General features: G+C 53.4%; 8 protein-coding genes across 37 annotated transcripts; 6 read left to right on the forward strand and 2 right to left on the reverse strand.

Moving 5' to 3' along the window:
* Positions 1 to 268: 268 nt before the first annotated feature.
* SLF2 (SMC5-SMC6 complex localization factor 2) lies at positions 269 to 31,443 on the forward strand. 4 transcript variants are annotated; one of them, XM_065067164.1, is made up of 20 exons: positions 271 to 554; positions 5,223 to 5,266; positions 5,725 to 6,428; positions 7,429 to 7,486; positions 8,464 to 9,626; positions 12,456 to 12,538; positions 13,487 to 13,603; positions 13,865 to 14,032; positions 15,838 to 15,940; positions 17,390 to 17,465; positions 19,180 to 19,321; positions 19,773 to 19,881; positions 21,057 to 21,233; positions 21,804 to 21,901; positions 22,621 to 22,708; positions 23,212 to 23,334; positions 24,143 to 24,220; positions 26,421 to 26,507; positions 27,586 to 27,654; positions 28,653 to 31,443. In XM_065067164.1, exons 1-20 carry the CDS (start codon positions 445 to 447, stop codon positions 28,683 to 28,685), a joined length of 3,630 nt encoding a protein of 1,209 aa, XP_064923236.1. In that variant the 5' UTR covers positions 271 to 444; the 3' UTR covers positions 28,686 to 31,443. The 4 variants fall into 4 exon arrangements, with proteins under 4 accessions (XP_064923238.1, XP_064923236.1, XP_064923239.1 ...); XM_065067167.1 differs by having other exon boundaries at positions 6,274 to 6,428; XM_065067165.1 differs by lacking the exon at positions 271 to 554 and adding an exon at positions 694 to 1,322.
* A 2,197-nt stretch (positions 31,444 to 33,640) lies between these two features.
* On the forward strand, positions 33,641 to 63,311 carry SEMA4G (semaphorin 4G). Of its 9 annotated transcripts, none has more exons than XM_065067175.1 (17): positions 33,641 to 34,080; positions 34,176 to 34,396; positions 54,099 to 54,339; positions 55,601 to 55,749; positions 56,314 to 56,376; positions 56,454 to 56,552; positions 57,719 to 57,812; positions 58,065 to 58,178; positions 58,368 to 58,534; positions 58,687 to 58,856; positions 59,021 to 59,165; positions 59,243 to 59,465; positions 59,552 to 59,667; positions 60,119 to 60,270; positions 60,477 to 60,538; positions 60,885 to 62,470; positions 62,552 to 63,311. In XM_065067175.1, the coding sequence occupies exons 3-16, from the start codon at positions 54,213 to 54,215 to the stop codon at positions 61,739 to 61,741; spliced, it is 2,538 nt and encodes an 845-aa protein (XP_064923247.1). In that variant the 5' UTR covers positions 33,641 to 34,080; positions 34,176 to 34,396; positions 54,099 to 54,212; the 3' UTR covers positions 61,742 to 62,470; positions 62,552 to 63,311. The 9 variants fall into 9 exon arrangements, with proteins under 9 accessions (XP_064923247.1, XP_064923246.1, XP_064923253.1 ...); XM_065067174.1 differs by having other exon boundaries at positions 34,176 to 34,288; XM_065067177.1 differs by lacking the exons at positions 33,641 to 34,080; positions 34,176 to 34,396 and adding an exon at positions 44,052 to 44,449 and having other exon boundaries at positions 60,885 to 62,151; positions 62,342 to 62,470.
* Positions 63,312 to 63,379: 68 nt separating this feature from the next.
* MRPL43 (mitochondrial ribosomal protein L43) lies at positions 63,380 to 64,414 on the reverse strand. The gene is made up of 3 exons (XM_005507010.3): positions 64,221 to 64,414; positions 63,743 to 63,849; positions 63,380 to 63,608 (listed from the first exon to the last, which is right to left on the reverse strand). Exons 1-3 carry the CDS (start codon positions 64,349 to 64,351, stop codon positions 63,394 to 63,396), a joined length of 453 nt encoding a protein of 150 aa, XP_005507067.1. The 5' UTR covers positions 64,352 to 64,414; the 3' UTR covers positions 63,380 to 63,393.
* A 37-nt stretch (positions 64,415 to 64,451) lies between these two features.
* TWNK (twinkle mtDNA helicase) lies at positions 64,452 to 69,640 on the forward strand. Of its 2 annotated transcripts, none has more exons than XM_021293838.2 (5): positions 64,452 to 65,851; positions 66,368 to 66,608; positions 67,247 to 67,354; positions 67,721 to 67,862; positions 68,486 to 69,640. In XM_021293838.2, exons 1-5 carry the CDS (start codon positions 64,600 to 64,602, stop codon positions 68,558 to 68,560), a joined length of 1,818 nt encoding a protein of 605 aa, XP_021149513.2. In that variant the 5' UTR covers positions 64,452 to 64,599; the 3' UTR covers positions 68,561 to 69,640. The 2 variants fall into 2 exon arrangements, with proteins under 2 accessions (XP_021149513.2, XP_064923256.1); XM_065067184.1 differs by having other exon boundaries at positions 68,517 to 69,640.
* Positions 69,641 to 69,833: 193 nt separating this feature from the next.
* LZTS2 (leucine zipper tumor suppressor 2) lies at positions 69,834 to 78,596 on the forward strand. Of its 2 annotated transcripts, none has more exons than XM_065067182.1 (6): positions 69,834 to 69,971; positions 72,456 to 72,524; positions 73,779 to 74,246; positions 74,608 to 75,123; positions 75,658 to 75,927; positions 76,973 to 78,596. In XM_065067182.1, exons 1-6 carry the CDS (start codon positions 69,942 to 69,944, stop codon positions 77,651 to 77,653), a joined length of 2,034 nt encoding a protein of 677 aa, XP_064923254.1. In that variant the 5' UTR covers positions 69,834 to 69,941; the 3' UTR covers positions 77,654 to 78,596. The 2 variants fall into 2 exon arrangements, with proteins under 2 accessions (XP_064923254.1, XP_064923255.1); XM_065067183.1 differs by lacking the exon at positions 69,834 to 69,971 and adding an exon at positions 70,787 to 70,846.
* PDZD7 (PDZ domain containing 7) lies at positions 78,458 to 87,818 on the reverse strand. Of its 5 annotated transcripts, XM_065067168.1 has the most exons (18): positions 87,698 to 87,818; positions 86,350 to 86,494; positions 85,345 to 85,750; positions 85,031 to 85,171; positions 84,473 to 84,647; positions 83,979 to 84,155; positions 83,608 to 83,755; positions 83,328 to 83,388; positions 82,441 to 82,866; positions 81,732 to 81,935; positions 81,490 to 81,531; positions 81,148 to 81,305; positions 80,869 to 80,960; positions 80,644 to 80,735; positions 80,473 to 80,544; positions 79,568 to 80,059; positions 79,143 to 79,243; positions 78,458 to 78,976 (listed from the first exon to the last, which is right to left on the reverse strand). In XM_065067168.1, exons 3-18 carry the CDS (start codon positions 85,535 to 85,537, stop codon positions 78,827 to 78,829), a joined length of 2,724 nt encoding a protein of 907 aa, XP_064923240.1. In that variant the 5' UTR covers positions 85,538 to 85,750; positions 86,350 to 86,494; positions 87,698 to 87,818; the 3' UTR covers positions 78,458 to 78,826. The 5 variants fall into 5 exon arrangements, with proteins under 5 accessions (XP_064923240.1, XP_064923243.1, XP_064923241.1 ...); XM_065067171.1 differs by lacking the exon at positions 86,350 to 86,494 and having other exon boundaries at positions 84,473 to 84,642; positions 87,698 to 87,786; XM_065067169.1 differs by lacking the exon at positions 86,350 to 86,494 and having other exon boundaries at positions 87,698 to 87,786.
* On the forward strand, positions 86,350 to 93,037 carry SFXN3 (sideroflexin 3). Of its 13 annotated transcripts, none has more exons than XM_065067196.1 (12): positions 86,559 to 86,690; positions 87,288 to 87,369; positions 88,421 to 88,587; positions 88,818 to 88,988; positions 89,175 to 89,273; positions 89,549 to 89,624; positions 90,040 to 90,125; positions 90,561 to 90,688; positions 90,815 to 90,864; positions 91,006 to 91,055; positions 91,490 to 91,537; positions 91,821 to 93,037. In XM_065067196.1, exons 3-12 carry the CDS (start codon positions 88,424 to 88,426, stop codon positions 91,915 to 91,917), a joined length of 969 nt encoding a protein of 322 aa, XP_064923268.1. In that variant the 5' UTR covers positions 86,559 to 86,690; positions 87,288 to 87,369; positions 88,421 to 88,423; the 3' UTR covers positions 91,918 to 93,037. The 13 variants fall into 13 exon arrangements, with proteins under 13 accessions (XP_064923259.1, XP_064923268.1, XP_064923257.1 ...); XM_065067185.1 differs by having other exon boundaries at positions 86,648 to 86,860; positions 88,328 to 88,587; XM_065067186.1 differs by having other exon boundaries at positions 86,648 to 86,860.
* Positions 93,038 to 99,022: 5,985 nt separating this feature from the next.
* On the forward strand, positions 99,023 to 105,177 carry KAZALD1 (Kazal type serine peptidase inhibitor domain 1). Its single transcript, XM_065067201.1, has 5 exons — positions 99,023 to 99,161; positions 100,662 to 101,262; positions 102,493 to 102,653; positions 103,967 to 104,114; positions 104,329 to 105,177. The coding sequence occupies exons 2-5, from the start codon at positions 100,761 to 100,763 to the stop codon at positions 104,412 to 104,414; spliced, it is 897 nt and encodes a 298-aa protein (XP_064923273.1). The 5' UTR covers positions 99,023 to 99,161; positions 100,662 to 100,760; the 3' UTR covers positions 104,415 to 105,177.
* Positions 105,178 to 135,694: the final 30,517 nt, after the last annotated feature.

The following is a 135,694-nucleotide window of genomic DNA, read 5'->3' on the forward strand; positions in this document are numbered from 1 at the left end:
CTGTGAGCGCCCCCTGAAGGCTGAGCGGCCGCCCCAGGCCCGGCGGGCAGGAGGGTGGGGCCCGCCCCACGCGCTCCAATCAGAGAGCGGGAATGGGAGGGGGTGAGTGGCACGAGACCAAGGCGCCAAAAAGCCCTTCCTCCCTCGGCCGCGGAAGGACGCTTCCACCTCCCGCTCTCCTCGCAGCCAATCATAAACGCGCTCCATCTACTCGTCCTGCCCCCGGCGGTAAAGAGCCAATGGGAGGCGCCACTACTTCGGCCGATCAGCCAGTCAGCGGTCGAGCTTTAAAAAAAAACCCACTATCCAGTCACCGCCCGCCCGCAGCCCCCGGAGGCGAGGGTCGTTCGGGCCGCTGGTCTTTGCTATGGTGCCGGGAGCGGCGGGTCTCCCCGGTCCTCTCCACCCCGTCCGCCTCGTGGGGTCAGGTGGGCAACCCGCACCATGACCCGGCCGCTCGGCGTGGGTGTGCCGTCCCTAGGTCCGCCCGTCACGGGGTTCCAGCGCCATTTTACGCCGGCGGCCGCGACCAAAGAGACGGGCCAAGACTTCAGGTACGGGCGGAGGGCGGCTGAGGGGCGGGCGAGCGCGTGGGAGGTGGCTGCAGTCGCCGCGATGCACCGAGCCCGCCCCGCGGGGCGCCTCTCGGTTCCCGGCGTGCACCGCGCCTCCGGCAGGGGGCGCCCCCGGCGTGCGGCTCCCGGCGTGCAGCGCGCCGGGCCCGCGCGCCGGTGGAGGGGTGGTCGCGGGTTCGGGGCCGTTCCGCGGGTGTTCGGCGGCGGGAGCCTGGCGGCGCCGCTCCCCGCTCCGGCCTTGCGGCCCCGGCCGGGCTTGGCAGGTGGGGGTGTGAGGCTGTCAGGGAGCACGGCGACGTGCCAGCCGCGAGGAGCGACCGCTGTCTTCATCCTGCTGCCGTTGCTGGAGGTCCCGTTCTGAGGCGCTGGGCCGTGTCTGTGTGGTGCTGACAGTTGGCGTGAGGTGAAAGGCACCTGACGCACGGAAACTGGAGATGTTTGGCCAAGTACTGACCAGCATCTAAAACACATTATTCAAAATAGATAAGTCTACCCAAATGTGCTCCCATCTCGTGTGTTTGTGGACACAGCCACGTGCAGAGCTTGGGAGGCTTCAGGAGTTCGGCTCTAAAGAGAGAAATCCAGTTGTCATCGATTGAGCTCTTGAGCCTGTCCCAGCTGTGACCGGTGCTGGAGGACACGGTCTCCAAGGAAGGCAGTGGTGGTCAGGGACAGCAGCACCTTGCTTTGTTCATTGCTGTTCATCCTCTCTTTTGATAGCTTTGACATTTGAAGGAAAGAGGGAAGGTAAAAGTTCAGTTTTGATTCCGTGTTGCTTATTGCCCAAGAAAGTGAAACTATTTTATGTTTCGGTCTTGCTGCGGTCATCTAAAAGAACATTCTGAGGTTTTATGTGTGACTTTTTTGTTTTGTTATTTCTGCAGTGCTTTTCAAGATGCTCCATTGCATCAAAGATGCAGTTATATTTGGTAGTTTATTCCTGTGTTGTGTGGCTTTGCCTCCTCTGATCTATTGTTAGTGCTCGCAGCACAGATTTTTTGAAAGTACAGTTTTTATCCAATCAGAGATAAGCACTGATATGACTGTAAGCACTAATTACTTTTAAAGACTATTCTAGGGCTTATATTTTTAAATAAGTGAAAGAATTTCCTCCCTCATTCGTGCAGGTTGTGCCCTTAATTTTGAAAGACCTGAAAGGTCTGTTAAGTGCATCTCCTGGCTGTGTAGCTTTGTCAAATGAGATCATGTGTTCATGGATTTTGCCTTTTCTTATCTGGGTTTTTTAGTGGTCTCCCTGGTGTCTCATGATGAGATTTTGCCAAAAAATGATGGAATAATTTTTAGCAGGGATAAATATGTTTCACTGAATTTATGTATTTTGATGAAAAGTGTTAACCAGAGCTGTGTAGTTGTTGACAAAGGTACGTTAAACAACACTGACTTTTGTGTCAGGTAAAAGAGTGAAAACCAGTAACTATCATTCTTTCATCAGTTCTTCATTCTTCTAGGGCTGATTATTTGACCTCTTCTTAAGACAATAGTGGAAATCGTCCTGTGAATAGTCTTTGAATAGTTATGGTGCTCTTCACTTAAAAAGCCACGTGCTCTTTTTGTACTTCCATATATATGAAAAGCAGGTTAGAAAGCCAAGTACTTGCTCATGTTCCTCCTCATACTGTATCACATGCTTTGAAGCCTCTAGTACACTTCCGTGTCTGAAATACAATACAGCACTTGAGAAATTACTATTCTGCTTTAGTGGGACAGTTCCTATCCCTTGCACTTCCAGAAACCAGTAGAATGCAAAGTAGAAAATGTTCTCAAATGTCACCACTTGCCAGTAGCCTGATTAAAGAAGTATCAATGCATTATAAACAGCTTTTTGTGCTTCTGTAGGTGCTAAAAATGCAGAAGCCATGTTAGAAAATTTGAAAGTAATAAGCTTACGGAAAAATTCCAAATTAAATTCAAGTGTAGTTTGAACAAGTGAGTGGTGGATTCTTCTGGCCTGAACTACAAAAACAGTTATTGAGTCTGTGAAAGCACAGTCATGTGTGTATGCTTGAATATGTTAGCTCAGAATCTGGAATAAGTAAGTTTTGCCTTTGTAAACACTGTTACACAGATAGTAATGATACAGCTTTGTTTTGGAAGACACAGAAAGATTACAAAAATGGAAGAAGGTTTAAACAATTCTGTATTATGCTTGTTTTCTCACACCAATATCTGGTTGGAACTTGAAGACAAACTTCCAAAACAGCCTTAAGTATAGCCTTGAAGTTGTGAGTAAACTTCCTTGCTACATGGGAGAAGTTGAAGGCAGTAGGTTTCTAGTTCTTGATGTATTTTAATGACCAGATGTACATCATTCAGACAATCTGCCCATTTTTAGAAGTGACATTATTGATACTGAAAAGTCGCAAAAAAAACTGTTTAACACTGTTTTTAAAGTGTTAAAAAGCAGACACTTTTATTACAGCATGCTGGGTGCTTGGAGGATTGCTCCTCTAATCAAACATGTGCGTGATTCGCACTTCTTGGTTATTTATTACATATGCCTATTGCATCATTTGTTTCTACCGCTTAGTTAATCGCATTAAACAGAAATTATTTCCATAACTCCGCCCTTTGCCAGCAGTCCATCTTTGGTATTCAAGAGTCTTCATCAGGGGTCTCTAGTGGTCCCTGGTGTCTTCACAGCCTGGTGCCCTCCCCGGTGTCAGCTTCTTGGCCTAATTTCTTGAGCATGCATATTGTCATTTTGTGCTGCTACTCTGCGAAAGTCATGTAGCTCTTTCTTGGTTTAGTGGAACATTCTACTTTCCCAGTTTGCAAGGCAAGGACATCCCGCTTTGCCTCACGTCCAGTCTCTATAGAGCTACTGTTTCTCCATTAGGTTCCTGTTACATCATGCCTAGTCTTGCTGTATTAGGCTGTCTTGCTACATTATGCCTAGGGGTTTCTGAAAGATTTTTGTTTCTCTTATCAAATCCCCCATTTTCTTGAGACTTGTTCTTATAAAACATCTCGTAATTATTAGTTTCTGTAATTTCTGTATTGGAGTTGGAAATGGATATTACTGCACCACCTAACATGGGGAATTGTAAGGCAGGCTAGAATGCAAGCTACAATAATGTGTGTCATGATTGCAGATAGACCTTTTAGCCAATTTAAATTTGGTAGCCATGAAGTTATTGTCTTCTAAATTTCCTCAAATCCCCAGGTGGTGTCATCTAGGTGCAAAATTTGTGTGCATCTGTGTGCAAAATTTGTGTTTGCTGCCATATTTGGTGCATGGCAGTAGAAACTCTTCCACTCTGGTCTACGTATGCACAACAGCTAGTATTAATGACTGTGCATACTCCTTGTAAAGCTAAAAGTAGATCTAGAGCCATCCTGTTTTGCATAACTACTTGTGGTAAGCTGGTAGCTTCTTGTGTGGCTAAGAGAGCATCTATAGTTCGATTCCCTATGCTTTCTGTGGTGGCTGAGATATTGACTAATGTTTTTTCTGATTCACTTACTCTAAGTCAAGGTAAAAACCCTCTTGCATAACTGGAATCTGGTGGGTCGCTCAGCTGTGGCATTTATGACTCATTTGGCACCTGTCACATAGCTTCTTAACCATGAGCCCGATGGGTTTTGATTTTTGCCAGTTAGTGTGATGTTTGCTACTAAAGCTCCTACGGTACAAGAACCTTTCCATCCGTAAGGCAGCACATTCCAGGCAGTTCAGCCGCAGAGCCGATACCACCCTCTTATCATTCTCTCATGGAGAAATGGCTTGGGATGCAAGACCACTTATTCTTTCAAGAGAAAATACCTTTGATTTAAAGCTATTAATAATCTTGATGTGTATGTGTAAAAATAAGATGGTTGTAGACTGCAGTTTCTGTTGAAAGCCAAAGGTGCTCGTAATATGTGCTGGGAGAGATGCTGCTGACACGTGTATCTTGTTAATGGGCAGTGCTGGTACAGGTTCCTGCTGAGAAGTCTGATAATAGGAGTTTGCATTCCAGCCTGGCACCAAATGGGGGGCGGAGGGAAGAGAGAAATAAAACAAACAAACAAACCCAAACAAAACAACCTACTCACACACAGTGATTTGGGCAGCAAGAAAGTTATGGGGTTAGTTGAACTTTACAACTTACAGATAGAACTGTTTGGCTGGACTTGATTGCAACTAATGATGCATTGGAGAGGGTTTGGTTGTTGATGGTATTGATAAGGTCAGCAGCTTCCCACTATAACCCTTAAAAAAAAATATGATGGTAGGGCTTACCAGCTCAAAGTGCTGGCAGTGGAGATGGGAAGGTTGTTAACACCATCACATAAGGTACTGGTGAGGTCACACGTGGAGCACTGGGTACAGGTGAGGTCAGTCCCAGTTAAAAAAAGCTTAGTTTAAGCTGGAAGGGTGGTTAAGACTTACTAGGATGATAAAGGAAACAGTTTGAGTGAAGAAACTGACAGGTTGGCTTCATTAGCCAAGCAGAAGGAAGGCTAGAAAGTGATGAGGATGATGGTACTTTCTTTAGTCTATGAGAAAGAACTATCAGACATAAGCGCTGCTTGCATTAAAAAAAATGTAGAAATAAATTACAGCATTTTAATTTTATCAATATTCACTGTATGGCCACTTAGGTATTATTCTTTTAAAATGACAAAGTTATGTTTTCTCTTCAGAAACAAGACCATTACAGAGTTCTTCAAACCAGTTTTAAACCAAGGTAAATATATGTTTTTTAAATGGAAGTTATTTATATGTGTTTTAATTATAGAAATGTGCAGTTACAGTCCAATCTCATTCCAAATTTGAGCAGCTATATAATGCTTACTGAACATGTAAAAATGTGTACATTTAAACATTTCCTAATACTGTAACTGAAAACATTGATTTCTTATTAAAATTAATTTCTTTAAATAGTGATGTAATTATTATTTCAAGTTATTGTCTCATGCTTAGGCTAGATTATTTATAAGAACTGAAGCTGTGCAACAGATTGTGCAATTCTTTGATAGAAATAAATCGCATGGCACTAGGAAAATGAAATGATTAAGTAAATTAATTTTGGATTGCATGTGAGAGATAAAATATCAAGTAATACAGTCCAATAAGACTTGGGGTTTTTTTCCAACATTGTGATTGTAAACAATTTGTCTTTTCTCTCTGACACTGGCCATAAAGACAGAACTGTGTTGTGCTCACCAGACAGAGGAAATGTAAAAGATGCAGGAATTGGACTGTCGGCTTTATGCACTGAACCTTTTGAAAAGAACATATCTTCTCCAAAGAAGGACAGAAGAAAAAAGATGCCAGACCAAACACCAAACACAAGTCCTGTGATAGATGCTTTTCAGAGAGGACTTAAGGGGAAAAAGGACAGTGTAAACATTTTAGAGAATGGCAGAGCATACAAGGCACCACGTTCATTGTACCCTGCCCCTGAAGTTGTGATCGAAAAAATCCTTATTGATGCAGGGTCTCACAGCTGTATCTTGACCAAAAAGGATAAAACTGCCAAGTTGGAGCAGGGAAGAAATGAGAAGTGTCTGGGTGTAACAAGAGCACCGTTGTCTTGTGGAAATAGTTGGGAACAGAAAACTGACTACATGGATCTAGAAGACAGTAGTTCAGACTCTGACAATTGGGTTTTGTCATCAGAAGAAGGTGATTCTCGAAAAGCTTTGGCTAGAACTAATTTCGCTGTGAACATGTCTCTGTGCCACAAACCAGGGCTTCCCATGAAACGGCCCTGCGCTCCAGCTGTCTCTGAACTGAGGTTGCCATTGGAAGCTCTCCGCAGAGAAAGGAAGCGGAAGAAACATGGAATTCAACAATCGCAGCCACATTCTGTAAGGGCGTTCTCAGGAACAAGTGTATCACATCAGGTGTGTGTAAAAGAGTTGTTGAAGGTGGAAATAAGTGACCCATTGTGCACGTGTTTGTGTGGGTTGTTTTGTTTTGTTTTTTTCAGTGTAGGATGAGAGGCTTAGTGCTGCCTTTTTCAGATGTAACAGAAGTTTGTTCTTTTGCTACTCCTTTGTAAACCTTAGGTCATGCTTGGGTAAGCTGTCTTAACTGTTTTACTACAAATGATAAATTCTGGTTTAAAAGCAGAAAAAATATTCTGAGTTAGATGCAAGCATGAAAATGCAGCGAAAATTATAACTTTAAATTTTATTTTGTAGATAAAATGTTTTTATTTTCTTAAGTGTCTTAAAACTTTGTGGTTTTTTAACAGTGTAGTGTAGGGAACAGCCTGGCAAGTTTCTGCTAAATAGAAGTTGCAGTTAATAGCAACTCAAATTTATGAACTTAAACTATAGTAGGAGTGGGAGTGGTCCTATTATATAGTATTTTATTACAGGTTGAATTGTATTAATTTTTTTATCAACCAAGAAAATCCTTTAAAAGGTTGGTGGTTACTTGCAAGGAGGATCATTATATGTGCCTCCATAATGTGCTATAAAAGGAAAAAAAAGATTGTTTAGCTCATGTTTCCTTTTCTCCTTAGCACCCCTCCCTCTGTATTTGCTTGTCTATGCTTTCTGTTATTTTGTTATTTAAGTTTCTCATTACTTGTTTGAGGAAAACCAGCTGGGCTATGTTGCCATATAGCCCAAGGACACAAGTAGCTAATGGCCTGAAAAGTGGAGAGATTTAGAACTGGAGGCCAAACTGAGGACAAGATCTAAAATTCAGGTTATGGAGAGTCCTTTTGTTGAGATCTTTACAGCTGTGTTTTATGTTTTGAAATGAAATACATTACCATATTTCTGGGGTGTGTGGAAATAAGTCTATGCTGGATTCAACACTTGACTTAAGACATCAACATCCTGGTTTTAGAAAGTATGCAATTCACTTTATCCCTTCTGTCTTTATTTTTAGGGAAATGGATATCCTTTAAGAAAAACGTCACATTCCGGCTCAAGGGAGACTGCCTCAGGTAGAAGCAGTGCTGATAATATGATATTATTTAAATGATCAGGTTCATCACTTAGTGTCTCTTTCTGATTTTTCTTGAAGTGGTCATTAATGAATTTTGCCTTTCAGCTTAGTCCAGAAAAACCATTATAGTTGAACTGAACACTGAAGTTTAGCTGGTATTCTTGTTTTTGTCCCTTTTAACCACATGATTTTGTTCTACAGTAAGTAGAACTAAAATAAAAAGCTCACATGAATAGAAGCTTGAGCTAGGTCAGTAGGATGAGTTGTCTAACAGATCTGAACTGTGTTCCCGTGTTGTGGGTCCATGGCTGTGTAAACCAATTAGATTCTGCTGCTGTGCTTCAGTTTTCACTTCTTCTAGCACCGGGACTTGGCCAGTGCTTGACTGATCTGGCTGAAAATTGAGTTGGGAAGTTCTCAGCCACATCAGCTCCATGAAGTACGTTGCCGTGAAGTGTCCAGTTTCTGTTGGCAGCTTCAGGCAGGAAGCAGAAAATGATGGTGGGCTCTGATGCTATAAAACCATAGCCTTGAAACATCTTTCTTTGTATTCTGAATGCATTTTATTGAGCACCATTAAAATTATTGCATTATGTCCAAAATACTTTTCATAATATTCATTATTGATCACCATATATTTAATTACAGAAACTTTCTTCCAGTCCCATACCTCCGCTGGCCTATTGTCTGCTTCCAAAGGCCAATTGATTCTAGCGTACAGAAAGACTGTTCCACAGTGGTGATTGAGGTGTTTTAAAATAAAAGGATTTAATTTAATTTCTGGGTTACAATACTAACATAACAGTACAGCATTGGCTAAGTCTTAACTGCCACCCACTGTGTTCAGAAAGAAGGGAAGTACTGTAGTTTCTCATAAAAATTTCAGTCATAGTTGACTTAAAACCAGAAGTTAGTTTTTTAAAGGGTAAGTTGTTATAGTAACAGTGGTTTACTTTTTTCTTAAACACTTCACAGATGACCCATCTCAACCAAAGCCAAAGCAGGTTTCAACACACGAGGCATCTTCTCCAAATGCACTGAGAATGTCATCCGGGATGACTGCTGGTATGCAGAGGAGCCAGTCTGTTTCTTCTTGCTGCCTTTCATCTGAGGTGTCTTCTGGGCGACCGAAACAAGTAGACTTTCCTGGGAAAAGAGAACACACTGCCGTGAGTTTGGATGCAGACAGTTCAAATCAATCTGAAGTATCAAGTTTGAGTGACCCTGCTTTTAGTAGGTTATCTGCAAATTGCAAAAACAGGAGGTCTGAATTTATAAAAAATGTCTTTTTAAAGTCTACTTGTGATGGTGTTCTGCAGCTAATGGAAGGTGCTGCCCTACCTGGACACGATTCCACTCTTCCAGAGGAATACCTCAACTCAAGCAACGAAAATGAGAAAAATAATTGTTCCTCTCTAGTTTTGTTTTCTTCATATTCTGCACACAGTCCTGATAAAAATAACCGCATTTCTGTTGTGGATACCAAAGAGAATCAATTGCAGGTGGCTAACTCATGCTTTTTCTTGGAAAAGTCCATTACTTTTTCTCAGGAAAAAACTACTGTGTTGCCTTCTCTCCATCACTTAACACAAACAAAAGGTGTGGAATCTCATCTCCAGAATGGTGGCTTGTCTCAGGTGTTGGATGCTAAGAAGGAGCAAGATGGGAAAACACCAGAAAGATGTGCACACGATAAAGCTTACAATGTTCAATCCAGCAACAGGTTTTCAAAAACAAAAGACAGGACTTCAGAGAATGCTTCTGATTCTTGTTCAGTGGAAGGTTCTGGGAAACTTGCTCTCTCAGAAGAGGCTGGTAAAAGTGTTCAGTGTTCATTGTCTTTTAAAGAAGGACTTTTGGACAGGGGCCATATATCTTCACAACTCTCAGGAGAGTTAAAAGTTGAAAACACCTGCACAGACAAGTCCAAATTGAATGGAGCATCAAAAACTAGTTTTGACAGTGAAGATGAGAGTTTGGAATGTGCTCTAGATGATGACGACGATGATGACCAAGAAGTATTTATGCCACTGCAAGATATTCTCTCCTCAAGTCCCAAGCCACAGGCAGGAGCCCTGGAAGAGTCTTTTCTTGACAGTTTTTCTCAGGACACTGTGACTCCATTACTGAAGCTTCATGTAAGTGGCTAAAAAACAAAACGGGCATTGCATCAGCTTTGTTATGTTGTATTTTCTTATATTTTTTTTTTTTTGTTCATAATGCATGAAAACTCAAGTTATTTGCCTGCAAAACTGCTTACTCAGCTTAAGGGTCCTATGCTGTACAGTGCAATGTAGTTGGAGAAAGGGTGCGCTCGTTACTGTGCTTGCCCTTGGAATGGCTGAAAAATGATTTGTGCAGCCGGATTGCATTAGCTGTATGCTTTTCGGTGTTTTTTAGGAGTTCTGTTTTTGCTTTTTCCCCTCTAAAGAAAAAGGCAGGAGGTTACATTTAGAAGATGTGTGGGATCTAATGTTTTCATTTGCCTGATCAGGTAAGATTTTTATGAGTTGAAGTTAAGTAGAGGAAATTGATCTAGACATTGAGAGATCTGTGTGCTAGACTTGTCATATGTCCTTGTCACAGTCTGTGGTTGTCAGAAATCTGTGTACAAATTCTTGATCTTTGAGTGTGATGTATTAATTCCATATAAATTAGAAGTATTTTAGAAAAAGGTGAGTTACTTCCTCTGCTCACAAGGAATGGATGAAGAAGTGTTTGAATCCTAGTTTACAGGATATTATGACGAGGAATAGGTCTGTGTTTTTAAAAGCTAGCCTATTTGTTCAATAACAGCTTGTTAAATAAGTTTTATTTGAAAATAAAGGTTTAATTAGGAAAGTCCTGCAATAGGACTTAGTGTGGCGTTCCTGACAAAGTTGATACAGATTGGAAATGGCTGCATTTAAATAGAAAGATTTTGTACTGGATCTGTCTGGGATGGAGTTAGTTTTCACAACGACTGTATGGTGCTGCATATTTTGAACAAAAATGTTGTTGACAAGGGACCAGTCTCCTGGCAATTCGGGAACGCTACTTGCACAACGTCAGCTTTCTGTTCTCCCCACTCTGTTCCCAGAGCGAGTAGGCTGGAGTGGAGAAGAAGCTGAGAGGGAAAACAGCATGGGCAGCTGACCCCAGGTGACCAAAGGGATATACATACATACATACATACATATATATATATTCCTTGTCACATAGTGTCATGCTCAGCTATCAAAATCAAGCAGGGGCAGTCAGTTTGCGATGTAGCCATTACTCAGAAGTCTAGCTGGGCATCCTGCTTATGGGAGGTGCTAAGTGATTGCCTTTGCATCACTTTGTCTTTTCCCTCTCACCCCCACTTCCTTCACTTATTAAACTGTCTTGAGTTTTCTTGCTTTTGATCTTTTTACTCACTACACTGAACTACTGGGTGGGGAGATGAACAGGCTGTGTTGTGCTAAGCTGCTGACTGGGGTCAACCCACTGCTATTTTCTACAGCAGAAACCAGCAGAATACCTGTATAAATACTCTTATCCTCCTCTCCTCAAGTTTTTAAGTCTCTCAAATAGTTTATTTGTTGACTGAGGTTTCTCTCTCCACAAGCAGATGTGGGACAGCCATAATTATTTTATCTGTCCTTACAATGCATTATGCAAGCACATTGCAGATCAGATGTGCGTGGTTACATACGTCTTATGTAATTAGCAGTTAATACTGATAAACAGATGCAGCCTCAATCAAATGTTGGTGGAACATGTATGTGACCATGATGTTTGGCCTGTCCAGTTTCTGCATAATTAGTGGCCAAGTAAGACAAAACAGTTAAGAACTGTCCCAAAATTTCTGTGGCTTTTTTTCATACATTAGCAAACTTCTTTTGTCTCATGAGAAGGGATAAAAGTGCACATTGGAGTGAAGTCTTGATTCCTCAGTTCAAAAGTAATTTTAGGCATATTAACCAGATATAAAATAAGGTAAGAGGCGTTCAGCTTTCCCACAAGATTTCCCCCACAAAGACATGCTGCTTGTTACTTGAAAGATATGTCTGAATAATAAAAATATATGCTGAATTAACTTACTCTTTAATTGGGTGGACATTGCATTCTTAAACTAACTCTGTTACCTTTGGGTAATAGGCAGTCCCTAATGAGAGGGTACACTCTTATTGAATTGTGTTCTCCTAAAATAAAGGAGCTCATAGAAAGAAGCTTTGTCACTAGTAAGAGGCTTGTAATTTAAGGTGATGTCAGAAAGGCACTGCCTGTGCAGAGAAATGAATCATGGCCATAAAAGATTTCAAATCTGTGTTGTCTGCTACTAGCTGAATAAACACTGGCTACTGAAAAACAAGCTGATTTCACTAGCAGTTTAGACTTTCTTTTAGTGTGCTTTTGGTTTTTTAATTCTATTTATTACCTTCTTAACTTGGATTTGTATTAGGATCTTCATTGGAAGTTTTGTTTAGTCTGATGGTTTTAGAAGTGATTTAGCAAATCATGGTGCTTTGCCCTCTAGGGACTCCAGAAATTCTATTCTGTGACTCTATTAAGTTAACACAGAGATACTGAATCATTTTGGGGGTTTCTTGTCTCACACAAAAATGGGGATGCCCAGCGTCTCAGTGGATGATAATAATAAAGCTGTGAGGTAAAAGGCTTCTGATGCCAATGCTCCGTGTGAAGGTTAGCTGGAGGTCAGCCCCAGGGAGAGAAGCAGTGACTTGCTTTGCTGTTCAGATCCATTGTGAAGCACAGTTATTTCTAAATTAATCACTGAGGGAGATGTGACTGTTATATAAAATTGTCAAGGGACCTGAACTGTTAATTGTCCTGTTTTTCAGGGTCTCCTTTGAGGTTTTATATTCAGGTAAAATATCATTGAAATTGGAAGAGGTTTCTATTATGGTTATTTGTTGTCTAACTGAATTAATTGATAGCTAGTGGTATTTTTTTTTTTTAATTTCTTATTGTTTCATTTACAGCTTTCTAAGACTCCTGTTGTTAACCAGGTGTCATATGTGAACAGCTTAGAAAATCTTTTGAAGGAGAAAGAAGAATCAAAAAGGTTTGTTTCTTAGAGCTACTTTGAAAAATTTGGCATGGAGTTGTAGAAGCTTAGGTTTACCTCATCTCTCTGCAACTGATGGAGTTTGGGTAGCAGCAAGCTAAGCTTTGCCTGCTGATGCCACCAACATACACCTGACAGGACCTACAAGTGTGGCTTAACTGTAAAAGCTGAATGACAGGCTCCTTCCAAGCAATAATGAGTGATTTATGATACATCTGTCTACCTCTCAAGAGCTGGGCTAAATTTACTGTAGGTCACTGAGCCAGCTAGCAGCTGCTGGTCAGGCATGAAATAGAAGTATTTATGTAAACGGACTGTTCTAGTTTCTTCGAAGGCGTTTGTAGCTCAGTTTTGGTTTCCAGAGTTGTATCTGAGTAGTTACACAGTTCAGTGAACAGAACTAATGAGTGTTCTTACAAGAGGTCTTTGGGGTCGAAAGTGTAATGTGGGATATGTACTAATAGCAAGTGGTGATGATGAGTATATATGTATACTCAGTATATAACTGTTTTTATTAAAGGATCTGATCCTAGTAACTATGGGCTGACTGACTATGGACTAGTGAATGCTCCTGTAACTATTTAACAAATAAAATACTGTAAAATACTAGTCTGACATTTAAAAAAAAAATTAAAAATGCATCCAGAAGATTGAAAGTTTTGTTCAATTACAACAAATTCTGTCAGAAGTTGATTGAGAGTATTTGTCTCTGACATACTAGTGATCAAATGTACTGTTGGGAATTCTTTAGGCCTTGAGAAACATCTACTTTGTATCTTGGAATAGCAAGATGCTTGGATTTTGCTTGGATGTGATGTCTTGCATACTTTTGCCATGCGTAATTGGCTACTGCCTCCTGTGTTCACATTTGGAGTTTATATTCTGTTGTCTTCTGTTGTAAGTACTAAGTGGTGATCATAGATTCTGCTGCTGCTGTTATTTCAGGGTAGATGAGCTAGAAAAGCTGTTGCAGGAAGACATAGAAGGAAGGGAAACTGATTCTGCAGCTGGAGATGATGAGGAGAATGCCAGTGGAGATGAAGACCTCTCAGAAGAACACAGGTCATTCCAACTCCAAAACCAATTAAATCTAGTTCTTCACTTTTCTAGCCTTTTTTCTAATCTCTCTCCATCAGTATTTGTTTATGTTTATTGTGAACCATTTTTATTGTCTTTTGGGGTTGGGTGGATTTTTCTGGACATTACTGTATTTTAATGATTGATCTTTCGCATGAGGCTGATGTGTTCATCATCTGAAAATAACTGTCTCAACCAGCAAATAGACTCTGTTTAAATTCATAAAAGCAATTTTCAATTTTACAGGGCATTTATAAAGAGATTTTCAGTAGTAACTCGTGCCATACCTGACTACCACCCTGGAGAAGATATATTTGATTTATCAACCTCTGGGAAAGTCTTCAATCAACATAACCTTGACTTGAGGAATTTTCATTTCATCCCTCAAAATCCTATAGAAAAGCTCCTTCTTGGGTGAGACTATCCTCTTCACTCTCTTGTGTTTATTTGTACTTCAGTGTTAGCGGTTTATCAGATAAAATATGCATGCAAATGAGTTTAGTCTTACTAAGTAGGCAAGACTGACTCTTTTCCTGGAATTTTCCTTTCTAGGTTAGCTTTGTGGAACAGTTAATTGTTACTTGAAGCATCCTTCTTTCCTCTTCTGGAATTCTTGGGGGAAAAATATATACAAACCATCTTAAATGAGACATAAGGGAAAAAAAAGGTTTTCTGTCCTTTTCCATATTTCAACTATGTTGGGCTGTTGTTGATAACCTGGCCAGATTGGGGAAGATAAATGCAGAAGAGAAATGTTATCATGAAAAAAAACTATCCTAAGACAGAAAGACCTTTGTGGTGAACTGATTTGTGACCTACTAATATTGCATTGTGTCTGCTGAAAGGCTTTTACGTGTTTTTGTCCTGGATGGACCTGGGACTTAGGGTTCCATTTAATGGGGATTGCAGAAAGTCATGATTCCTGGCATCTGTTAGATTCAGTTACTGAGCTTGCAGTGTGTCTGTGTGTATATATTCAACTGTTCTGTAACTCACAGGGATTTGTATTCTTTATTTATGAGTCTGTTAGACTACAAATAGCTGGACAAATTCTTGCCTAATACCACAAGTGCAAAACCTGAAAAATTCTGGTTATTTCAGTTGGCATTTTATTCCAAACTTGCATTAGCGAAACGGAGAGAATTCATTTTATCTTAAAGGATTTTTGCGTCCATGTCTATGTGCTATTGCGGCTGTGAAGAAGAGGAGGGTGGCTTCTCCCTTTCTCTTGAGGGAGTGATGTTTGTGACATAGTCCTTTGGCTTCAAGCTTTTTTATTAATGTTTTGAAGACGACAAGGATATAAGCTTCAAAAGTATCTTGTAAATCAGTGACTTGAGAAGTGAGGATTAAACAAATCATCTCTTGCAGAAGGCAGTTAGGATTTAATTGCTTATGCATTCAGTGCAATTGACACAGCCAGCACATACTGGCTGTCCAGTTGGCACGTGGATATCTTCCTAGCCACTTGTTCAGTCAAACAGGCAGAGCGTACATGGAGAACTTAGGACACAGATCTCTCAACAGAGCTCCCTGGTTCAGTTGATACTGAGCAGAGAGGAGACTCAAGAAGGGTATGTGGGAAACTGGATATCACTAATTCAGCTGCTTCTGACATACCTGACTTTCTAAAGAAGGCTGAAGCTATAATAATTCCATAATGAAAAAGATATCTTTTCTGTTCTTCCAACAGCTACTTTTTGCACCTCACAAGTTTGCACAGCAAGAGTAGACTCTTTAATTATAACTGCTTTAGTTTGCCTCCAGACTCTTTATTTAAAAGATTATTTTAAAAATTTCCAACAAAGTCTATTTTTTACTTCTAGAAGTGTTGGTACAGGTCATTGAACAGTAAACAATCTTACTCACTGGTCTCATTGAGCATGGCAGCCTGTCTGCATAGACACACATAATGATTTGTAGTACAGTAGTGTAAATCAATGCTTGTTTGAAGCTATTCTCTAAGCATACAAATGTTTCAGAGTTATACGATATGACATTATGATGAAAAATACAGTAGTTCTAGATAACAAATAAGGTTTAATTACTGTAGTATTTCATATAGATAAAAGCATAAGAAAGAAATCTGTTTTAGATGTTCTGATCTTTGCTGTTGATGATCTGAGGAGCAGGGAAGTTCTTGTGCTTTTGTGAAAATGCTGATTCAACCACTAACTGATTTTTCTCCTCTTTTCCCCAACCCCATCTTTGTCTTGCAGTTCTGGTGCAGCACAGCAGCTTTCTTTAGCTATTAATGGCTTTCTAAGTTCTGCTTACAGCTGTATCTTGTGTCCCATACCAATTCTAAAGTGGCTTTTCCAGGTAAGACTGTATTATTCATGCAGTTATACTTTGTTCAGGTATAATGTTCTTCATGGAAGCCAGTTGTATCAGGAATAATCAGAACAAGTTTGTGAACCTGTTGCATTAGGTTAACAACTTCTAAATCTAAAAATCTTTCTTTCTGGGTTCTGATCTGTTCTCCAGTCTGAAATACTTTGATTGTCACTAAGGGTAAAACAGTAAACATAGCTTTTTCTTCACACTCTGAGTGACTGCAGAGCTGCACATCCCTGTCCATCTTCATACGTGTTACTGCATTTGAAAAGGGCACAGTACATGCTAAGTAAGAAGAGATTTTAGGATGTAATAGTGTGGGTCAAATCACACTGTTATGTTAATCTTATTTCCTTCCACCCTTAAACAAATTAAAAACCCAAACTTGCTGCAGTACAGAAGAGTACCATTTCTGCGTATATCACCTTCTAAATTATCAGAGATACCTGCATTATCAGATAATTTTTCATTGGAAAAAGTCAGGCATTATGCCTCAGGAGAAAGTCTGGAGCCATTCTCGAAGGAAGTGTGATGGCTGGCTGCTTTCTGGATGTCTGTGTCCCTGTCTAAATCCTCAGAAATTGACATTGTTCTGTTACTCACAAAAATGCCTTTTGTCAGTTTCCATTCTGTTATCATTTACCATACTATAACTGTGCCTGAAACAAAAAAGAAAGCTGGACTGTCTGTGAAATTGCAGCCTTCATCTGTTAAATGGCTTTCTGCTTTTGCCAGAAGGGAGACATTTTGCTCCTCCATGTCCTTCCCTCCAGCCAGTAGAAAATTGCCTTTTAGCCTTTCTGTCAGCCCTGGTGTTCCTCTGATAAGGAAGAATCGTGAGCCAATTCACCTCACTTAGAGAGCAGGAAACTGAGGGTTTTTTGCTGGGCTAATGAAGTGCTCCAGGAAACCTGAACTGTACTTCATAATCCTATTTTTGTAGTTAAGAGTTCTTTGAAGAACAAAGAATTTATTGTTTCGGTTTAGCATTGCCTATGCTTAACATGCCCATGCGTGGAAGAGGTTGTAGTTAACTGTGTGTGACCCTCGCTCCTGATCAAGGAGTTCAATTCAATCATGGGTGCAAATGTGTTCCAAAGGGATACATTATAGTTTCCATTCACTTAACCCTCAGTACCTTCTTAAGAACCAACAGATTCAAGGTGGGATTACAGCATTCTGATTATGCAAATAGTTAATTTTAAAGTATTAATATAATCTATGCACTACTTGAAATAATTCATGTTCACAGTATTCTATTCTTGGTGTATCTTTTTTTAGAGGCTTTGGGATTTCCACCCCCCCTCCTCCCGTTTCTTATTTTATTTTACATAAGAATTGGATTTGGTTTGTGTCTTTTATTTTTCAATTAAAAGAAAAGTGATGCCATCATGTAACTTAGTGTTTGACAAGTAACTTCTTTTCTCTCCACAGATGATGTCTGTTCATCCTGATTATTGTGTTTCCACCCAGATTTTAGACAGATTGATGGAGATAACACTAAAAAATGGTGAGTATTTGAAAGATGGAAAAGTGACCACTTGAATGAAGGCATTTCCCTTCGGTGAAGTATAGAAAGGTATTGAGGAGGAAGTAAAAGGCACTGGCTCCATTCTGAGATTCTGGCATGATTTTAGGTTCTTCTGTTACTGACATAATGCACAACTGCTAGGAGCTGGTCTTCACTGGGTGTGTGCAAGCTGTACCATGGCATGTCCTGGCATGTATCTGCAAAGCAGTGCATCTGGTACAGAGCCTTTTGTACTCATTTGTGTTATTTCACAAGTAGAATTGACCTGAAGAGGAGCCCAGTCTGCTCAAACGTTTACTCTCATTTTCATCTTTTACTTTGGAAAATGCAGACATTCATTTCATAGCTTAAGGGCTATAAGAGGTTTTTCACATAGTCATGCCCAGTATGTAGCACTGCATAGTTTACTTTGCAGATAAATGGTAAAAGTGAAAAGATCATACACCTGCGCAAAACCACTTTCAAGGATCTGGTTCAGCCCACTTGTGACTTACGTGTTTTGCCTTCCTTCATCTGTTCTCTCAAATGCTTCTCTAGTACAAGTTCCTTTGTATGCTCTCCGTGTCTTCCTTTTATTCAGATTCATCAAAAATCACTAATTCATTGAAGCCTGCCCTATCAACATCATTAAAGTAATGTTGTTCTCTTGAAGTACTTGCTTGGGTCTGTCCAAATTGTCCCCCATTTTTTGAATCTTGTTTGACATCTGACTGAGCTGATATGAGAGGGAATGTAGCTGCCTTTATTTTGTGCTTTGCTGGCCTTAAGGTTGGTTCTGAATGAATATTTCAAGCTGATCAATGAGCATTCAAAGAATTAAGGCTGGGAGAGAGATCCCAGCAGATCTCTGAGCTTGGAGCAGGATCAAACAATTGCTCCTGGAAAGTTGCCTAACCACTTTAAAATTGACAAATGTGGGGTCTTTAAACCATTCTTACATTCTGTTCCAGTGCTTAACTAAGGATTCATCTTTTTTTGTTGTTGATTTTTAGTGAATTGAACATTGAGATCTGAACCTGCAGTGTCCTGAGAGTTACCTTCCACTATATTTGTTTTCTTCTTACAAACTTAGCTCTAAAACGTGAAATTGACCCAATTCAGAATTCTAGTGGAAAACACTGCATCTGGTTTCGTGTTACCTTGCTAGTTTACTGTCCTATAGAGAATCCTCTATAGTTTTCAGACTTTCAGATGCAAACCAGCCCTTCTTGTAACGAGCATTGTTCATTTCTATCAAATAGGTGAATTCCATCTGTTTAGCACTTCTATCCTAGAAACCTTACCTATTTTCAAATCTCATTTAGCTATACTTCCAGTCCCACTGTTTTAACACCCTCTCACTTGTATCTACACAGAACAGTGATTTTATATATTCTCTGAAAAGTAAATATTGCCTGCTTGCGTATTCTGCTGGTTGTGATGAAAGAGAGCTGTGAGGGAAAATGGGTGGAACTTTAAAGTAATTCTTCTGTTACATAGGCAAGATGTTTCTCTAGCATAAAATACTCTGTTAGGCTAGTTTTGTTGTTTTGTTTTTTTCCCCTCATGCTTCTGAAAATATCGTTCAATGCACCAAATCTTCTGGTAGCTGGTAGAATTAGTGCAAACCACTGAGCTTATTTATTTCCTTTAGAAGGAGCTAATGCTAATAACTGAATTTAAAACTAATCCATTCCATGTCTTTTACTTGTAGCTTCCATCAGCGATGAACAGTCTAAGCCATGGATTCCTTCACTAGCTGATGTGTCAGCTGTTTTTGTCAATATGGGTGTTCCGTTTAGATCTCTCTTTCCATTGCAGCATCTTCAGCCCAGCTTTAACGAGTGTGATATTTTGTAAGTGTCTTCCTTTTGATATTTATTGCATAGATCCTGTGAAAGCAAGTCTTGTGCTTAAAATGTAGAATCAGAAGTTCCTCCTTTATTTCCCCTCCCTTCCATCAAGCCATACTCTTCTTTAAATTCTCAGCTCAGGTCTTATTAAGAGTGAGTAAACCAGAACTTTAAACAATGCCCGCCAGGTAAGGATTTGTCAAACCAGAGGATTGTCCGTTGTCCTGCACCTTCCTAATGGAGGTTTACAAACATTGTTGTGTAAATAGATGGGTAGAATTGTAGGTACTTGGTTGTAAGTTAAGACAGATGTTTGTGCACTGTATCTGAGGATTATTTGGATTTGAAGGCATTTTGAAGCGCAAAGGTTGTTTTTTCTTCAGTTTTATGCAAATAAGCCTTTGTCAGCTTTGAAATTGTGATTTATTGCTCAGATTATTGTTTCTTCTATTAGAAGTCAGATGCAAGAAACAGTGAGTGAACAACAGCCGAACGGAGACCAAACCTCTGCCAGTCCAGCCTTCTCCAGTCTACCAGAAAACAATTTAATTAATGTGATTAAGGTGAGAGAACTCCAGTTAGTGTGGGAGTTGTGCGTTTTTATTATTATTATTTATTTGTTCTTGTTTGTTTGTTTTTTGGGGGAAGCTGGTGGGGTTTTTTGTTTCTTTGGTTTATTTTTTTTAGCAAAAACCTTCATGTCTTAATCCAGTCCCAGGCATGCTTTGTGAGTAGATGATGTCTTAGGGTTTCAGTTCCACATTCAGCAGGGATTATTGCAGGCTTGTTGCCAACTTCAGAGTTTCCTTTCTTCCTGGCTTCTCTTGGCTTCACTCACAACTGCACAGTTCTGCTGCCTCTCTTTTCCAGCTGTAGCACTTTATCAAAAGTCTTTGCTCCCTCATGTAGTACAAACCATCCATTTCTATGTTCCATTTTGGGAAGGGGAGCTGACACTGGGGGGTATGTTTTGTGCTGCATCGGTGTTGGTGCAGCTCCCAGCGCTAAGTGGTCAGTCCCTGGGCAGGATGGCGTGAATGAGGTGGGAGCTCACAGGGGGCAGGTGGAGCTGGGACCAACTTCTGTGGAGCTGAGCGCTTAGATCAGGCACTGTGCCCTGTGAGACCGCAGGCTAAATGAGTGCAGGTCACATCACAGGCTAGTTCTCTGTGATTAAAGGTTGTATGGTGAAGATACTGACTCTCTAGCTGATTTCAGAGTTCAGAAGTATTTGAATCCTCCTAACATAATTTCTTTAGAGATTTTTGACTGTAAAAACACTTTGTTCAAGAGGACGCACTTGGAGCACCTCCGCTAGAGACAGAATGAACACTGTATTAATTTGTGTTCTGATTTACACACACACATCCCATATTGTAAGTAACCCATTTGATATGACTTTGGTGGGGAAAAATCTCTTCATTTATGTTTTGAGTATTGCTTGTGTATTTAAAAAGTCTGTCAGTCTTTTGGTTAGATGAGGATTATCTGTGCAGTGGAGAAAGATTGTTCCTGTAATGTCCAGGGACTATTGCCATTGCTCAAAAGATGAGCCTCCAAGAGAAGTAAAACAGAAAAATAAAGTGCAGTTACTGGGAGCTGTTGGTACACAGGTTTTGCAAGAACAATATATCATGTGAGGTACATGTTAATGTGAGAGTGGAAAACTTAAGCTCTCGTCATACTTTAAAATAAGCTAAACCAAATTCAGATTTTAATGTTTTTATTTCTTTTAAAGTTTCTAGGTTTCTGTACAACAGTAATTCAAGGTGGATATACTGATCAAGAAATATTACTGCTGCTTCTATTGCTATTTAAAATAAGCTTGGAGAAACAGTTAAAGCAAATTCCTTTGATAGATTTTCAGTGCCTTTTCATAAAGCTTCTGATAAGTATAAAAGACTGGGCTACAAAGGTAACTTAAATAACTGTCTAATACTAGATTTATGAAACCACAACTTAATTTTCAAGAAACATCTGTTTTGAAGTTTCCATTTTTTTTCTTGACATATCATAAAAACACTGCTTGAAAATGTAATAACAAATTTGGAGCTTTGGATTTGTGTGAGATTTGGGAGATGGGTGGGTATATTGAGGGGACTTTTACATGATGTGCTTTCTTGTCCTCTTCTGCAAGGAGACTGCTGTGTTGGACTTTATCATGTGTTTACTAAAATAGCTGTATGTTTAAAACTGGCTTTCTGAAAGAATGAAGATTTGATTGCACTAAGCTGATAAAATGTCATAAAAAGCAATCTGATATCAACAACCTGACTGTAAAATAGTATTTATCAGACCTAATTATAGGTGCAATGCAGAAATGTCTTTGTGCACACCATCTCTTATTAGGCCTGTTCCTTTTAACATTTATATTGTGTATGTTTCTGGGGAGTAATGTGTACTCCTTTACAAATGAGGAAAATGCCCACTAGATCCGTTCTTCAGTAATTTTCAGGATTTTTTTGTTGTTATTGTTCTTTTAAAGATGCCTGAGCTCTGCCTGGCGATGAGCGAACTCTCCAGTCATCACCATAATCTCCTGTGGCTGGTTCAGCTGGTCCCGAGCTGGATAATACGTGGACGGTAATGACAGTGTAACATCAGAAATATGCAGCATCATTAACAGCTAATTTATTTGTAACATTAACAGCTGATATATTTGTATAACCTCAAAGTCTGATAAATGCAATAGGTATTATATAATGCTTAAAAAAAAGTATTTGGGTTTTCTCTTACGTTACAGATGTATGTGCAATTCTTATTGTGTATATGTAGCTTTTCGATCACCTCTGCTGAGAGAAAAAGGGGTTGTTTTACATTTTATGTGTAGTTTTCAGGGTGCACACTTCCTGGCACCCAATAATAAAAAAGACTTAACAACTACAGATTCTGACATCCATCCCCTATTCTAATTCTTGTCCGAATGACCAAAAAATTACATTTTCTTTGGGTGATTCATGGCTGCTTTTAAGTGTCAATCTGTTATGAGTTCTGTATTCTTGAAATGAATTAATTATAACAAATCTGAGTGGGGAGAATGAATTGGGTCCTCAATTTCAGGCTTGGAGGCAAGCATCCATCAGTGTTTACTTGTGCAGAGGAAAAGCTGCAGTGAGTTAAGGGTACTTATATTTTACTAGCCTCTTTATACTAGTTTAATAGCACCTAATTCAGATAATCCAATATAATAGTTGTAGGCAACTTTATCTCTAGGGAAGCCATGCCTACCATCATATACTTTGTAGAAACAGTGTGGATTTAAGAAATTGTCTAGGAAATAATTTTTTAAAATTGTTTTTCAGGGAAGTAAGAAGACGTCTCAGCCTAGTGACAATTTCAAAGCTGCTTAATAAACAGCATATAGGAATACCTGATGAGAGTGACCAGCAGGTACAGCATATATGCGTTGTATGTGTATAATTTGAAAATTTAGGAAGTGTGTATACTGTTTGTGCTTGAACCTGTTTTGTGTTTTAGTACTGTAAGCCTATTTTCGAGAACCTTGCAAAATGACCAATTAGTAATTTTTAGTTTAGATTATTATAATAAGTATGTTTGCAGATATGTATAACCTGCATGTTCTGCAGCTTGTAAGTGCGGTGTTCTCTATGTGCCTTAGCATTTGGTTTAGACGTTGGAAAGAGGCCTGCGCTGCTTTCGGTCTTCCTTTGGTGTTCATGTAGGGTTGCTTCTTTTTGTAGGGCTGATCTTCTAATGAGGCACTGTACAAACACGTTAGTTTGTGGAGAGTCAAAAATCACCCAAAGCATTTTCCATTTTAATGAAAAATCCCTTTTATATTCTTGTCTTAGTGGGCAAATAGTATTGTAGTGGCACTTGGTTTCCAGTTTTCCATGGCCAGTAAAACAGTCTGTTACTGTTTGTATCTGTAGATGTCTCTTCTCCATCAGTATCTGGTGTACATGAAACCTTCTAATCTGCTGAAGAAGATGAGAGAGGGGCTGGAGCAGCAGAGTGCCACTGGAGATCACCTTCGCACAGAACTGGAACAGGAGGTGCAAAGCTGATAGTGCATTTGTCTTTTTATGCATCTACAATTTTGAGGATGTTTCTTTTAATTTCTGTTAACTGAGGACAGTTCTGTACGTGGAACTGTACATACGCAATTTTGTTGCTGTTCAGCTGTAGACTTAAAATTGTTCATGTTCAATTTTTATTATAGTCACAGAGGAAGGAAATAAGTAGCATGTGACAGAGGAACCTGTATTAGACTGCGTTACAAACAGGGAAATCACCAGATTTTCTGCATAGCAAAGTCACATGGATGTCTTGAGTCCTGTTGTCTGTAATCAGAGAACCAGCCTCCGTCCCTTCTGATGTAATCAGTGGAAACTGTGCTGCTGAGCCAGACCTTCACCTGCAGGCTTCATAAGGAGATTTATGAATCATTTATGAATTTTTTTCTTGTAAACAAGTATTAAAAAGATTTGGTATTTCCATGTATCCATCCAGAAACTGAATATTGCGTTGGTTATTTGAGTCTATCATGACATCTCAGCAAGTATTTTAATCTAGGTGCAGATGAGAGGAAAATAAAGCCAACTGCTGGATTTAATTTTCAGTGATTAAAACTACAGAGAGTTTTGTTACTTAGGTAACTTAAAACAATGTTAAAACTGGTTTTAAATGTTTCTAACATATGAATGTACTGTTTCAAATTAGTTATTTAGGCAAATGTGTAGACATACTTGTCCATTGATCTGACAGTTGGTGGAATCATTCCAGAAAGCAAAGGTAGTGCTGTATCTACATGGTAGGAGTTATGATTGTGCTTTGACTGCTGAAGTTCTGATTTCTCTCCAGGCATACTACCTACTCTACATCCTTCTTCATCTAGTCAGCGAAGCTAGTTTCTTTGATGTTGTAAATTCTAATCAAAGGGTAAGTAATTTCAGTGGTTAGATCTTTAGATTTTAGAAGACTTAATCATGCATGTTTGGTCTATTTTGGTAAGTGCCATCATGTGATAGAAGATCACCAGTGGGAAAATCTGTTCTGGGGCAAAGTAAATGCAGGAGAGCTTTCTCTGTACTTACTGTGGAGAAGGAAACCTCTTCTGCATTTCTGCAAAGGAATTACCTCAAAACATAAGGCTGCAGATCGGCAAACGTTTATTGTGTTAATCTTTATCAGAAAGTAACTGGAGATTAACCCAACACAGAAGTCCAATGGTCCTGTGAACTTTTGAAGTAGGGTTGAAATTTTTCAGCCTAGAAGAAAAACACTTTGAAAATATCTGGTAAAATATAGTCAAACACGTCATGGTTTTCTGTGCTGGAGTGCAGCCTTGAGCAAGTGAGAGCTGGGACTGAGTATCTTCTGTTCTGTTGCAGTAGTTCCTTTACACCATGTGATGTGAACATCCACTAAGTGATACCTTCTGCTTTGCCTCTCAGTAATCATGTTCAGATTTCTGTGATCATTTGGTGTGAGTTGCTTGCTGCCAGGTATCTGTGTGCACCTTCTGCCCTGTGGAATCACTCTTGGCTGTTAAGAAATTTGTCGTATGAACTGCTTGAGAGAGGCAAAGCAGTAACATTTGCTTACATTCCAGGGCTTACGTGTCTCAGTGCCCTACTCAATGCAAAAAGATGATCACAGCGTGTAATCTGAAACAAAATCATCTTTGGTAAAGAAAGTAATTATATCATTATGATCTTCTGAGTTTTGTTTTTTACAACTGCCATTCTGAAGATATATCAACATTTTTTTGTGTATTTGTGTGTGTTTTGTCTTTTGGTGCTTTGTTTTTCTGTGTGTTGTTTTTTTTAAAGTGTCTCTGCATTTCTGAATGAAGATGGACTCTCTTGTTCACTGGCCTGGTAGCCGTCAAGTGGCAAGAGGGATGTGGCTGAACGGGGCAGTAGATTAATATTGTGCAGGCTAGACTTTGTATAAAATCAATATCGCTGTTTCATTTCTGGTCCTCTTCCAGTTTAGATGGGCTGAATTGTCATGATCTTGAGACACCAGCAAATGTTTATAAGTAAAATTTCAGCATGTCTCACCTGTTGTGCAGAGTGGAGCCTCTTTGCAGCTGTTCAGTGAGGGATTCAAAATGGAATTTTTTTTTTTTATGAAGGAAGACAGAATGTGAAGCATCTCGGGAGCCATTATCAAGAGATGATGAAGCTGCAAAACTTTTATTAATGAGAAATTTTGAGAGAAATAAAAGATCAGTACATAAACCTTGGATATGTTTTACCTGGACCCTGCTGGAGAGGGTCCAGCATAGGGCAACGAAGATGATTAAGGGAGTGGAGCACCTCCCTTATGAAGAAAGGCTGAGGGAGCTGGGGCTCTTTAGTTTGGAGGAGATTGAGGGGTGACCTTATTAATGTTTATAAATATATAAAGGGTGAGTGCCATGAGGATGGAGCCAGGCTCTTCTCAGTGGCAAACAATGATAGGACAAGGGGTAATGGGATCAAGCTGGAACACAAGAGGTTCCACTTAAATTTGAGAAGAATCTTCTTCTCAGTGAGGGTGACAGACACTGGAACAGGCTGCCCAGGGAGGTTATGGAGTCTCCTTCTCTGGAGACATTCAAAACCCTCCTGGACATGTTCCTGTGCGACCTCACCTAGGCGTTCCTGCTCCAGCAGGGGGATTGGACTAGATGATCTCTTGAGGTCCCTTCCAATCCCAAACATACTGTGATACCTGCTCAGCCAATTCCTGCAAAAGAAAATGGCAGGAGTCATCATTACTGAAAAGGTTATTTTTAGCTGTTCTAACTTCAGAACTTTTTTTCACTGGTGAAAGATGTGAATGGCACTGTGCTTGCTACTTTGGGGACAGAAAGGATTTACAAATTAGGCAGCAGGCACTTGAAAATTTGTGATGTATAAGTCTGCTATACTTGTAACTACTTTTTAAAGCTCTTATAACTGGCTTGCTGTAACTGATAGAAGGTCTTGTGATTGTCTTTTTTTCTTTGTTTTCCCCATTCCTTACTGTGTATTTCTGAGAAAATTTCAAATTGAAGCCTATAATTTTTAAACTGAAGTAATATTTGCAGAAATCTTTTAGTTTTGACATGGAGAATTTAAATAGCTGTACTTTTTTTGTCTTTATTTAGCAACACTTACTGAAGCTTTGTGGTGCCTTAGATAAGCACATAAAATGTGATATTAGGGAAGATGCAAGGCTGTTCTATCGAACTAAGGTAAGACACCGAAGTTGGGGACTTTTGGTTTAGGGTTTTTGGTGTTTTTTTAGCTTTTTTGATGTACGCCGTTCTTTCATCCCAGCCCTGAAAATTTTAAGAGTGCCTCATGGGTTTGTTTGGGTTTTTTTGGTTTTTATTTTTTGTCCTCCTGTCTCTTTGTGCATCACTTCTTTGCCTGTTTTTTGCTTTGTGGTGTTGGGCTTGCTAATGACAGTCCTAATTTCCTGACTTTCACGCTTTGCATGCCGTTGTAGCAAGCCACATCAGATCAGTGATGGTGACTGACCTCAACTCTGAAAAACCTTGGCTTCTTCAGCTTTAAATCAAACGTTTACAGTTGGGTGCACCCTTACCTCTCAAGGGCATTTTTATTTTTCATTCCATCAGATTAGCAGAGTATGGTTCCTTTTAAAAAGTTAATTAATCTTGCCTTGTATTTTTGTATCTTGCATTGCTTTCACTTTTGTTTCTACAGCCCTTGCACTGAGAGGGGAAAATCTTACTGTTTTTCCCCATCATATAATTTGTGGAATAGTACAGTAGCTTCCAGAGGACACCACTGTGCTGGGTTTTAACACAGCATATGAGGCAAATCTCAGTTCTGAATGGCTTGGATTAAACACCTACTTTTGCCTGGTTATGAAAAAACACAGTTTAATGTGTAAGGAGTTTATTTCAGAAGCAGACAGTGCTGCATAGTTGGCTTTTGTGATGGCAGTTACAGGCTCCTTTTTTAGGTAGCATCAGACTTGTGTAACAAACCTCACTCATCCCAAGGATGAGGTGGCTGTTTGGAGGCCAGAGACTTGTGTGCTGATTCCAAACACTTAACAAGGGGAATCACGTGCCTGTAATGTGCTTGTGTGGAGTACGACTTTGAATTCAGCGTCCCAAATTACAGGTATTTGGTTGGAGTTGAGGTGATGATGCTTTGTGCCAGCTGTAAAATTGTTTGTTCCCAGTAAACTTCAGGTGTTGGGTTATCTGGGGTTTTATGGGTTTGGAACAAGGGGGAGACAGGGGACATGATTTTTTTTTAGCTTAAGTGGCTAAACTAATCAATCTGAATTTCTAGGTAAAAGATTTGGTTGCTAGGATATATGGCAAATGGCAAGATATGATACAAACCACTCGGCTTACTCAGGTACTGTAATGAAACCTTTTTCCTCTATTTCATATTGCAGGGTGCGTTTAGCTCCTTTTTTACCATTTGAAAATAGCACATCCCATTTATGAAGAAAAAAATACCTTTAAAAGAATAGCTGTGTAATACACTTAGATGTATTAGAATAGATTTTAATTTAAATTCTTACTTTGCTGGCTTCAATAAAATCAAGGGCTCGTCTTTACCCTTAAAAGTGCCGCTTTTGTAAATGGTTTGTGTAATGTACTAAAATGCTGGTACTGAGTTGAGTCACAGGGCCTGTCTCTGATTCTAGTCATTAGCAGATGCTTTGGAAAGGATGTTGGGGCAGGAATGCAGTGATGCTCCCGCTGTGGCCTTGCAGCCTGGGACTTGGGCACTACTTGAGTCCAAGGATCTTCTCATATGTGTTTAACGGCTCTTGATAACTCCTCCTCCTTTGAATGTGTCAAATTTCATGCAGTGATTAGGACTGTTTCTTCCAGTCTATGGTTGTGAGGTTTATTTTGTAATGTGATCAGAACAATTGTGCAAGTCTTGTCTTGGAATACAAAGCTACCTGTCTTAGAAAGGCTTATCATTCCAGTAATGTAGTGTATCACTTACATAGAAATACTACGCATATGTGCTTAGTATTAATTGCAGTTTAAAATTATGTAATTGACCATTTGTCTGTAAAGTCTATTAATGTACAGTGTGCAAAAAAAGACACTTTGTAGTGTATGTGATGTTTCCTGTTCTAGAAGGGGGAATTAGACCCATAACACATGACTGCAGAAGCTACTTAGCAATTGATGAAAGTTGATAATGATGCAGGTCTTTCAGAGTTGTTTTTTCAGGGATATTTGGGGTTGATTCACATATGGGGAAACTGGCAACTGTTTTAGAAAAGAATTTTAGGGACTTGCAACACAGTGTGGTGATCTCACGCTAAGCACTTGCCTTCTCTTATGTCACTGGTTTTCTGATTTGTTTACTATTTTGTTTTTACTCTTTAGGGAAAACTGCATGACTTCTGGGAGCCGGATTAATTAAATCTTGCCAAGTTCAGGGAAAATAACATAAAACCTCTGAAATCAAGGAAGATGTAGAATGAATGGGGTTTCACTTTGGTCGGAACAGAAGAAATCATTCACCTGAGTTAGAACTTGAGCATGATTCAGGCAAATATGCAAAACACAAGGATCAAATTTGATTAACATTGCTTTTACTACAAATACAGTAGTCCTGAAAAATTGAAGTGGATTAACTGAAAAAAAACCACAAACCCAGCTATTTCTTATAGCCCTGTTTGAATTGGCGAGACATACTTTATCATACTGAAAGCTGAGGGAAGTTTTCTCGTTTCCAGTGTTAATCACAAGAGGTATTTGAAAACCATATGTATTGGTTTTCTTGCCAGCACCCACCTGCAAGCATTGTGTTAGATGGCTGGAAAGAGCTGCCCTGTGACGTGGGATTTGAGCTCGGAAACAGTGTCAGACCTCCCCTGTTGTGAGCAGGTGAGCAAGTCGTTCAGAACTGGGCTGAATAAAAGAGCTGCCTGCCTGTGTTAATCTGCAAAGCAGAGCTGGTGTGGCCCTCCAGTGTCTCTAAAAATAAAATAAAAAAAAAAACAACAAACAAAAAACCAACAACAACAACAAAACCCCACCACCAAAATACAGAAGTTGCGTGTGAACAAGTGGCTGCTCTTCTTTTGACTTGAGGGCAGAAACAGAGCTTAAGAGTGGCTGTGCCCAAACAGGTTAAGTGGATGCTGCTTTGCTCTGTGGTTGTGTTTTATCAAATGACAAAACAGAAATTGTTATTACAGCGATGCATTCGTTTTAACTTCCTCATCTTCAGACACTTACTTATGCAGTGAATGTGACTGCACAGGAAGTGATTCTGTAAGACCAAGTTATAAATGAGATCTTATTACGCCAGTAGTATTGTTGTACTGCTCTTTAAGAAACAAGCAAATCTATATCTGGCTTTAGCACTTTCTCTAAAGAGAGAAAATGTGGTTCTTAAAATATACACGTAGCGGAGATTTGAAGAGATGAGCATTTGGCTACATGTGTAAAAACTGTGAAAGCCATATGAGATCTGAATTCCTTTGTGTGAAGTCTCACCACACGTGCGGTATGTGCACAAAGATCCCAGAGCTATTTGTGAAATAACCAAAGGAAGATGCGATCTCCTTTTGTGCTCTCGGTGCAAATGCCATCATTTAAATCTCACGCTGTGGTTTGTCTGTAGGATGTGTGTATATATGAAGAAGAAAGTTAGGGTATTTGGTAGAAGAACCAACTGGAGCTCCCTTAACAATTGAGATTTTTAATAATGTCAACATGTGTGTTTTAGAATACTGTTTCTTTTTAATTTTTGTAGATGACCTGTCTTGTCTTGTATGATAAATTCCCTGTAACTTTCCAAAATGAGAACTGCTATAAGGTGGACATGTCTTATAGGAAAGGTATTTTACTTGCAAATTCATCTTGATTATTTTGTCTTTCATTTCAAGTGCTAGAGAGTGAGCTGAAGGCTGGGGCATCTCTGTGTCCTTCACAGGATAATCAGCTTACCGTTGTTCAAACAAAAGTTGTGCTTGTGGCATCGTTCAGGGGTGGAAAAAAAAACCCTTTTTTAAATCTCAACATGTTATTTAAGAATTGGCAAAATCTACCTCAAAGGGTATCTTTCTTTGGCAATAGAACTGCTTTAGGCTAAAAAAACTATGTCATGTTATGTAGGTATGGCCACGCCATCCTTTGCTATGCCTGTGTTTGATAGTGCATCAACCTTTCCTCTGATAGCAGTTACTTACTATGTTGAATATATCATATGTAATTTTATTAATGTTTATATTTTTTCTCACTAATGTCATATAAAGTTTAAAAATATGTAGAAAATGTTTATTGTATGTAATGTGTATATATTTTCTTACCATGTAAAGTTGAAGTTGCTGTTGTGTATATTTTGAAGAAGGATGGGGGGGTTGATTAACAGCTTTTGTACTGCAGTTCAAAGCACACTGAAACTGCTGGCTTTTTTTTTTTTTCAGATAAAATAACCACTTTGATATTTACTTTTATTTAATAGAACAATGAAAAAATAAAACCAGACATGCTTTTCTAATTAAGTGTCCCTACATGCAGTGGGCGTGCCTCAGCTCTGTTTCACAAAAAAACGGCTGCAGGTCCTATTTTAGTCTTGCAGCACATGCTGTAGTTCTTGGGTTCACAGCTGATTAGCTTACTATAAATGGAGAAGATCTCGAAGTAAATCTTAGCTCAGCCATTCCTGCGTTTTCATGCTTAATGCCTGTGTATACATCCTGGCATTTTCCATCTCTCTCCCCCTCCCTCTTTGTCTGGACTTTTCCATCTGTTTTGTAGCTGAGTAGTAATTCCCCAGTTGCTTAAGTCTAGACAGGGGTTGACTTGGAGCTCGTCAGTGTCCTTATGGAGGTGACCCCGATGTTTCGCCGCAGAGTCTTCACGAGGGACAGCCGAGCTGAGTGCTGCTTCGGGACTCCTGGATATGAAAGAGCAAACCTGCTGCCGTTGTGTTTTTCTGACTCGTTTACTGGCCCCCAGAAATTACATGCATTGGAGAAGGCTGTTTGCACAGTACATGTCTTAACTGCTTTGGTTGTCTTCAGATAAGCATTTTGCACTGAGATTTATCTGTTGGTTTTATGTTGGCTGTATTAAGAGCCATGTTGACTCATTTCATGTGAAATTAGGTGCACTTTATTGCAGTAATCATGGACAAAAAATTAAAAGCTGACTATAAAATATACATTGGTGGCTCTTTACCTTTTTCTTCCTTTTTTTTTTTTTTCTTTTATTTCCTGACAAGTGTCTGTGTGGCTTGAAAAAAACTGGCTTTAAGGTGAAGAATCCTGCCAGCAAAACTATTTGCACATCTCATTCTCACTGCGCCCGTTGTGGAACTTAGTAATGGATGGGGATTTCAGAAGTGATTAATGGCTTGCAGGTTGGTCTGGCTGAAGGTCAGTAGGACACATACGCTTCACTGATGCTGTGGCTGCAGGAACTCTCTAAAGTCCCCAAAGCTAATAGTTGAGCTGAGACTATCTTTGGGAAAGGCTGGTGACTGGAACAAACACGAAGTGCACTGGTGAGATTGCTTCATGATAGGATTTTAGTGGTAGCATTTCAATGAGGAAAAAAGACCCTTTTTAATCACAAGGGCTGGATACTGCAGCAGTGATTTTTCAGAGCACAGGCGAGCTGGGTCTGTCTCCATCAAAGGTGCCCATGCTCAGCATTGCCTGGCAGCCAGCTCTGGGTCTTCGGGGTGGGCATGTGGGCTGGGGGGGAGCTGCCGCTTGCTGGGATATTTAGGGAGGTAGCTGGGTTACAAGAGAGGGTTATTCTGCTGACCTCGTCACTAGCAGGAATACACCAAGCCACAGGGCTAACACTGGTCTTTGTATGTTTGTTTTCTTTCTTTGTCAGAACTGCATATATAGCGTAGTACGGCTTGGGTTTGTGTTTTGTTGTGGGTTTTTGTTGTTTTTTCTTTTTTGTTTGTTTGGTGGTGGAGTTGATTGGTTTGTTTGTTTTGTGGGTTGTGGGTTTGGGGTTTTTTATTGTTTTTGTTTGGGGGTATGTTCGTTTGTTTGTTTTTTTCTTCCACTGGCTTTTACTGTCTGTGTGACTCTCTCTTACACTGGAAGGGGTAAATCAGAAAGGGTGCTGCTGGACGTGCCTCTGGTACTTCTGGGGACTTGTTCCTTGGGCTTACAAGCTCTTGAGAAACTACTTGCCCGAAGTTCCCCAGTGGGGAAGCCCCACTGTGCCCGGAGGGTAGCTTTTGGCACTGGCACACCAGAGCTTGTTTCAGTGTCCCAGGAAGGAAAAGGCTCTCTGGGACAGGCTGAGTGCTGTGTGGGGAGCCAACCTGGAGACAGAGCAGAGGTTGATGAGGTTGTAGGAGCCCAGGCAGCTGCTCTGGGAGCCACCCTTGGAGCTCCAAAGGAGCTGCCCAGAGAGGTCAGACCATCATTAGTGGATTTGGCTCATTCCTTGTGGTTTAAGTTATCAGAACGCATTTTCCCATCTTCCCCCCAGGCTGTGAAATACCTTGATGTGTTGCCTTGTGGATATTTTCCCAGCTTTACTGGTGGGGCCCCTTCTTATCTAGTGTTGAAAAGGGCTTTCAGTGCTGGGGAGTGGTATGGGCTGCTGATGGGGAAGATCAGCGGGAGAAAGTAAATTCCTTGAAGGTATTCTGCTTGTGGAGGTGCTTTTAGTTTTGCCTGACTGCTGCTTTTTTCAGCAAGTGCTGCTTTGCCTTTGCAGTAAGGAATTTGAAAGGGAATATTTTATCTGGTATCAAAAGTAGGGCTGGGTGATGAGAGAGGAAAAACATTCATATCTTCTCATTGTGGTATTTCGGTCTGTGTGCTGAAAGCTGGTCCCCACACTTCCAGGCTGCTGGTTAAGATGTGTTTTCAGGTGACTTTTAAGCAGCATTTAGATGTGTTGTACTCTTCCGAATGTCTCCCCTGTCTCTGCATGGTGAGGTACTGCTTGTGTTTCAGCTTCCCGGCCACCTCCCAGTTCCTTGTGGGGAGGTCATAGGGGAGGGGATGGAAACTGGAATTGTTCCCTTCATTGTCATCAAGGCGTCTTTGCCATCAGCCTGGGGGGAGACCTGAAGCTTTTCAAGACAGGTTTGGCCCGTATGCTGCGTATGGAAGGGCTCCTGGCCACGGGATACAGGGCTGTTTTCACACACCCTTCTCCCAGCGCTTCCCTTGGGATTTGCATTCGCCGCTGCGCTGCTGAAGCTGGGCGAGCGATGCTCCTTTGCCCTTGCAGAGAAAAGCAGAGAGGGTAAATAGATTTTTGCTGCTTTTGTGCTACAGGGCGAGCGTCCTTCACCGGAGCAGCTCATACTGGCAGCTGGGACTCAGCTTGCAGCCTCTGTGGCTTTGCCTCCGAGTCTTGGGCTCTCATTTCTCACAGCCTGTTTGGAGATGACAGTCCTGGCTCTCGAGCGCAGGCAGGAGCAGGGGGTCCCTTTCCTTTCTGGGCTGACCACCAGGCTGCGGTTGGAATAAAAATAGCTTAAAGCTGCCAGGCTCGGCGATGGGGAGGGGATGGCTAGGCATTAAGCTTCATGCTTTATTCACGCTGCAGGCTTTTATAAAAGCAGCGTAAATCATGCAGGGCAGCCATGGGCTCTCCAGACGACATCATTCAGGCTCTCAGACACATTGATTTGCGTGCTGGAAACTGAACCTGTCCCCTTTGCTCTAACCCAACCTGTGGGGAGAGGCCTGGCGGATGAAGATGGTGAGATGCTGCGCCGCATATCAGCTCTCCTCCATGTTCATGGAACACTGCATATCTCCCCTGTGTTCTAACCTATTTTTTTGATATTTTGGGCTTCAGCATTGTTATGGTAAGGTTTGCACAGCACAACGTGTTTTTCCCTCCAGTTGATTTTCTCTTATTAGCCCATTTTTCCTCTTGCCCTCATTCTGTTTTTCCCCACAGTATGCGAACGCCGTTTGCTGAGAAACTGTGTCAGCCTTCCTCGTAATTAAGAGTCTGGCAGGAGTCAGCGCGACAGTCATTTTGGAGATGACGCTTCCAGTTTGGAGCTGACAGTAAGCTGGGGTGCTGCGGCAGGGGCTGCGTGCGGGGGTGAGGGGATGTTCTGATGTTCTGCGGCTGAGCGGGGCAGAGGGACCCACCAGGAGCCTGGCGCAGGAGCAGTGAGTACTCTGGGTACATCTCACCTGAAGAATTTAAACTGTGTCTTCTTGAAAAGCAGCTCCTGGAATGCTTAAATTCTAGGTTATATCCCATGTTTAGCCATTTGGGAGGGAAACTGCATGTGTGTGTATAGGACAGGAATAAATTGCAGTGGCTGTAAGTTGGCCGCATCTCTATAGCTCAGAAATAGTTGTAATGTTGGAAAATAAGATGGAGGGCTCAACAATCAAATGGCCTAAAAAAGGGTAAATAGAAGTTACTCAGTGGTGCTTTGTAATTTGGCTTCAGACTCTGTAGTTCTTTTATTAGCAGGAAGGCTCAAAGCAAACCAAAGGAGACGGGCTGGGGATCTGCTTGCCCGCAGGATCTTGTGGATGCTAAACGCTTAGAGGTTCAAAGAGCATTTCATGGCAGAAAAATCCATCAGGGTCTACGGAATCAAAGTGGCCGTCGCTGGCTGAGAAAGCTTCAGGCTGCTGATACCTGGAGGGCGAGAACAAGTGGCCGGGGAGGTGCCCTGGGCCTCTGTCCTGCTCCTGTGCCCCCTGCAAGGCGCCAGGATTTTTGGCCAGCACAGTGGGGTGCCTGTGCGCTTTATGTGAATGGCCGAGGGATTTCACATCGTGCCTTCTCGCGGTTCACAAACTGTCAGGTCCGCAATTGTAACGCTCCTTGAGCTCCTGAGACACACGTTGCTGTTGAAGGTGCCGCCAGCCCTTGCTCAGAAGGAGCCAGGCGAGGTGTGTGGGATCAGATGTCTCATGTGGCTGAAGAAAAAACAGTGGCTTTTTTTGATCTTTCTAATGACACTGCAAAGGAGACCAGGAAAACAAGTCGTGTGGTTCAGGACCTCCCGCAGAACACAATAACGCCCAACCAACCACATGCTGAAGCTGACCTCCTTCCTCTCTCCTCCCACCATACCCAGAGATGTTTGCAGCTAGTGGCAAAGTAAAAATAAGGGCATATGAGGACTTTTTTTTTTTTTTTTTTTAAATCTTCTTATGTGGTGCCTTCAGAACAGAATTCAGCATTTTCCCTCTCTGGTTGCTGTGTTGGATTTGCCTCTTGGGGGCAACCTCACCCTGCTCCAGCTGGGAGCGTGGCTTCTGTCACTGCAGAGACAAAAGGGAGTTCAACATGCTTGGGAGATGGTGACTCACTGCGCATCTCTCGCTGCCTTTGCCTTATCAGATCATTTCTGGCAATCTAGGTCATTATTTGCTGAAAGGATTTAAGGAAAACCATTGAGGTTGACTGTCCATGGCGTTTCAGGAGTGATATGATCAGTTCTTGAAGGTCCCTTTCCAGGCTTGGAGTCCTTCACAGTTTTTGCTGCCCTGCAGGGAGGAGGGTGGCATAGAAGGACATGTGGTTTATGGCTCTAGTTTAATGGATAGGGCATGAATCTGTATGAGGAAAATTTACAATGGTCTCCCTGCTCTTCCTTTGCCCAGCATCCCTTGGACTATCACTAAGCCCATCAACCCTGCGGTTGCTCTCATTGGTGTATAGGGGTGATAGCAAACTTATTGTTCCAGCTCTGTTTAGCCCTGTGTTCCTGAGCAGGCATCTCATACAAACCCCATCCATAAATAACCAGTTGCACTTATTTAAAGGGCATTGAGGTAGATGGTAGAATAAAGGGAGTATTATTCATGCTTCATACTGTGGTTCCTAATGGTACTTTACACGCTGATATGACCTACAAAGCTAGTTGTTTCGTGCCTGCAGTGCTCTGATGTTCTTCTTACCCTGAGGGTCAGAAATGACAAGAATAAACGATCGTGACGGGTGTCTTGCGAATCCTCGCTCCCTTGCCTTGGACGAGTCCTTGCAAGGGAGCAGCTGGGTGACATTGTGACCTTGCTGGTGCAGGCAGAGCGGGAGCAGCCGGCTTCTCCAGCCGCAGGAGGCAGACGGGGCAGCCTTCACGTGAGATGTGAGGGCAGACTGATTTATCCGTATTCCTGTTTCACCTTCTCCCCGGCGCAGAGATGCAGCTGGGGCTGGGGAGGGAGGTCAGCCCGAACCCAGCGCACATGGGAACCCACGCAGGGAAAACATCGGCAGAGGAGGCTGGCATGAGCAGGGTTAACCACAGACCCTGGAGCTTTAGGGGGTGGCCATAAGAGGGGTGCAGGACTCAGAAGGACTGAGTCAGACCTGCTGGGAGAGCAGCTCCTGGCTCCAGCCAGCCTGGGCGCTCGGACAGCAGCGACCGCGCAGCCCATTAAGCCAGCCCTGCGGCACTCGCTCTGCTGGCCTGGACTCTGTCCTGCTTAATAGCTCCCTCTTCTTCCTTTTTTTTTTTTTTTTTAATAAAGGTAATTTAGCTGTATGGATATGCAGGAACATGAATCAAAGGAATTTGGCTGACTCTTGAACGTGCCGTTTGTACAGAGATGTGCTAAAGCACCAGGATGTGAGGGATGCAGCCTACTCAGAAAACACCTGAGGACAAAAAATGCTTTTAAGGCATCTCACTGCAGCTTCCCAAAATCTGATTACGGGGCGGGGGGAATCAAGCTTTGGAATACATTAACTCAGCTGAACAGCACAGGGAGATGGTACCAGCGAGAAGCAAATCAATTCCCGAAGGCTGCGGAGAAATTTCACTAACTTGGAGCTTCAGAGCAGGCTGGCTACACTTAGAAGATTTATGTTTCACCTGAAATATTTAACACTGGGCATTTGAAATGCTCTGTGTATCTAAAGAGCACACCAAAAATCTCCTCACAAGGAGATTTCAGAGAAACCTTTGGCTCACACAATGCTTTCCACGGGCTAAGGTTGTTTGTTTTTAAAAAAAGAAAAAGGCACAGCATGGGAAGGGTTATATTCTGGCCTCTGACACAGGGAAGTAAAAATTACCATGTAATGAACACCAAACTGCTTTTGGGATGTGCGCTGCTAGATCTGTTGTTAGGCAGGAGATGTTTCCATGGCAAAACCACCATCCTAAATGGCACTGTAGCTCAGAGATGCAGCAGTGGCCCCGGGGACCATGTTCCCAGGCGGTTCTGAGCACCCTGTCAGAGGAGGTGGGGTGCGGTGGCGGGGGGCTCCCTGTGCCGCAGCACCGGGGCTCTGCTGGGGAGGCTGTCAGCTCAGCATTTTTCAGTCCTTTCTGACTTTAAAAGAAAACTACGACAAAAGACAAGCTTGAAATAGCTCATTTTATCTCAGCAGACAAATAACTTGCTTTGAGCATCGTTGTCACCCAGGCTAAATTACTTTTAGATGTTTTTAATGACTGGGTAACGTTTTTCAGCTGCTCATTCCGCAGCACCCTGCTGGGGGAGAGTCCATCTGTAAAGACCAAGAGCTCTGATATCGTAGTTGTTCTTCCTGGCATTCATTTGGTGTTATTGTTTGATATGTGATTCCCTGTGGTAGAGATGTTTTGTGTTAAATTCACAGCTACAAGCACTTTCCTTTGCATAAGGAGATCTATTTCCAAAAGGAGCTGGGGGACTGGCTATGTGTGGAGCAGCAGCAGGTCAGTGATGTAGCGGAGAAACTCTGGGAGACTGAAGGTGACAGTCCAAATCCTGTCTGTGCTAAGGCTGGCATTACTGTAGGGCTGGAGGGATTTTAACCTGTCATTTGTTACCCCTGTCTTTGATTTCACTTGCAATGCATGGCACAGGGAGCTGTGACTTTCAAAACGATCCCAACAGGGACACAGTTTGCGACATCAGCCATGCAGGTTTGCCGGATCCCTCTTTCTAAGGCAGGTATAGCTTTTGCATTCGTTCCCAAAGGCAGCTTTTAAGCCACTTGCCTTCACCATCTCTGGGTTTTGCAGCTCTTCTAGGAAATATATTTTTAAATCCAAGCTCATAAATTTTGGAAGCTACTCCCCTTCCCCCACCCCCTCACCCCTATCAAAGTGTCAAAGCCGAAGAAAAACAGTGAGAGCGATGGATGCGCCTGGCTCTGCTTGCCAGTGCTTTCCCTGTGCACGAGGGGTTATTTACTGCACTGCTCGGGTTGTTTCTTCTTTGGTGGCATTGACAGCAGCATTGGAGTTTGGTGCCTGGTAAGCAGAGGCTGCCCACAGGTCAGCCCGGGAGCAGGTAGGGCTGTGGAGGTCACTTGGCAAGGCAGCTCAAAGGGCCAAAAGGTGAAGCCATGGGGATGTGAATCCTGTCCTTGGCACAGAGGGTGGGTGCTGGGGGCTGTTACACCCTGCTGGCTTTAGCTCTGAAGGGCGCAGGTTGGCTCACCCAAAAGGGCAGCTCTTAAAACCCACTGGTGTTTCCCTAGCCCCTGCACATCCCCAGGGACACATGTTGCTGCTCTTGGCAGCGTGTCCCAGGGACTTGACCTGCCATGCAGGGAAAACAGAGGGGGCTTTGCCCTAGCTGCAGAGAGACCCCTGTACTCCCTGACCAGGCTGGAGCCCCCTTGCTTTTACTGGGAGCAGCTGGGATGACAGGCAGAGGCGTTGCTGGTGTCCAGCTGAGCCGGGCACTCCTAATGGGACTGGAGCTGTAGCTCTGCCCCTTCCCCACCTGCAGCCACCGCAGTCCTGCTCCTGCCTCAAAGCCAGGACGAGCCCGAAACGCCACCCTCGCCTCTCCCACAGGATTCCCAGTGGCTGCTGCTGTTTGTCCCCCGTGCTGCAGGAGCATCCCGAAGCAGCCCTGCCTGGTTGAAAGGCAGGTCAGGAGCCTGCCCTCCCGCAGTCTCGCCAGCCATTCCCCGCAGGTGCGCTGTCGACAGATCCCGAGCCAGGCACATGCTTTCCACTGGCTCTGAGAGGTTTGCAGACAAGCAAAGCAAAGCCCTCCGGCTCCCCGTGTGAGCGCCTGTCCTCTGTGAACCCCCGTGTGTCTCTCGCAGCCGGGCTTGTGGAAACACATCGGAGGCTGCTGTGACTCAGCTGCTTCTCCCCTGAGAAAATCCACCCTGGCACGGCGCTCTACTCCATGGCTGGGGCTGCTGGCACCTGGCAGCTTCATCAGCAAATGGCCTTGGGCAGAACATCCCAATTTCCACTGTCAAACACTTACAGGGGAAAAATCCAGCATCTGATCTTGTGGGAAGTTGGGACAGCAACTCTGCTGCTGCACTGAGCTGGAGGGAAAAGTCTCATCCCTGCTCAAAAGCAAGCCCTGGGCTGGAGTGGCTGCAGCATGGGCTGGCTGTTTGGCTGCCTTCTGGCCTCCCCTTGCCTTTTTCCAGCTCTTTATATCTTTCTCAGACAAATTCTTCTGCAATTGTAATTTTCCTTGCTGGCTCTCAGCCCAAAGAAACAGTGGTTTGGAAAGTTTGCTCAATGACTCAAAGGGAAGAGGCTCCTGACTTTTCATGCTCTCTGCCCACTGGAGTATTTTTTTTCTTGAGGCTAATCTGTGGAGCATCACACTTGGCTTGACAAGTCTATGACACTCTCAGAAAACAAATCCAAGCCTGGTGAGCATGTGCCCGTCTGCTGGGAAGCCCTGAGTGTCACCACCAGGCTCCAGGCATCGCTGGTGGCTCTTTCTGCTCCTCTGCTTCACGCAGTGCTCCCAGCCCAGAGCCTGGGCAGGCTGGTCCTGGGGTGGGCAGAGGGGACTGCTGAGATGATGGATGCTGGAACAGTGAGACTGGACTCATGGTGTGGGGTTGGCATGCTGCCTGCTGGGCTTTTCTTCCGCAGAGGCAGACAAAGCAGTGATGCTGGTCTCACAACATGGTTAAGGGATGGAGGAGCCTGGAGAAAGGCTGGCTTGCTCGTTGTTGTTTTCTCTTGTCAAAAGGGAAAAGTACCTGGTTTTCCGCTGGTGGTTTTGATGTTATAACTTGGCTCTAGGTACAGTGTGGGCTGGCAGGGCTATAGCATGAGTTTCATAACTCTTTCGCAGGTTTCATAAATCCCCAGCTCCTGGAGTGCTGTGATTTTGTAACTCCTAGCTTTCAAATGAGTCTGGAGAGCAGCTTGAAACGGTCGGCTGCCTGCTGCCCCCTGGACTGCAGAGGCTTGCAAATCATACTGAGGTTTTATCTCACTGTTTTTTGCTCAGGGCAAGGGAAAGGAAGGCTGCAGGCACTGCTGGGGAGGAGCCAGACCTGTGCCAGGAAGCAGTTTCCTACAAAAGCCCTGAGCAGCACCATGAGTTTGATAGTCATCGACACCTCGTCAGTGCTACAACCCCAAAACTGAGGGCTTCATAACACACTGCTTCCATGGTGTGTGCCCCTGCCATTGTATTTCCAGTTTAATGCTGGCTGTTACTCCGTCCTACAAAGTTGTTTGTATATATGCCACTGTGATCCATATTGAAACCCTCTTCCTGGCTAAACCTGGTTCCCAGTGGTGGCGGGGAGGGCAAGGGTCTCCTGCCAGTCACCTGGGACACCCCTGTGCCTGGGGCATCCCCTATGGTCCTGGCCAAGTGGGATGAATTTAAGAGGGGGCGCAAGGGGGCTGGCATGTTTCAGGCCTGCAGGCAGGTTGGGGGTTCCTTGGCACCCAGGGTGGCAGTGGGTGCTGAGCTACAGTCAAACCAGATGACACTTCAGACCCAGCAGAGCCTGAGGCACAGGAGTGTTGTGTATTAAGCAACTTAATGCATGTTTTTTTGTGCTGTAACGGGGTCCCCCACACCCCCCAGGAAGGCTGCAGGCTGGTGATGGCTGGAGAAACGTCTCTTGCTGCGGGCCGGGCAGGGAGCAGCGGGCAGCACTGCTGCCCTGGGCGCTGAGCTGCAACCCAAGAGTGCACAGGTTGCTGGCTCCCGGGCTCAGGGTGTGCTGGGAGAGCTGATCCGCACTAATCCCATCAATATTTCACAGCGCTGTGGCCCTGTTATAAATACGTGCATCATCTGGGAAGCTGGCTGGGATGGGGGTGCAGTACCTAGTGAAACATGAGAGCTGATACAGCTTTGCCTTGGATCCTTGGGCATCAGAGAGGCGAAAGGGGCTGGCCACGGGTGTTTATACCACTGCTGTGGGTAGGGGTTATCTGGCAGAGACGGGTGAACCCAAACATGCTGGCTGAGCATGGGCACCGTGGGCTTTGCCATGTGCCGGAGCCATGGGTCTGTGCTGTGATGGGCAGCTGCCAGCAGAGGCAAAGGGCATCTGACCCTGGTGGGGAACAGGGCAGTCCCATGGGGACAAACCCACTCTGCCCAGTCCTCTCTCAGTGAGACAAGGTGTTTAATGGACAACAAGAAGAAATTAAACAGTAACCAGACTCTGGGCTGGTGATCAGGGCACTAAAGCATTTCCTCTTCCTAAAGGCTGTTTGGATTAACAGGGAGAAAAGAGTATTAAGGATAAAATCTCCTTGCATGGCCACGGGGAGGGCAGTTTCCCAAGGTGCCGTGGCATGACCCGAAGGCCGCCCTGCTCCAGGCTGTCCTGGGGGCTGCAAGGCTGCTCTGATGGGAAATTCCCCTTCCAGCACCTTGCTGTCCCTGGGCTGGGGCTGAAGCACAAGACAGACCACCCTGCGTGGTAGCACTGCTCTGTGCGGCAGGGGGATGCAGGTGTGGGAAGGGGTCTGGTCTGGTTTGGCTCCTTCCCGCTGCCATCTGCATCTCACTCTGGCTTTTGGAAAAGCCGTGCAAATGAGAGCAGGACCCTGGCCTTCAGCCTCGTGGGGGCCCTAAATTCCTTCAGTCAATTTTGCGGGGGCAGCAGAGCAGGCGAAGGCTCTGAAAATAGATCTGTTTCAGCTGCCGATGACTCGTGTTAATTAATTAAAGCCTCGCAAGCTCAGGCCTGTAAATACACAGTGCCGAATCGCGCCAGGCTCTGCTCACTCTTTGCTCATGCACTAATTACCCCACTGCGAGGCCAGGAGCTAACGCATCTCCAATTTGCGCTGAGTTCGGCTTGCAGCCACATGGGAGTTTGCCTGCCTGCGCTGCCCGCACGGGCAGGGAGATTTGCTGCGGGATGGGACATGCACAGCGCTCCAGAGAGGGAGGGAGCCTTGGACAGCCCCCTCCCAACCCTGGCACCCCCTTCCCCAGTGCCCACGGGCCAGTTCCCCCTGTTACTGGCCCAGCAGCCTCCAGCTGCACCTCTACTAAGGCAGGGGATGGATTATGAGCAGATGTGAGGGACCAGCTGGCGCGCAGCATCCTACCCCCCCATCCTTGGGCCAGACAGGCTGGCCAAAAGCACCCCTGCCTTGCAGCAGCACCTGCTGCTTTTAGGCCGCCCTCCTGCTGCCCGGACAGTGCTCCAGGTCCGGCCGGGCAGGGCTGTGGGTGAGCCCAGCTCCCTGTGTGTGGGCATCCCGCTTCCGCAGGGTGGGTGGAGAGGCGAGGCAAGGCGTGGAGGAGATGCTGGGGGTTTGCCCAAGGACAGGAGGAAATGGTAGTTAGTTGCTGGAGCATACAGGAGGTGAGGGAGTGAGGACAGGGAGCGCTGGAGGAGGTGGGTAGTTTCTCTGCATTGCTCTCCTGGAGTCCCTGGGAATGGGGACAGGGAACAGGTCCTGGTGCCTCAGGCTGGGTGAGGGGATGGTGGCTGCTTGGTAAGCATGTGCAAGGGTGACAGGAACCACCCCATTTACAGGAGTACCCAGATGGGTCCCTCCTCAGCTCAGATCCATCAGTGTGTGGAGACTGGAGGGATTCAAGCCTCTGCTACTTTCCCTCACACCCATTATGTTTTTAGGAGGCCAGACCCTGGCAGTTAAAGGCCTTGAAAGCAGCATGTCACCTGGTCTCCCCATGGAAGCCCCCTGTCCCTGCCAGCCTTACTGACCCTAAAGGGTCCAGGTGGTGGGGAGGGCTCAGCCAGGGCTGACTCTCATCCTCAGATGATACTGGGCAACTTCAGGACAACCCACTCAGCACTAAGCCCTGTAACAGGTCCAGCTCTGGGCCTGCAGGGTGTGGGGTCGAGGTGACCATTGTCCCCTTCCTGGAGACTCCACCCCTTGTGGAGGGCTGGTGTGGAGTGGAGGGGATGAGCCAGTGCTGTGACTGGGTACCACATGGCTTTGTAAACAGAGGTTAGCAGCACTTGGCCACCCTGCCAGCTTTGGACGCTGCAATCTGGTGTGCGCAGGCACAGCATCTCCCCACCTACCGCTCCAGCTGATTTTCAATTGCCCTAGATCCAACCTGCTGATTACGTAGAGCACTCGGGGTTTTGCTTTCGGGAGGCCTGCCACCACGACGGGTAAGGAGGAAGGGTTGGCCAGGTGCTGAAAGCTTGCCAAAGGAAAGCAAACACAGGCCCGAATCTGGCAGCTCCTGCCTGTAGGGAGGAGCCACAGAAGCCACCCAGCACAAAAAGGCTCCACATGGGGTTGTAGAGAAACCATTACCTGCCTGTGTTTCCGAATAAGCTTCCACCATGGGTAAAGGCAGACTACATGGGGAGGCATGTGTTGTAGCAGGGTGAACATGGGGCACGGTGCCTCAGTCAGGGGTGCAAGGAGCCAGGGTGGGTTCAGGGGGTGAGGAGCCTTGCAGGACACTGTGGCATTGGCTGGGTGGCTGTGGTGTGATGACGCCGCGTGTGCTGTGCTGGCAGAGTGGGAACGATGCTTATCTGCATTCAGCAACACTTTTTTATAGTCACAAGCCCAAGTTACCAGCCCTCTGCCTCCCTGGCCTGGCAAAGAGCTTGAACACAGGCTCCTCTGCCAGCAGCCTTTTCGGGGCTGTGTCACCCAACCTGCCCGTGCTGAGCAAACACCCCCCCACCGTGTGCTGACCGTCCCTGCGGCGCGGGGGGCGTTGCCGCGGCTCTGCTGACAGAAACGCTGCCGCCTGCCCCCCAGCATGTGCTGGGCAGACCCGGCGCAGGGGTAACCCGCTGCCGGGTCCCCGCCGTGCCGCTCCTGCCCTTGCTCCTCCGCGGGACCCGTGCTGGGTGGCTCCGGGCCGGGGCTGGGCACCGCGGCCTCCGCCTCCGCGCACCGCTGGGCGGCAGGGGGCGGTGCGGCACGGCTCGGTACGGCTCGGTACGGCGGGGCCGCGCACAGCCGGGCTGCGCTGCGCCCTGCCGGACCCGGCTGCTCCGTGCCGCGCCGCCCGCACCTGCTGCGCCGCCGAGCCGAGCAGCACCGCACCGCACCGCACCAGGCAAGTGCCGGGGAGACGCGAGTGGGGACAGCCGGCGGCCGGGTGCTGGGTCCCGGTCTGCAGGCAGGGCCGGGAGTGTTGGCTCTGGGCGCCGCGTCCACAGGAAGGATCCGGAGAGCTGGATCTGGTTACTGGGTCGGGGTGCTGCGTGCACAGGCAGCGGCTGAGTCCGCAGGTAGGGTCGGAGGTGCTGGGTCTGAGCGTTGAATCTACAGAGTCGGGGGTGGTGGGTTTGGGGTGCTGGGTCTCTGTCTGGGTCCACAGGAAGGATTGAGGGTGCTGGGTCTGAGTGCTGAGTCCCTCGGTCCAGGTCTGGGTCTGCAGGCAGGTTTTGGTGTGCTTGATCCGGATGCTGAGTCCACAGGCAGGATCAGGGGTGGTGGGCGCACATGCTACATGCACAAGCAGGGGCTGACCTACTGGGGTTGAAGTCCAGGGAATGATGCCTTGGGGGAAGAAAGGAGGCAGAGCCTTGGAAGCAGGATAGAGAGGGGTTCATGGGAGGTCTGATGTAGGTGAGGATTTGGGGGTGACAAGCTAGAGGGGGTGGGGACATACAGGATCTGAGGGCAGTGCATGTAGAGTGCTTTGGAAACAGATTTGGGGTGAGGTGGGGCTTGGGGACCTGCTGAAGGGGTGAGGGGAGATGATGGTGGGCATTGCAGCCGGATGGGCCACCAGCTCTTGGAGTGAGGGCTAGATAGAGCCCCACTTCCCCAGCAGATCAAGGGTCTACGGGCAGGGGGACTGCTGGCAGTATTTGGGGAGTCTAAGAGTTACCTGGGGACAGCTGGTGTTTCAGGCAGCTGGGATGAAGTGCTAAACTGATGCAGGTGGTGCAGTGGGAAGTGGGGGGCTGTGGGACGTGGCTTGTCTGAGCCCTGGCTCCTTGGGATTAATCTCCTTGGAATGCTTTTCTGGGGGGGTCTGCAGGTACTCCCAGGTGGAAGAGATTAGCTTATGCTGGTGGCTTGTCTGAGCTGGGGTCAAGCTCCATATCTGCTGATCTAAGGAGCAGCACTGGGTTTTGGGGTTCTCTTTGCCTTCCCTAACAGTACCCAGGTGGGCCATTGGCTTGTAGCTGGCCTTTAAAACTGAGAGCATGAAGTGAGGGGGAACCATGAAAGGGCTCTTCAGATGCCAAGAAAAACAGTCTCCAAAAACAAAGAAACTGCCCAAAATGGATGAGGAGTGCAGATTCCCCCAGAGGCAAGAAAATTATTCATAACAATGATGGCATTTTTAGGGCTAGCTGGCCTACTGTCACAGGCTCGGACTGCTTTGCCTCCCTGAACCCCGCACCTGAACCCCAAACCTGGCGGGGGGACGGCATGGCAATGCTGCACACGTGTCCTGTGGGACGCATCTCTGCTCCATCTTGGTTTGGCTGGGCTCACTCTGCCCGGAGGGACAGGGGGCAGGAAGCTGCCCCCTCTGCATGCCGTGATCCCTATCTCAGTTTTACTTTTGTGTCGTAACCGGAGGGGGAAAAAAAAAACCCAAACCCCAACAACCCTTTTGGTTCCTGCAGATGAGGGCTTTGTTTTGTAGGCTTGTTCTACCCCCTGCCTTTTCCAACAGCCATCTGAACCTTTCACCACTTTCCCCAGCAAGAATGTGGTGGGTTTGCCGGAGCTGGGAGGTTTATTCAGCAAATCTGGCAGGTCACGTGCCGGCAAAAAACATCCAGGTGTGCTTGGCAGGGCTGGCAAGGGGGGGCTGTGCCGGCACCCCGATCGGGAGGGCAGCGGTGGGTGCGGTGGAGACGCGGTGCCAGCCTCGCCTGGCCGCATGCAGGGAATTTCCCTCCCTGCACTTGCCCGCCGGCGCTGCTTGGCATCGTGATGGGACTTGTTGGGAAGTGGCTCATGTGATGGGTGATTTGGTAGTGGGGGTGCTGTTCCTGGGGTACCCACTCCCTCTTGGGGAAGTGCGGATGATAGCATGAGAGGCTTTATGTTCCCATGAAGCATCTGGTTGCTGCTGTGGGTGCTGGGCAGGCGCATGGTCCTGTTCAAAGGTGAGAGCTCCCTGCCCGACTCGTGCTTCGGGAGGAAACACTGACGTCCCTCCCTGCTGGGCTGTGCCACCGCTCCTGGTGATTTACAAGCACAAGGGCTTTGCAATAGCAAGGTCATTGCCAAGCCCACACGCTCCATCCTCTTGGGTCCTCAGCTCTGCTGTTTTGAGCCAAAGGAGGATGAGGGTTTCAGGCACCATGTTGCCAGCCAGTGTGGAGGCTGGGATGCAGCTTGGCGATTCAGGGTGTGCTCCGGGTTGTGCTTTTCTTGCTACTTAAAAGCTGCCTCCAGATACAGCCCCACCTCCCCTTACCTGATGGAGGGATCTCATTTGCCTGTTGCAAAGCCAAGCCTGTGCAAATAAGTTGGGGAGCTGATTTTGGGGCAGCAAAGCTGGTGGTATGCAAATGACTGTGGGAAAGGCTGCTGCATTGTGCTGTGCAGTTGTGAACGCAAAATTTAATATCAAATTGGGTTTGACCCCAAATTTGGAGCTTTGTTGGAGGGAAAGCAAAGGAATCAAGAAGAGGTTGTTAAAGCTGGAAGCCATAAAACTGCTCCCGTCATCTGTTTTTGCTGGACTTTTGAAAGGAAAACAGTTTATCTTTGGAATAAATAAAAAGGAGGGGGACAGGCTTGCATAAGAAAGCCCCGTTTCACAGCAGGCGAACTAGGTTGTGCTTCAGCTCTTGCCCCCGCTTATAAGTGGTCCCCAGGTTGTGTGGGATTTTTGAACCTCAGTTTCCCCTCAGGGAAGCCGCATCCCGCGCTGATGGTGGGAACCCCGGGCATTGCCAAGAAACGTCTTTGAAACTCAAACCTGGCTTTGGAAAGAAACTGGAAGACAAACCGGCTCTAAACAAACACCCAAGTTAATTCCTTGTCTTGCATTGTACGAGCCCAGTGAAATGAAACAAAGTGCAGCCACAGGGACAAGCAAATGGACTTAAGTGCGTCAAAAAGCCCTGAAATCTGTTGGCACTGAAATCTCCCTTTATATTTAGAGTTGGGGTCTTTTGTTGTTTTCTTCCCAATTGTTCCTGGGAGTTTAATTCTACAATTATTTTCCTGCTTCTGCCTTGGAGACGATGTGCTTCAGCCACAAAACCTTTGAAGGCTGGATTGCAGATCGCATCCAGCGCTGAGCCACTTGGATGCCAATGCTCCCTCACTGAGAAACTTTGTTGTGATGTGGAGGGCTGTCCATCCAGCTGTCTGCCTGTCCATCCAGCTGTCTGCCTGTCCATCCGATCTGCCAAGGGGCTGCTGGCAAGTGGTGAAGCCTGGCCTGCTGCAGTGGAGGCGGGAAAGGATGGAAAATGTTGGGGTTTTGGAGGTGATGTTGTTAGGGCTGAGCATCCCTAATCTCTGCCAGGCGGGAGGTGGGAACCCTGAGGGTCGGCACCTCGCATCCCGAGGCTCGTCAACTGCACTCTTCATCCCTTGTGGCCTGGATGTGGAGGTACGCTTGTGTTGGGGTGAAGTCAGAATCAGGCTGTTGCAGCTCATCCTCCTCTGGTTTCATTTCACGGTTCCTGCACAGCTCCCACCTGGGCTCTCAGGTGCTCCCAGGCTGTGGGATCAGCCCAGGACTGCTGCTGTGGGGTTTCTGCAGGGGAAAGACATGCTGGGTAGGAGTGAAAAGCCGCAGGGACTATGTCTTCACCACTGGCTTGCAGGAGCCAAACAGCCTCCAGCACATGGGCAATTGCTTCTGCACGGGGAGATTTGCTGCCCTGCCTGGGGCACCTGGGTCTGGGCTGCCAGGGCACCCCTTAGTGTTCCCGGTCCCGCCGCCAAGCTGCAAGGGTTTGCCCTTCAGTCTGCCCTCCTTGCACCCTTCCCTCCCGGGCCAGCTCTGAGCAAGGCTTTTGGGGCAATGGAGCCAGGCAAGGAGCTGTTTTGACTGACGGCTAACGTTGGTGGGTTTTCCATACAGATGGGGAATGGAGGAGCGCTCTGCCCTACCGTCCCAGGCACCATGTTCTTGCTGTCTGCTTGTGTCGCACCAGGGACCAGGATCAGCCAGCTGCAGGCAGGTGATCCCTGCCCATGGCAGAGGCTGGAGCAGTTTTCCTTATTTTCTCGGGTGTTTTGACTGAGTTTGGATGAGAATGCTGGGAGAGCTCTGGTGGGGACTTGGCACTGTGCTGCCTTACTGCCTTGCAGCTTCTTTGAACCTCCCGCCCTGCGTCAGACCTGACCTGACGGAGGAGAGGAACAAGTTCTCATAAGAGCAGTGAAATCAGCGAGCTGGGGAGAAGCTAAAATGCCCTGATCCCTGCAGCCACACTGGGACGCACCATGGCTGGTCCCTGCCCCTTGCTGGGCAGGCAGCATTCCTCTCTGGGATGCTGCAAGGGGACAGAGATAAAGGCATGGTGCTGGCAGGCCAGTGGGGTAAATCTGTCAGAAATTGGGCTGTTGTTATTTTTATTGGTGATGGTTTAGCTTGTTTTTTCAGGGATGTTTAGATGTCTGGCTTCTGCTGGCACTGATGCCCCTTTAGGCAGCCTCACGTCCTTGGCCGGCCCCGCTTGATCTCCCATCCATCACTTTGCTCCCTCCTGCGCCTCCTTCCCACTGTGACATTGCTGGGATCAGAGCTGGGTGCTCTCCTCTGCTGCATGGAGGCTCTGCTGGCAGCAGATGGGGGCTGTGCTGTGCTGGGGAAATGTGGAGCCCGTTCCCACGGCCTGCTGGTGCCCGCTGCCCGCCCCCCTGGCTCCGTGGCGGCTGTGCCATGTGTGGGAGCTCTGCTGCAGAAGCAGCGTGGGGTGCTTCTTGAGAGGAGTCGATGTCACTGCTCTCCCTCCCATCTTCTGTGCCTAAATCCCAAATTTGGGTAAAAGAGGAATATATCTGCTTCTCGAATCACCAAAGCTCTCGTGTGAGTCTGCTGAAGTGCCTCAGGGTTGAGCATGGTTTTGTTTAAAGAAAGCAACTAAAATAAACTTGGCGGAGGGCTCCCAGGAGGTCATTGTGCTCCTTCCCTCCCCATCTCCAGCCCCCAAACCCGGCATGGATCCCCTCTTCCCGCAGGGCTTTTGTCTAGTTAGCGTTTTTTTTTCTTGCTGTTGTTGACAAAAATCCTGTCTGGTTGAGAAATATCTGTGCAGCAGCGCCAACCCAGTCCCGTGGGTCAAATCCTGCCCCTGCAAATCTCTGCTGGGAAGAGCGGCTTGTTCCTGGACTGGCCTTCGGTGATGCTGCCGTGGGGACCCATAGCCTTGCAGGACACCCCAGGCACAAGACTGTGAGCAAGTCCCTGTGGTGGACAAATGGACAGAAGGATGCCGTGGGCTGGGGGTGGACCTGCGGATGTTTTATCATTTGCTGGTTGGGCTCTGCAGCAGAAGTAAAGTGCTGGAAGTTCGTCAAGGACTGAATTAAAGTTGCCTGGCAACCTCCATCTCAGCGCCTCTTTCCGCATCTCACAGGATTTCCACTCAAGTTCTGCCGGCTTCAGGGAAAGGGGGGTCCAAAACACGCCAAGCTTGCAGCCAGACACAGGCCGGGCTCGCTTCTCGCTGGATGTCTCTTTTCCCGTAATTCCCTGGCTCGTTCCCACGCCTGGGAGCTCTCCTCACCTCATCCCTGCACCAGGAACGGGTCGGGCTGTTTTGGCTGCACCTGAGGGCAACTTGAGTCCTTGGGGGCGTAAAATAGCACTGGGCTGGTGGGAACGTGGCTGGGGGAGTGAGCGGCAAGGGAGTCAAGGGGGCTCGAGGGGGTTCATGTGCCGGGCTTGGCCCCAGTGAGTAAAGCTGAATTGGATGCATGTGTTCTGGAGAACCTGGGCTGGGCTGCCATAAAAAAGCAAAGTGTAAATGGTGTCTGCTGGTGCAGTCCCTGACGGGAGTTTTGTTAAGGCTGTTTTGCAGCCCTGTAACCTGGAGGAGACCCACTGGAAATCCTGGCTCCCACCAGGAAGCAGCAGCGCTTACTCATAGGAATGCATGATACTGAGCAGGGAAGCTCATGAAGAGGGGACAAAGGTCTGGCAGCCTTCCTGGGAGCCAGCTTGGGCTTCACTAGAGCTTGGTGGAGCAACCACAAGCTGTCTATAGAGTGGTGGGATGGGAAAATGTCTTATCCCACTCTGCACATCTATTCCCCACCATCCATGGTGGGTGCGGGGGGTGAGCTGGAGAAGGGCTGCTGCCACCCAGAGTTTCCATTCTTCTGGCTTCCCTTTAAATCAAAAAGCCGGCATCGTTTTCAGCTATGCCACTGAGGAAATAGCCATAGGGAGAACCATAAGACCCTGGCTGAGGTCCCTCCAGATTTGCCAGCACCACTGACAGCACAGCTTCCCTGGACCACAGCTCACAGCCAGCTCTTGCTCCCACGTTGTGCTGCCTGGTGGCTTTGAGGACCAGTGGGCAGCAGGAATGGACCACCATGGCCAGCAGAACCTCCCGGTGCAGCAGCTGTTGAGGGGTGCGGCAGCTTTGGCTAGTTTATTTGGCTGGATCCAGGTTGGTGAGGCCTGCTGCTGGGAAATTCACTCATCAGAAGCTTTTTTGCACCTCCAGAGACGCTGGTCGTGGGGATTTTAAGGAGGTGCCGACCGGGCCAGCTCGTTTGGGTGTGCTGTGCCTTGCTGGCTGCCGGTGGGAGGCTGAGGCCGGCACAGTCATGTTTGCACAGCTTCCATCGTGACCCAGTAAACCCAGTCAGACCTGACCGGGGCTCGCTCGCTGCCTGAACGCCTCCGCGGTCCCGCTGCTTTCCTGCCCTTCCCTGAGGACCAACAAACCCATCCCAGTCAGATCCTGCTTCCACCACCCTTCTCCTTCAGTGTTACCAACTGGGGTGGGAGCTTGGGCCATATTTTGGGTCCTATGTTTGCCCCCCCTGTGCCAGGAAGTAGGTGAGGCAGCAGTGAGCTTGGGAGCTCTCACCTGAGGATGGGATGGGTTTTTCTGGGCAGTTTTTCTCCTAAACTTCGGATTTCATCAGAGCTGCTGCTGCTTTTCAGCCTCTTCCTTTCCTCATTTTGTGTTCCTCCTCAAGAGAAAGCTCTCTGTGACATTTCCCCTTCTGGCTTTTCCCCATTTCCCATGGGAGAGCTGGGCTTGAGCAACCCAACCACCCTCAGCCCAACCAGGGGGTCCCATGGACTAAGACCTCCTCTGCCTCCTACCCCAGCCTTTGCCTCCCAGAGCTTTGAACATGCACCTTGCTGAGAAGGAGGATGATGGGTTTGGGGGTTGCTGCGGCTGCAGCCCGGGGTGATGATCTGAGCAGGACCAAGGATGGTTTCAGTTCCTTCTTGTTCTTTCTCTCCCACACCACGTATGAAAAAAAAAAAAAAACAACAGAGAAGCTTGGAGCAGCCCTTCCCTTTGAGTAAAATATTAACTGGCTCACTGATTAAATGTCCTTTAGGACAAAGTTACACCTGATCTGGGGCAAAGGAGCCTTTGGAAATGAGTGTATTTTCTCCCCTGGAAAAAGCAGAAGACCCCAGCCCTGGAAGCAGGGAATGCTGCTCTCCCTGTCCCTGCCTGGCTGGGAACCCTGCACAGCCCCACAGCTTAAGCTATTGTTATTATTTTTCTCTTCTGTGCTGGCTGGGTGCTCTCGCTGGTTAAACGTTAGCCGGGGCTGGCTGGCAGCACTGTGCTCGCACTGCCATAAGCTGCGTCCCCGCCTGGCTGCGCCCCCGGCTCCAGTCCCTGTTGCACCCAGAGCCGGGCAGCAGGCAAAGTTCAGGGATTATTTGCTTGGGGGAGATAAGGTGAGGAGGACGCCCCGCAGTGTGCAGGCAGCTCACAGAGCTGTTACTCTTTTATTAGAAATCATTGTTTGCCTTGTCGTAAGAAGGTTTCTCCTCCCCTCTGCTTTCCCAGCCAAGGCACACGGCAGCTCTTGTGGCCTGTGTATGATTCTGGGATCATGTCCCTGTGAGAAGGGTCCCTGCAGCTTCCATGGTGTCCCCAGTCCCATGGTTGGGATGGAGAGGTGTCAGCACAGGGCTGGCCAGGGTGCTCTTGGGTGCTTTGGTGCTCCAAATGTGACCCCACCGCTTGCTTTGCCCAAAAACCTTGATGGGTTTGGCTTGTGGTAGATGTGGTGCCACCAAAGCAACTTGTTTCTCAGTGACCTCCATCCCAACTCACCTGCTTGCCATGGAGTTCCTTGGAGGGAAGATGCTCCAGGTCACTGTCCTTTGCTCCCTGGGGAGCTCAGCGCTGCGGGCAGCACCCTGCCAGCTCCTGGGGTTGGGTGTTGCACGGGTGCTCTGCCTGGGGGGCAACGAGGCAAGGGGGAGCAAGGGGAGCATTTCCCCTCCGCCCCACCCTGGGGATGCTCTGGGGCAGCAGCCAGCACAGGTGCAAGGTCTGGGTTTGGACCTCCCTGATGGAAACAGCGGTTTAGTGCAGACTCCAGGACTGTGGCTGGATCCCACATCCAGCCCCTCACTTCTCCTTTTGAGCCCCAAAAGCCCTTTCCACTTTCGTTTTACTTTGGGCTTACCTCCCCTCTGCCTGTGACCTGGCAAGGTATTTGCTTCAGGGAAACCATCTGCAGCAAGCGTGTTTGAACAGCTTCTCTACAGGGCCAGGTATTTGCTTTATATATATCTTAAAACAAAAAATACAAACCAAAACTAAGCAAACATATAGGTTCTGATTGCTTATGGGAAGCTCTCCTGCTCGGAGATACCCAGTTGATTCCTTCCTCCTTAGCACCTACAAAATGAGCCGGTGGCTTTGCTTGACACCGCCGGGAGAGGTGGGGGATTATTTGGGAGGGATCAGATGCATGAAAACAAGAGCCGAGGTGGATACCGAGCTTCAAGGCAGCTTGGGATGAAAGAGAAACAGAAACCTTGTGGAAAAACATTGTGGAGGGGGAACTGTTCTCGCTTGAAAAGACTTGATGAAGATGCCAAGTGGCTCCTATGAGTTTTCCTTCCCCTCGTGTTGCTGTGTGCCTGAGGCATCCTTCCCTGCACCTTTGTCCTCGGAAATCTCATAATTTCAGAGGGGCAAAACTCTGGGGACAATTGTCTTGCGGGGCAGGAGACAGCCAGCCATACTTTTGGACAGGAGCAGAGTGCTTGGGCTCCCTGAGAGGCGTTCCGCCACCTGTCGCACCACAGCCGCTCCGGGGAGCAGGGCTTGGGGTACCCCAGTGTGCCCAGAGACCCACAGAAGGGCTTGGCCCCAAGCCCTGCTCTCTGCTTTTGGGGTGAATGTGCCTGCTTTTTGGGTGTGAGAATGCAGTGGGGCATCAGCTGGCTCTGCTGATGCATGTCCTTCGGTCAGGTGGAGCTGCAGGAAGAGGTGGCTGGGAGCGAAGGAGGGAGGAGCAGACCTGGAGGAAAATGAGCCTCCGAGCAACCGAGCCAAGCGCTCAGCAAGTTACCACAGGGGTGGTCGCACTGCTCACACTCACGTCCATGCCCTGTGCTGGCTACAGACTGGATGCCTTGTGCTGTGCCTCAGTTTCCCCTTTGGCAAATGAGGGCTTGCTTTTCCCTGAAGCCACCCCTGGGCTGAGGCCATGCCTGGTCAAGTGTCCATGCATGTGTGCGTCCAGCTCCTTCCCAAGCCCACTTACTCATGAGGTTCTGGGAATGGCGGGAGCGTCTGACCCGGTGCTCTGTGTTTCAGGAGGGTTTGGTGGCTGGCCCCATCCTGGGGAGCTGGGGAGCTCGTCCCAAGGATCAGCTGTGCCGGGCCGTCGGCAGCGGGCTGGGCAGCTGCCCTGGCCGGGGGAGAGTGAAGATGAGCAGCAGCACGGCCCATCTCCTGATGACTCTCTTCATGGTGGCAGTGGCGGCGATGGGCTACCCGTCACGGCGGTCTGCCACTGACCTGGATGCCACCCCCAGGACAACAGTCACCTTTGACGGTAAGGGGGTGTGGGTCTTGATGGTGGCAGTGAGGTTTAGGATTCTGCTGGCACCTGGTTTGGTGCAACGTGGCTGCATCCAGCCTTCACTAACCTCTCAGAGCAGGGGGGCTCAGGATGGGGGTAGCTACAGGGGGGCCTCTGGTTCTCTGGGCTCCAGGAATTGAAGCCCTCATGGCTGTGTGGTGTTGGATGTCCAGACATAGCTTGTGCCAGACATGGTGCCACCAAAGCAACTTGTTTCTCTTTGACCTCCATCCCAACTCACGCGCCCCACAGGTTGGAGCAGGGCAAAGGCATCTCCTCCAAAGCCAGGGGGGAACAAGGACATGCAGGGATGCAGCCTGGGCCAGCCCCCAGCCCTGCCCAGCAGCCCGTGGGGGGTGAGCTGAGCTGTGCATCGCACCCAGGCTGGGCTCTCCTGGACCAAATAGTTGGCAGAGAGTTTTATGCCATATTGTCTCTAATTGCCACTGGGCTCTTGTCCTCCAGCCTCCGTGGTGTCAGCGAGCCCCACAGTGTCATCGTGCCTTAGGCACCCACAGGACATTCTTGACCTCGTTAGTGAGGCTCAGCTGGTCAGTGGTGGGAGAGGGTTTCATTTGCAGTTGGGCTGCCCTGTTCTCCTCAAGCAATGACTCCTTTCAGGGGGGTCGTTCTCTCTCCAGCTGCCTCTGGGGTCCCAAGCCCCATGCTACTTTCTCCTTCTGCAGCACGAGGATCTGAGCCTGGCTTGGGGTCTCTCTGGCCAAGGCTGAGTCCCCCCTGACACTTCTCAGCACCCTAAATTGGATGGTTTCTCCATCTGGGTGGGCAGGGAGCACCCAGCCTTGCTGCAGGAGCCCTCCCCTTGCACATCAGTTTTGGTTCAGGTTTTTTGCATCCTCCCTTTTGGGCTGGCTGGGTTTGGTTGAGAGCTGAGGTGGCTGCCGGTGTGTTTTCACTTCCTCTAGCGGTTCCCCAAACAGTGTGGCAGGTCTGTGCTGGGCATGGGCATTACAGCTTCTACCCGGAGCTGCTGTTCTAATTAGCAGGGCGAGATTTCTCCTGTGAGCTCTAGCCCAGTTAGTGCCTTTCACCTCCTACCAAACCTCCCCTCTCCCTTTCTTCCTGCTGTAACTGCTGGCACCTGGCACCGTCTGCCCGATAACCTCGCTGGGTGACTTCCCACCCACTTGCGGCTCCATCCTCTGTCTTTTCCTGGTGGCTTGCAACCTGCCTGCCCCGGGGACCTGCATCAGCCCCCCTGTTCCCTTTGCAGAACTCTCAGGTGTCCGGCGCTTCAGTGGGCGCAGCCTCAACTACAGCACCCTGCTGCTGGAGGACGACCAGGGCATTCTCTACGTGGGCGCCAGGGGAGCCATCTTCGCCCTCAACTCCAGTGACGTGGCCGATGGCTCCCACCGCACGGTGAGCCCAGCCTCTGCCCACCACGGCCTGCTTGTCCGCTCCTGTCCTGTGCTGCGTAGGTCCCTGCCCAAATCGTGGCCACCCTGTCCCTGCTCAGGTTCCTGCTCACCATCTTAGGTCTTGCCTCGAGGTGCTGTTCCTAGCTCTGTCCCCAGCTCCCCTGTGGGTGCCTGGTCCTTCTCCTCAGCCAGGCAGCGTGAGGACAGTGGTGGGAGGTGTCCCAAAGTTCAGAGCTGCCTGGTACAGGGACATCCCGGCTGGACAAGGGACAGAGGGGGAAGCACACCCCTTTGCTCCCCCAAGACGAACACCTCAAAATCCTCCAGGCTTCTGCAGGTGCTCTGGGGTTTCTGCCCACAGGTCAGGGTGTGGGACCGCTCTCGACCTGGGCTGGAGCGATGCGGGCAGGGTGCTGTCTCCTGCTCTAAGCAGCTGTCCCCTCTCTAAATAGAAGAGAGGATTTTAGTATCTCGAGTGGGTCTGGCAGAGGTTGGAGCCTGCAGTGATGGGGGGACCCTGCAGTGATATGAGGTCACACAGTGACAGTCCATCTTCCCCTTGCAGATCCACTGGGAAGCCTCTCCAGAGAAGCAGATGGACTGCCTGCAGAAAGGCAAAAACAACAAGGTAGAGCTGGTGCGGGCATTCTGGGGGGGCCGCTGCCACTTTCCCCAGGTGGTGATGCCTGTCCTCCCCCTCTGCAGACTGAGTGCTTCAACCACGTGCGGTTCCTGCAGCGCCTGAACAGCACCCACCTCTATGCCTGTGGCACCTACGCCTTCCACCCGCTCTGTGCCACCATTGTGAGTACTGCTTGGCCCCATGGCTGTCACCTGTCCCCTGCCACTGCGTCACCCTGGGGTGGCACAGCCCCCGTCCTCTCCCACCACCTCCATCCACAGCCCCACTCTGTTTCTGCCCCTGTCCCAGCCCTTTCCCAGCTCAGGGGGGTAGTGAGTGACCCCCAGGCTGTGGGGTGGGTTGTTTGGGGACAGCCACTGTGATGCAGATGCACAAAGTCCCCATTCCGGTGCTGGGGTTGGACTCTGACCCCATAGCAAGATGGCTGAGGATGGCTGTGGGGGTAACATGTTGGGAAGTGGGACATGCCTGCACTGGAGCTGGTCCCCAGCCCCTGCTGTTGCAGGGCTCCTTCCCAAAGCAGGGGCTGCTGATCAGTTGGGGGCCAGTGGCATGCCCAGGGAAGGTGATGGTGGCAGGGAGGGTGACAGTGGTGGGGCTGACTCAGCGGCACCTCCACAAGAATTTCCTGTGTTGGGGGTCTCCATGTGGCTGTAACTCACAGTAGAGTGACCAGGGGCAGCCACGTACCCCAGCAGTGGGACTTTCACCCCTGTGTAGTGGCTTCTCAGTGACTCAGCTGCCCTTTGCCCACCTCCCTCCCTGAGCTGGGGGACAAAGGGGCCTGGAGCCATGTCCCCAGTGTGGCTGGGGAGCCCTAGAGGGGCTGTGCCCATTCCCACGGTGGTGCCACCTGTCCGGTTTGGCCATCACACGCCCTGGGAATCTGGTAGCGAAGCTGCAAAGCTGGAAGGGCTTCGTCATTATTTGACACGCTTTGAACTGCAAACCCCAAAGAAAATAACTTCTGCCATGACAGGGATGTCCCCTGGGGGGACCCAGCCAGGCTGGGCGGCGTCTGCTGGCCAGGTACAGCCCCAGAAGATCGGCTGTGCTGGCTCCTGCTTGGTGCCCACATGATGCCAAAGTGGGAAGTCAGGGCTCCCCTTCCCCCCTGAGCCCTCTCCCTGCCCTTGGCAGTGGGTCTGGGTGTCCGTGTGGTTTCTGACCAGCTGGAGGGTGCCGGGGGGGGTTGTATTGCCTGGACAATGACACAGGCATGGGCATCACTTCGTCCCCACTAGCAGCCTCTGCAGAGAGCCTGGGGCTGGCAGGTGAGGCCGGTCTGTCTCCTCCTGTCTAACCCTGTCCCCTCTCCCCCCTCAAGGATGCTGACAGGTTCATGTTGCCATCCCACTTTGAGGAAGGCAAGGAGAAATGCCCATACGACCCTGCCCGTGGCTACACTGGCCTCATCGTGGGTAAGCAGCACCTTTCCCAGGGCTGGCGGGGACATGTGGGAAGCCACCGATCCTGGTCCCATCCCAAGCATCCATATGGGGGGTCCTGAGCTGGGTGGGTTCTGCATGCTGGGGCTTAGCAAGCCAAGACCTGGTCCTCCTCCTCCTTTTCCTCCTTCTCTGCCTGGGGCATTGAGATGCTGGTGGCTTTTGGGGCTCTCCCCACTGTCCCCAGGTTGTGGGGCCATGCTGACAGGTGTCTGCTCTACCCAGATGGCGGCTTGTACACGGCCACACGCTACGAATTTCGGAGCCTCCCCGATATCCGGAGGAACCTGCACCAGCGGCCACTGAAGACAGAGGAGTCACCGCTGCACTGGCTGAACGGTCAGACATCTCCATTCCCCTCCCAGGACCAGTGTCATGGGCCGTGGGATGCTGTGGATCACCTCAGGGAGGGTGGAGGGTGGCCCTGGGGTCCTTTGTGGTTTGCCATGAGAGCAAACCGAGGCAGGAAGGGAATCCCCCATCACATGGTGGGTTGCTGATCTCTGCCTTTTGCTCTGCATTCCCCAGATGCTGAGTTTGTGGCCTCTGTGCTGGTCCAGGAAAGCAAAGACAGCCCTGTGGGTGACGATGACAAAATCTACTACTTCTTCACGGAGCGGGCAGGCGAGGAGACCACATCCTTCTTTGACAAGAGCCAGGTGGCCCGAGTGGCCCGGGTGGCCCGTGTCTGCAAGGTAGGCATGTCCCCAGCCACAGGGAGCCAAGTTCTGCTCCTCCTGGCAGCAGGAGGACTGTGTGCCTGCACCTTGGGCGAAACCAAGGCATGGGCAGAGGGGGACACACAACCCCACCAGCCCATGCAGAAACGCTTCCTGCGCCCTCCCAGAGTGACGTGGGGGGGAAGAAGATCCTGCAGCGCAAGTGGACGTCCTTCATGAAGGCACGCCTGGTCTGCTACATCCCCTACTATGAGGTGCTGCGCAGCATCTGCAGCCTGGATGGGGGCGGCTGGACCAGCACTGTCTTCTATGCTGCCTTCACCCTCTCGGCACAGTGGTGAGCAGGGCAGAGCTCAAAACGGCTGAGGCTAAGACTCTGCGGTGTGGAGGGGACTGGAGATGCTCAAGGGGATATGCAGGCGGGTGATGAAGCACCCGGGGGTGCAATGGTGGCGAGCACCTGAGTGTCTGCCCAGGCTCAGGCAGGGCTCTGCCCCACAGGAGGACCATGGAGGCCTCAGCTGTGTGCCGCTACAGCATCTCGGCAGTGCAGCATGCCTTCGAGGGCCCCTACATGGAGTACCAGGACTCGGCTCGCAAGTGGTCCCGCTACGATGGCGTGGTGCCTGAGCCCCGGCCTGGCTCTGTGAGTGCCCAGGGATGCAGAGCGGGGGGCTGGGGAACAGTCGCATCCCCTTCTGATCCCCCATCTCCCCTGGGCAGTGCATCACGGACCGCTCCCGCAGGAAGGGTTACAACTCCTCGCAGGACCTGCCCAACAGCGTCCTGGACTTCATCAAGCTGCACCCGCTGATGTTCGAGGAGGTGAAGCCGGCAGGCGGGGGGCCACTGTTGGTGAAGAAGAACGTGGCCTACAGCCAGCTGGCCGTGGACAGGGTACGGGCTCTTGATGGCCATTCCTATGATGTGCTCTTCATGGGGACAGGTGAGCACAGGATGAGTTTCCTGGGTCTCTGCGGGGCAGTGGGAACACCCCACACTCCCTCTTGACTCCCTGGCTCTGCTCTTCAGGGGACGGCTGGATCCACAAGGCTGTGGTGGTGGGTTCCAGCATCCACATCATGGAGGAGGTGCAGGTGTTCAGGGACCCACAGCCCGTGGAGAGCCTGGTGATCTCCCACGCCCAGGTGAGGGGTAGAAGAGTCATAGAATCATAGAATAGTTTGGGTTGGAAGGGACCTTCAAAAGTCATCTATTCTGATCCCCCTGCAATGAGCAGGGGCATCTTCAACAAGATCGGGTTGCTCAGGAAGTGGGGGGACGCCATGCACAGGGCATGTTTGTGCTGTGGAGCTGCCGTTTGGCTGTTTGGGGGTGGGAGGGACACAACTCCTGGGTCAGTCCAGCTTGGGATACATGCCAAAGCCCCACGGAGCAGCCTGGGGGTCAGGCACCAGCCTGGCCACCACCTCCTTGACATGTGCCAGCCACAGCTGTCAGCACCAACTGGAGCTGGGGGCCTGGCCCCATGCACCCCCACCAAGGGAGAACTGTTCTGTGGGGCTGGGGGGATCTCTGGGCACCATGGGGTACCCCACAGCCCAGCCACCCCATGCTGAGCCAGCCCTTTTCTCCTAGCGGAGCCTGTACGTGGGGGCAGCCAGTGGGGTCCTGCAGGTGCCCCTGGCCTCCTGCGACAGGTACATCTCCTGCTACGACTGCATCCTCGCCCGGGACCCCTACTGCGCCTGGGACGGCCGGGGCTGCCGCACCACCACCACTGCTGACAGGTAGGAACAGGCTGCCTGTCCCCAGGAGGGGCCCCACCAGCCTCCCACCTGCCCCATCCCATGCTGCTGCATGTCACCCCATGGCATGGTCACCCCAGTGCCACCCCCAAGGGTCTGGCATCCAGCGGCAGGTCTGCCAGTGGCTGTGACCCCATCAGGGTGGGCTCAGCTGGGGCTGCATGGCTGAAGCCCCCCATGTCTTGCAGGACGGGGCTGGTGCAGGACATCCAGAGCGGCAACAAGGGATGCCGGAGCAGCTCTGGGCGGGGTGAGTTCATAGAATAGAATCACGGAATTATTTTGGTTGGAAGAGACCCTCAAGATCATCAAGTCCAACTGTTAACCCAACACTGGCACTAAACCACATCCCTCAGAACCTCATCTCTGCATCTTTTAAACACCTCCAGGGATGGTGGCTCCACCACTGCCCTGAGCAACCCGTTCCAATGCCTGACAACCCTAATATCCAATCTAAACCTCCCCGGTGCAACTGTGGCCATTTCCTCTCATCCCATCACTTGCTATATATCCTGTGCCACCCCTCGGGACCACAGGGGATGCCAGTGTCCCTTAGGTTGTCCGGGCCAGGTGTGAGGTGCTGTGTGTCCCCGCAGGCTCCCTGCTGTGGAAGAACCGGACGGTGCTGCGGGGGGATGACGTGCTGCTGCCCTGTGACCAGCGCTCCAACCTGGCCCGGGCCGTCTGGCTGCTGAACGGCAGCAAGGTGCCAGCCATGGGGCAGGACCGGCTGCGCGTCGGGGTGGACGGGCTGCTGGTGACAGACACGCTGCCCCAGCACAGCGGCGAGTACCGCTGCTATGGGGAGGAGCGGGGACTGCAGACACTGCTGGCTGCCTACAGCCTCACCGTGCTGCCTGAGCTGCCCCACGGCGCCACGACTGCCCCACGGCCCCATGCCGCCAGCCAGGCGGCCGGTGATGTGAAGGTGGCCTATGTGTCCGCCATCGTCGCCTTGGTGGTGCTGTGTGCTGTGCTCAGCACTGTCCTCCTCTACGTCTCCTGCCTGGAGAAGCGCAAGGGCAAGTACGTGCTGGGGGAGCCGCGGCCGGCCAGTGTGGAGCTGCAGACTGTCTCGGCCAACTGCCTGCGCAAGGGCCGCCGGGAGGAGGAGGAGGAGGATGAAGAAGGGCTCGCCTACCCCGACGGCTGCCTGCGGATCATCCCTGGCGAGGCACCCACGGCTGCCACCTCCCCGGTGAAGGAGGTGCCGGTCACCGTGCCCCCGCTGCCGCCACCACCGCCGCTGCCAGCCGAGCTCACCAACGGTGTGGGGGCTCTGCCCAGCGTCCTGCGCAAGATGAATGGCAACAGCTACATGTTGCTGCAGCAGCAGGAGGAGCCACTGGCCTCCCCGCTCTACAGCGCGTCCTTCACTGAGGAGCTCAGCAAGATCCTAGAGAAGCGGAAACACACGCAGCTGGTGGAGAAGCTGGACGAGAGCTCCGTGTAGGGGTCGGGGGGGGGATCCTGCCAGCAGGACCCCCCCTCCATCTGGCCCCTTTTCCCACCCCCTGCCAGCAGTGTTACAAGACTTGGGCAAAACTACCTCCCGGATGGCAGAGCCAGGCCGGGCCTGGGCTCAGCCATTCCTTTGGCTTTTCACTCACTTTTGAGACTCACTGTACAGAAAAAAAAGAAAAGAATCTATTTAAATTTGGGAGCTCTATTTATGTATAAAAACCCACCGATGGCGGCCACAAGCTGGAGGCAGGAGCTGGCACCTGGCTGAAGGTGGACACCGGGGCGAGGGAGAGTTTCTGTCTGTCTGTCCATCCAGGTGTGAGACACTTGTGGACGCATGGACTCGGGCAGCCCTGCTGGGCATCCCTCGGTGCGCTGGAGCTGGATGGCTGCTGAGAGGTGGGTAAGGAGCTGGGAGGGGTGCTGGGGGCTACACTGAGGTGCCTGTGCCTCTCACATGGTGCAAGGTCCCTTCCCAGTGTGGGGCTGAGGGGGTTCCCCCAGCTGCAGGAGGGGGGTTGCAAACACATGTGAGGGGTGGCCTAACTGGCTGCCAGCCCCTGCCTCCTCCCCCACATCTGCCCCCCAGGGTTTCCTTTCAGGAAGAGGATGGTTCAGCGAGGGATGGAGAGGGATGGCGCTGGGGTGAGGAGCCCATGTCCCAAATGCCCTGGAGCAGCTGTTGGAGGGGCGTGTGCCCACTGCAAGGGGACCCCAGGTGAAATGTGGGGCTGGGTGCCTGGGGAGGTGGCACCACCAGGGCCCTCAACCCTGACAGGGCTCTGCTGGCTCCCTCCAGGGCACTGCAGGGAAGAGCGGGATGCAGCAGCAGCCAGCAACAAGATGCACCAGCAGCAGAGGCAGCAGCCACCACTATGCTCTGCAGCATGGTGAGGGACCAGGACAGCACACACGTCTCCACAGCAGCCACAGCACCACATTTCTGCTCTCCCATGTGGTGCCGTTGGAGACCTGGGGTTCAGGCACAGCCCTGTCACCTGTGGGACAACACGTGAGAGGGAGAATGTCCTCACACAGACCTGGACCAGGGCCTGGCTCCCTCTGGGGACTCATGCTCTTCATGGCACTTTCCAGGGGCAGCCACTGTCCCTAAATCCCCCCAACTACCTCTGCTCCTGCCACCTCCTGAGGGAACCGGAAGGACTGTGGTGACAAGAACGTGTTGTGCCCTGGGGACAGGGTGGTGACACCAGGACAGACATGCTGGGGGCTGTGTGTGTTCCCACCCTGTTTGTTGCCAGGATCAGGACATCACATGGAGCTCAGCCCTGAAGGGGGGCAGGAGGAGGCAGCAGCCCCAGGGGTCCATAACAGGGGGAGCCCAGGCCCTTCTCCCTGAGAAGAGCAAGGCTTAGCGGGAAAAGCCAAGAGCCGGACCCCTGGGCACCCCTGTCCTGCCCCCACCCTCATTTTTGCTGCTGGGGGGATAAGCCACCCCCAAGCACAGCTGCCCCCAATAAGGGGCATCACCCTCCGTTCGTGGCACCCCTTGTGCGCAGCCCCACATGCCCCCAGCAATAAACGCGGCTCTGTCTGGACACACTGCGGCAGTATCTCCCTGTGGATGTGGGACAGCGGGAGGAGGGATAGATGTGGAGGCGCAAGGTGGGGGCAGAGGCTTTATTGGGGCTGCAGCCGCGGGCCCTGGACGGTGAGGGCGGAGGGTTTGTTGGTGAGCGGGTGCCACTGGCCCTGCACACTGGGGTTGTCGGTGTGGAAGGGCTTGCGGATGCGGATGATGTCGAGGCCGGACTGGCCCGCCAGCTTGGTGGCCAACTGCATGATCTCCTCGCTTGTCTTGCTGGCAATCACCTCCTCCCGCACTGTCCCGTTCACTGCGGCAGAGTGAGGGGGTCAGGCCGGTGTCCCCCCCCGCAGCCTCCCGGGGGTGGCTGCTGCTGCCCCGCCTCGGAGAGCTGGGCAGGGCCAGTCGCCGCCCTGCCCCGCAAGCCCCATCTCCCACACTCACGGTACTCGGCCAGCAGCGCGGGGGCCAGCCCGGGCCGCGGGCTGACGTACAGCACCACCGCGGGGTGTCGCCGGGCGAAGTCCAGCGCTGCCTCTTCCACGAACTGCCTGTGGGGTGGGGAGGTCAGCGGGTCAGAGGTCACCACAGCCAGAGCGAAGGTCACGGGTGGGGTCACTCCCGCTCGGGGCAGTGGTCCCAGCGCAGAGGGCGGGGCTGTGCCGTCTGCAGGTCAGGGGTCAGCAGGCGGCCGGGTTCAGAGGTCAGGGGTCGGCAGCGCCACCGCCGGGCGTCACGGCCCCTGCCCCGCCCCCCCGAGCGGGTCACAGACCAGCAGCACCTTCCCTACGCACACAGGTCAGAGGTCACCGCAGCTTCTCGCAGGCCCCTCCCTCACCGGGTCAGAGGTCAGGGGTCGCCAGGCCGCTCCGTCCCCATCCCCGGCGGTCGGGGACAGCAGTCGGGGTGACTCCGGCGGTACCTGGCGCCGCGGGAGTCGGCCGCGGTGGGGCTGAAGAGGAGCTGGAGGCGCTGCAGCTGCTGCACGTAGCGGCCCACGCCGTTGTGCAGGACGGCGCTCAGGAACCGGCTGGGGGACCCGCGGGCCGTCATGGTGCCGCCTCACCCGGACCCGGAATGGCGCGGGGAGCGGGAGAACATCCGCTTCCGGCTCCCCCCGGATGTGACGCGCCGAGCGCGGCAGCGGCGGGGCCGGGCGATGGCGGCGTCCGTGGGGCTCCACGTGAGCGGGGCGGCCTGAGCGCCGCGGGGCCGGGGACACCGCGTCTTCGCGGGGCCGCTGCCGATGCGGGTCGGCAGCGCCGCGGGTGGGTGCCGGGGCGGCGGCGGGCGCGGGCGGGATGGCGCTGGTGCCCCTGCGGCCCTGCAGAGCCGCCGGCCGCCTCCTGCCGCTGTTGTGCGGGGCTGTGAGGAGCAAAGGAGCCGCCCTGAGTCCCGGCGTGCCGGGCCGCCTCACCCAGCGGCGTTACAAGAAGGACGTGCTGCCCTCCCCCGAGGGGCCCGTGCCTTCTGTCTCCATCACCGAGATCCGGCAGTACCTGCGCGCCCAGGGCATCCCCTTCCACGACGGGTACAGCTGCCTGCACACCCCCAGCCTCTTCACCGGCGGCCGGGACGAGCAGCCGCCGCCTGCCAGCACCCCGTTCACGCTTTTCATTGACAAGACAACGGGCAGCTTTTTGTGCACGGCCACCCTGGCCGAGGGCACTTGGCAGGACTTCCAGGCCAACGTGGAGCTGCAGCACCGCGGCATTCCCCCTGCAAGCTCGGAGGAGCAAGAGGAGGATGCACGACGGGCTCGCGAGGATGCCCGCTGCATCTGGGACCGGGCACTGCCGCTCTGGGAGCTGCTGGATAAGGAAGAGACCAACAAGACCAAGGCCATGTTTGGCATCTCCCTGGTGACAGACGCCACCCTCAAACGCTTCGGGGTGCGTTACCTAAGGACTGCCAAGTCCCTTGTCTTCCCCTGGTTCAGCCCCCGTGATGCAACACTGAAGGGCCTGAAGCTCTTGAGGGCAGAGAAGAAGGGGGATGCAATAGCTTATGAGGAAGAGACTTTACCCCGCTTCGATACCTATCACAATCTCTTTGGGCTGCCCCTGATTGGCCGCCGAGACACAGAACTGGTCTTAACTGGGTGGGAGCTGGATGCCTTGGCCCTACACCAAGCTACAGGGGTGGCCAGCCTGGCCCTACCGCGGGGGGCCACCTGCTTACCCCCCGCCCTCCTCCCCTACCTGGAGCAGTTCAAGCGCATCACACTGTGGCTGGGCGAGGACCTGCGCTCCTGGGAAGCTGCCAAGCTCTTTGCTCGCAAGCTGAGTATCAGACGCTGCTCCCTGGTGCGCCCTGGCGACCTGCAGCCCCGGCCCTTGGAGGCCCTGAACCAGGACCTGAACCTCACCAAGATCCTGCGTGCCGCCCTGCCCGCCAGCCACAAATCCATCGTCTCCTTCCGGCAGCTGCGCGAGGAGGTGTTCGGGGAGCTGGTCAACACCGAGCAGGTGGCTGGCGTCAAGTGGGCACGTTTCCCTGAGCTCAACAAGCTCCTCAAAGGACACCGCAGAGGGGAGCTCACCATTTTCACAGGTGATGGGCAAACAGCTGGGGGGTGGGGGCAGCAGAGGGCACATCAGTGGCTTCACCCTGCTGGGGGTGACACCTCACAAGTCTTCCTGGTCCATTTCTGCTCATGGCTTCGGCTGAGCCTGTCATGGGGATGCATGAGAGGCTGGGGCATGTTTCTGGGTGCGCTGTGGCTGAGCACACCCATGTGGTGATGGGCTCCCTGCCCAGGGTGGCACAAGAAGCCCAGTGGTGCGCCCTACCCCCTGCTCCCACCCACCGCCCCACCATCTGAGGCCTCCCTGTGCCACCCCTTAGCTGCTCAGCTCTTCCCCGCACCCCACATGGACCTGCCGGCTGCTGGAGGCGTCACACATGCACCTGGACCTGCAGCCTGGCTGCTTGTTTGTGGTGGGAGTGCTGTGGGTGGGCTGCTCTCATCCTGCTCCCCGGCATTTCCACCTCTGAACAGCCTCCAGCATGTTCAGGAGGGGTCAGATCTTCTCCTCCAGCTAATTTCTCCCCTCATCGTCCTGCCAGGCCCAACGGGCAGTGGGAAGACAACCTTTATCAGTGAGTACGCACTGGACCTGTGCATGCAGGGGGTGTGCACGCTCTGGGGCAGCTTCGAGATCAACAACATCCGTCTGGCCAAGATCATGCTGACACAGTTTGCCACCCGGCGCCTGGAAGAGCAGCTGGAGCTGTATGACGAGTGGGCTGACCGCTTTGAGGACCTCCCACTCTACTTCATGACCTTCCACGGCCAGCAGAACATCAAGTATAGTTCTACACCTTCCTCCTCAGTGGCACTTACCCCTTGTGGCGCGTGTTGCGGGGCCGTAGGGAGCTGGAGCTCTTCTTCTGCAGTGGGTTGTGGCTTTGGGGCTGGAGGGAGGCACATTGGGGCTGGTCACATCCTGGGTTTGGCACGTGTGGACTGTGTGGCTCAACCAGCCCTATCCCTGCTGTCACAGGGACTATCACATCCTCCCTCTGGGGTGGCAATGAGGGGAGGGACCTGTCCCTGTGCTCGCTGGCCACTCCAAAATCAGCTTCTGTTTCTGGCAGGACGTGTCCCCCCACACCCTGCTCACCTGGCAGCATTGCCATTTGCTGAGGAGGGAGAACATGATGGTCACCATGGGCTGGGAACAGGAGCTGTGTGGGCAGCAGCTGGGTCCTACTGATCCAGCTGACCTTACCTCTGGTTAGGGGGCTGCCCCATCCTGCAGTGCAGGTGATGTGGAGGTGGGATGTGCCCAGGGCCTGGTGGACAGCAGCCAGCTGTCACCAGCACCAACCTGGTGCCTCCCCGCTCTGCCATTCCCCATCCCTGTTCCTGCCTTAGCATTCCCCTTCTCACCTCTGTGCATCCCTGTGGCTGATCCCAGCTGATCCTGGTCTCCCTCCACCCAGGACAGTGATTGACACCATGCAGCATGCTGTCTACATGTACGACATCACCCACGTGGTCATTGACAACCTCCAGTTCATGATGGGACACGAGCACCTCTCTGTGGACAGGTAACCCTTCTCCAAGCTGCTCCCTCCTTCCTCTGCCACCCTTGTTGCTGGAGCTGGCACCATTGGGTGTCACGGCAGGTGCTGGGGACACACACGGTCTGTGCCTCCCTCACTGCACTGGCGTGGCAGCCTTGTTTTGTTAAAAGGGAGATCACTGCCCCAGGGGGGATGTGAGTGGGGAAGGGTGAGCTGGTTACCTGTGACCCATGTCACTCCATCCCTTTGTCCACGAGGGCCCACCTGCCCCATGGAGTGTGAGCTTGGACCCCTGGGTGCTTCCTGCTGTGGGGCTGAACCTGGAAGCGCCTTCCTGCCTCCCACCCCAGACAGTACCAGCCACTGACCCCCTTCTCACTGCCTTGGCAGGCTCGCTGTCCAGGACTACATCGTCGGTGCCTTCCGCAAGTTTGCCACGGACAACAACTGCCACATCACGCTGGTCATCCACCCCCGCAAGGAGGATGACGAGAAGGAGCTGCAGACGGCCTCCATCTTCGGCTCTGCCAAGGTGAGCTGGGTTGGGATGACCCTTCCTGTCACTTGGGCATAGTGTGTTCCCAGGAGGGAGCTGGGGTGCTTTGGGCAGCTGTTCCCAGCTCCCTGTGTCTTCACTGGGGACCTGAAGGGTGCTGTGAGGGGCAGGATGTCCCCAGGACTCCGGTCACCTCTTGGGCATGTGTGGAATGCTGATTTGGCTAGGCCTTGGTACAGAGATGGAGACAGGGAGCAAACTCTTTGCCAACTAAAGCTCTGTTGAGGCTTTAGGTGCAGTTAATTAATGCTCATTGACTGTGAGTGGGATGTAGGATGAGATAATTAAAGAAGGAGCCAGGGAGGGTGCAGGGATGGGCCCTCTGAGTGCTACAGTCTTTTGTGATGCTGCACGACGGTGCAGCAGTGGGCAGGAGATGCTCTGAGTGTCCATGGCCACCCCTGTGCTCCCTCATTTCCCCAGGGCTGTGGCTTCGGCTCAGGCCTCTCTTCCCAACCTGTCACTGTGATGTCCCAGGGGAAGACAAGGGGTCAGTGGTGGGGAGGTGCTGGAGTTCCTGTGGCCTGAGATGCCCTGTAACAGGGCTCAAAGGAGCCTGTGAGCAGCTCCAAGCCCTGTGACTCTGGCTGCATTGCCAGCATCATCCTGGCGATGTTTTCTTTCCCCCAGGCCAGCCAAGAGGCCGACAACGTCCTCATCCTGCAGGACCGTAAGCTGGTGACGGGGCCAGGGAAGCGCTACCTGCAGGTGTCCAAGAACCGCTTTGATGGGGATGTGGGTGTCTTCCCCCTGGAGTTCAGCAAGGCCTCACTCACCTTCTCATCATCCAGCAAAAGCAAGGTCAAGCTGAAGAAGATGAAGGAGGAGAAGGCAGTTTCAGCTAAAAAATCTCCAGAGGGAGGCTCAGGAACCTCCAAGAAGCCGTGAGCCCGGCAGGTCTCTTCCTTGGTCTGTCAGAAGGAATGGGGACTGGTGCTGAGAGCATGGGGCTGGGGTACACCAGCCCACTCCCCTGGGAGCAGCACCCACCTGCTGCTCTGTCCCTGTCTCCTGCATGAAGCAACCTCTTGGCCACTAGCACGGTGTCTCTGAGAGACATGGGGCCACCGTGAGAGGAGTGGCGGCCTTGTCCTGGAGAAGAGCAGTGGGGGGGGGTGTTTGGCAAATGCTGACTGCTCCATACTGGTGCTGAGTCCTGGGAGCATGACAGGGGGAATAGAGTCAGCATGGGCTGCAGCTCTGGGACTTCTGTGGCACATTGTTAATCTGCAGCTGAAACAGAGCAAAAATCCTGGGCTGTCACTGGTGGGAGGGACTGTGCAGGGGGACACATGGTGGGAACCCCCTGTCAGGGGTACGGGTCTCTGGGCTGGGCTGAAGGCAGCGAGGGGAAGGTGGTGCAGGGAAGTGTGAGAGGTTGGGGTGGCTCTCGCCCCAGAGCTGTGAGCTATCCGTGGGACGTGGTGGGAGCTGGGGCCCCCGTGGCATCGCTGTTCACAGTGGGTTGAAGGCACCACTGGTGTCCTCCCGCGCCAGTTCTGCCTGCTTGGCTGATGCCTCACCCAGCCCTCTTTGCTCAGGGTCTCCCTGTCCCCTTTCTCCAGGGGACATCACCAGCAGTAAAACCTCGTGGGGAGTGGCCATCCCTGTGCCCTCTGGGTTGTAGGGCCGCAAATACTGTGACTTGGCCAGTCCTTGCCGTGGTAGGACAAGTCCATGGCTGGATCTTGGTCTGATCCCTTTGTTTTTTTTTTCCCCTTCCTAGTTTTATTAAAGCAAAAACGTGAGTGCTTTTCCTGTGCTGCTGTCCCTGTGACCAGGCGACCTAACCCTGGGGAGGGGGTGTCCCCCAGAGGATTGGGGGGTGTGGTGCCAGGGGAGGTCCCTGCTGTGCAGAGCATCCCGCCCCAGCCCACGGGTTATTACCAGCCTCCACGCTGGGCATAGTTTTAACCTGAGCCATAATGAGGGGCTGGTGCGTGCGGTACACACCCAGCCACGGGTTTCGGGGTGCACCAGCTCTCCAGGGCCAGGAGAGTACCCTTGGGTGCTGTCTGTGCAGGTGTGAGGCCCCCCCAGGGCAGGCAGTGGGTGATGGAGGAGGAGGGTCCTGGGGACATGGAGGTAAGGTGCGGGATGCCAGGCCCCAAGCACAGCTGGGGTGAGGTTTTGTGTGGGGGTGAGGGCTGTCGGTGTCTCCCTTTTGGCCCAAGGGTCCCCCTGGCTCCCTGGCCCCTATTTTCCATCGGTCTAGCTCCGGGCTGGTGCTGTCACAGGGCTGTGGAGTGGAAGTGGGGCAGTGGGAAAGTCTGTGACCCCCATCTCCCGCCCACCCACCCATCCCTCGCTGGGGCTGGGAGCAGGTGATGGAGACCCAGGGGGGTAGCCTGGGTGACACCAGACTGCCTGGGGTGGGTGGTGTGTGTCTGGCTGCCCACGGCTGCATCCTGCCCCACGGCTGAGTCCTGCCCCGTGGCTTTCTGGGCTGAGGGTCGGTCTGTATGTTTATTTTTTTTCCCCATTTTCCTCTAATTTGAAACCCTTGAAGAGTCTCAAGAGCTGCAACATCCTGTCGTGGGAGGGGAGCAGCAGACGAGGCAGAGCCCCCCAGTCTCCTTGGCACGGGGGCTGGGTTCTCCAGACAAATTTTGGGGGAGCACTTCCTCGGGGGTGACCTTCTCCCCGGGGCCTGAGGCTGCTTTGGGGGATGGGGATTCCCCAGGGTGGGCTGGGCCGGTGCGATGCGGGAGATGAGGACCCCTCATCCGTGGGATCGACGTGACTGGGGCTGTACGGGGCGAGGGTGACCCACGCGGGGCGTCCCCCCGACACGGCTGCAACACGGACCCCCCACGTAACCCCAGCTCCTTCCGTCTCGGAGGCGTGGCCTGGCGGAGTGGGGGGCGGGGTCTTAGGGGGCGTGGCTTTTGGGGGGCGGGGCCTGGCGCGGGGCGGGGCGGCGGGCGCGGCGCGGCGCGGGAGGCGGCGGCGGGGCCGCGGTGAGTGCGGGGCCGGGCCCGGGGGGTCCTGTGGGGCCGTGGCGGGGCTGCGGCGGCGTTCAGGGCGAGCCGTGGGGCGGCCAAGACGTGGGGGCCACGGGGAGTGCTTTCGGGGAGCTGCCGGCACTTGAACTGTTGGGGGGGCCGGGCCCCGGGGGCCGCTTTGGGGGGAACCGGGTGTCCCGGGGGCTGGGGCGCCGTGGGGCGCTTTGGGGGTCTTTCAGGGGCACTTTGGGGCGTCCTGGGAATGCAGGGGCTCTGGTGGTCCATGGGGCACTTTTGGGGGTCGCGGGGCACTTTGGAGGTGCTTTTGGGACACTCTGGGGGAGCTGTGGGGCAGTGCAGGCCCAGCGGCCCCGTGGGGCACTTTGGGGGTGTTTTGGAGCACTTTGGGGGTGCTTTAGGGACACTTTGGGGGAGCTGAGGGGCAGCAGAGGCCCAGGAGCTCTGTGCAGCACTGTGGGGGTGCCATGGGGCACTTTGGGGGTGTTGTGGGGTAGTACAGGCCCTGGGGCTCCGTAGGCCACTTTGGGGGTGTCATGGGGAACTTTGCGGGTGTTTAGGGTATGTTGAGGGAGCTGTGGGGCAGCAGGGGCCCAAGGGAGCCATGGAGCACTTAGTGGAGCTGAGGGTTCAGGCAGGGTGGAAGCACTGTGGGGCAGACTGGGGGCTGCAGGGCTCAGTGGGGCAGTATGGGGTGGTTGGAAGGGCAAGGGGGGCTGTGGGGTGGGCAAAGGGGGACGCACCACTCGAGGAGCCTCAGGACATGGGGGAGGCTAGAGAGGGGCATGAGGGGGTGCACACAGGCCAGGTGCATTGGGAGGGATGAGGGGCTGCTTCCCCTTGCCCTGGGGTGGCCCTAAGGTGCCGTTGTCATGTGAGGGACCCCAGGGACCAGAAACACCCAGCAGCTCAGGGTGGGGGTTCAACGGAGCAGGGACTGAGCCCTCCCTTGCCTTTTTGGGGTCGGAACGGTGTGATCTGGCTTTGCTGTGCTCCGGACGGAGCAGCTGGTGATGACGCCGCCCCAGTTGCTGACTGGTTTTACTGGGTAGCTGGAGGGAGGTTTCACAGGGCGCTGGCAGCCGGCTGGGTGGCTGCCCCTGCCCCCCTGGTGACTTGCTCCCCTTGGTGGCAGTGGGACCCTCTCAGCAGGCTGGGGGGGCTTGTGGGAGGGAGAAGATGGAGTCCCTTCCCACCACCTCCCAGCCTGGCTGCCGAGTGTAGGGCTCTGGTGGTGGCAGCATCCCCTCCGTGGCTCTGTGGGGACTTGGCTGTCCTCAGGGGCTTCCCCCTGACCCGGAGTCCTGGCTGCAGCTGTGGGGGACTGAGACACCCTTTGGGACGGGGTTCCTTCATGTCCCTCCCCAGTCCCTGATCCTGCCCCTCTGGCAGTATCAGGTCCCCACAGGAGGCCGTTGTCCCCACCACCCCTCCTAGGGCACCCACAGCCATGCCTGGGTGTTTGGAGAAGTGTACCAGCCACTGCACTCCCCTCTGTGCCGTGCTGGCACCAGTGGGTTTGAGCAGGGAGGACTAGGGGGAGCGCAGGGACCCCCGTTGCTGTTTGGCACTCTAACTACCCTCCTCTTTCTCCTTCCTGCTTCAGGGGCTGGTGGAGCCATCTTTGTGGTGCAAGAGCCCAAGTGGACCGGACGGATGGGCAGCGGCTGGCAAGGTTAGTGGCGGGGGGGGGTCACCTGCTTTCTCACCCTGGGGTGTCACAGGCATGATGTGAGGTCACGGTGTCCCTGGGGGTGCATGTGCCAGTGGGGGCGATGGTGTCGTGGGGGGCTGGCTCGCCGGTATCTCTCCCTGCTCGTCCCCCCGGGCGCTGGCAGGCAGATTGATTTCAGGTGACAGCTCGGCAGGCGAGACCATGCGGGCAGCGGCCCCCCCGCCCGTGCCCCGTGCCAGCCGCAGCCATGTGCAAGATGCGATGAGGCAGCAGGGGACGGATCCAGCCTGTCGGCTGGCGCCCGTCATGCAGGCGTATGGCATGGGTTGGGGCAGGGGGGGCCGCAACAGGGCACTAGCAGAGCATCCTCCCCAGCTGGAGAGGGGCATGTGGGGCAGGAACAAGGGGCACCTATGTGTTGAGGCTGGGAAAGAGCCTGGTGCCTACATCTTTGGCCACCTGCCTGCATGGCAGCAGTCCTCTCAGTGGAGTGGGTGGCCAGCAGGGGTTCAGTGGGGGGTGCCTGGGGCAGAGCCCCCTGCCCTGTGCTGTTCCATGTAGGCTCTGACTCACCCACTTGGTACCACGGTAGTCCCCCAACTTCAGTGGGTGGGTTAGGGGAGGGACCCCCGACCTGGAACCCCTGGTCAGCAGAGGCTTGATTAGCAGATGGTCATGGCCTGGCAGGTCTCTGGGGTACCCTGCACCCTGCTGTGGGTGTCTGGGGTTGGGGGGCACCCTCTGTGGGGTCACTGCAAAGAGATGGGGGCTGTGGGGCTGGCCTCTGGTCTCCATGTGGGCTGTGCTGGCGAGTGCCTTGGGGCAGGCAGGAACCGTGGGGCAGGCAGGCGGGCAGACTGCCCAGGAGCCATCTCTCTGTGGGCCTCTGGGGATTCGCCTCCAGCCCTGGCATGCTTCCTGTGGCGGGGTCACGCTGCGGGATAGGACCTCGTTGCTGCTGCCCCATGGTGCCACCAGCACCCCACAGGCCCTGGCACCCCTGGGATTCTCCCTTTGGATGCTGAGCCCAGTTGGGGGGTGCTGGCGCTGCGCCCCAAGCTAAGCCTTGTTTCATTCTTGTTCATCTGGTCTCTCATTCTGTCTGCTTTCTGTTGGGCCAGCCTGCACCCATGAGATTGGATGTAATGTCTGGGAACCTAGGGTTGCCCCCATGCCCACCCAGGGTTGCTGGCAGCCATTGGGGCACAGCCAGCAGTCCCCATGGCTCTGACATCCCATCTCCCTTGCCCACAGGCTGCCTGCGTGCCCCTGCCCGCTGGGGGCCCCCCCGCCATGGCCATCGTGCAGACGCTGCCAGTGCCCCTTGAGACAGCTGCTGAGGGGTCTGCGAAGCTCCGCACCGCCACCCACTCGCCCCCCGCCGCCATGGGCAGCGTCGGCAGCCTCCTGCCCGGCCGGCCCCGCCACGACTGTGCTGGCCAGCCCTGTGATGGGGGGCCCCCCACCGCCTCATTCCGCAAGCAGGAGGGGCTGCTCCGGGCCAGCCCCCGGGAACCCCCATCCCCTGAGGAGCCCCGCATGGCCGTGCCCAGTGTTGCCCACGCCTATGCCAACGGAGGCTTCTGCGGCGACTGGCTCGACGCCCCCTCTCCTGCCAGCCTCTGCAGTGACTCGGATGAGCCCCACGATGACCGAGCCCCTAGTGATCACCTCCAGGGGCCACCCCCCAAGCTGGTCCCTGTCTCTGGCAAGCTGGAGGAGGTGAGGGGGAGGCAGCAACAGGTTGAGTGGGTGCTGGGGTCTTGGCTTTGCTCCCTGTGCCATGCTGGGTTGGCTATGGGCTGGGGGGTGTGAACTGGGGCCATGTGGCCCCATTTGTCTTGTGCCTGGGGAGGTGGTGATCCTGTGCCCTTTATGTCCCTTCCTTCATGCCAAGGGTGCGTATGGGAACCCACCTGGGCACCCCATAGAGTAAGGACAGAGCAGGCAGCGACCGGCCCTTGTCTCTTTTTAGGTGCAAAGGCACTGGGGCTAAGGGCACCCTACTGTCACCACCCCAGACAGACCCTTGGGATGGTGGCAGGTCCCCGAGGCCCCCTACTCTCTCGTCTTCCTTTGGCAGAACGTGGAGAAGACCCTGATCCGCCCAATGGCCTTCAAACCAGTGGTGCCCAAGCTCCGGAGCACCCATCCGGGCGTGCGCCCAGGGCTCTCAGAGAGCCAGGTGAGCCTCACCCACTTGCTGGGTGCTGAGAAGCCCGGCTCCCTGAGCTGCCGCGCCAGCACCCTCTCGGATTCAGGGCGCAACTCCCTCTCCAGCCTGCCCACCTACAGCACGGGCTGCAGCCAGCACCCTGAGGCGGGCACCCTGCCAGCCACCCTCCATGGTCCCCCCGACCCCACAGGGGGCTGCCGCCCCTCCAACTCGGACAGTGGGCGCTCATCTTCCAGCAAGAGCACGGGCTCACTGAGCGGCAGGGGCCGGCCGTCCTCAGAGAGCGGCTCCTGCGGGCGCTCGCCCCTGCCCAGCGAGGAGGCCATGCTGGTGCGGGAGCTGGAGGACAAGCTGCGGGAGAGGGAGGCTGAGCTGCAGCTCCTGCGCGACAGCCTGGATGAGAACGAAGTGGCCATCTGCCAGGTATGCCCCAGTGTCCCCCCATCCTGACCCTGTACCCCTGCCTGGGATGCCTTATGTGGACATCTCTCTTGGCTGGGGAGCAGGGGACCCCCTTTGGGGACCGTCTACAGACCCTTGTATGGGAATACTTTTTCCTGTGGTTTTGGGATTGGGGGTTTTCCTCACCAGTGGGTGGTCCTATATAGGCTCTGGGGGACCCTCATATGATGTGGGGGGAGCATTTGTACTAACTGAGGTGCCTTGTCTTGAGGTGCCCTATTTTGGATGCACCTAAGACTTCTCCCCACTGGTGTTGGGGCTGGGGGAGCCCTATAGGCTCTGGCAGTGCTGACATAGGGGGGCCAGCATGACAAGGGATGGGGGCACGAGGAGGGAGGGGACACCACTACATCACACTACTTCTGGGCCACTGCTCTGCTTTGGGGAGGACATGCCACCCCCCTCCCTATAGGCAGGGGGTGCCCATCCTACAGAAGGCAGCAGAAGCATGAGATGCCACCCACCCCCCCTAACACGTCCCTCCCTGCCACCCAGGTGTACGAGGAGAAGCAGCGGCGCTGCGAGCAGGAGCTGGAGGGGCTGCGGCAGCGCTGTGCGGCCCAGGCACGGCAGGCAGCGCAGGCAGCACAGCGTGGGCAGCAGGTCCTGCAGCTCCAGGTGCTGCAGCTGCAGCAGGAGAAGAAGCAGCTGCAGGAGGACTTGGCCCAGCTGCTGCAGGAGCGGGACCTGCTGGAGCGACGCTGTGCCTCCTTCCAGCGTGAACACACGGAGCTGGCACCCCGGCTGGAGGAGACCAAGTGGGAGGTGAGTTGCCCGACAGCACTGGCTGAGTACAGGGTATGGCTGGGGGGGTCCTGGCCAGCACCTGAGCCCCATTAGCCCCAGGGGCTCAGTATTAGGGCCAGATCTGTTTAATAATTTGATAAATGATCTGGACAAGGGGATTGAGTGCACCTCAGTAAGTTTGTAGACAATGCCAAGTTGGGTGGGAGTGTTGATCTGCTCAGGGGTAGGAAGGCTCTACAGAGGGATCTGGACTGGCAGGATCATTGGGCTGAAGCCAAGTATATGAGATTTAATAAGGCCAAGTGCCGAGTCCTGCATTTGGGTCACAACAACTCCATGCAACATTACAGGCTTGGGGAAGAATGGCTGGAAAGCTGCCTGGAGGAAAAGGATCTTGGGGTGTTGATCAACAGCCACCTGAATATGAGCCAGCAGTGTGCCCAGGTAGCCAGAAAGGCCAACAGCATCCTGGCTTGTATCAGGAATAGTGTGGCCAACAGGACTAGGGGAGTGATTGTCCCCCTGTGCTCCAAGCTGGTGAGGCCCCACCTTGAATACTGTGTACGTGTTTGGGCTCCTCACCACAAGAAAGACATGGGGGTTCAGGAGAGTTCAGAGAAGGGCAGCGGAGCTGGTGAGGGATCTGGAGCACAAGCGCAATGAGGAGCGGCTGAAGGAACTGGGGCTGTTTAGCCTGGAGAAAAGGAGGCTGAGGGGGAGACCTTATTGCTGTCTACAGCTACCTGAAAGGAGGTTGTAGCATGGAGGGTGTTGGTCTCTTCTCCCAAGTAGCAAGTGAAAGGATGAGAGGAAATGGCCTCAAGTTGCACCAGGGGAGGTTTAGATTGGATATTAGGAAACATTTCTTCACAGAAAGGGTTTTCAAGCACTGGAACAGGCTGCCCAGGGAAGTGATGGAATCACCATCCCTGGAGGTGTTTGAGACGTGTAGATGAGGATCTTAGGGACGTGGCTTCGTGCCAGTGTTGGGTTAATGGTCGGACTCGATGATCTTGAGGGTTTCTTCCAACCAAAATGATTCTATGATTCCATCATCCCGCAGGTGTGCCAGAAGTCGGGGGAGATCTCACTGCTTAAGCAGCAGCTGAAGGAGGCGCAGGCAGAGCTGGCGCAGCGGGGTGCCGAGCTGCTGGGGCTGCGGGCGCAGCTGCGGGAGGCGCGGGCGCAGCTGCAGGCAGGCGAGCGGCGGGCGCAGGGGCTGCAGGAGGCTGCTCGGCTGAAGGCACTGGAGCTGGAGGTCTGCGCCAACGAACTGCAGCGGCGCAAGAGCGAGGCCGACCTCTTCCGTGCCAAAGCCGGTCGGCTTGAGCAGGAGGTGGCAGGGCTGCGGGAAGCCACCCGTGGGCGATGCCACCAGCCCGGCGAGGGGTGTCCCCCGCCTGCTGAGGGTTGTCCCCAATCCAGCGAGGAGCCCCGTGGCAGTGCGGGGCTGCGGCGGCAGCTGGAGCGGCTGCGGGCAGAGGTGGCCCTGGAGCGGCAGCGCGGGCAGGAGCAGCGCGACGCCTTTGAGCAGGAGCGCAGCACGTGGCAGGGTGAGAAGGAGCGGGTGATCCACTACCAGAAGCAGCTGCAGTACAGCTACATCCAGATGTACCGCCGCAATCGACGGCTTGAGCAGCGGCTCCAGCATCTCCGGCTCCAGGGCGAGGAGCCCCTGCCTGAGCCTTGTGACCCCCCTGGCCCCGACCCACCCTTCGAGGAGATCACAGCCACCGAGATCTGAGACACTGCCTTCCCTTGCCCTGTGCTTGGAGGGTGGAGGGAGCCTCCAGCCCCATGGATTTGGGGAGCCCCCTGCTCTCTCCCCATCTCTGCAAAGACTGCTGTCACTGTGAGAGGGCAGAAGGGACCACAGGTGCTGCCCCCTCCTCAGCACTGTGATGTTGGGGTGAGGGTACATCCGCACCCATCACAGTGGGGGGATGCCTGTGAGATGTGGGGCCAGGTGGGTGCTGAGTCCTGGCCTCAGGGCTGCCCAGAACTGGTTTCAGCTGATCCTCTTAGCGCCCAAGGGATTAGCAGCACTGGCTTCAGCCAGGGTCACCTTGGGCAGGGGGAGGGCTGGCTTGTCCCCTCCCTCTCATCCCTGCTGGCACTGTCACCCAGCCACTTCCAAAGGCGATGGCACGTGCCCTGTCCCTGCCTGTGCCAGCCTCCCCCTCCACCCCCGTGTGTTTGTCAGGGGATCGTTTCTGTGCCATTTTAAATAACTCTATTTTTATAGGACCTACCAAAACATATCACCCTCGCTCAGCTCACACCGCACCTGTTTGTGTCCCCCCTCACCCCTGCCGCGGGGCAACTTACCCTCAGTGCCTTTCCTATGCCCTCACCCCCAGCGTACCTCTGTTCCCCCTGCAAAGAAATGCCTGGCCCATGCCCTTGTGATACCCAGACTGCCAGGGGAGAGGGGCACGGTGCTGGGAGTGACAGCTGGGGACATCCCTGGGGTGGGCAGAGGTGAGGGGGCCCAGCTGGGCACCCAGACAGGGTGTCAAACCAAAGGAAAAGCCTGGCTGTGTCCAGCTCTGGCTTGGTCGCCCCCAGCTCCAGAGGGGGGATTTTTGTACTTTATTTCAGTCATGTCCTGTTCCCAGAGCCTGGCTCGCCTGTGTACCACCCAGAAATGCCGATTAAAAACGAGCCCCTGGCTGTGGTTTTTTTCAGGGCTGTGTCCATGTGTCCGGAGTGGGGTCAGGGGCTGCATGCCCCGCTCCTGCATAACCAGCATTGCCCACCGCCCCGGTCCTGCTGCAGGCAGCTCCTCTGTGCCTGTGGAAAAGCTCCGGTTCTCACACCCTCTGGCTATGCTGAGACTGGTCACAGCCTGGTGCAGGAATGAGCTGTCCTGCTCCTCCAGAGCCAGGGGATGGCTCCTCAAAGTGGGGGTGCAGCATCACTCTGGGGGGCCTCTGGGCACCCGTACCACCAGCTCCATGGGCTCCTTGGCTTTGTTACGGTAGGCCTGGCGAATGATGTCCACAGCCCGCTGGTGGGTGACATTCTGCAGGCTCTCTCCGTCCACTGACACCAGCTCCTGCCCAGCCTGATCCCCAGGAGAGAAGGCAGTGGGGTGAAGTGCAGCTGCTTTTGGGCTGCCATGGGGCTGCCATGGGGCTGCCAGCACTCAGCAGCACCGTAGGATGGGGGTGTCTGGATTCATGCCTACCCCCCTCCTGATGTGTGCTGTGTCCCCCAAGGTCCCCCCATACCTTGAGGACACCGCTGAGGAAGGCAGCTCCTCCTGGGAAGATCTTCTCGATCTTCACCACTGGCTGCGCTCTGGACTCGATGCCACCAGAGATGCTGATGCCTGCAGGGGAGACACAACACCCTTGTACCTGTGTAGGTTGGGACCCCCACCCACTCCCAGGTGTGGCACTGCCTCCCCTGTGCAGCTGTGCCTCCATCCCACCCTGTCTTGGTAAGTCCTACATGGATGAGAGCACATGTTGGGGGCAGCTCCTCCCCTTCTAGTTTTGGAGGACTGCGACTGGGCAATGCTCAGAGTTTTGCCGTCTGCCCCCTAAATGGGGTGCCCCTTGCCAAGGGGGTGTCATGCACCCCAGTGATGCTGGTGTCGGGTGGGAGGCCCATTCCCACCCCATCCCCAGGGTCCCACCTGAATGTCACCCACCCAGTGAGTGCTTCAGCTTGGAGAGGGTGACAGAGAGCAGCCGGTACTCTTCCTCCTCTTCCTCCCTGCCAGCATCCCCAGGGCCATTGATGGCTGTCCCAGCCCCCGCCTCACCTCCTGGCCTGCCAAAGAGGGGTGCGAGGCGGGGCCGTGCCCGCCGGGGCTTCCCCAGCACCTCAGCCCCTCCATCAGGTGCTGACCCAGGGGACTCCTTGTGCCAGGTGGGCCGGGGGCTGCACGAGCGCCTGTGCCCCTCGCCTTGAGGGGGCTCAGCCAGCAGCCAGTTGGGGGACTGGGGGCTGGCAGCAGGTGGGGGGCGGCTGGCGCAGGCGTAGGCATCCACTGGCACGTCGGGGAGCGGGGTGTAGGTGCGGGGGTGAAGCCGGTGAGGGCTGGGGGAGGCCCGCGGCCGGGCTGGGCTTGCCTGCAGCCCCCCAGCTTCCTCTGGCTCTGGAGCTCCTGCCGGCTTCAGCAGGAACCCGCCCCGGTAGTCTGCAATGAGAAGGGTTTAGACACCCCCACAGCCCTGCTCCCTGCGACCCCCATCGCCCAGGGACCCCCCAGGATCCCAGAGTCCGGGGACTCCTGCCACCCAGGGACCCCCTGGGCACCAAGACCCCCATCTCTTCCTCCTCCAGGGACACCCTGTTCCCCCTCGAGGACCTCTGCCACTCAAGGACCCCCAGGCACCTCTCTCCAGGGACTCCAGATCCTTCTCCCCAAACGCCCCTGGTTTCTAGGTTCCACAGATCCTGCTACCCCTGGACCACTCAGGGACACCAGATCTGCTCTCCTCTGGGACCCCCTGCACCCAGACATCCCAGCTCACCCTTCTTTGGCTCCCACCTCCCTTTCTCCTCCCTCAAATTGCTCCTGCCAGGCAGACCCCAGGGGGTGGCACTCACCAGGCACTGGTGTGATAAGGTGTCTTTTGGGGGGAACATCATGGTGGGCTGGACGGAGGGCAGGTGAGCGCACTGTGAGCAGGGAGAGACGATGGTCACCCTCCCCAGGCTGTGCTCACCCTGCCCACTGCTCCATATCCCAGCCAAGGTCCTGGAGGGGTGGGGTTCTACCTGAGCGGCTCTTCAGGGCATCAAAGGCTTCCAGCTCCAGGGGCATCACCATACTGTCAAACCGGCCTAGGTCTGTGGGGGCCACCACACTCCTGTGGGGGCAGAGATGGGACAGGTTGTGGCCACCTCTGGGATGGAGCAGAAGTGGGGCTGAAGAGCAAGTGGGAGGCTCTGGGTTGGTTTCACCCCACTGGATGTTATTGGGGTACCCCTGGCATCACCCACCTCACATCCCGCAGCAAGAGGACCTTCTCGGGCCGGTCCAGGATGGCCAGCAGTGGCCGCACCAAATCCTCCACACTGCCCTCATGCAGGTACTGCGGGCACAGGAGGGGTGTTAGCAGACAGGTGCTCCCTTACCCTGTGCCTCAGTTTACTTCCCAGACCTTAACATGGGCAGGCAGCACTGGTTGTGGTGCCCCGTGAGTTGCAGGAGCTGCCTGGGGATAAGCCCAGGGCACCAGCACTGTTTTGCCTACACCTTGCCGCTACACAGTGCCATACCCGGGAGCAGTGGCGCAGCACGGCTGTCACCTCGTCGGGGCTGAGGAGGCGTGCGGCGGTGTCCTGGATGTGTGGCAGCCGGGCCTCAGAGTCACTGCTGTTGGGCTGCAGGGCGGTGATGCTGGCCGGGCCCAGGATGCTGGCACGCCGGCTCTTCTCTGGCAGGGAGACAGCAAGGAGGAGTGGCCAGAGGGGCAGGGACCACCCTGGGCACCCCACAACCTCCCATGACCCCCACCAGCTCAATCCACACCAGAGTTGCACAGACACATGCAGCACGGGGCCAGGTGCATGCAGAGCCTGCCCCGTAGCCCCCCCCGGGCACACGGGCACCCCCGTTACCCCGCTTCAGGCTCCGGATGACAAACTTCTGCACAGCGCCTACTGCAATGGAGATGGAGAGGGGTGAGCACCTGGGAGGGATGACCAGCGTCATTGCTGCCCATCACCAAAATTGCATGCCCAAGGACCCCTTTCCTACAACCCCTTCATGCCAGGGGTGCCACAATGGTGTTTGCAGTGCCACAGAAGGGTAGACTGGTCCCAGACTGGATCCCTCTCCACCCTGTCCCCCAGTCCAGTACCTCTGTCCCCATCAGGGCGCCCCGGGGACTTGGTGCATGTCCAGCGGTCAGAGGTGGAGGGCTCCTGGCTGGGGGGGGCCCAGCTCTGGCTGGTAGCACGGCCCCCCTTGAAGAAGAGGTTGACAAGGGTCTTGGAGCGGTGCAGCCCTGGGGGGGCTCCCCGTGCCCCTTGTCCCTCTGGCTTCTCTTTCTTCCGCTTCTCCTCTGGGGACAGAGAGAGGGGCTGGGGTGGAGGGTCCAGGGGATGCCACCCCAAGTGGTGTTTGGCACCTGGGAAGGGGGATCTGGGCTGGGAAGCTGGCGGAGCAGAGGGACTACTAGGGGGCACTGACTGGAAGACAGACCTGTTGTGCGGAGCAAGGGGTCTCCAGGAGCTGTGAGGTTGGGCTTTGGGGTGCCTGGCAAGCTGCAAGGACAGGACTGGAGCTATGCAGGGCTATAGAATGCCTAGGGCTGGTGGCCTGGTGTCCGTATGGGGTGAGGGCACTATATGATGCTGGGATAGGGGCCAGGGACTTGACTATAGGATGCCCAGGAGTGGCAGTCAGAGATCTGTGTGGATCAGGGGCTATAGGATACTGGAGCAAGGGACGGGCACCATGTGAGGCATAGATTGAGCTACGGGACTCCCAGGGCTGGGGGTGCAGGGTTGGAGGGGGACCCCAGCCAGGGCTGAGTCCCACGCATGGGACCGTACCCCAGTGCTTACCGGCGACGGTGAGGTCACTCTGGGAGCGTGTGATGGGCTGCCGGGGCCGGCTCAGAGCCAGCAGCAGTGCTGTCTTGGGTGAGTGGGTGAAGGTCCGTCGCGGGTGGGTGCCAGGGAGCTCACGGGCACTCTGGCCCCGGATGGCTGTGTCCCGCAGCAGCTCGGGGGGACGCACTGTGCGTCGTGTCTCTGGCAGCCCCTCGGTGGCTGGCTCAGTCTGCATGGCCCGCTCAGCACGCTCCCGTGCCCAGCTCCGCCGTGGCCCATCCTCTGTGGAGATGGCCACATCCACGGTGCGGGCAGGAGGCCCCAGGGTGGCCGTCCCCAGCCCATTCACTGCCCCTGGCACCGGCCCCGAGGAGTAGGAGGAGATGGAGGAGCTGGTCTCTGAGGTCTGAGACAGCTGCTGCAGCTGCCCGTTGGTCACTGCAAAGTCACAGCACGGAGATGGTGTGACACACCCTGAGGCCACAAGGAGATCCACATAGCTCCTGAGGACAGGGGACATGTGGGGACCCACAGGGTCAAGGGAATTGGGGAAGGGCTGCTGAGCATTGCATAGAGATCTTCATGTCCCCTGCAAGGATGGGAACATGTGGGACTTTGCAGGATCAATGGGACCACAGGGCTACTGGCCATGGCACAGGGCTCTCCATGTCCCCTCCCAAGGATATGGGACAGGTGGGACTCTGCAGGGCCACAAGGACCATGGGGATGCTGACTTTGGCACAGGAAGCTTCATGCTCCTCCAAGGCCATGGGACCCCATGGCACAAGCACCTTCTCTCTCTCCACACCAGGGATGGATGCCCCTTGCATTCAGGCTCCAGCCCCACCCCATGCCCCAGCCCAGTGTCCCTACTGGTACCCGCATAGCACTGCCCTTACAGTGACTGAGCCAGCAGTACTCGGCCACCATCTCCTTGTAGGCGGGGAACCGGCCGGTCTCCTAGGCACAGGGGAAGAGGACATAGGGGTCAGTGAGCACTGGCTGCCCTAGGCAAACCCGATCCAGTGCCAGCCATGAATAATAAATTCCCCCCTCCCACCCACTTGAAATCCAACCAGCCGGCAGCTGCACCAGCCCCACAGGCACCAGGCCGAGCTGGGGCAGTGCCAGTGTGGGGGGACGCCAACCCCCCACCCCACCCAGGGGTCCCACAGGTACCTTGATGGTTAGCATGATATGTGTCTGCCCCTTGAGCACCTCCACTGCCTTGCTATGGCTTATGTCTTCAAACTTGACTCCGTTGGCTGCAAGGACTTGGTCTCCCACCCGAATGCCGTTCTGCTCTGCCAGCCCTCCGGGGTCCACCCTAGGGCAGATGCAGGGGCAGGATGGGGCAAAGCTCTCGCCGGAGCTCTGCTCCAGCCCCACACCTCCAGCTGGGCAGGCCCATGGCCCAGCACCCACTGTGATGATGCCCCCAGACTTGTGAGGGTGAAGGGCTCAGTCAAGGAGGCGGTGCTGAGCCCCAGCATGGGCACAGCAGGGATTAGGGTGCCATGTCCCACTCTTGTCCCCCAGGGCGGCCATACTTGGAGACGTAGATGCCGAGGCCGAACTCCCTGCCGCCACGGATGTTGAAGCCCAGGCAGTAGTCATCAGAGGTGGTGTAGAGGTGGACAATGCGCCGCAATCCATCCTCAGATCCACTCTCCGATGGCGTCGAGCCACTTTTCTCCATCACCAGGCGCCTGTTCACCACATCCACCCTGGGGCATGGGCACAGTGTTTGGGGCGGGCCTCAGTGCTCGGGCTCTTGTCCCCCAGTGGGATGGGGACATCAGTGTCACGCAGCAGACAAGAATGATGGGGATGTGGGATGGTGAGGATGGGGCTTGCACCCACCCTGCCTGCTCCAGACCTTCCTGTTCTATCCTGTGCCCCAGCTTGGGTTCTCCCCACCTTTCTTGGAGACCTCTGTTGCCATTCACCCTGGGGATCCCCCAGCATTCCCCACCAAGCTTCCCCACCATGACCTCCATGGAGCTGGGCTTTGCGATGCTGGCATGAGGGACACCCTGCTCACCATGCCGTCTTCTCCTTGGAGAACTTGATGCCTGGCACACGGCCCATCCGTCGAACCACCATGCGGAGGCGGTTGTTGCCAGTGAGGACCTTGACAGCACTGCTCATGGTGATATTCTCCAGGCTCACGCTGTTCACCTCCGTGATCTTGTCACCAACACACAGCCCGGCCTGCTCTGCAAGGGGCACGTGGCTTGGCTGGGCACCTGACCCAGCACTGATGTCTTTGTTTGGTGTTTCCTTAAATGTGACCCCAGCCTCATCTGGACCCCATGGAAGCAGAGGTGGGGATGCTCAGCAAATGCAGCAAGGCTGTGGCAGGCATGAGGGGCTTGTCACCTCGCTGTGGCTTGGGGGTGGAACTCAGAGACATCAGCACGAGTCTGCCCACTCCTGTCCCTGCCCCTTCTCTGCGGCCACATGCGGCAGGGAGCAAATGGTGGGTTGCCACCATGAAGGGTGGAATCGCTGCAGCACCTTTGTGTCACTGGAAACTCCCCAAAGGGTCTTGCTGGCATGTGCCTGTCCCCACTGGTGTCCCTCAGCCTGTCCCACTTACCAGCAGCGCTGCCCTCCTCCACCTTGCTGACAAAGATGCCCAGCCCGTGCTCGGAGCCACCACGGACGCTGAAACCCAGCTTGCCATCCATGCTCTTCTCCACCGTGATGGCATTGATGATGTTGCTCTCATTGCTGCTGGCTGTGGGGACAGAACATGTCACCCGGGCTGGGTCCAAGTGACAGGGAGGGGTGTCTCTTGCTGGGGATGTCCCCAGTCCCAGGATAACTCTCCCTGCTCCTGGGCCTGGACAACTCAGGTGTCTGGGCCCTCTGGCCACGCAGGTGAGCAGAGGGCTGTGACTCCACACGCACCTTCGATGGGGTTGTTGATGAGGATGACACGGCCCATGGGGGAGGTGGTGCGGCTGCCCCGGTCATCCCCGTTGAGCAGGCGGCTTTGCTTGCTGAGGAGGTAGCGGGGAGCCAGGCTGGCCTCGCTGCTGGAGCTCCGCGACCGGCTGCCCATCGTCATCCCTGACAGCGCTGCGTCCCAGCCCTGGGCCATGGCAGCGCTGGGCACCCCGGCGTCCCAGTGTCTGGCTCAGGACTGGCCGTGTCCTCACGGGACCAGGGCTGCCTGTCGGCCGGGGGTGGACATGGCATAGTCCAGCAGCACATACCCGAGCTCCGACACTGCTCTCTTAGCAGTGTGATGCTGGGGCCAGCTGGTGCAGGTACTTGATGCTGGCAGGACAGGTCCTGGGCACAGCTACACAGCCTGGGGGGACAAGGAACTTCGTGACCCCTTCTCAAGCCCTGTCCCCCCTCATTCCACAGCACCCTGGGGGCCAAACCGCTGCAGGGTCCTGGGTACTACCATGGGGGTGGCAGGCACAGGCTGCCCTGCCCTGGGGCGAGGATGCTGCGATGCAAAGGGGTTTTACCTGTCAGGGACCTCAGCTTTAGGCCAGAGAGCAAGACCTGAACCCCCAGCCCCTCCCTGGGGAAAATTTGCAGCAGGAGATGGGGAGAGGCCCCTCTGTCCTCCCAGGTTTACACTGCTGGGAGCTGCCATGGGGCAGGGGACCGGCAGATGCCCCTAGGAAAATGCTCGCGGGGATTTTCCAGGCGTGGATGAAACGCCATCACGGGGCCCCCCCGCTTCGTCCCCCGTTTGCCCCAGCCTGACCTCAATAAATAAGTCATGATCCTGGCCAGGGGAACACGCTGGTGTCCCCGTCGCCTGGCAGCCCCCCATGGCGCCCACTGGCTGCTCCTTCCGCCCCCCAGCACCATCCGGCCGTGCTCCCTCCCCAAAGGGGCGCTGGAGACCCCCCTGCCGCCCTCCCCCCTTCCGCCGTCCCGTGCCCTCCTCACCTGTCCCCATGGTGCCACCTGCGAAAGAGACACCCGGCAGCGCGGGGGGGATGGAGAAGCCGGGGGGGGCAACACCGCCTCCTGCCCCTCCGCCCGCGGGGATTGGCTGTCCCTGCGGGACCGGCGCGGCCATCGGGCGCGGGAGCTGTCAATCAAGAGCGGCCAGGGCTGGCCTCGCAGCTGGGGAGGGAGCCCTCTGTGTGTGTTTTCCCCACGGGCATGGCGTGGTGGGGCTCGGGGGGGCGAGTCTCCCGGCGGGGCCGCGTGGGGCGAGGGATGCGGTGCCCCTCCAAACCCCTCCCTTAGAGCGAGGCAACCCGGGGTTCACAGTGGAAACTGAGGTACGGCCAGGGAAGGGGGTGTGTCCCCCCTCCGCCCACTCCGGTGATGCGAGCCTGTGTCCCCCCGTGTTCCCCCTCCCCGTGGGGCATCGCCTCCAACCCGGGCTGGCCGTGACCACCCGGCGGGGCCCGGCGCCGCCAGAGCGAACCCGACACCGTGGCGGTTTCAGGTGATGCGTGGCGGCCGGGGGTGCCGCGGGGGGGCTGCGGCCGGGCGGCGGGGGCGGGGACCGGAGTAGGGGGTTCTCTCCACTCCCACAGCGGCAGGGTCCGCGCTGCGCTCCGGGGCAGCCTCCCCGGGACACCCCGACAGCGAGCGGAGGGGAAGGGCAGGGGTGAGGGGCTGGGGGGGTACGGCCGGCGTGGGGACGCGCACCCACACACACATACACCCCATGCACCCACACGTCCACGACATGCGTGTTTATATCCCTGCGCAGTCACACGCGTGCAAGCCCAACCGTGCCGCCTGTGCGCACACACTCGCAGACACCCACGGAGCGCTGCTGCACGCGCAGCGGGCCACACGCAGGCACGCAGCCCTATGCACACGCAGGCACGGCGGTGCACACGCGTGTACCCGCACCTTCTGCACAGGCGGACACACACTGGGACGCAGCCACCCTGCCGAGACACCGTGCCACGCGTGAACACCGGTGCGACACGAGTGAGCACAACGGTACGAGCACGCGCGCGCGTGGCACAGGCACCACCACTCTCGTGAGCCCCGCGGGCACACACGACTGGAACGGGGACGCCCCTTGTGCGGGCAGCCACGCGCAGAAACACGCACGTGAACGCCCACGTGAAAACACGCACACGTGCACCCGAGTGAGCGGAAAGCCGACGTGAACGCACACGCACGGTCACCTATAGGCACGTGAGCGCACACGCACGCACCCACGTGAGAGCGCGCGCGCCCACGCGCGAATACTCCCGCGCACGCACCCACGCGAGCAATCGGAGGCGGGAGGGGGGGCAGACGCCGCGTGCGGCTCGGCACGTACCGCCCCTCCCGCAGCCAGACCGGTCCCGCGTGGCCCCCGCTGCCCCCCGTGCGGCGTCGCCGCCCGGCTCCCCCCGCCGCGGGGACGCCCCCCCCCCGTGACGAGGCCGGACGTCAGCGCGCCGGGCGGGAGCGGGGCGGTGGCAGCGGCGGCGCGGGCACGGTGGGCGCTGCCCGGGAAGCCGTGAGTGCGGGGGTCGTTATGGGGGCGGGGGAGGGATGTTTACGCGTATGGGAAGGGACGAGGGGAGGGTTGATCTGCCCGGAGAGGGGGGAGCAGAGCCCCGGTTCTCGCGGGGAAGGGCGGGCGTGGAATTGGGGCCGTGTGTTTTGGTGCCTTCCGGGCGGGGTGATATTCCTCCTTCCAGTGCCCTTCCTCCCCCTCCCAGCGACTGTCACCAACACCAGCCCCGAAGCTGGGGGTCCCCATCCCTCACCCGTGGCTGGGGTGTCCTGCTGGGGTGGGGGGGTCCCTAACTGTTCTGGTGGCTGTTGTTAGCCAGATTGGGGGGCTCCTCACTGACAAATTGCAGGGTGAGGGGGTGCAGCGGTGGGGTCACCCCACCTGGGAGCTGCCCCATCTGCTGGTTGGGCTTGGGGGTCCAACTCAGGGGCACCCTGTCCCCTGCAGCTCCTCCAGGCTGGGGGAACTGCAGAGCTGCTCCAGCAGGGCTGCAGGAAGGGAACACACAGGCACTGCATCCCATTAACTGCCCCTCTCCAGAAGATGCCACCGTCCCTCCCTACCACCATCAACATCCGGGAGCCCCGCTGGGACCAGAGCACCTTCCAGGGCCGGGCCAAGCACTTCTTCATGGTGACTGACCCCCGAAACCTGCTGCTCTCGGGGGCCACTCTGGAGGAGGCTCGCCGGGTGGTGGAGGACTACAGGTATTGGGGGTCTGTACCTCCAGCAGTGCTCCAGGACAGGGTGTGGCCTTAGGGCCATCCCCAGGAGTGAGAATGGGAGCAGTGCTGGCCTTCTCCAGTCAAAGCAAACCCCCCCAAATTGCCTGGTTGGTCCCCAAGGCATCTCCCAGCTGCCCCACAAGGGGTGGGGAACAGCTATGGCATGGGTGCTGCCAGAAGTTCTCCAAACGGGTGCTACTCTTACCTGGCAGGGCAGGCACAGTACCCCCAGGTCTAACAGAGGACCAGCTTTGGCGGGCAAAGTACATCTACGATTCAGCTTTCCACCCTGACACGGGCGAGAAGATGCTCCTTATAGGGCGCATGTCTGCCCAAGTCCCCATGAACATGACCATCACCGGTTGCATGCTGACCTTCTACAGGTACCCGTTCTCTCCTCACCCCAGGGCCAGGAGGGTGTCTAGGGGGATAAAGCCCTCCCCTGATTGCCCTTCTGGCTATGGGGTGAGGAGGGAACACATGTCCTGTACCCTGCAAGGCACCCATGCCATAGGAGGGAGCGTGGGTGGCATCCACCAGTACCACTAGCACCATCCTTTCTCTGATAGAACCACACCAGCCGTGCTGTTCTGGCAGTGGGTCAACCAGTCCTTCAACGCCATCGTCAACTACACCAACCGCAGTGGGGATGCACCTATCTCCCCCAGGTAAACATCCCTCTGAGCAGGTCCCCAGAGAACCCCAAAATGCCATGAGGAGGGTGCCTTGAATACCATCTTGAGTAGTGGGGAGCTGTGAGATGGGGCAATGGGGACCTGGCACAGCTAGAGATGGGCACCAGTGGGGCTGTCAAGGTTGGTGGTAGAGCTGGGAGAGGAACCCAGGTGTCCTGCAGCTATTGAAAATCATGCTGTTCCATCCTTTGAGGGGGTGGCAGGTTGGGGAGATGCTCATTTATTGGTGTCACCTCCTGCTCTTGCAGCCAACTGGGAACAGCTTATGTGAGTGCAACCACGGGGGCAGTTGTCACAGCACTGGGGCTCAAATCTCTCACCAAGGTAAGGTGGCCTTTGGCCATCACTATCTGGACGCACCTGGACCCTCCCCGTGGGGTCTCCCTGAGCTGAGCAGGGGATTTACCCTACCACCTGGGAAAGAGAAGAAAATGGAGGAAAGGGGTTTCCTGGGGACACCCACACAAGTCAGCCCCTCTCCCCAGTGATGGCTCTGGAAATGGCCTGTCCCTCTGGCCCTGTTCCATCCCCAGCTGGATCTCTCCAGGCTTCTTTCACCCCTTGGCCTCCTCCAGGGCTGGGAGGGGACGTGGGATGTGCCAGACTCCCTGGGCTTTCACCAGCTGGAAGTTGTAGAGGAAGAGAGAATGGTTTTCCCCAGTGGGGCTGGAATCCCTCAGGGTCTTGCATCTCTGCCCCCAGACCCTCTGCATGACATGCTCCCTGCTTGCCTCCGCAGCACTTGCCAGCCATCATCGGCCGGTATGTGCCTTTTGCAGCTGTGGCTGCTGCCAACTGCATCAACATCCCGCTGATGAGGCAGAGGTGAGCCCCTGGGCTGGGACAGGGCACTTGGGCTTGCACTGGGGTTCACCAGGCACTGATGAGGGGACACAGGGAGGGTAGCAGTGCCCTGGGCTTACAGGGAGCTTCCTTCCTGGCCCTGCTGGCAGCCCTTTCCCAGGAGGGTTGGTTTGAGGGTACAAGCTCCCCTTTGCGTCCCAAGGGGTTATCAGTTAATGCCAGCTATGAACTCCCCATCCCTGCCCTGCTGCACATCCAGCCCTGCTGAGGACCCACCCCAGGTGCGAATGGGGATCCAGCTGTGACCCCTTGGACTCATTACACAGGCAGTAATGGGGAAAATAGCGGGACACCAGCCTCTCCTGGAGATGTGCCCCTGTGCTGTGTCCCTGCCCTGTGTCTCGATCTCCCCACCTGTGTGCCCTGGGGCCTCTCTCATGCCTCCTCTCCCTGCAGAGAGCTCAAGCTGGGAATCCCTGTCACGGATGAGAACGGGAACCGCCTGGGGGAGTCCACAGCTGCAGCCCAGAAGGCTATTTTCCAGGTTGTGGTGTCCCGCATCGGCATGGCAGCCCCGGCCATGGGTGAGTATCCCCTCCTCCACCCATGTCCAAGGGCTGCAGCTGGTCCCTGGCAGTGTGGGACAGGGTTCCATGGCTGGCAGGGGTGCTGTGAGCACTGGGAACTCATCTCCTTCCCCTCTGCCCCAGCCATCCCTCCGGTGATCATGAATGCCCTGGAGAAGAGAGCTTTCCTGAAGGTACTACTGGTACTGGGAGAGTGGGCACAGGGACACCCCCGAGCATGTGCCTGTGCTGGCACACCTTGGGGCTGGCACCCTGTTGGGAAACATCCCGCCCCATCTGCCCCACTGACTTCAGCCTCTCCCTGTTCCTGGCAGCGGTACCCGTACCTGAACGCTCCTCTGCAGGTCGGCCTGGTGGGACTCTGGTAAGTCACCCTCTGCCGACAAGTATCACCACCCCAGGCACAGACCAAACCTGGGTACAGGGGGCAATGCTGCTGGGGGGTCTGCTTGGCAGGGGCAGTGAGAGCCACCGCAGAGCTCCTTAGGGAGGTGCCAGAGCTCATCCAGGCTGTTATCCCCACCCAGGCAGATAGGATGGGGTATGAGGTCCTGGGACCAGGAGCTGTTTTGCTCTGTCTTGACGTACCTCAAGCTCCAATGGGCTCCTGCTCATCATTGCTGTACCACCACACTGATGGGGACAGGACTTGCTCCACTTCAGGAGTCAAATGCAGGGTCCGGAGCTTGGACAGGGCATCTCCTTACCCCTTCCTTGGCTGAGCACCCAGCACAGCTATGGGCTGCCTCCTTGTTGCCCTGCAGCCCAGCTTTTCCTCTCTGTGTCTTTCCCTTGCAGCTTGGTGTTTGCGACCCCGCTGTGCTGTGCACTCTTCCCACAGAAAAGGTGAGGATGGGTAACTTGCCTGCATGCACGGCCCCACAGGGCAGGACATGGGGTGCATGTGGGATGCATGGGTTTCTTGTGCTCTCTAACTCCCAAGAGATGATTTGGCTCCTTCACGCAGTCAGAGGCTTGAATCTGTGTGCACACACATGTGCAGTGGGGCCGTGGGGACAATATCCCCATGGGCTGAAGGTGAGGAAGGGGTGACAGCAGGTGTTTTCCCAACCTGAGGCTGCTGGTGGGTGTTGCTTCTCCATCCCCTGTATCTGTGTCTGCTTGGCAGCTCGATGCCAGTGAGCCGCCTGGAACCTGAAGTCCAAGCTCGGATCCGGGAGAAAGACCCATGGCTGGAAACTGTCTACTTCAACAAAGGGCTCTGAACAGGGGTCAGGCGGCCGAGATGCCTACTGCGGAGCTGCTGGGCCAGCACATTGCTGAGCTTTTCCCCTCAGATCCCTTCGGGGCCGCTGCCGCTTTCCCTTGGCTGTTATGTGTCTGTAGGTTCCAGGTGCTCAGCCCTGCATCCCAGGATGCCCGCAGCACTACACCACGCCAAACCCTGTCCCCATGCCTTGGCTCAGCCCCGCTCTGGGGACATCCTGGCTGCCACCCCTGTGCACGTCTTTCGTGCTCAGCCTACCTGTAGCTGTGTGCTGGAGCGTGGGCAGCAGCACCAGGGACCTTGTGAGTGGGGATGTGGGGTGGGGAAGAAAATAATGTAATCACAGAATAGTTCAGGTTGGAAGGGATCGTCAAAGGTCATCTAGTGCTACTCCCTTGCAATGGGAGGGACATCTTCAACTAGATCAGGTTGCTCAGAGCCCCATCCAGCCTGGCCTTGAATGTTTTCAGGGATGGAGCATCTACCAGTTCTCTGGGCAACCTCTTCCAGTGTTTTACAACCCTTGTGGTAAAAAATTTCTTCCTCACGTGTAGCCTGAATGGTGCTCCTCAGCTTTAGGAGGCAGTGGACAATCATGGTGTTTATGGGTTGAACCCCTCTGCAGGCACCTCATGTTCCCCATCAGTTTAGCAGCTGGTGCCTGGGGATGGCAGAGCAGCTTTTGGAGAGGAAAACTCCCCATACCCAAAATAGCTGAGGGTGAGTGATTTCAAGCGCACACAGCAGCTCAGATGCTGGGGTGGCTCTCCCAGCCCGGGCATGTGATCTCAGCTCACCCTCTGCTCTCATCTGGGCTGTTCCGGGGATTTAATCTGGCTTTCTGCTCCTTCCATCCCCAGAGCAAATGGCACATTTTAATCCCAGCAGAGAGTCTCCATTTTTATTCTCATTTTAATACCATCTCTGTTCAGGGCTGGGCTCCCCCCGAGGGGTCATTCTATCCCCTCCTGGAGTGCTTGCTTTCAGGTAGACCTTCTTAAACAGCTTTAAGTGCACCACGTTCTCCTCTAGTTATTTTTTGATAAACATACAATGTACCTATATGTACCAAATAATAAAAGCAGGTTGTTTATACAAAACCAAAAGCAAAGAGAAAAGTGTTGCTTGCCATTTTGTATATGGTGGAAAGGGACTGCCATCTGTGTGAGGATGGGAGTGTGAGGGATGGACAAGTCAGCTGCTGGGGTGCCTCTGTGCTCCCCGGGGCCAGGCTCTGCTCCTGTTTTCCAGCCTCTTTGCAGTGGCTCTGGCTGACTTGGTGTGTGGTTAAGCTCATCCAGCTGTCGGGAGGTCTTTTTTTAGCACAGTCGGCTTTGCACATCACTGCTGCACAGAGGGCTCTGCTAAGCTGCTGCTCTGGATGCTGCTGGTTTGGAGAGGCTGGTGCATCCCCCTGGCTCTGCCCACACTCCCACCCTCTCTCACAGCCCACTCACAGGCTGTTCTGCTTCAATCACCAGCCCCAGGCCTGTGCCTGCCTCCCCAGTGAGGATATTTTTATCCTGCTTTCTATGCACGGCTATCAGAGAGCACATTGCTGCTGTTGTGGGACCGCAGCAAGCCTGCAGGCAGTGGCTGTGTCACCCACAGGCCCGGGCAGTCAAAAGGAGCTATCGGTGTCCATGCAAGGAGAAGAGGGAAGAAGGTAACCATGCTCCACCCTGCACCAAGCTGGGATGGAGGAGCAAGTGTTGCTGCAAAGCCAAAGATGGAGAGATGCAGCAGCGGGTGAGAGAAGGGCCAGGCAGCCCATAACTACCCTGTGCTGTAGCTTTCCTGGTGGACAGAGGCTGGGTAGGGAGTGCTCCCGCCCTGAGGCAGCCAGGAAAACACCTGCACCCAGCACCCACACAGGGTGGGGGAGAGGATTGAGACAGGCGTGTTGGGGATCTGTCCCCCTCCTTCTGCCAGTCCCGGCATATTGCAAGTATCTCCCCTGAGCCAGCCATTGGCGGCTTATAAATAATGCAGCCCCTCGCCGTGCAATAAGGGCCTGTCAGTAGCTATTCTGCTCTCATAAATTAAAGATGAAAAGGTACAAGGCTCTTGCCAGAAAAATGAAGACAAATTTTTAATAGCTTGCCAAGACACAGGGAGATGGAGCGCTCGGGAAAAATGAATTACGTTTTTATTATGTGTTTTATTGTGGTGTAATTGAACGGGATTAGCTGAGAATACAATATATTTCCAGGGCAGTGCAAAGAAAACAAAAATAATGATGACACCTGCCCCCCCCCCGCACTGCCAGCCTGCACAGGAGCACCATGTGTGCACTGACTGGAAGCTGGCCCTGAGCTGCCAGTGGCCAGGAGAGGCAGAGGTGGGGATGGGAGGGACACTGAAGGCGGGACTGGAGACACAGGGCCTCGGGGTGGCTGGGTCTGGTTGGATGGCCAGGCAGGGTCTGGGCTCAGCCCAAGAGCCCCTAGAACTTTGGTGGCCAGGATGCAAGACAGATTGACATGGCACCACTAGCACAGAGCTTCTGAGTGTCTTTCCCCTTTCCCTGTGTCTCCACCTGCTTTCATCCCACCCCTGAGACCCCCTTTGGCCTGCCCCCCACCCATACAAGCAGACAGTGCTAGGGTGAGAGCTGACAAACTCAGAAGGTCTGGGGTGCTGCCCTGAAAACCAGTCACATTGGCTGCCATCTCCCAGAGTTGGCAGCACTGCTGAGAGACCATGGACTTGATCACTTTCCTGATCTAGGGACAACCTGTCCCCATGGGTCACCTGGTGAGTGAGGAATGATGACCCCCACAGCCAGTGAGTTTTGGGGGGCTGACAAGCCAAAAGGTGACACCACTGCCTCTGCAGGGAGCCCAGGATGCAGCAGTGGATGCAGGGGAGCAAGGATGCTCAGTCCCTTCCTGAGCTAGCTCACCCCAGAGGTCACGGGCCAGTCCCTGAAAGGCAGCGGCTGGGTGTCTCCAGGGGTGCTGGGCGGGCCTGGGCTGGGGACATCGATTGGTCCCTGGCGTTTTTAATGAGCTTCCCAACCACAAGCTTTAACCTTGCCCATAATGAGGGCGAGCGGCAGCAATTCCTACTGCCACAGCCGGCTCCCCCAGCCTTAATGAGCTAATCAATACTTGTTCTCAGCTTAATTTCCAGCTAATTGCTCTTTAATGGCGGCTGGAAACGGGCAGCCTCTTGCAGGAGGGGGTGGGCAAGCTCCCCCTCCCCTATGCCTGTCCCTGGTGGCAAAGGGTGCCGGGTGGCTGACCGTGGGTCACCTTCCCTGGCTGCTTTCCAGCCCTGCTGGCGCTGCTGGAGGCTGGGGAAAGGGAGGGTGGCAAAGAGGACAGTGGGTACAGGGCACCGTGCCACTGAGCTGGCAGCACTCTCGGGAGCACCCACCCCAGCCAGGGGGGCTGTGCAGCCCTGTGCATCCAGAGCAGGCTGAGCAGAGGGTCCCCGCACCCCAGGAGGGTTCCTAAGTTTCTCAGGATGCTCCATTGGGGTGTGGATCCCCGCGATGGGCTCATGGTTGTTTTGGGGTGAGGGGAGATGGCGGCCGCTGAGGTGGCCATGCATTGCTCCAGGATCTGCAGCCCCCAGGTACAGGGACAGAGTGTCGCGGCAAGGGGACGAGGCCAGCAGTGCCCTGGAGGTGGCAGCAGAGACCCCGCAGCCCGCTGCTTGCACCGCCTGCCTGTGCCTCTGCCGTGTCAGCCCCTCGGGCAGAGGCTGCGGGAGGGTGGGGGACGTTTAGGGGGTGCTTCTGTCTCCTGCGGGGTCAGGGATGCAGGGGGAGCCTGGCATGTCGTGGGGCGGTGGAAACCGCGCTAACCCGGCCCCGAGGTGACAAAGTTGGCATGGCTGTGTCAGCCGGGGGGGCACCCCCGGGAATGCAGCCCCCACTGCCTCTCTGGTTCCTGGCCCCGGATTATACGACCTGCATTTGGATGGGGCTGGTGGAAAAATCCCAGGGAGAAGCAGGGGGATTTCTGCGGGGAAGGAACCGAACTGCATCCTGCCCCGCCGAGCCACGGCTCCTGCGGGAGAGGTGGTCTGGCAGCCCGGGGTTCGGAGCATCCCTGGCTACCGGCCACTGCTTCTTGGGGGCAGCTGAGAGCCCCCCATCCCTCCTGCTCCCAGCTGCAACCATTTCCCCAAGAATTTGCTGGTGGGTTTGTTCTGGAAAAGCCTGGAGAAACCTGAGCCTGGCTGCTCCCCAGTGCCGGTCCTGCCTGGCACGCTGACAGGAGGGACCTGCCTGCTGCTTGTCCCTTCTTCCCGTGGTGGACCCCTGGAACATGGCTGGAGGCCCTGAGAGCTACGTGGCCTTGGGGTGGGCTGGCCTGACCCCACCCCGGCTGTGTCAGGCTGCTCCAAACAGCAGGAAATGGAGAGAAGCAGCGGAGTGTTGGCAGTGAAACAAGGGAGATTTAGTTTATTGTCAAAATGAGAACCCCATAGCCCCAGACAGCATGTCAGCTGCATCACTGTCCCAGGATCTCCCAGTGACATTTGTTTCTGCTGCGGCATAACCCGCATTCATGTCCCCACCAGCCCCAATGCTGCCTGCCGGCCCTCCCTGACATGATGTGTGTTGAGTCACTTGGCTCATGGCTTTTTTTCCAGGGTGTTTTTTTTCCTAGACCTTGCCTGCTGGAAGTCCCAGATCCCTGTGGAATGGTCTGGGAGATCAGCCTGGGGCTGATCAGCCTGGGTCAGTGGGGCACCCTGGACCTGCTGTGATGGTTCTGCCACCAGAGGCACATCCTGATGACAGAGCTATGGATGGATGCCATGGCTGTGGTACCAATGGGAGCATCTACAGACTACTGGCTTCAATGGGACCATCATGGGGGGCAAATGGTGACAGGGAGCAATGCACTCAGGAGGGAGAAGAGGGCTTTGGTGCTTGAGGCTTGCTGAACCTTCAGAGACCAATTTCAGGAGCTTCACTGGGCTTGAGGCAAGTGAGGAAGAAGGAAGGATAACTGACCAGCATGGACAGAGAGCTGGGAATTTTATTTACCTCAGTGTCAGGCCATGCAGGGCTGTGACCACACTTTCCTGCCGCCAGTCTACTCCCAGCAGCTGGACCCACAAGCCCAAGGTATAGCCAGAAGCTGTGCTGATTGAATCACGGTGATTGAACACAGCTCCTTGTTAAGAACAAGTTAGATCTTCCACCCTTCATTCATAGCTGCTACTATTTATTAGCACATCCAACAGTCTTATTAAGTGGGAGGTTTAATTACCTGCCAGGTCTGAGCTTCATCTTGTTTCCCTGAGCTGCACTGTGCTGCCCATGGCTTCCAGGCACTGGGTTGTGTTGCCCCATGGCTGGAGCTTTCCCCGATCAGATCTGTGGTTGGATTTCACCTTCAGCTGGGAGATCTCCACCCAGAGTCATGACCTCTCTCCACCTTCCAGGTGACAGATGCTGCTTTGGTGATGGGGTGAATCCAGCCACCCACAGGCCACAGTAAGCCCACAGGAACTGGGACATGCCAGTCACCTCTGCCCAGGCCATCGCACACGGGAGAAAGAGTGAGGGCTGGATTCCTCGTGTGTGGAGAAGAGAGGCAGCATTGGGGCCTGTCCCTCCTTGCCCCCCTGCCCAGGGCAGGAGAAGCAAACAATCAGGAATCATTGTTGGCCCTGCTTTTCAGTGATGTTTAGGATTTAGATGCTGGCTCCATCTCTGTGCTGGCCAGGAGCTGTGTGGGCTGAAGGCGGCATTTGGGGCCAGGCTCCTCGCCCCATTGCTTTGCTCCCGTGTGGGGCAGGGGCAGGCAAGGGTACATTTGGTGCAGGGATGCCCAAACTGACAGGTGATGCTTCATCCCAAAGCAAGGAAGCAGGGCATGGCGAGTGTAGCCCAGGGGCCTCAGCTGGGTCACATACAGCCTATCCCACTTCTGCTCAGGCTGTGAACTGGTTCTGGGGATGTGGGCAGGGGAACTTCAGCCTCCCTGCTCCCAAAGCAACTGCAGCCTCAGCTGCTTGGTGACTTGTGGATGAGGGGCCCAAAAACCCGCGGCGTGCCAGGACGGCATTTGATGGGTGCGGTGAGGGGAGCTGGGGAGGAAGCCAGCCTTGAGCCAAGGGGCTGGGGGCCATGGAGGGGGAGCAGGAGATGAAGCCAAGTGCAGAGCTAGCAAGAAACCCCTGTTGCTGGATGGGGGCTGGAGGGGGAGGGTTGGCCAGCAAAGGTGGATTTGGGGGGGGTGGGGAGGGTGAAGCCTGGTGCATTTTCCGTCATTAGCCATGGCCGGATTCCTAACGTGACCAAGTAAAAACCGTGGAGCCCAGAACGAATTTGCAGGAGAGTGTTGGAAAGCAAAAGTAGATTTTTGCAGTGTGGTGAAGGAAACCAGATCCTTTGAGGGGTCCTGCAACAGCTTTGCTTTGACTGAGCTTCACCAGGGAAACAAATCCCTAAAATTCCTTGCCTGGAGGAGGGGAGTGGGCTGCTGGCTCCCCCCCCCCCCCCCCCCCCCCGCACAGTGGCAAGACCTAGATGCAAATGCACAGCGTGTTTGTGCTGCAAAGGCATCATGGGTCCCCTGCTCCTCTGACTCAGGGAAACAGAGGCAGAGAGCACTGAGGCAGCTTTCTGGGGGGCTCTGGAGCCCCAGTCCTGTGCACATGGGTTTTGCATTGCCATGGCATGGAGCAGTCCCACCACTGCTCCTGATGGCTCTGCTCCAGCCAAGATAATGCCATTACTTGTACCACAGTACTTCCTTCGTACCTGGTTTCCAGGGTAGGGTGAGTGTGGACATCCCCTGAGAATTATCCCTCCGTTTAATTACAGTGTTTCAGCCTGTGTGTCCCACCTGAACTACCGGTTAAAAGATGGTTTTGCCTGCTTCCCTGGCTGTGCCTTCCCCTGGCCTGGGGCGGTCTCTGCCCCCAGCCCGGTCTCCTTCTCCATGAATGGAGCTGAGCATGAGCCCAGGTCTCAGTACATGGCTTGGGGTGACCCCAGTGTTGGGGTTCAGCAGGAGGTGCCGGTGTTGGGGGACCAGAGCAACAGAGCCCCGGGGCCAGGATACAGGGGTGCAGTGGGTGGCAGGACCCCGGCAGAGAAGGGGTGCGGGCCAGCCCGGGTCCCAGTCCAGGGCTGGGCCGTGGGCCCGGAGAGGGGCGGGAGGACTCACGTTTCGCTGACATCACGGCGGGTGCCGGAGCAGCCGGGGGCCACCAGCCCCGTCGCCACGGCCGCTGCGCACCCGCCGCTCCCCGGCACCGGCACCTCCGGTAAGTGGTGACTTGAGGCGGGGTGGCTCCCGGGGGACCCCAGGGGACACGGTGCTCCTTCCCAGCATTCAGCCAGGACCCCCAGCACCTGCACCCAGGACCTGGGGAGCCAGACACCAACTTTGCAGCCCGGGGTAGGGAGGGCTGGGGGCGTCTCCGGCACCGAGACCCCCTGCCTCTTTCCATCTGCTGTAGCCGGGGGTCCCCCAGGCCCCGGGGGGCTCGGTGCTCTCTGGTAAACAGGCCAAAGCTTCGCAGATTGTTATACGGGGCGGGGAGGTTTATGTGTATGTAACCTTGCAAACCCACCGACCTAGCCATCCCAATCACCCCCGCTCTGGGTTCCGTTAGCCCCGGAGGGTAGGTGCAGCTGTGCGGGGGCTGCAGCCTGCCCTTCGGTGCTTTTCCCATCAGGAGGGAAGGGGACAGCCCGGTCACCTGGGTCCTCTCCCCTGCCCAGGAGCAGGGGACACTAATTTCACTCCATCTCAGGGAAGGCAACCGGAATTTAATGGGGGGCAGGGGATGTTTGCAAAGGGGTTTCGTTCATTATCACCCCCTCTGGGGATGGGTTCCAAAACCCTTCATGGCCCCCTGACAGAGGATGGGAAGCCCAGGAGCGGATCAGCTGATCTGCTTACCCAGAATGGGTTATGCAGGCTTGGGATTTGGGGACAGGGACCCTGCTGTGCTGGTAGAGGCTTATCACACTGGGCCTGCTGTCAGCCCACTGACTATCCATTTGTGCACTGAGTTGCCCTGTGCTCTGCCTGTTGCCTACGTGACCATCGAAGGGGGTCACAAAGCTCTCCTGGGGGAATGTTTTTGCTCCTGGTCAGGCGGGTGGTGCCAAAGAGAGGGGTTATGGTGCAGGGAGAGGACAAGGACAAAAGCTAGTCATGACCCAGAGCATCCTCCTGGCTTGGCTCCTCTCGGCTGGCTGTCTCCAGCACAGAAAGAGCCACTTGTCTGCAGGATCAGCTGCTCCACTGCACTTGGCTGGACGGTGAGGGAGGAAAAAAGGGCTCGTGACTCTTGCAAAGAAATGGGGAAAGGAAGAGGGTACCTGGCTTGAAAGTGGCTTCCTGAGAGGAGACAAGGAGCAGGCTAAAAACCAGCCAAGCTGTGACGGTGCAGTGCAGCCTGTCCAGCTGCCTGCCATCCCTGTGGCTCCCCAGGCCATGGTGGGGTCAGTGCAGGTTGAGCTCTGCCTGCTGGGCTGCCAGGGAAGAAGGGTGGAATCTGGTGAGTCTGGGGTCAGCAGCCCTGTCCCACCAGAAGTTGCTCAGCATCATGGAGTGGGAGCTGGTTGAGGAGCCTGGCAGGAGTTGGGGACCCCCAGGGTGGATAGGACATGGCTGCAGGGCTAGGGGTGAGAGAGGCTGGGATCAACCCTCCCCTGCGCATCATGCAGTGGTGCTGCTCAGGGCAAGTCAGCCAGGAGCCAGAGGGGTGAGAAACACTCCCTGCACTGGTAACACACATCCTTTCTCCTCACAGGCCAGGATGGCTCCTCGGATGTAGCCAATGGGGCCAGAGCAGTGCTGGAGATCCCTGTCCAAGTGATGGTTGGACTAAGATAGAGGAGCTGTTGCGAGGATGTCTGAAGCCAAGACTCTGATCTCCTCTTGCCTCCTGTTTTCCTTGCTCTCTTTGCACTGGGCTTTGCTCCAGCCGGGCCAGGCTTTTCCCAGCACCTCTGACTACCTTCAGCGGGGCTGGCAGCGCTTGCTGGAGGAAGGGGAGGGCTGTGCTGAGTGCCGGCCGGAGGAGTGCCCAGTGCCTCGCGGGTGCCTGGCTGGCACAGTACGGGATGCCTGTGACTGCTGCTGGGAGTGTGCCAACCTGGAGGGACAGATCTGCGACCTGGACAACACCAACCACTTCTATGGCAAGTGTGGGGAACACCTGGAGTGCCGACTGGATACTGGGGACCTGCGGCACGGAGAGGTACCTGAGCCTCAGTGTGCCTGCCTCTCCAGCCTGGCCCTCTGTGGCTCCGATGGCAAAACCTATGCCCAGATCTGCAGGTTCCTGGAAGCTGCCCATGCCCACCCCGACGCCAACCTCACCGTGGCCCACGAGGGTCCCTGCGAGTCAGGTAATGCCCCAGGAATGGCTGTGCAGGCAGTGGGGTGGAGGCTTGTGCATCTTGGGAAGGAACAAGGAAGGGAGTCTGGTTTAAATGTTTCACCTGGCAGCAAATCCACAGCATCTGCAGGGACATAGCAGCACCAGGGGCTGGGTACAGGGTATCCAGCCTCCGGGGTCCCTCTCCCCCAGTCCCCCTGGCTCTGCTGCACTGGGGCAGCCCCTGCAGATCCCATGCCTGGAGAGGTCTGGGAGCAGCTTTGCCAAGTGGGATTGGGGTTTATGGGAAGCAGCAAATCCTGCTGGAGCAGATGGGGGAGTTCCAGGGAGTTGTTAGCAAATTCTTGGCGGCGGCTCTGGGTTCATGCTGGCCCAGAGCTCCCAAGAAATAAGTCTGCCTCCTGCAAATGGAAACGTGGGGTAGTTTGACTTGGCTGCATGATTTCCATCTCTGTTTAAAAGCCAGCAAGAGGCTGGGGGGCAGGCAGTGGTGGGGAGGCAGTGCCCCAGCCTGCCCAGTCCACACAGGTTGCCCAGTGTTGTCACCACAGCCCAAGGGGCATCAAGGTTGACTTTATTTTCTGTACATCAACATGTCCTTGAGATTTTTCTCCCAGGTATATTTGGAGGTGGAGTCCTTTCCTCAACCTCTTTCTTATGCTTTGGGTCAGATCCTGGGGCAGGTGTCAGTAGGAAGGCTGGTCCTCACTCCATCTCTCCAGGAAGGAATGTGGGACCTGGAGATATTTGCTCTGTACAGAAACCAGGGACCTGCTGTCTTCCACTGGCCTGAGCCCTGTGCTAGACCCTCATTCAGCTAGAACCTCATCTACTTCATCCATCCCCACCAGCTGGATTAGTGTTCTTTGGTTTTTGCCCTGCAGGAGACATGTGCCCCAATTGCACAGGAGAGTTTTGCTTTGCAATATTGCTGTTATAGAACTGTTCCTGCTGCCCGTGTGTCCCTGAGATTTACTGCACAGGTGGGGAAAGCAAGGCCAGGAGGGATAGCAACTCCCTATGGGCTGGGGAGGGAGCCCCAAACCCAGCTGCGAGGAGGGACTGTGTCCTGGGTCAAGGTGAGGGTGTGCTATGAGTGGGAAAGGAGAAGGTCAGGGGGAAGGGTCCCAGCATCTCTGTGTGAGCCAAATGCTGCCACCCAGCCCAGGAGAGCACACGGGACCTGCCAAAGGCGGAACCTTGTCTGAGCCCACCCTGCTCTCCTGTCCCCCCTCCCCAGAGCCCCAGATCACCTCTCCTCCCTATGACACATGGAACATCACCGGGCAGGACGTAATCTTTGGCTGCGAGGTCTTTGCCTACCCCATGGCATCCATCGAGTGGAGGAAGGATGGCACAGAGATGCTACTGCCTGGAGATGACCCCCACATTTCTGTCCAGGTGAGTGGTGTGTCTAGGGCATTGGACATGGCCCTAGGATGACCCAGCCCTTCCCAGAGCTTGTGGGGAACAAGACCTGAGTGTCGCCATCTTCTGGGAGTGGCCAAGCTTGGGTGCCTGGAGACAATAAGGCGTGATTGGAGTCTGCACACCACGAGGACTGGCTGAGCAAGGCCTGGTGTCTCGGTGGTAGGAGCCATCAGCATATCTCTCTTTGGCAATTTTCTCTAGTGGTTTTTGAACTTACTAATATTTTTGGGAACATGCAGAGGCCATCAGCAGGCAGATCCCCACCTCCCTGCCTTTTGCTTGCTCTGCCTGCTGGCTTCACTTGCAGCAGGGCTGCAGAAGACCTCCTGAGGCCCCTTCCAGCCTGGGTTATCCTCTGCTCCCACCAGGAGATGCAGGCACTCCCTGCCCTTTACTGACCACCACTCCAAGCAGGGTTCCCCTCCCAGGGCTGGCACAACCAGAGGTCAGCATCCTGCCCATGGCCAGCCCCAAAATAGCCCCCAGTCTGGCGTACCCAGCTATTAGAGGGTGTGGGCTGAGGCACAGGGACCATGCACCACAGCCAGGCACTGGCAGGGAGGAAACCGTGGTGGGATGGATGGGGACCAAGCAATATTTCAGGGTGACAGGCTAGTCTCCTTCCACATTTCTGACCTTCACATTGCCCCATACCCTGTCACAGGGTCTGGCCAGGGACCTTCACCCCAAGCAGGGCTACCCAGCCTGCCTGGAGTACACTTGACTGTCCTCCACCCCCAGCCACCGCACCATAATAGCAGCCTGCAAACACAGCTGCAGCCCAGCTGGGTCAGGAGAAGGTTATTTCTTGCTGGGGACAAACAGAAAATAGCATGTTTGGTGGCAGAGTAGTCCTGGGACCTCACTGCCTGTCAAAACAGGGGACTTGGTTTCCTCTGAGCCCTCCCAGGCTGGCTGTGTCCATGACACAGGTACCTCCTTGCTTCTGCCACCCTGCAAAGCAACGACCCCAGTATCCTTCTGCTGTTTGGGACCATGGTGGCACTGGGGGCACAACTGGGAGCCTGGGGCATATCTGCAGGGTCCTGCTGAAAGCAGGGCTCCCAGGCCTCCCCAGGGGCAAGAAGATTCCCATTCCCCCAACCTCCCCTGGGTAGTGGGAAAAAGGGGGACCTGCATCCAGGGGATCTGTACCTGTCCCCAGAGTGATACTTAGGCAGGGGGCAAAGAGTTTCCCTGGGCTTGTATCCCCCTTCCCATCCATCCCAGCCCCACTTGGGCTTTTCTGGCCCCAAGTATAACCAAAGTCTCCCCCCTTGTAGTTCAGAGGTGGCCCCCAGAAATACGAAGTGACAGGCTGGCTCCAGATCCAGGATGTGCGGGTAACAGACGAAGGCACCTACCGCTGCTTTGCCAGGAACAGGGTTGGAGAGGTGATGGCATTAGCCAGCCTGACTGTCTTCACACCAGGTGAGTGCCACATCCTTGTCCACATGTACTCGTGGGGACAAGGGAGGGAATGTTTGGCCAGAGTGCACTGGTATGGTGGGAGCTGCTGGCACATAGGGCTGCGCTGGGGATGCCCCAGCAAGCTGCTATGCATGGTTTGGCTTTGGTCTTGGTGGGGAAGGGGGCAGGCACCAAGCGGTGGCAATGTCACATCATCCTTGTGCTGCCATTTCAGACCAGCTCAACATGACGGGCTTTTCCCTGCCGAAGCCCCGCACGACGCCCGAGGACTATGGAGAAAGTGAGGAGGACTATTACTAGCCCAGAGATGGGATGTTCAGCCGCGGAGATCACCTTGCCCATGGTGGCCGTTCCCAGGGGTCAGGGACATCTCCTGAACACCAACCCCCAGCCCAAAACTCCTTCTCTAAACAGCGTTGGCACAGCAGCCTCTTTTTTGGGGTGGGGGACAGGGTGATGCATCCCTTTGCTGGGGCTGCTCAGGGAGGGGACACTGGCTAGTTAGTGGCACAGGGCTGGGACTGACAGTGTCTCTACCTGGGGCAGGGTGGGTCTGTCCTTCAGCAGGGATGCAGTGGCAGATAGGACACTGTGGGGACGGCCATGCTGTATGTGACATGGACTGGGTTCTGGGGGTGCAGGCAGCCTCACTGGGAAAGGGAAGCCAGGACAGGGGGATCCCTGCCCTGGGTGAAGCATTTTGGGGAAGCTGGCATCAAGGGCTGGGACCTGGCCATGACACTCAGTGTGTCCTCCCCCAGGGCCAACCTGTGGTCCCGAGGGCAGAGACAGCCAGGCTTGTCCCCAGGAGCTGTGGAACTTGCTGCGGAAACATCCTTCTGGTTTGTTTTTAACCAGAAAAGTAGTGATTTGAGGAACGCAGACACTTGTGGTTTTCAGTGCTATTTTTGCTTCCCTGGACAATGTTGGCCCAATTACCCTTGTGGTCAGAAACACTTTGGCCTTTTTCAGAGGATTTTATGCTTTCCCTACCAAGCAGCTATTTACTTTGCCATTTCAGTTAATGCTAGTTAAAATATACATCTAGGTCAAAGCTGACACAGACCAGGTGACTGTTCTCTATCTGCAAGGATTATTGTGGGGGTGAGGGAGGGTGCAAACACTGTGGATGCTCCCTTGTCTGTGGTGGAAGTGCTTGAGTTGAGGAGCCCTCCTGCCCATCCTGGTGTTTGCAGCTGGTTCTGGTGTGGGTCCTGTCCCTCTCACCCCACGTGGGGATGGGTGTCACCAGCAGACCATCCCTTGTGCAATGGGGTTACACTAGGCTGGCTCTTTGCACCCCTGTCACTTCGAGTCCCATCCCACCTCTGCCCATCATCATCCCAGGGTCCCTCTGAGGGAGCAAAGCAGTTCCGTGTGTGTCTGAGGAAGGACAGAGAGGCTCCCATTTCCACTGGGAATGCTCCGTTTTTAAAGAAAACCCACCTGCCTCCCAGCGCTGGTGATTTAGAGCAAATTGTCATTTTGGGGGAGGGTGGGAAGGAAGCCCAGAGCAGTGCTGTGCTGCTCTGTGCCCAGGCAGGGCTGGCAGGGCCCTTTCCCGTGGGCATCCTGGGGCTGAGCTCTCACTCAAGGAGGGCTTTTCACGCCCAAACCACCAGCATTTACAGGACTTTTGAGACTCGAAACATCCCTGTGGACCAAACTGCTTCGGGTTACTCAATCTGAGCTCCAGGGAGGTCCAAAGCTGCAGAGGAGAGCCAGAGCCAGGAGGAAGGGTTTGGCCGGTCCCCAGGCAGGAGCAGGCAGGATGCAACAAGGCTGGTGGCTTGGGTGCAGTGCTGCTCTCCATCCCCCCACTTATTTTTTTTTTTTTTTAATTTCTTTTCTTCCTCTTTCTCTTGAGAGCTGGCTTAGACGATGCAATTACAGCATCGAAACCTGAACAAGCAAATAAAAGGGATCTGTCTGGAGTTGGCAGTGGCGCAAAATTCCTGCAGCCAGTGAGGCTGGGCCAGCCCCGGCTCCTGCGCTGCAGCCTGACGGGGCACAGCCGGCAGTGCTACCACCCTGCCTGCCTGCCTGGCTCCCTGTCCCCTCTGGCAGCAGCCCCCTTCTCCGCTGGAGACATGCAGAAGCCACCCTTAGTTTCTCTTTTCATCTAATGGAGTAATAGCATTCTCCCAGGGCTGCTACATTGGATTCGGAGGGTGGTGGGAGAGACCACAGACAGAAACGTGCCATTGGCTTTTATTTTGCTTTTTTTGGGTGCAAAACCTGCTCTCAGAGAAGTCAAGGTGTTTTCATCTCTCCTGATCCCCTCCCCGTTTCACACACAAGTTGGCCGGTGGAACTGAGCCATGTTCAGGCTGAGGCTGCCGCAGGGAAACCCGAGAGCATCCTGGAGCTTCATCAGGCATGAGCTGCTTGCTGGGCTCCTTGCCGGTGCCTGGTGCTGGCCTCTGGCCAGGGCTGCCATGCCAACCCTCCCAGGGGCCAGGCTCCCCCTGTCCACCCTGCATGCGCCAGCGTGAATCCAGGTCGTGCCGGATGTGGGTGCAGTGCTGGGCTGGCTGGAGGGGTTTGGATGGGTCTGTCTCTGGCCCTCTGTATGCTCTGCAGGGTGATACCTGGGCACAGCTGGGCATCTGCATTTTGGTCTGAGTCCTTGTCCCTCTCAGCTCCTCACCTGGCCCCTATGGTATCCCGTGTACCTGGCAGTGGATGCTGTCAGCTCCCGCTCCTGCCCTGCAGGGATGGCAGCAGGCACATAGTGGCTGAGGGAGGGGGGAGCTTGAGCAAGAGTCCTTGGTGAAAATTAACCAAACTGAAGGCTTTATTTCCCAGTTTACCTGGATCCCAGTTCAGGAGCTGGCTGTCTGCATTACAGGCTGACATTTCAGCCAGTTTTGGGCTCCATTCAGTCCAGTATGAGGGGCAACAGAACAGGCCCAGGGACATGGAGGGGAGGCCCCTGGCTCCCAGCCTTGCCATTTCCAACCACTTAAAAATTGAAGGAGCCAATATAGCTACATGGCTGGAATTGGTCACTTTCACAGAGCTTAACTGAGGTTATTTGTTGGTTCTAAAAATGTTTGGTCAGCTTTGCCACTGGCTGCTCAGATGGCTGCTTTTGAGGAGGGGTCCCTCTCCAGTTCTGCTAGCAGTGGATGTTCTGCTTGGCTATGGGCACCCAGAGGATCCTAGGAACCCAACCAAACCTTGCCTGGTGTCAGTGTGATCATGCCACAACAGCGTGCAGTGCTGAATCCCTTCGCTGACCAGTTTTTGGGGTGGTTGCTGCCTGGGGGTGGTGGGGGCAGAGGCAGCTGAGCAGCTCCTGCCTGCCCAGCTGCCTGTACTCAGAGCAGCAGCTTGGCCCAAATGTTAGGCTGACATCAGGGATGGGGTCAGCTGGACCAGAAAATGCTGACGTGGCCACTGGGCCTGGGCACATATCAGCCCCAGCACCTCCTGGCCACCCAGGGTGAGCAGGTCACTGTGAGGCTGGGGACAGAGAAAGAGGGGCTCTACTCCTGCCGCACCTGACATACCCTGAAGACACACTAAGGGAGCCAAAACTGTGGTTTGTGTGGTTAAAAGCCCTCTGGACCCCAGCTCGTGCAAGGACACGCACAAAGCTGGCACTGCTGATACCATCAAGTATTTTGGTCACCTCTGATGTGTACTTGCATCTTGGGGTGCTATGTGGGACATTCAGGTAAAACAGGTCCCCCAACCTCCAAAGCAGCTGCTTTCTGCTCCAGACCTGTTGTTGGTGTTGCACCCAGTCCCTGCTGCAGGCTGCCTGTGGGACCTCAGCCCTTCCCACCGCTCCAGCCTCCAGTGTGGGGACACCATCCATGTCCTCAGACCTCTTCAGGGACCAGTGTGGGCCAGGAGTCCACCAAGATGGTCAGCAGCTGACCCAGAGGTGACACTAGGGTGCCCTGCTCCCTGAACAGCTGACCTGGGCACCCCTGGTGCCTCCCCCATCCTTGCACCCCCCTGGTGCTGCCTGGCAGCAAGCACCCCAAGCAGCCACTTAGCCACAGGACTTTGTGGTCTGCAGGGAAACCACACCAGGTTTGGAAAATAAAGATGATCCACCAGTGAAAACACACTGTCCCTGTCTCTCCCTCCCACCAGGGGTGCCAGGCCTGGCTCCTGAGTTCAAGATAGATGCACATCCGTGCCTTCATCCCAGAGTCCGAATTTGGGCCACCGGCATGATTAGCCGCTAAACAGTGCCATCTCCTGGCAAAGCCACCGGCCACGAAGAGCCCTGCCACCGTGCTGGGCAGCTGGTGAAGGAACATGGGGCCTTGGGCACCCTTGAGCACCCTGACCCTCCAAATCCAGCCCTGCCTGCTCCATGCCCTTCCCTTTGCCCCTGGCAGCAGCTCTGCCTTGCTGGGAGGGCGATGCCACCCCGAGGGATGTGGGTGCTAAACTGTCTCTTGGAATGCTCATGGGAGCCAGAGAATCCTCTTGAGAGTGGCTTTGGATGGCTGCAGCAGGTGTAGATGGGGTGGGGCAGAGCCTGGAGATGTTCAGCTGCTGTCCTGAGGTGTGTACTTTAAACAGCAGCTGCAGAAGGGTCCTGGCTGCCCTGACAGTTCCCACACACCATGGGTCTCTCCCATGGGAGATGGGTGACTTCTGGCAAGGGTCTCAGCAGGCCTGAGCTGAAGGTTGGTCATGCCTGGATGGAAACTGGCAGCACTGTAACCCCACTCTGCTAACAAGTAAACTGAGGCACGGAGCAACCAGGCATGGGAAATTCAACCAGAGCCAGGGAGACAAGCAGGGCAGAGCAGCCCGCTAAACCCAAGACTTATGTCCCCAGCCTGTCCCCATCCCCAGCATGGTGGCATTTTCCATTGTGCCCTCTGCATGGCACGTCTTTGCTGTGCTGGTTCAGGGAGAAAATAAATAGAACAAGACCTTTTCCCTGCCTCCACCCAGCACTTACACCATCTGATAAACAAAATGGAAATAAATCCTCCTGCGTTTGCAGCAAATAGGTCTCTACGGGGGGTTTCTTTCAATAATTCAAATGCCATTGCAGAGCAGAGCCCACACCAATGGTTTTTAATAAACACAGCTGTAATGTGACATGCAATTTATTATTAAGCTTAAAACAGGAAGCAAAGAGTTTAATAAAAGCACCAGGTTCACTGTATCAGTCATGGCAAGCAGGGGGATGCTGGTTGCTGGGGAAAGCTGTCTGAGCTGGCTACAAGGCCACACAGAGCCAGATTTGCTTTGCTGCACCACCGCTGAGCTGGAATCACAGGGACTCCAGACAGGGCATAGGGATGTGAGCCAGACTGGGGGAAAAGGGGATTATTGCATGGACAGGGGTAAGGCATTAAATGCTGCCTGCACCCTGCCTACTACACCTCTCACAGCTGCCCAGCTGCCCAGAGCACCTTGGCAGAGCTCTGCTCTGGCATCACAGCTTGTGAGGGCAGATTAAAGCCTCGGGCTTAGTCACTCTCCCCTAAGACTTTCTCACCCACATCCCTTCCTAACTCAGCTCCACCTGGGCAGCCCTGCCCTGCTCCACCCTTGCCATCCCCTGGGCTGCCTTTAAAAGCAGGCAAAGGGGGCAGCTGAGCTCCTGGGAACAGTGTGCCTGTGCAAGGTGAGGTGCTGCAAGGTGTGGGGGACAGGAGCTGGTGGCTGGTACTGCAGCAAGTGTGTGTGTTGCCCACTGGGCCACATGGCCGTTCCTTCAGGCCCTGGGCCTGCTCAAGGGCTGCTGACAAGCAGAATCTCTGCAGAGAGGTGGCTCAGCTGGGTGATGGAGCTGAGCGTGAGGCAGCTGGTCTTCTCCTGCTCAGGGCTGCAGAGGACCCTCTGTGCACAGATGAGAGGTGATGTAGCTGGCAGTACCCCATGCTTGAGGGTGGTAAAATACTGGCAGAGGTTGCCCAGAGAGACGGTAGATGCTCCATCCCTGGAAACATTTGAGGCCAGGCTGGATGGGGCTCTGAACAACCTGATCTAGCTGAAGATGTCCTTGCTCAGTGCAGGGGGATGGGACTAGATGAGCTTAGAAAGTTCTTTTCAACCCAAACAATTCAGTGTTCATGACCTAGCAGGAGCGGGGCACTGCCTTCTCACTATCTCTGCTCTGGGCTTTCCTGGGCACTTGAATGCTGACAGTTCCCCTGGGGATGTGGTTTTCTTGCCTTCTCTCCTTGGTCTTGCATCCCAGCAGCATTTTTTCTGTTTGAGAAGGGTCCTGGCAAACCCCAGCACCTACTGCAGAGACCAGCACAGCTGCTGGAAGAGGGATGAAAGGTGGTGCAGGGATTGCCTGTGGTGGTCCCCTATGGAAACGGGGTTTGTATGACTGCCCTGTGCTCTGGCTTGGAGGAATGGCCTTCAGGAGATGCAGGTCCCTACATGCAAGCTTTGCTCCCCCTATATTAGACAACAGAGAGTTCCTTCCCCACTAAAGCTGTCGGACATGGATGTCTTTGTCCCAGTCTAGCCAAGGAGCAGACTGGGGCTGATCCAGGGGCTCCAGGGCACCTGCAGCTCCTTCCAGCAGAGCAAGCAGCCTCCTATCTTAAGGAAGGCTTTCCAGTCAGATAAAGCCACGCAGGCAGCCCCTGTCTTCCAGCTTGGCTGAAGTGCAGGCAGGGCTTTTGCGGGCTCTTTATCTGGTGTTGACAACAGAGTGTTCACGCCGGGATTGATGCTGGGTGACACTCTCTGTTTCCTGCCAGCACCAATGCCTGGTGGAGCCTGTTTAAAGGACTTTAACTTGAGATTCTTGAGATTGCTTTTTTTTTTCCTTTCAGCCGCGTTTGCTGATGTGACTCCACTACCCTGGCTTTAAATGCCCAAAGGCTGCTGATGTGAATCTGTGTCCAATACTGAGGCTGCAAGTGGGATGTTGAACCTGAATCTAGTGAAGGGACATGGTGTCTTGTTTATCCTCCTGAGGTGACTATCCCTGGGCAGGGCCATCAGGAGGGTCCCCACAGCTCTCCATGTGAAGGAATTGGGGGGGGCTGGGGGTGTTCATTGTAACACAGATGGATTTTGTCCTTCACCCCTGTACAGCTGGGGGAAGGACTTGCCCTTAGTGGTATGTGGAGATGATCCTGGTTATACCTCAGTATGTGTGCTTGTCTGATGTCTCAAGTCTGCTCCCTGTGCCAAGCACCACCCCACTTGATCTGGGCTTTCCATGTGGGGCTGAGGTGTGGGACCAGGATTTGACCCCATGGAGAGAGGGAGATGAACTGGAGCAAGGCAATAGCCTGTGCCTGGGCACAACCTGCGGAGACAACAGGTACCCTTTGGGGCGGGTTATCTCAGCAGCAAGGAGGTGTTCAGCAGGGACCTGCCTTATCGCAGGGCTGGTTGCTGTCTCTCCTCACAGCCCTTTCTGCCTGGGGGCTGCTCTCTGTCACTTCTCTGCTCCGTAACAGCCGGAGGCAGGCGGAAATGGAAACCCCTCTGTCTGGTCCCTGTTGGAAAGCATAGTTTTGGAAGTGGGGGGGTATCTGTCTTGCAATTACTGTGCCTTTGGCTTGGCAGTCCTGAAAGTGTGAGTGATGGGGGCTCTGCAGAGCAGCCCCTGAGCTCTGGTGGGTGGGGAATGCTCAGACCCATCAGCAGCCTCTCCAACTGACTGGGCTCAACCGGTTTGGGAATGTAGGATGGGAGCATGGGACAGCAACTTTGGCCTACTAGTGAACACCCCCAAAAAATTCACTCAGTTGGATGCTCACATCCAAACACAGCCCAAGCCTTCACCTTTGATCACCTCTCTCTCTTAGCCATGGCTAGGAGAAAAGGCAGAAGCAGTGGGGGACTCGCATCTCCTGTGCCTGTCCACACTTCTTGCTTTGCAGCTGCATGTTGCTGTAGGCAGGGGAGGGCTGGGGTGGCTGTTCAGCATCTCTCCAGGGCATCTGCTGGAGCCAGTCCTTCCTTCCAGGAGAGCTAAGTTGGGGAGGAGGGAAAAAAAAAAAATGTTGTTATTGCATCTTGGCTGGGGCCGGTGGGACCAAGAGGGTCTTGGGAGCCCTGGTATTCTGTGTTCTGCAAGTGCAGCTGCAGTCAGTGGGTTGAAGCTGCTGTGCCTGTAGATAACAAACCATCAGCCACTGGGCTGCTGGATGGGACCAGCACTTCCCTCTCAAGCATTTTGGGGGGGAGGACACTGTCTGCCCTGCCCAAGGGTGGAGGGGCCAGAAACAAGTGATGATTCTGATTTCAGCTCAAGAGACCTCACTTTAAATATGAGGAAAGGGCCAAAAGCACTGAGTGCATTAAGATGGTGTCCTCAGGAGCCATCCCAAATTCCAGTGCTCTCCTACCTCCAGTTTACTCTGGCCTTGGAGTAGGAAGGGTTAAGCTGTATGTCTCAGCAAAGCAAGTGCTCTCCAAAAAAATCAGCCAGGCTACCCAAATGCTGGCCTCCCCTCTGCCCCCACCCTTATCCATCTCTCTTATCTGCCCTGGGCAAGAGCAGGGCATTTCCCTTCCTCGGACTGACGAGGACCAGAGCTGGTGACGGGCGGAAGCCGGAGCTGCCTGTGCACAGGGCTTGGGGAGGCCATGGCCATGGTGTCCTGGCTGCGGGGTGGCCTCTGTAGCTGCAGGTCAGAGATGTAGAAGGATGATACTGTCCACGGTGGGACTGGACTCACTGAGGGAGTCTGCTGTCCCATACAGGCTGTCTCACCTCTCAGAGACCTCCAGATGAGCCTCATTTATGCAGCCTGCATGTAATGAGCTGCTGGATCTCAACTCCTCTCTGGAAAGCAGGGCTCATGTCACAGGGGGTGGTAGCTCTGCAAGATCTAAGTACCCTCTGGGCACTGGTATCTGAGGGCATAGCAGTCCAGTTTGGGGTGGCTTCACGCAAGCTAGGGCTGTGCTCTGCCTGTGCCAGGAGTGCAGGTGTTGGGGTCCAAAGTTTTGGCAAGGGCTGTAATGTGAGCGAGGTGCCAGGGCACCTTTGGCAGCGCCGTGGGCTCTACCAACATGAGGCAGTCTTGGATGGGCTATTTAATTAAATGTGAAGGGCTCTTGCACTTCACAAGCTGCAGTCCTCAATGCAGCCTGAGCGACTTTGGGAAAGAGACCTTTTATTAAAAGAGAGAGAGACTCCGGCTCTGCCAGGCAGCCATCAAATGGCACATTTAATTGTCTTGGCTTGTTTAGCTGTCGAGTAGGGAGGGATGTGCTCAGCTCTTCAGCCTTTCCTATACATCCTCCCTGGCAGGCACATACGCTTGCCTGCAGTCTAAGTGCTCCTGCTGCCATCCAGGAGGGCTGGTGAGGAGGAGAAGGAGGAGGTGGTGGGAGATGAGCTATCCAAGGACAGCACTGGGGGCTTGCCAGGGGCTGGGCAGAGCCCTGACTTGCTCGATGCACTGATGGTCCAGCCTGCCTAGGGCTGAGAACTGACGTTCCAAAGAGCTTGGGAAAGCATCTGGGGAGATGGAAGGTTCCTGGGGTTGTGGGAGCTGTGTGAAAGGCAGGGTGTAACTAAATGGCAGCTTAAAAGTGTCTTCTTGTTTATTCCCATAGTATAAATGAAGCAGAACGTTTCTGGCTCTGGAGAAGTCGTCCTAGCCTGGTTGCAATATGGCAGCCTCAGTGTATAAACCACATGGCAGGCTGGCAGTAGGTTAAGAGAACTGTGCTGCTCCACTTCTCTAAGAACTTCAAGTCCTTGGAAATATCTTCTGGGCTCTGCACCCTCCCTGCACGGGGAGCTGGCCCATGCAGGGGGCACAAAGAGGAAGAAAGGACCTCTGGGTGGCTTTGTTTCAATTCTGCTGTTTTGCTGCTGGGTGATACGGAGGGATTGAACTCGGGTTCAGCTGCTGGTACCGAGCCCATCATCCTGGGGGAGAGGCTGTTTGGCTGAGTGACGGGAAGTGTCCCTGGGGGGAAGACACAGCCTTTCCCTCGGCTGTGCGGGACCAGCCATGCCAAAGCTCACCATTTGGAAAGAGGAAGAAAAAAAAGATCAAGAGGGGGAGGAAATACAGGCTTTTATCAAAACCTCCTACTTCAAAGTTGTCCGGCTGAAGTGCTCCCCCTTGGTTTAATTTGAAGTGATGTTTCCTTCAGCAACTGCAGCTAAATGGCATCAAATGAGGCTGAAACAGCCGGAAAGCCTGGAAAGGAAAGGCACCGTTTGGGAATGGCTCGAGGCAGATCTTCCCATTGGGGTCATCTGTGAAAGCCTTTCCACGGGGATTAAAACTTCCAGTGCTGGCGCTTTTCAACCCTCAGCTCGTGGCATGGGATAAAATCTAAGCCCTTTGAGGAGTAGAAACAGGGGTAATTTCCCATCCTGGATACCTGAGGATGGCTCTGCCCTTCTGAACCCGCTGCAGTGTTAGTGCTCACAAGCAAGGGGAAGGCAGGTTCCCGGCCAGGAGCCAGATGCTGAGTGCTGCTTTGGCAGTCCCTCCACACGGGTGAGAGCTAAACCAGATTGTGGGGAGTGCCAGGGGAAGGGGCTCAAATCCATCTTCCTGATGAATCCTTCCAAACCCTCCTGGAGAGGAAAAGGCCAGTCCCTGCTCCTGCTGTCTGGGGAATTCCTGTGTGGGGGCAGCAGGGAAAACCAGCAACAGTGGGGCATGTGCTCCCCTGTCACAGCATCCCTTAACTACCAAAAAACTGCCTGGGAGGCAAAGCAGCTGCCTTTTCATGGGAGAGCCCAGTATGCTCCTGTCTGCTACCTAGGAACTGATTTTTCCTATCTGGCTGGAAAATGGAGAGAAGTCACTCTGAAGGCAGCTGTGTCCTATCCCAGCTGGGAACAGCGAGGCTGGGTGACTCCTGGGCAGTGTCTGGTCACTGTGAGGACAAAGCTGGTCAACAAATGTGAAAGTTTCTTTGGAGGGAGGGATGTGTCCTGGGAAACAGAGAAAGCTCATGGTCATATCTTCCACCTCCAGCAGTCAAATAAAGCTTTTAATGGCAATAATCATCTTGGCACTAAAGCCACTGACTAGGGAGGGAAGTGAATGGCAAGTCATCTAGCACTGCACATGGAGGAGGGATGCTCAGAACTGTCTGTCTGCTAGGGAGTGCTCATAAGAGCATCTCCAAACCTTCTTCCACCCAAAAGACTTAGTATTGTTCCATCCAGAGGCTGCTTTACAGAATGAGACTTCAGAGACCTGTGATGATGGCAAAGCTGGAACCCTGATCCTGTGGGGTTTTCTTGCATTAAATCTCAAGGGGCAGGTGTTCAAATATGTGTCTGCTTGCAGTGATGGAAACTCCATGGAGCAGAAAGCATCTGACCGTGTGCTCTTTCTCATGCTCTACCTCAGTCCATGACGTTCGGTGAAAGGTGTCCGCCAGTTTAACTTGTAGTCTTGAAGCTGCATAAAGAGGCAAGGAAGAAAAAAAATTAGAGTGTGGCGAAAGAATCTGTAATTTCTCTTCTCCCAGTCCAGCAACCCCACATCCCACACAGCAGATCCATTATAGTGCTGGTAGGGTTACTGCTCTCCCCCCTCTTTGCTGTCTCCTCTGCCTCCCCCCAGCTCCGCTCCGTGTGCTCTCAGCTGCTCTAGGATGATACAGGCGGGCGCAGAGTTCATGGGAGCTGTACCTGTGCTTTGTCTTCATCTGTCACCCCTCCTGACAGTCAGATCCATCTTAAACTGGGAGTGAGAGGGGAAAAGAGGGAAGCAATAATTAACCTCTGTGCAGGCCGCTCCCGAAATGCTGCAGTCTGGTGATGCACAAGGAGACATCCCTGACACTTTTATTGCTACTCCAGCACTGTGCCGCGTCTGTAGGAGGTGATTTGGCCAATCTGGGATACCTGAGACTTTCATTACAGTTGAAGAGCTGCTGGCACCCACAGCTCTTCCCCACATTAGTGAGGGCTCTCTGCTGCCCTTGCTTGTGGAGCTGGGGGGCCCAAGCTCATTTGGGGTGTCTGCAGGCAGGCTGAGTTAGGGTTTTCATGGTGCAGTGCTCAGGGGGGGTTAGATTTAGGGGTTCAGGTTGTCTCTGATGTGTGAGTAGAATACAGGTGTGCAGGAGCAGAGCTGGTAGGGTGGTCCAGGATGGGTAGTCCCAGCCCCAGGGTGAGCTGCCGGGGAGCACTGCCCCAGGGCTGGGATGTGCCTGAGGTCTAGGGCAGGACCTCAGGTGTTACAGAGGTGAGCTCTCATTGCCTGTGATGGATCCTTGGTGACAACCTTGTCCTGGACTGGAAAGTTCCTTCCATGGGGATGTGAAGAGGCTGGGGGTTTTTGGGCCCCCTTGTGGTGCTATGTCAGATTGTGACACCACCTTGGCAAGGGATGGTGCTGAACATCTCTCTGGGTTCCTGCAGGTCCCTGCCCCAGGTGCCTGTGGGGCCCTGTGACAGCACCCTTGGGGTGGGGTGGCCCCACAGCCACCTCCCAATGACACTGAGACAGCAGTGACACTGCAGAGCTGACTAAGTCAGCTACACTCTCCCTGCTCAGGCCTGGTAGCAAAAGAGCCCAGCAATTAAAGCAGCATTAGTGGCTGGACTCCATGAAATGCAAAGGCAAGGATTATTCTTCTGAACCCAGCAGAGCCTGGGGACAAACACAGCCTGACCCTGCATGGAAACCAGGAAAAGCTGTCCTGGGATTGGTGTCTGGCTTGGTTGTCTGCTCCTCGATCCTTCTGCATGATTGCTGGGCTGTCAGTCAGAGCGGTGACTGCATTTCATTACATACCAATGCCCATTCAGCAGATGTTGCAGCCTCATCTTGTACAAGCATGAGAGAAAAATCAATGCCAAAAGCCCTTGGCAGCCAAACCCTGGTCATGCTGATCCAAAACACCTCATAGTCGGCCTGGTGATATGTCAAAGTCCTGGTCCTCTGTGTACGTGTGTGAAGGCTGGGGAAGGGGAAGGATGGGGCAGCACTGGCCTGAGCTGGGGACTGGGTGTAGAGCCAGAACCTGGTGTGGGATGTGCTGTTGTGCAGTGTCCTGAACATGGAACTTACTGTGAAGATCAGAAAGGGCTCCTTGGGATGTGTCTTTGGGATAGCATCAGCATATTGTGTTTGCCCATGAGATGGGTTGCAGTGGCTATTCCTCTCCCCAAAATGGTCCTGAGTAACCAGGACTGTGAGTGGGTAGGAGCCCAGCATCAGGTCCCCAGGGTCTGCAGCACAGGGTGGCCATCCAAAGGCTGTGAGCTTCCTGGGATGGAGGGTTGGTGGGTCAATGCCATCTCTTGGGTGGGAGGATGGAGGTGCCATTGGAGCTGGCACAGGGGAGAGCCATGGGGGGATTTCAGGTCCAGAGAAAAATGCCTTGTTGGGTCTGGTGGATTGAGCCTATCAAAATGAGTGTGAGGGCCCCTGGTCACTTTGTGAGGAGGAATCACGAAGTGTTGAAGGTCTGGCTCATGAAAGTAAGAAAGGGAAAACATGAATCTTGACCTGAGTCCAAACCAAGAAAAAGAACACTTGAAAATAAAATCAGTTTTGGTTTTCAGTTGTTTTAACAGTGAGGGGAGCAGAAATAAACCTATCCACCAAGATAAGAGGTGGCTTAGCTTGTTCTTGTTGAATGCAGAGAAACATGGGATGCTTTTCCATATGTTTTTGTCATAAAGATGCTCTAAGCGAACCTGAGTAACAGCTCTTGGAGTTTGGAGGCAAGCTGAAACAACCTGGCCTGGGTAGTTTCAAGGGCACCTGAAGAAGATCCTAGCATCAATCCTAGCCTTGAATTATCTAGTTGCAGCCTCAGTCCTGGCAAGTTTCTTACTCCATGTCCTGGCACCCAGCTCTTATGAACTGTCAGCCACATCGGTGTCTCCAGGCTATTTCTAAGGGATCTGTGAAAAGCCACCAAGAAAAGCAGTGGCTTCCGCATGGGCCAGAATTTTGAGCAAATTCCTAGTGGGAGACAGTCTCTGCTTTAAAGAAAACACAGTCCCTGCATGTAAGAAGCTGTTGCTCATATCAGTTGGAGATGGAGAAACTGAGGCACAGAGGATGAGACTGATTGGTAGCAAGTCCAGAGATGACTCAAAGTCTTGTACAGCTTTCCTCTTCTAGCTGCAAATGCATCCATTGGGAACAGGTCACTACACTGAGGAAAACCAGCCCCAAACTTTCCAGTTCAGCCTTTAAGGGGTAGTTTGCCAGGGGTGGAGGGGGGAAAAAAAAGCTCCTGAAGACCTGAAATTTCTGAAGAGGCTGCAGATGAGGCCGTGCACAAGAGCTGCCAGCTCTCTGGCTTTTGAGCAGTGGTGAGACTCGGCCTTTTCCTGCACAGATGGGGGTTTAATCAGGCACAGTTTAAGCACATGGGCATTCAGCACTAATCCAATTTCCCTCCATTCATTAGGGTGGTTATTCATCACTCGGGAATGATGAAAGGCTGTGAATCTGTGTGTATGCTGGAGAGCGGCGCTGTTGATGCTCGGTGCCGGCGTAAAGCCCTTCCCTTACCACGGAGCTTGACCACCAGTGGAGATGGCAAATGAGCTGCTGGGTCATCCCAACCTCTTCACAACACCAAATTGCAAGGTAGGCTTGCTCAGCCAAACTCTGGAGACGAGGTCACCTTAGGCTTGCCCAGCAATTGGATGGGGAACTGGCTGAACCACCAGGTAATGCAGGCAGAGAGCTGCTGCGTTGGGAGAGGACCTGCAGAAATAGAAATCTGTAGCCCTGCTCTTCTCCATCGGATCTCTGCATCACTCCTGAGGGTTAATTGTACGATTAAGGTTGCAGGATGAAGCCAGCCTCCTATGGCTCTTAAAGTCCACAAGCCACCGTGTTCAACAAACTGGACCCATCCCTACAGAGAAAGGCCATGGTCTGTGAGACCAGAGTTATGGAGAGGTGGGCGAAGGGATGGCTGGTGCCCTGGGCTGGGCAGCGCTTGGGTAGGACATCAGCTGGTACAGACACAGGTGAGTCTGCACAGGGAAGGCAGCTGCCCTGGGCACATGTTGGTTCTTCCAAGGGTTTGGCAGATGCGCTTCCAACTCTGCCACTCAGTGCCTGGGCAGATGGGTCAGGAGGCTGCCAGAATAGGCCCTAGCTGTGCCCTGGGACCCTGGACCTGAAAAAAGATAAAAGATGTGTCTCTGTCTGTCCCTTTCCTCCATATCTAGAGCTCAACAGACTTTAGATTTCCAGACAAACAGGAAAGTGTGCACAGATGTCTAAGATGCTCCCTCCTGCCTCTCAACTCCTGTCTCTGGTGCAAATATTTTGGCCATTAAAGGCAAAAAAAAATTAAGTTATGCATGATGGTTGGTCTAAATTTTTTGCATGAGATGAATGAAAGGGGCTGCAGCCATGGTACAGGAGGAATCAAAGGCTGTTCAGTGGATGCAAGAGTTTCCCTGATGCATTTATTCCCCCAACTCTAGTAAATGACAGTCGGTAGTACGGCTCTTTGTGGATGAGAGTTACTACCCTGCCCCAGGGAGCTAAAGGGTAAATACCAATTAGTGGCTGGAGAGTTATTGGATAATTCAGATTATCATGAGGTGCCTGGGGACCTCCGGGTCATCAGCACGGGGCACCTGGGCTTTGAGCAGGTATTTTACTGTGTTCTGGGGTGAACTGATTTCCACATCCTGGCCAGGGCTTGGTCATGCAGACCCCACTTGGGTGTCCCAGCACAGAGCCCTGGGTGGATGGGAGGTAAGAGCTGTTAACCACCCATGGAGCTGAGCTCCTGCCCAGTTCTTCTGTCCATCCTGTGCCTTCCTTGGCTGGGAGCTGTGTACTAACATATCCGAGATGCCCTCCCTCTGGATCTGGAAACTGAATATACTTTTGGAGGCCCTTAAATTGCCTCCAGGCTGCCTGCTGGCATGGGGTCTCCTTTGCCTCCCTACTTCTTTCCTTTCCTTTGCAGGATCTCTCCTCCAAAGCGCTGAACCAACAGTTCCCACCACCTGAGTTCCTCATTCATTTGGTCTCAAGCTCACGGCAGCTTCCAAAATCCCCCTAGCATCCTTATAGCCCCCTGCCTACCCTGAGCCCATCACCCCTCCCTCCCCAGCACCCCACTTCCCAGATCCCAGCAAAGCAATGAGGTGCTAATGCCGGCACCCCTCTACCTTCTGAAAGAGGCTGGTGGTTGTGTTTGATGGGAGCAATCCATCTCCATCATTGTAATGACCGTTCCCATTAATCGGCCATAAACTAATAAAGTAAGCACTTTCCCCTCCATCCCCACCACCCCCCCAAACTTCATTAAGTCTTTAGTACATTAATATGTCTTACTTAGTGTCTGCTTTGGCCTCTGTTGTTGTTTTTTGTTGTTGTTGATGGGGTTTTGTTTGCTTGGTTTGGGGTTTTTGTATTTTTTTTCTTTTTGTTTGTTTTGTTTTTTTTGTTGTTGTTGTTGTGGGTAGTATGGGTTTACCTGATGATGTTATTCCCTGCAGCCCTGAGGAAGCTTTGACAGCCCAGGTCATCCCTACGGCAGCGGGAGCATCACACGTGCTGTTGAGCTGAGAAGAAAGGGACAGGGATGGGGGGGTGGAGAGAGGGAGGAATAAAAGATCCCGTACACCTCCAAATTAAATTTGTGATGCCTGGCATCAGATGGGCCCGCAGCCAGAGATTAATTCGACTGATCAAGTTATAAAGAGCGCTGAGGCGGGTAATCAATCTTGGAGCTGTCAGGCAAATCTGCAGCAGTATTAACCTGGCAGGACTCGCACACACATACACACGCAGAAGCCTTTTTAATTCCTTTCACATTGACTATTATTTCCCAGGCCTGTATATATTGGAAGGGCTGGGGGCAGCTGAGGAGCTGTGGTGTTTTGCTCTCTCCTCCCCTGTCCCCAGCAGCAGTAGCCCCATCCGAGTGGAGCATCGTTCTCCCTCTTGTGTGTCCACCACTTCCACATGTGAAGGGAAAGCCCTTGGCCATGAAGTTGGAAGTCTTTAGGGTCTGTTTTCCAAGAGACAACACCAGACTTTTTGCCTGATACTGAGAAGACTTGGGCTGGGTTTCCTCCTCTTCCCAGACCCATGGTAATGGCATTGCTCTTCCTTGCCAGCCCCCAGGCTGCGACTGCCCCTGGGCTGGTGATGCTCAGCCTAGGGCACCCCTCCGGACAGACACAGTCCCTACGTGTCCCCAGAGAGTCACAGAGCCACTGAGCCACTCCTAGTCAGCTGCAAACTGGAGCTTCTTGGAGCTGTGTCTGCACAGACCACAGCAGATGAAGGCCAGGAGCTCTCTTTGGAGCTCTTCCTCAGGAACAGCGTGCAAATGGAGCAGCTTAGAAGTGGTGAGAGCTGGGCAGGTCCCTCTTTGCTCTGAGCCTTGGGACTGACAACACCGCAGCAGCAGAGGAGGGCGCTACCCACATGGGCTGGGGACCCCTGTGCTGGCCAGGTGCTGTGCAGAGACCTTGTCTGGTCCAGCCTCGGAGGTGGACAGGGCAGGTCCTACAGGCTCAGGGTTGGGATTCTAAAGAGTGATCAACTCCAGAGAGAAAAAGAGACTCGCAGGTGAGAGCAGGGGCAAGTCCAGCCGGAGACTGGGGAATGGGCTGTTTCAGTAGGGAGCTAACATTGGGCCACTTGGAAAGATGACAGAAGGCGCAGGAATTTGGGGTGCTCAGCCAGCAACCCGCACTGCAGCGAATCTAGGAGACCTCCAGTGCTCTGTAGAATCATTTGCTACAAATGTGCATGCAGCTACTGGCTGTTCATAGCAAATCACCCATAACATTTGGAGGCAGTGGGACCTCCCTGCATGAGAAGGGTGGGATATTGTCCCTTGATAACTCCTCTCGGACTGGGAACATCTTCTCAGGGGATATAGTCAAAGAGCAGTATTTCCATGCAGAGGTCACTGCAAGCAGCCACTAAAAGCTGTTGGGACTTTTTTTTGCAAGATCAAATGCATGATTCCTCACCTGGCATCCTCCAGGACCTGGGAGGAGACCTGGCCAGGTGAACCAGCTCATACCGGTTCTAGCTTTGAACTCAAGGGCTGACCATGGCCCAAATACATGGGGACTGAGGGCTGGCTCTGCAGAGTCCTATTCCTGGTGGCTGGTGGCCATGGGTCCTCCATATGAGTGTGAGTGCTGGTTTAAAGAAAAGGCTGTGGTTGCTTCACTGGCATGAGTCCTCCTTGTACCACAGCTCTTCTGGTTGTCCTGGCTGGCTGAGAAGCAAGGAGCCCATGCTAAGCCCTGGGCTCAGGGTCATGCTGTCCCCAGGTCCCAGTAGGCTGGCATTTTTCAGCAGCCCTGGAGTCCTTTCCAGTGCCAAAGCTGCAAGCCATCAGTGTGACACAAGCAGGACACGTGGCTCATGCTGCTGGGAACATTGTGGCCTTTCTGGGATGCTCAAGTGGATCCTTCCAAGCTGGAACAAACTGCGTGGGCAGCTCATGGGTCTCTAAGAAACATGCTGGGGTGGGAGCTGGTGTTCCTGCTGGAGGAGCTGTTTCCAAGCAAGGCTCTCCGGTCAAATATTTCAAAATCCTTTCGCTCCCACAGTTTCCCTGCACATCCCCTTCAAGGGCTGTCAGTCAGGCAGCAATGGCCGTGCAGCTCACAGCCAGCTCCTGTATCTGTGCATCCAGCACTTGAGGGCATGCAAGAGCTGTGCTGAGGGCTGTGACGGGGCAGCTGCCTTTGGGGTGCTGAGGGTGGTTCCCTAAAAGGGGCAGGGGTTGAGGAAGGATTGCTGGATGATGTTCTCAGTGCCAGCACTCATCCTCCACATCCTGAAGGGGATGTGGGGCTCCCTGGGGCCTCCTTGCCATGGATGATGCATGTCCTGGTGGCATCCACATCCTCCCTCATGTCTCCCATGGAGCAGAACAGAGGATTGCTCTTGTACTGCATGCTGAGCAGGTGTCCTCTCTGCTCAGAGCACGTGACTGCAGCCATTCCCCCATCTCCTGTTCCCATGGCCCCATCTCTGCTGTCCTGCAAAGCTCTGATTGATGCTGCAGCTCCTTCCCCTGGATCCACTGACAAACACCTGTATCCTCCACCGGCTGTGCCGACCCCGCAGGCTCGCAGGGCTGCAGGCAAGAGGCTGCATCCTGGTGCCAACACTGCTCCCACTCAGCTCATGCTGGTGGATTTTGGAGCAGTTTGGTGCCAAAGTCTTCTCCAATTAATCTTCCCCTTCCCTGGCTCCCTCCTCTCCTTGCTGGGCCATATCTTGGGGAGGATCCATCGATCTCAGAAGTGCCCAACAGAGCATCTGGAGCTCAGGCTAGGCTGCATTTCCAAGCATCTTCTCCAGGTTCCTGGGTACTGCTGTGGTTGCAGTCTTCATATTTGATGGGGTTATTAGCACAGGGGAGGAGGAGAGGAAAAAAAAGCACTAATTGATCTGCTAATAAAATTAATAGAAGTTCTTATGAGCTTGCCCATTAAGAATAATTAAGGAAGGGTGAGTGAAGGTAGGAGAGTGAATTCCCCTGAAGCTGGGGCAGGCTGGCTGGCTTGGTGGGGGTTTACAGAAGCCCTTCCACCCCACACTCCCAGCTCTTGGCCTTCACCCCCAAATGGTCTCTTGTCCCTGCTCCCAAGGCCCCAGGCATGTCCAGCTTCTCCAGTTGGGACTGGGGCACCCAGGAGCATGGGTCACTCTGGACCTGGGCGGAGTGAGGCTGGGGTCCTCCCTGCTTGTATCCAGGCAAGGCTGGGGTCCTGTGGGAAGTTGTTAGGGGCAGGGACTGGAGACGATGGGGGTCTTATTCCAAAGATCTTCCAGCAAAAGGTGAAGACCAGTTTTTGCCAGGCTTTTCAGAAATGCCAGGATACTCTGTCTCACCAGCTGGCTTGCCAGGAGCAGCATCCTTGTGCTGAGCTACAGCTACTGCAGACTGCTCAAGCTGGGAAGGACCAGAAAGCATCCTGGGATGGAGACAGGATGGCTGAGCTCTGGCATGGAGAAAAAAGCCAACCTCCAAGCAGTTGGTAAACACAATTGTTGAAAGAAGAAAAGAGCAGCTCGGCGGGGTCAGGGGTTAATACCGGCAGGGCTGCTACTACAAATGGCAGGGAAAACAGGTGAAATTTCAGCAACCGATAACAGGGGGAAGCGTGGACAGGTGTGTAGTGGGGCTGTGACCTGTCAGTGGCAGGACCAGCCTGGCTGGGGGGTATGGGGCTGCTGAGTATCTGAGGTCAATGGGGAGTGAGCCCCCCATTCCATCCCTGCCTGTGGAATGGCAGGCAGCATGGCACATGCTGCCCAGGACGTGGCCTCCCTGAACTCCAGGAGACAGTCTCCCCTGCTTTCCCAGGGCTCGTTGTAGGGATGTGCCCAGCTTGGTGGATGCTGCCAGCTACCAGCACTGAGCTGGATTCCGGGAAGCTGGGCAGAATATGCCAAGTAAACAAGGAATTCAGAGGATGAGCACGATGCTGCCGGTTCATCTGCAGCAAATAGCAGTGTCCCAGCTGCCAGGCAGTGAAAGTACCTGGGGACCCTCAGCAGTGCTGGCCCCAGCTGCTGCCAAGCCTTGAAATGGGGCTGGAGGGAGAAAGTAGGGACCTGCCTTCCCCTATGGTTCTGCCCCCGCAGAGGCACGCAGGTGAGCTGCCCCAAAAGGGGGGCAAAGCTTCCCCTGACTCCCTCCTCTGCCTGCTCCTGGCTGGCTCTCAGCCCATCCATCTGCAACCAGCTGGGACATGCAGCTGGGCTGGGTTGTGAGGCAGGCGGATGCAGGGTTGATTTGAGTGGCAGGTGGGTTTTGCTGTGGGCACCAAAATGCAGACACCAGGTACTGAGGCTGGACTGGCTCTGCCCAATGGTTTCCCCAGCCTGGATCCCTCCTCATCCCCCTGCCCTTGGCTTTGCAGCTCAGCCCTGATGTTCTCTGCCCATCCCTGGAGCACCCTGTGGACACAGCACCATGCCCATGAGTTTCCAGGAATCTCTGCCAACCGAACCCACATGCAGTGCAGACTTCTGTCCTGCTTGTACCACACTAAGAGTGACTTCGTTGTTGTGCGAGTGGCATGGCAGCCCTAAGGCTCTCTGCCATGGGTAGAGATGGGCTGGTTTCTCCCACCAGCAGGATGCAAGGAGAAGCCTTGTCAGTGGGGCGGGATGTGGAAGGTGCAGCCTGGAACATGCAACCCAGCCCAGGCTCCCTGCATACAGTGGCCGTGGGAGGATGATGCCTGCCCTGCTGCCCCCCAAACTGAAGCAGTGGGCAGTGCTGTCTGTGTTTGTTTGCTTTGAGAAAAAGAGTGAAACCAGATCCTGCCATGCTGCTGTTTGTGGTGAGGCCCTGATCCAAACACAGGGGACATGGTAAACAGCTGCGGGAGCCCAGTGCTCACCAGAGAGACTGTGTCCTTCCTGCAAAAGCCTTAGCCATGCGGAAGTGTCCCCACACTGCTTCCGTCCATCTCTATCCCTCCTAGCCCACTCTGCAGCACTTCTGTGTCCTTTCTGGAGCAGAAAATGCCATTTGCTGGTGACTTTGTAGCACTGCCACATGATATGCCACATACTAACATGGGCATGGAGGCCAGGCTGGTGGCATGACCCTGGAGAGGTCCTTGGACTCTCCCACTGATTCAGTCAATGTGACTGGCAGAGGGTCTCTGCAAGGAGGTCGGTGACATCTTAAAAGCTGCTGCAACACTAGCCGGTGGCTTGGGAACACCCATATGCTCTGCTGGGCTCTGGGGAGGGCAGCCAGGGCCAGCAGGCTCCAAATATCGATCACAACTGGGATGCTCAGAGAGCATCTTCCAAGCCAGGCTGCCACAGGGAGACATGGCCAGATGTCACTGCTTTAAATACCCCATGGGTAGAAAGAAGTGACGCCTGCTCCTCAGATCCCAAATAACCCCAATGTCTGCCATCATCCGAGGGTGATGGAGCCACTCATTGCCAATGCAGACCAGGCATGTCCTGTGTGACCGTGAAATGCCTCTGCTTGGGGGTGACACCCTTTCTCCCCTGTGAATATAGGCTAACTAATGGGGCTTGGGATCCTTCATGATAATTCCAAGCAATGATTTACATTTAATTAGCCAAATGAATATGAAAATAGACTCTGCTCAAAAGCCTACTAATAATTTTCTCTGTGAATGGCTTGGGCTAACACAACTCCTCCCTGAAAGATCGCTGTGCCACACAGTGGGGAATGAGAACCTGGCCAGGCTGCGGAGGGAGCTGGAGCCATGTGTGCCACAGAGTGGGGCAGGGGGCTTTGCCATCTAGAGGTCTGCAACCACAACTTTTCCCCTTCTTCTTAGTGGGTGCTGCAGGTCTGATGTGATTGACACTGCTCTAAAATATGTAGTTATAGCCTAACTGCATAGAGATGACTCAGTGGTGGCTTTTCTGGTCCTAATTTTGGTGTTGCATTGGTTAGCAAGGCCCAAATCTGAATAAACAGGCATTTTGTTATTGAGGGCAATGATACAAGAGAAAGGAGTCAGGTATAACTATAGCAGAGAGATCAAAGAGCAAAAAATAGTCACTGCACAGAGTCAGCCCAGGAGCTGGATTCAAATCACATCACACCTGACACCTGTGAGCTTGATAAGAGCTTGGCTACAAAAACCCCCAGAGCTTCTCCTCTTTGGTCACTCCAGCAGATGTAGATGCATTTCTGTAAGGCTGCTGGCCATCAGAAACAAATCAGTTGTTACCTATGTGGCACAGGAAGGATCCTACCACGGAAGAGCAAAGCTCCCAGGCTAGCCTGGAAATGATGCATTATAAGAGACAGCCCTGCATGGGGTGAAAATGGACACTTGGAGTCAGCTGTTACCAATGAATTAAAATAACATTAATTTTGTTAATTAATTAATGTTAATTAATTGTTAATTAATGTTAATCAAGCCAGGATGCTGCATTTTTTTCAGTTTTAAAATAGCCACTGTGCCCCAGGTATTCTGCTTCCAGGGCATCGGGAGGCTGACCTGATAAACCTGCAGATTCATGTGATGGACATGACCTAAGAACTGGCTTTGATGGCTTTGCACTAAATCACAAATGCACAGGGATATCAGAATGTGCCTGATTTTTGTGTGTGTTTGTTTTCTTCACCTGTCTGAACCCCATTAAACCTGATTGAGGCTAATATGGGGTGTATCCACTTGAAATCTCTTACAGTGGCCTGGGGTCTCCCCAGTCAGTCTTGTCACTGTTTGATTTCTTGCTGCTGGGAAGCCCCCCAGCAGCTCTAATTGAATGTAAGGGCTTCTGTCCAGGGGAGCAGCGCTGCATTAATCACTGCAACCTGGCAGAGCTGCATCAATAGATCTTCCTAGCACATAAAATAACTCATGTTAATCATTGATTGTGATTTATCCTCTTTTCTGTCTTGTACATTAATTATTCAGGGTGGTGCTGGGCAAGGCTGGGGCAAGGAAAGCCATGAGAAAGCCCCGTGGCTGCTGTGGGTGACCCTGCTTCCCCAGCTAGGAGGGCAGAGTGGGATGTGGCAGGGCTCTCCCTTCAGCCCTGGGCACATCCAGGCTGCAAGAGGAGCTTGGCCAGGTTCTTTGCTCTCACAAGGCCTGCTGGAAATTAATTGCACAGTCAACAGCCATGTGTTGAACTCTCTGAGCACCCCTACCTGGGTTTCTTGGGACAGGTTCTCCTCCCATCTGTCTTCGTGCTGGCTGCAGGGCTGTGTCCATCATTGGCGCCGCATTTGTTTTGCTATGGGTATTTTTCTTTAGTCCCAATTACACTCAGGCTTATACCAAAACAAACAAGCCCTGGGATGCAGAGGTACCTGGCTGGCTCAGACAGACTGGTGCCACGACTGGCCCCAGGGCTGATAAAGGACCCACCGTGTCGCTGCGCTGGAGTCTGGGCTTGCAAAATGTGACACAGGTTCTCTTGACAATTAATCACTGGGGAGAGAGCGGCATCAATTAATGAGTAATTGGCTTAATTTTAGGTCAGCATTTCCAGGCCAGAATTCTCTTGGCTGTCTCTCCGCTGCAAGGATGGGCATCCCCATCACAGGACCTGGATGCAAAACCAAGAGGGAGCTGGTGGACAGGAGTGCAGGTTGATCCCTCAGCAATGACAGCAAAGGGGGTTATTTCCCTGGGCAAGAAGAGATATTAGCAACAAACCCTGAGACGAGGAACATGGACCCAGTTGGGTGAGGAGACGACCAGCCCCAGCCGGGCTGGAAGTAGATGTCCCACCAGAGCCATGGGGTGTTTGGGGGCTGGATGCTTTCAGGGTTTCTGTTCCCAGCAGGGCTCTGTGTGGGGGCAGAGGCAAGGGCTGCTGACTCTGCTTTTAAGGGTGAATTGAGATGCCTCTAATGCCAGGAACTGCAAATATTTCTGGTCCATGGTTGCTTTAGGAAAGGCAGCAGTGAGGTGGCTGCTTGCAGCACTTTGTGGGGAAACCAAAACAGTGAACCAGCTTTCTTAAGATCAAAAAAGCCGTGGTGAAAAGAGGTCCTCCCAGCCATAGCAGGTGGCACAGGGGCCAGCTCCTGGGGAATCCTCAGCCCTCTCCAGTGAAGCACCTGGCTCGAAGGATGGAGATGCACATTTGTTGCCCTCAGCGAGAGCCCTTCCCAGCCACTGCCTGGCTGGGGACCGCATCCCACTGCAGCTCCAAAACATTTCAGCAGAGGAATAGGGGATGGGAGAGTAATTTGATGCCCTGAGTGTCCAGAAGAGATCCTGCTAGAAATACCCATCTGACACACCGCTTGAGATAAAACAGGGGAGGCGGCTTCACTTTAGCTTATCGGACACATTTCCTCCAGAGAGATCTCCATCAGCTCGGGGAGGAAACTACTGAATTTTTTGGTTTGGTGGCTTTTTTCCTTTTGATTTTTTTTCAAGAAGAAGAAAGATGGTTGGGAAAAAAAAAAAAAAAAAGTTTTGTTGTGTCCTTAGTTTGTTAGTGAGAAAGTTCTAAACTGGAAAGTTTTTGTCTCTGTTTTCTTTTAGTACCAGAAATAGAAGATTTTAATAATTTATTTCCACAATTGAGATGAAGTAAAAAAATACTGCCTGGAGAAAGAAGTGGAAGGGAAATATTTAAGTTGAAGAAGAACAAATGTCACACTTGGAAAGCTGTATTTTTCATAATTATCCAATGGAGACAAAGTGAAGCACAAGGACAACATGTGAATTTCCCCTAGTACTTCAAAGCTGATTTAATGAAATGCCATTTTTCAGGGAAAGAAGCAAATTGTCAGAAAGCATTTGCAGACATCCCCATCCCCAGGACGTGACCCCATCCCCAGGAGCTGACTCCTTGCCCAGGCTCTTCGCACGTGCTGGGGAGGCGCAAAAGGACACTGCAAATACCCCCACCCCGTGAAGACCTGCTGGGGCTTCGCTTGGCTTTGCCTGCTGTGCAAACTGCTTCTCTCCCTGCATCTGCTGTTATTAGCCATTGCTGGGCAGGTTTTGGGGGTTCAGTGTCCCTAACTGCTCCAGTCCTATTGCTGCAGGAGAGATGTGGCTGCCAGCCTGCTCCTCTTCTCCTGGTCTCCAGGCACTGGGGGTCTCAGCAGGGAACTCCCCCCCAGGACATCTCTTCCTGGCGAGGTGGGGACCCCCATCTCCCCCACCCTCCAGCGTTCCTCTGCCCCTGGCCAGCCCCAGATGTGCACACAGTGGGCCATGAGAGTGGGATGCTGTGGTGCCAGGCAGTTTAGCTGCTCGCCTGGCACAAGCCCAGGGAACTGTCATCTCAATGCTGCTGCACTGCTAAACATCAGGTGTCTAGCATCAGTGGCCCAAAACCCATCAGCATCTTCAGGGCATCCACCTTGCAAGCTGCAAGGATGAGCAAATGTGGTGCAGTGCACCACTGTCTCAGAAAAACTTCTGCAAGGCTGTGAGCAAATTAAGTATCAGTTTTGGTATGGCGACGTGTGGGGACCAGATGCTGGGGAGCACAGTCAGCCCTAAGGAGCTGGAAGTACCTTCATCTATTTGACCTTTCAGCTCTTTTTATTATGATTTCTGAAAATTGTTACCACTTGTTAGTACTTTGTGACTGCCCCTTTGCACTCTTAGTCTGGGAAATGCAGCCCTGGGATGATGTTCTCCCCACTCCTGTGCCCTAGAACCACTATAATTCATTTTTTCCCCCAAATCCCAGCTCTGCTTCAGTGAGGAGACACTTCTCAAGCCTCCCAGGTTTTCTTCTCTCATTTTCAGCTCCGTGTTAGCCTGCCATGGCCATCACTGAACATGATGTTTGAGTTTGCTGGTAGTCAAGAGGTGTTTCTGCATGACTCTGCCACCTGAGATAGTGATGGCCTTAGAGGTTCCTGTAGGTAAGAGTAGGGAGAACGCAGGCACAGGTCAGACACAACTATCTGGAAGGAAGCATCAGCAGAAAAACCCACCCTTGCTGTGGAGTGAGCAGGGCTGGGAATGTGCTGGACCATCAGTGAACTGAGCCTCTTGCCAGCCTGGCAACAGCATTAGGTCCTTGGAAAGTGAAGGTTTCCACCTTCAATACCCAGCAGCAGTGGATGTGTGACCAGGGTGGGTAGTGCATTAGGTAGCTGACTGGGGTGGTGATGGGTGGAAAAGGTGTCTGGGGCTCATTAATTTCATGGCAGGGATCAGCTTGTCACATCCTACAATGCAATCAAAGTGGGAGCACACATATCTCACTCAGGGAACACATGGAACACTCAACCAGGAGGCCTTGAAGCGTCTTCCAGCTGAAAAAAAACTCCCTACCACTGTGAGAGTTTAATCCTGCTAAATGCTGAGCACCTGGGGCATAGCTGTGCCTTGGTCCTATAACCTGCAGCAGGGGCACTGTTCCAGTTTGGCTGTGTTTTTCCAGGCTCCCCAGAACATGTGCTGGGCTACAGACAGCACTGCTGTGGCCAGAGGATGCTGTGGGACAGGGCTGTGGTTGGGGGCTCAGGGCAGATGAGCTCATGCTCCCTCCCAGCCTGAAACTCCCCAAATCCCCAGCCTCCTTTCCAAGACGCTGCTGCTTCCCATCCTCTGAAGGAACAGGAGAGCATCGAAACAAAAAGATTAAAAAAAGAAAAAAAAGCCCCTGTGGTGACAAACATGAGCAGCATGGCTGTGAGCCAAGGCACCACTCACCCACCCTGGGGACATGGTCGAGGAGGACACATGGTCCCTTTGGCCAGGCCTGCAAAGCAGGGAGGACGTTTTTTCCGGCTACAGCATTGTTCTGCAGGACCTGAATAAACACTCAGCCTGGGGCACCCAGGTGAAGGACACATTTCCCTCCCAGTGCCTGGAGCCTTCAAGGAAACCTCTTTTGTGTCTGCCTTCAGCTGACCCCCTGAAACCATCTCTGCTCCTTGCAGCTAGCGCTGACTGCAGCAGCACTGTGGGTCCCTGGCTGTTAGGAGAGGGTGGGATGGGGCTGTTCTCTGGCCTCTGCCTGGACATCTGGTGCAGAGTTGGAATCCCTCATCTGCTTCTTCATGGCCTACACCCTGCACAAATGTTAGAGGTACTTGAGAAGTACTTTAATTATCCTTTTGAATATTATTCAACAGTAAGGATTTAATAAATATGTATTGATTAATACTGCTTATTTATTACTATTGATTAGTTTGGTTTGATGTTACAGAAAATGGGGGGTTGAGGGCAGCCTCAGGCACCCCAAGGCAAGCTGCAGCATGTGAGGTGAGTGGAGAGATGCTCTGCAGTGTCTGTCCCCAGGACTGGGACAGTACCACTCCCTGGGACTCGTGCAAGCAGACAAGGTTTGAAAGCTGCTGGTTTCGTGGCCAGTCCTGGCTGGGAGGCTGTGGATGCCCTACAGAGCTGCACCTTTCTGCATTTGGGAAACTTTCTGTTTCTGAGCTCACCCAGCAGCTATCCCAGGAGATCCAGGGCTCAACTGAGACCCACCAGGCTTTCATGTCCTGGGGATGCTCTAACTGCACAGAGGGTACTGGGCAGGGGAAGCCAGCTGCCTGCACTGGGCACAGAGCCTGGAGCTGGCATGTTCCCCTACTTGGCACAGGGCTCTAGATCTGCTTGCTGAGGTGCTCACAGGTGCAAAAGCATCTAATGGGCCCAGGACAGGCCCTGGGTCCCGCCTGGAGGGCAACAACACAAGGATGCTGTCAGGTTCAGGGGTTCTGCTGTTCCACAAGGCAGCAAATGATGTGGTACAGCCAGCTCCAGAGACACCAGCAAGCAGGACCTGCCAGGTGATGGGAGGGTTATATGTTTTCCCTACCATTCATGATTTTTAAAATGAACTTGTCAGTGCTTGGAAGCCTCTGCATCCCTCATTTTGTTACATGCTGAATCAGACCTTACCCGCCTGGGTAAGAAAAAGCTGCTGCCACACAGCCTGCTTTGCTGTGCTGCACTGGTGTCACCTGGAGAAGACAACACTCTTCTCTCTACACAGGAGCTGGGAAGCACAGGCTCCTGGCCAGGGAGCAGGTTAGCAGTCCGCTTTGTGTCTGTTATCCAAAGCACTGAAAGAGCTGCAGATGAACTAAATGAAGGACTAAGTAAATAAAGGATTGACCTTCCACCCTGGGGGCCAGAGGGCAGCTACAAACTAGTGCTAATGTGAAATAGAGAAGCAAACTTTGCGGGCTCTGGAGGAATTAATCCTGGAAGCATCAAAGAAGGCAAAGGACTCATGTAACTCCCTGTTTGCATCAACATGGAGTGATGGCCCTGCCACCCAGAGGACCAAGCACTGGCCAGCGGCTCTAGGAGGGACGCTGTCAGCTCAAGGGCTGAAGCAAGTCTGCAGGAAAGGATATGGGGAAATCCCTGACTTGGAGACCTGGGGCTGCTCACACTTTCAGCGTGGTGCCCCATGGGCAGCTTGGCACAAGAAAGTTGCTGTGATTCCCACAATGTCCTGCAAAGTCATTGTGAGGCTGCTGCATGCCCTGCAGATGGATGGACCTGGGAGCTCCTGCTTTTATGTCAACCTTGTTGCCACTGGGAGCTGAAAACTGCTGAAAAGCTTGGGTCATGCCATACAGTCTTTAAAGGACTTTCTGAAAAAAAGAAAAAAAAAAAGCCACATCTAAATGTCTCAGGCTGGGCAACCGACATCTCCAGTCACTTTTGGCCATACATGAATGGGCACATGGTTGACAGTCACACGATAGAGGCAGAAGACCACGAGGGATGGATGGTTCAATAGGAAGTGGCAGATGGACATGGCCACTGGAGAGAGGGAAAGGCAAGCGGTTAAAGGTCAGAGCTTCAGGAGCTGTCTTGAGATCAACAGAGGAGAGCTAAGATTTGATGAGCAGATTTTGTTCTGTCTGGGGGAAGCTGGATGGAGAGATGGGGTTTGTTGTTGCTCTTTTTGGTCTCGCATTGGCTGGGATGAGAGGTGAGGCTCTGCCTATGTTATTAATAGTTGGGGACACGTGGGCTGGCACAGAGCATTTCTGATGAGCCCACGGGGCCCCCAAATGCTGGGTAATGCACGGCTGATAGCCAGGCAGTAATTCAGTCACAGGATCATGATAATGTGCACAAACCTCCCTAGGCCTGTTGCATTATGAATTGCTGTGAGTGATTTACACCCTGTTAGCAGCTAACCGATCTGTGTGTTATGTACAGCACAACCGGACCCTCTGGGCTACTTACAACTCCACTTGCCATCACAGTTGATCCCTAGGAATGGCTCTTCCTCCCTTGCAATTGATGCCATGGTACTGTGCTTCCGTTTCCCCTGGTGCATAAAATCCCCAGTCCCCCAAAGCCCCCTGTTAAGAACTTCCACATCTCATTGAGCTGTTATTAATAGGGGGATTGTCTGGTGTCACAGCACAGACATAAAATACATTAACATTATCACATAATCTTATTTAGCAAACACTTGTGTCGCTTCGCCCTTGGTAATTGCATTTGGGAGATGCAATATTTATGAAAGGGGAGGAGGAAATGTCTTGGCTCATCTCCTCTGAGCAGTAAAAGTCCTAGGGAAAGAAAAAAAAATATGCTGCAAGGGTTGTGGGAGCCTGGGAAGGGGATGTCAGAGCTGCTGATTTGCTCATGGTGAGTTTGGTGTTTGTTGGGACTCTGTCTAAGCTTGAGCTCTCCTGGACCTGACTGTGGCTGGGGTATGAACCTGGGTTTTGCAAGGTCTTCTTCCTACACTACACAGTGTCGGACCCCAGCACCCTTCTGCCATCTCTCTGCAGCTATTGCTGTGAGGCTGCACTCGGGGCTCGGCTCTGAGGATGCTGCCGGCTAAGCACAATGCTTGACTGGGATTTCCCCTAGGACTGAAATCCTTCCAACCAGCCCTGTATTTCTCTGTATGACCTTCCAGAACGATAGCAGGGTCTGAAGAGCAGAGTTTTGTCCTGTATACAACATCCCCGAACCTGGGAGGTCAGAGCTGCCTGTGCACCTTTCCCCCCATCTCTGAAGCCCGGGCTATCGCCACTTCCCATTTTAGGGAGAATTTGCAGCAGTGTATGAGCTGCTGGAACTTGTCCCTGTTTCTCAGGGCATGCTGTACCGAGCTCAGCTACAGCAGCGGTACAGAGAGAGACGTCTTGGAAGATTATCTAATGCTTCGGACAGCTCAGTTCTTTTGAAACCTTCAAGTACTTTCTCCCAAAAAGTAAAGCTCATTTCCCCACCTGCAGCCACCCACGTCTCTTGCTGTCCCCGGTATCCACGGGCCAGGGAGGCACCGCTGGCTCTGCTGGTGTCCCGACAGCGCCCGCTCTAGAAAGTCGCGGAGGGAGCAGTGACATAGAACGGCGACTTTACACAACACTCGACCCTCTGTACTGGAACTGATAGTTCAAAGCCGCTGGTGATGTGCATGGGACTGAAAAACCGGTGTCACCTACTCCTTCCCCCGACTAATGTTTACACGCTCTGTTTAATTTGTTTGTTTTCTGTCGTGCTCTTTATAAGCTTGTTTTCGGGATCCCACCTGGGCGGTTAGAAACAGCATCCGCAAAACCTTACAGATGGAGACGGCTCTGTCTTCTCCCCGTGTGTGCTCGGTGAATTGGAGGGCTGTAGCACCGGAAATTACAACTAATTACAGGTGAAAAATACAATTAATACAATAGCTGAAAATGCAATTAATTAATCAAACTTACAAGTGTAGAGAATGCTATTTGCATAAATTGCCTATCGTGTTTAAACCCAGATAATCCCTCGCACTCCCCATCCCCGGGACATTACTCCCCCGGGTGGAACTCGTTCGGTGTGTTACCGAGAAGGGTGCGTTGGGCTGGGCGTGTTGTGCCACGGGGAGAGGATTAGCCTTTGAAAAACCGATGATTTTTCTATTTCTGCATCGTTTTCCTTTATCTTTTTTTTTTTTTTTTTTTTTTTTGGTCATGGTTAATGCCAACCCCTCTCTATTCCTCCGCATCTTCTGCGCTGCAAACGACGAGAGCCGAGTTTTCCAAGTGCCCTACCAGAACGTGGATGTATTTCTGCCGGCGAAGGAAAAGGGCCTGAACCCGCCGGAGTCCCCAGACTTCGGGGGCCGAGGGGACCCCGCGGCAGGGGCAAGGACTCGTCCCCGCAGTCGCCCACCTGCATGGCAACTGCCTGCAGCGGGGCGGGGTGGAAGCTGCCCCTCCTGCCCAGCCCTCCTCTCCAAAGGCTAATGCAAGCAGCAGCAAACTAGACTTAAGTTTACCCATTGGTT

Source organism: Columba livia, chromosome 6 (genome assembly GCF_036013475.1).
Source record: "Columba livia isolate bColLiv1 breed racing homer chromosome 6, bColLiv1.pat.W.v2, whole genome shotgun sequence".
Taxonomy (NCBI): Eukaryota; Metazoa; Chordata; class Aves; order Columbiformes; family Columbidae; genus Columba; species Columba livia.

Coding starts and splice junctions, on each gene's coding strand:
- SLF2 (XM_065067164.1), top strand. CDS start 445: ATGACCCGGCCGCTCGGCGTGGGTGTGCCGTCCCTAGGTCCGCCCGTC. Junction 12,539..13,486: donor GAGAAAGAAGAATCAAAAAG/GTTTGTTTCTTA, acceptor CTGTTATTTCAG/GGTAGATGAGCTAGAAAAGC. Junction 19,882..21,056: donor ATTTAATTAATGTGATTAAG/GTGAGAGAACTC, acceptor TTTCTTTTAAAG/TTTCTAGGTTTCTGTACAAC.
- SEMA4G (XM_065067175.1), top strand. CDS start 54,213: ATGAGCAGCAGCACGGCCCATCTCCTGATGACTCTCTTCATGGTGGCA. Junction 54,340..55,600: donor GACAACAGTCACCTTTGACG/GTAAGGGGGTGT, acceptor TTCCCTTTGCAG/AACTCTCAGGTGTCCGGCGC. Junction 59,668..60,118: donor TGGTGATCTCCCACGCCCAG/GTGAGGGGTAGA, acceptor CTTTTCTCCTAG/CGGAGCCTGTACGTGGGGGC.
- MRPL43 (XM_005507010.3), bottom strand. CDS start 64,351: ATGACGGCCCGCGGGTCCCCCAGCCGGTTCCTGAGCGCCGTCCTGCAC. Junction 63,850..64,220: donor GCCGACTCCCGCGGCGCCAG/GTACCGCCGGAG, acceptor CCCACCCCACAG/GCAGTTCGTGGAAGAGGCAG. Junction 63,609..63,742: donor CGCGCTGCTGGCCGAGTACC/GTGAGTGTGGGA, acceptor ACTCTGCCGCAG/TGAACGGGACAGTGCGGGAG.
- TWNK (XM_065067184.1), top strand. CDS start 64,600: ATGGCGCTGGTGCCCCTGCGGCCCTGCAGAGCCGCCGGCCGCCTCCTG. Junction 65,852..66,367: donor GGAGCTCACCATTTTCACAG/GTGATGGGCAAA, acceptor TCGTCCTGCCAG/GCCCAACGGGCAGTGGGAAG. Junction 67,355..67,720: donor GAGCACCTCTCTGTGGACAG/GTAACCCTTCTC, acceptor CTGCCTTGGCAG/GCTCGCTGTCCAGGACTACA.
- LZTS2 (XM_065067182.1), top strand. CDS start 69,942: ATGGAGGAGGAGGGTCCTGGGGACATGGAG. Junction 74,247..74,607: donor TCTCTGGCAAGCTGGAGGAG/GTGAGGGGGAGG, acceptor TTCCTTTGGCAG/AACGTGGAGAAGACCCTGAT. Junction 75,124..75,657: donor ACGAAGTGGCCATCTGCCAG/GTATGCCCCAGT, acceptor CCTGCCACCCAG/GTGTACGAGGAGAAGCAGCG.
- PDZD7 (XM_065067168.1), bottom strand. CDS start 85,537: ATGGCCCAGGGCTGGGACGCAGCGCTGTCAGGGATGACGATGGGCAGC. Junction 84,156..84,472: donor TCCAAGGAGAAGACGGCATG/GTGAGCAGGGTG, acceptor CCCATGCCCCAG/GGTGGATGTGGTGAACAGGC. Junction 82,867..83,327: donor GTACTGCTGGCTCAGTCACT/GTAAGGGCAGTG, acceptor GTGACTTTGCAG/TGACCAACGGGCAGCTGCAG.
- SFXN3 (XM_065067187.1), top strand. CDS start 86,358: ATGGTGCCACCTGCGAAAGAGACACCCGGCAGCGCGGGGGGGATGGAG. Junction 90,865..91,005: donor AGAAGAGAGCTTTCCTGAAG/GTACTACTGGTA, acceptor TGTTCCTGGCAG/CGGTACCCGTACCTGAACGC. Junction 91,538..91,820: donor GCACTCTTCCCACAGAAAAG/GTGAGGATGGGT, acceptor TCTGCTTGGCAG/CTCGATGCCAGTGAGCCGCC.
- KAZALD1 (XM_065067201.1), top strand. CDS start 100,761: ATGTCTGAAGCCAAGACTCTGATCTCCTCTTGCCTCCTGTTTTCCTTG. Junction 101,263..102,492: donor CGAGGGTCCCTGCGAGTCAG/GTAATGCCCCAG, acceptor CCCCCTCCCCAG/AGCCCCAGATCACCTCTCCT. Junction 102,654..103,966: donor ACCCCCACATTTCTGTCCAG/GTGAGTGGTGTG, acceptor CCCCCCTTGTAG/TTCAGAGGTGGCCCCCAGAA.